General features: G+C 37.6%; 7 protein-coding genes across 13 annotated transcripts; 2 read left to right on the top strand and 5 right to left on the bottom strand.

Annotated features, from left to right (window-relative positions):
* Positions 1–2,823: 2,823 nt before the first annotated feature.
* On the bottom strand, positions 2,824–13,457 carry irf2b (interferon regulatory factor 2b). 2 transcript variants are annotated; one of them, XM_053505673.1, is made up of 9 exons: positions 13,258–13,457; positions 11,067–11,159; positions 10,527–10,626; positions 10,246–10,422; positions 10,086–10,120; positions 9,462–9,573; positions 8,222–8,368; positions 6,970–7,013; positions 2,824–4,985 (listed from the first exon to the last, which is right to left on the bottom strand). In XM_053505673.1, the coding sequence occupies exons 2-9, from the start codon at positions 11,151–11,153 to the stop codon at positions 4,668–4,670; spliced, it is 1,020 nt and encodes a 339-aa protein (XP_053361648.1). In that variant the 5' UTR covers positions 11,154–11,159; positions 13,258–13,457; the 3' UTR covers positions 2,824–4,667. The 2 variants fall into 2 exon arrangements, with proteins under 2 accessions (XP_053361648.1, XP_053361647.1); XM_053505672.1 differs by lacking the exon at positions 13,258–13,457 and adding an exon at positions 12,882–13,212.
* A 1,405-nt stretch (positions 13,458–14,862) lies between these two features.
* Positions 14,863–22,221, bottom strand: casp3b (caspase 3, apoptosis-related cysteine peptidase b). Its single transcript, XM_053505671.1, has 7 exons — positions 22,062–22,221; positions 21,210–21,288; positions 20,553–20,683; positions 20,341–20,469; positions 19,945–20,120; positions 17,693–17,810; positions 14,863–16,115 (listed from the first exon to the last, which is right to left on the bottom strand). The coding sequence occupies exons 2-7, from the start codon at positions 21,281–21,283 to the stop codon at positions 15,886–15,888; spliced, it is 858 nt and encodes a 285-aa protein (XP_053361646.1). The 5' UTR covers positions 21,284–21,288; positions 22,062–22,221; the 3' UTR covers positions 14,863–15,885.
* Positions 22,222–23,677: 1,456 nt separating this feature from the next.
* On the bottom strand, positions 23,678–33,672 carry cenpu (centromere protein U). The gene is made up of 12 exons (XM_053505670.1): positions 33,535–33,672; positions 31,271–31,373; positions 30,910–31,168; positions 30,716–30,776; positions 30,461–30,574; positions 28,417–28,528; positions 25,875–25,977; positions 25,639–25,717; positions 25,453–25,500; positions 25,206–25,267; positions 24,946–25,102; positions 23,678–24,754 (listed from the first exon to the last, which is right to left on the bottom strand). Exons 1-12 carry the CDS (start codon positions 33,580–33,582, stop codon positions 24,617–24,619), a joined length of 1,284 nt encoding a protein of 427 aa, XP_053361645.1. The 5' UTR covers positions 33,583–33,672; the 3' UTR covers positions 23,678–24,616.
* Positions 33,673–34,784: 1,112 nt separating this feature from the next.
* slc25a51b (solute carrier family 25 member 51b) lies at positions 34,785–44,378 on the top strand. Its single transcript, XM_053505167.1, has 2 exons — positions 34,785–35,067; positions 43,011–44,378. Exon 2 carries the CDS (start codon positions 43,079–43,081, stop codon positions 44,021–44,023), a length of 945 nt encoding a protein of 314 aa, XP_053361142.1. The 5' UTR covers positions 34,785–35,067; positions 43,011–43,078; the 3' UTR covers positions 44,024–44,378.
* A 7,262-nt stretch (positions 44,379–51,640) lies between these two features.
* On the bottom strand, positions 51,641–90,602 carry frmpd1b (FERM and PDZ domain containing 1b). Of its 4 annotated transcripts, none has more exons than XM_053506331.1 (17): positions 90,470–90,602; positions 79,329–79,469; positions 70,414–70,525; positions 68,143–68,285; positions 61,791–61,820; positions 60,635–60,680; positions 60,415–60,519; positions 60,192–60,287; positions 59,902–60,027; positions 59,642–59,761; positions 59,379–59,515; positions 58,903–59,029; positions 57,781–57,873; positions 57,397–57,579; positions 57,030–57,174; positions 55,928–56,941; positions 51,641–55,789 (listed from the first exon to the last, which is right to left on the bottom strand). In XM_053506331.1, the coding sequence occupies exons 3-17, from the start codon at positions 70,444–70,446 to the stop codon at positions 53,550–53,552; spliced, it is 4,638 nt and encodes a 1,545-aa protein (XP_053362306.1). In that variant the 5' UTR covers positions 70,447–70,525; positions 79,329–79,469; positions 90,470–90,602; the 3' UTR covers positions 51,641–53,549. The 4 variants fall into 4 exon arrangements, with proteins under 4 accessions (XP_053362306.1, XP_053362304.1, XP_053362305.1 ...); XM_053506329.1 differs by having other exon boundaries at positions 61,718–61,820; XM_053506330.1 differs by having other exon boundaries at positions 68,143–68,306.
* A 513-nt stretch (positions 90,603–91,115) lies between these two features.
* gnpda2 (glucosamine-6-phosphate deaminase 2) lies at positions 91,116–97,808 on the top strand. Its single transcript, XM_053506057.1, has 7 exons — positions 91,116–91,221; positions 92,578–92,707; positions 92,851–92,952; positions 93,895–94,077; positions 94,576–94,760; positions 95,147–95,321; positions 96,447–97,808. The coding sequence occupies exons 2-7, from the start codon at positions 92,584–92,586 to the stop codon at positions 96,509–96,511; spliced, it is 834 nt and encodes a 277-aa protein (XP_053362032.1). The 5' UTR covers positions 91,116–91,221; positions 92,578–92,583; the 3' UTR covers positions 96,512–97,808.
* A 136-nt stretch (positions 97,809–97,944) lies between these two features.
* guf1 (GTP binding elongation factor GUF1) lies at positions 97,945–109,528 on the bottom strand. 3 transcript variants are annotated; one of them, XM_053506060.1, is made up of 17 exons: positions 109,169–109,528; positions 107,223–107,331; positions 106,566–106,714; positions 106,352–106,432; positions 104,140–104,217; positions 103,969–104,052; positions 103,769–103,833; positions 103,199–103,402; positions 102,821–102,960; positions 102,218–102,341; positions 101,960–102,092; positions 100,263–100,406; positions 99,971–100,104; positions 99,755–99,856; positions 99,504–99,623; positions 99,381–99,417; positions 97,945–99,287 (listed from the first exon to the last, which is right to left on the bottom strand). In XM_053506060.1, exons 1-17 carry the CDS (start codon positions 109,343–109,345, stop codon positions 99,159–99,161), a joined length of 2,010 nt encoding a protein of 669 aa, XP_053362035.1. In that variant the 5' UTR covers positions 109,346–109,528; the 3' UTR covers positions 97,945–99,158. The 3 variants fall into 3 exon arrangements, with proteins under 3 accessions (XP_053362035.1, XP_053362034.1, XP_053362033.1); XM_053506059.1 differs by having other exon boundaries at positions 107,223–107,334; XM_053506058.1 differs by lacking the exon at positions 109,169–109,528 and adding an exon at positions 108,309–108,684.
* Between the last annotated feature and the right edge of the window lie 32,375 nt (positions 109,529–141,903).

Here is a 141,903-nt window from a genome sequence, read left to right on the forward strand (position 1 = left end):
ATTAATGAAAAGGTGAGGGCAGAAATTATAATAATAATAATAATAATAATAATAAGCATCAGTTTATAGATTTATCATTCTTAAATGAAAGACAAAAACAAACTAATGAATGTAATACTGACTAACAAAACATAGCCTACAGTACAACAGTAAAAGAAATAAGGGGAAAGAAGAAGAAGACGGGGGAGATGGACTAGACGGTGCAAGTAAACATCATTCATAATTAACTTTGTATTTACTCATTGGTTAAGTAATTAACTGACGCGGTTGGCATGGTGATCTAGGTGTCATTAGGGCAGTGTGCATGGGGCCGAGTTAATGAACTGACATCCCGAAAACAGCAACCGAAACCAAAAGGCGAGGATCAGGCCACTGCTTTTCTTTCTCCCTACACACTAAAATACAGCCCCCCCCCACACCCCACCTCCCTCCACCACCACCAACAGCACACACACCCAGTCAGATCATATTACATTAGTGTCTGTCACTACCTCTAAAATGCAAACACACACAGATCTAGACTGTACAGGAAAATGAACATGCCATTATATATAGAAGCCACTAAGGAATCACAAAGTGAGCGTATGGTAAAAACTGGAATACCTAAAAATACGCACAGCGCATAAATTATGTCTATAAAAATACTTTTTAAAATGTCAAGCCATCAAGATTTCACAGATTTCAGTCACAGCTGCAAAAGCACAAGAGCTGTTAAACAGTTTCTCTTTGACTGAGATGCGAAACTGCACCAGGAAATGAGATGGTGCCTTAAAATGTGTCCCAGTTTCACACAGAACACAGCTATCAAAAGTAACTGCTAACTTCGTCTCTTATCATAACCATAAAATGTTATTGCATTTCACCAAGGTGAGGCTTATGGCAAAGATGTTAATCTTGTTTGTTTTATCATTATATTTATCCATATCCCTGCATAATTTTTTTCTTAAACCCTGTCCCAACATTTAATACATACATACATATATACATACCTGTACATGCATATATACATACATACATACATACTGGTCTTTTGTGTTTTTATGTTTTAACAGCATTTCTTATTTGTGGCATTTAATCGGTTTGAATGCATACCATTTGCATTAAAACCTTAACCATTATTGATGCCTGTTCGATCTCATCAAACATCATATCTGAGAAAGTATTGAAGGATGTGGGATTTATGGTTTAAAGGAAGTCTTTTGGGACTTTTTACATCAAACCACAACATGCCAACTCATAAACAAGTATTGCTAGCAATTCCTACTACCAAGCTATGTCAACTTATAAATACTTAAACTATATGGCCATAAGTTTATGGACACCCGGACATCATACCAACTTGGGTATGTTAAAAAAATCATATTTCGATATAAGTCTTCCTTTGCTGCTGTAATGAGCTCCGCTTTTGACAGAGGCTTCCACAAGAATTTTGATTATAGCTATAAGGATTTGTGCTCATTCAATCACAAGTACATTAGTGAAAGACACTGACATCAGATGAGAAGGCGATGCGCAGGCTGTAATTGAATTCATCCCAAAAGGGATGAGGTCAGGGCGGCTCTGCGCAGGTTATTCAAGGTCTTCCACACCATCATCAGTTAGTTTTGTCATGCTGGAACATTTGGATGTCATGTAGTAAAACAGATACTAAATCACATCTGGGTGTTAGAGGTGTGTGTTCTTAGGCCGTTTAGTGTAACACACTTAATATTATTGAATCCTAAATCACTATTATGACTATCTTTTACTAATTTTGTTTATTTCCAAACAAGGAGATTTTTATTCTCCACTGATGAGACAGCCATCTGTAGTCAGAAGTACTAGGGAGCAAAGTGGAAGTGTTTTCTCAAAAGAGAGATGGCAGACTTGCACTCCTATATCAGTCACACTGACCCTAGAGAATCATGGGCAACTGTTAGCTCATGCAGCTAGAGGGGGGCTAATTTTCCCCCTAAAGAAAATCTGGGAAAAGAAAACAAAAATTGATGTAAATCAGCATTTATATCATGGCATTAGTATACTCCTTATATAAACTTATACCCCAAAATACATAGAAATCCTGTGTCTACAAATTAATTAAGGTGATAATTTATTCGAAAATGTGTGTCCAAGTCTTCTCATATAGCAATGCTGGCAGAAACACCATGCTAACAGATTTAAGAGATGATTCCATTAAAACCACAATGCAGGACCAAACATAAGGAGATACATGAAGTAATACATGGTTCTTCCCCAAACTGTTGCCACAAAGTTGTAATCACACAATTGTGCAGGATGTCCCTGTATACTGTAGCATTCCCTTCATTTTAACTAAGAGGCCCAAACATGTTGATAATTCTCCTGCAAAAAAAGAGGTCCCAAAACAAGACATGATTTTTTTTTGAAAGGTTAAAATAAAAGAACTCGAGTGGCCTGCACAGAGCCCTGACCTCAACACCACAGAACATGTTTGGGATGACTTGAAATGCCGACTGTGCACCAGGACTCCTTACACTGACAACGGTGCCTGACCACACTATTGCTCTTGTGGCTGAAAGAGCAAATCCCCACATCCATGTTGAAAAAAATTTAGTGGAAAGACTTCCCAGAAGAGTGTGTAAATGTGTGTGTGTGTGTGTGTGTGTGTGTGTGTGTGAGAGAGAGGGGGGGGGGGGCAGTTATTACAGCAATTGGACAGTTAACAAAGACATGTACAGTAGGTGTTATAGTAAGATGTCCACATAGTTGTGGCAACATAGTACAGTATATCTAAATCTAACACAAATTACAACTATAATGCATATATTTTTGTTTTTGGAACTAATATCATTCAAATCCAGAAGCTGTTTTTTAAATATTTATTATCAAGAAATTCTTACTTTACATAACATTATTTTATCGTATAATTAGGTATTCAATGATCCACAGGATTGAGAAGCCCATAAATGTGTATAGAGACACATTTGGTTAAATGAACACACTTTTATATACAGTCACAGACAAGGGCAGTATTGTGAAAAAGGTTTTTGCACCCTGTTTAATTTTCTGCATTTTCACAGTGAATCTGGTTTATATTTTATTTTATTTGACACCTTGAAACTTTTCTTTTCGATGTGCTGCATAATTAAATGTTTGGATTGTATGGGAATTATATGAGACTATGAGGCATACAGGATGCTTATGTTTACTTAAAAGTGTAAATAATCAAACAGTGTGGCTCAACTAGCTCTCTCTGTCAGAGACAGTGTGCCGCAAAAACATCCACAAAATTACTTGAACACCTTCAAGTGTTCATATATTGATAATTTATCAAGTGGTCCACAAAAAAATATATATGTTCAGCCCAGACCTAAACCAGTGACTTCTTCTACAGAGGACATTGTATGTTGCAGAGCATTTACATTTGGTATTTCTGGTTGTAGTAGATGAGCCTGTTTTTTGGCACGGGTCTGTATAAGGAAGGGGTTTAAGGAACAATCCAGAAAGGTAATAAAAACACCTGAACCTAGCTTCCTGGTATGCGTGTTTTTTTCAGCATGTGTTACAGCCTGACTGCACCGGTAATGAAACGCACTGTGCAGTGGGTGTGACTTTACATATTCCCTATCCCTGATGTCTCCCAAGAAGTCTTATGAGGTTGCAGAAAGCCAGCTGTGCTGAGCAACTCCATGTGCATCTCCAATGTCTGGAGGTGACATTGAGTACTGATCAGTGCTCAAGAGTATATATATATAGTCCTTAGTAAAATCGGGTTGTGCAAAGATTTTAATAACCAAGGTTGGATTTGTGAAAAGGGATTGCATAAATGCTTGGAGGCTGAGCTGAGGAATTTTTACAGCAATATAAACATTTATCTTCCCGATATTTTTATAATGCTTAATGCTCTATTCCTCATAATTGTTGTATTGGTTAAGAAAATTAATTACCGTAGCCACTAAAGTATGCAACAATGCAGAAAACCACTTCAGGGGCAAATGCTTTACCACAGCACTGCATGTTTTCTATGTACATTTAAGTTCACACATACAGTAGAAAGCAAAAAAAATAATAAATTCCTTTAAAAAACATAAGTGCCATTTTTCTCTATCACAACAACATCCAAGAATCAATTTAACATACTGGGCGAAGAATAAAAATCCTTTTATAAAAATCCCTTAAGACACAACAATATATGGGATTATGTGAGATTTTGAGATACAAAAATGCTGTCTTTAAAAGTGCTTTCTTTGGTGGACATATAACACAAACAAACAAATCCTTTCAGAGATGTGTGTCCACAGTCATGGTGCTATAAAGACAAAAAAAGAAGGCCACAGATAATCTCATTCAGTGCTTTCCTGTAAGGTGCTAAAGCTAATGCCACAGATTAGACATTATGACTCTCCTATATTTACACTTCCATAATGGGCCGGAAGCAATGGCACAATGGCAGTGTTGACGTCTGGCACTGCACTACACTGCTCCCTGAATTTAAGGCCTGGCCCTGCACTGAATCCTGCATTTTATCATGCCTTGTCTCACTCGTGGCAAATAAGAGCTATTTAGCGAGCCAGACACAATTATCGTTATAATCTTCATCAGTTTTGCTAGCTGTGAGATCATTAATAGGAGGCAACAGAATGTTGCTTAGGTTCTTTGCTCCATGTTTAAGTTCTGTACAGCCTTCTGTAAAGAACTAGTGATTTTCCTCAATAACTCTTTACAGATTTTGATACGTCTGAGGTTTTCATGATGACGCTGGCCCGTTTTTCATGGATAGGGGGTGTGCCGGATGCTGCAGGAGGTTGAGATGGAGGGTGAGAAGTGGGCAAAAGGTTCCATGATCTTTCACTGTTAAAGGGACTATTAAAGGGAGGGGACGAAGTGTCCTGGACAGTTGTAATCCTGAAGTTGGGCTTTGACTGAGTGATAAAAGTGGACATACTGGGTAAAGACGTCCGTATTGCAGAGCTGTCCAGAACTGGCTTTGCTTCCACAGGATTAGTGCCCCACAGGTTTCGCATGTGCTGTGGAAAAGAAATTAATGCAAGTTCATAACATGGATCCAAAAAATATTGTTATTTTGACCTTGTTGATCCATGTAGTTTTTGACTCACCATATATTAAAATATATGAATAAGTGAATCGATATAAATTAATAAATCAAATAATATATGAGAAAGACACAGACAATAGCAAAAAGCTGTAATAAAACTTATTGCTGAAATTTATTGCTGTTTCCTCATCTGAGGAGAGCTGTGTTTTTCTGATAAAAGTGACAGCATCAGTACTCAAGAGTCTAGAGCTCTGGAGTCTGGAGATTTGAACCAACAATAAATCACCAAGTCACTTTACAAAACAAAACCATTACACATACAATAGCTAAGGTCCTTTACAGTACTTAAACTCCCGCAACAGTGGACCTTAACCAACTACATTTATGGCAAATTCAGTCATTAATTCTTACACAATTACCAACCACTACAGTTAAGTTAATTACTAACAACTCCCTTTATACTAAAAGCTTGTTGAAGCCTGTACTTGAGATTTCACTACTCTTTTTGCCACGTTGAAGCTCTGCATGATTCATCAGAGCACTGGAATGCAGAGAAACCCCACACTACCGCCTGTCCATCCTTGCACACCCACGCGCATGCACAGAGCACACATGCAGAGATATACAAACATTCATTCACACATAAATACATGCAAACTCTATATTCTACATGTTACTCTATTTTGAGCCCACACGGTTACTCAATGGGACTTTTCAGGGCAGCATATGAAGCAATAAACTTACGTTTAAATTTAGAAATTGAGTAAAAAAATAAACACAAGTCCAAGCGCCATTTAAGTCTTTCAATATTATTTACAGCTTCAATTGTTCTTTGCTGTAATGTCATTGTGGCTATCTCCACCCTGCAGTTAACTGCAAAACTAAACCTGCTTCCTGAATGCTTGTAAATCATCCCTGAAAATGACTATAAGGCCGATAACTCCATTCAGCTTCACTCTACTTCTTATTGAGTGTGTGTACCACAAAAGGGAAATTACACCACTTTCGGCTTTACAGTAAAAGCGATACCTGACACAAAATAACTTGAAACCAAAGGCTATGGTTTGCAAACCTTACATCTGCCAAAAACCCTCCGTTCAATTTAAACACTTACAACCGTACAGGTTTACGTCAGGCAAACCAGTCAATAGTGAGGTTAAAAGTTATGGTTTTGGTGTGTTTTGTCCAAACAATAAAAGTTTTCTTTGTAATTCATAAAGAAATAAACTGTCCTTTAGAACAGGTTACTTTAGAAGTAAAAAAAAAAAAAAAAACATTTTTAGATGTTTCTAAACTTGCTAAGTTGTCATCACACGACGTCCTTTTTTCTTTTTACTTTTCAGCTTTGCATGACAGGAACTGAAAATACAGGTTGAGCCACAGCCTGAACACTCTGCTCTCTGGAGACATTCCAGAAACTCCACTGTGTGGTCTAACTTCCTAAACCCTATAAAGGGAACTGTGTAACTCTACATCCCTCTTAATGAAAATTAACACAGCAGCCAATTTTACATTGCTGCTCAGAATCATCAGAGCTCATTGGAATTACTTGGTACAGTTTTACCATAATAACAAAAGGACCTACAAATCCTGGCAAAAATGAGGACTGAAATATGCTACAATGACTAGTATTCATTTTTGATCATAGGGATCCTGAAAAAGCTCCATGCAGTGCAGTGTCATATCAGTGTTTTTCAGCGTTGGCGCTTAAGACACAAACACGTGCCTGCAAGCATTACAGGAAGCAGACATTAGGGAGGGAGCAGATTCTGGGCAATACTTTGAAGTCATGTTAAAGAGGCAGTGCTATATTTACTTGGTTGCTAAACCATTCCCATCAATCTAGCTTGTTTTTGATTGGATTAATGCCACTATTTTATTCCTGGGACAAAAAAAACAAAAAAACACACATTAGCGATCTGTTTTTCTTTATGATATGCTAGTTTTGCACAAACCTCTTTGGAGTCTTCTTCACTCTGCACACTGTCTGTTTCACTCTCTGTGTAGAAACAGAGAAAAAGAGAGAGAATAGAGACTGATTACCCAAGGTTTTCCCGAAAGACAGGTTGCTGCAGCTAAAGAGGCACAAGTGAACAACTAAAGCACTTCCTTGTTTTCTTACACAGAAAGTGTTAAAAAAGTTACACACCAGGTATGGAGATATGCTTAGTCATGTTCTGATGAAAGTAGGCCAACAACATCTCTCAAGTTTTTGCTCTTATGGCTAAAACAAAGATTAAATTCAAGAAAAAGCTTTTTTTTTTGGGGGGGGGAAACATTAATATCTTTATCACAATTATAGGTACTGTAAAGGAGGTGGTATTGTATATAGGTAACCTATAGCTGGCAGGCAGAAATATGTCAGCGCCATCATTAAATAAAGTAAATATGGAAAGCTTTTTGCATGTTTTGTAATGTCAGTTAAGGTGTGTTTGACACCCAGAACTCGTTTGGGTGTGGCACTAAGCAGATAAAAAACCTGTTTGAAGTAATCATGGACAGTGCAGCCAAAAGTGCAAGTGAATGAGCGACTCAGTGCACAAACCCCACCTTTTAACCTTGTGTTTTTGTTTTTTGTTTGCTTTTTTTTCCAGATCAGATCAGAACTTCATTGGAAACAACACCTGTCTAATTGATATGTTTGTATTGAGTTTACCATAGCCTTATCTCTGCAATAAACATAAACTACAGTACAGCCGAGACAAATGCCAGTAATATTTCTGCTTAGGAATTAATAACTTTACTCATTTGCTGCAGCAATGAGAAAGCAAACAAAATAAGTGTGACATGGTGAGAATGGATTATAAATTAACTCTCTCTGCTCTAGGGTTGGCAGCAATAAACAAATGAGCAGTGACCTTGGTTAGAGTACAGCTGGATAGTTAACTATTACAGGCAGTGAATAAATCTGCATAGCAGGAAGAAATGCAAGGCTCAGTCTACTCAGGCCTCATTTGGCCTTTGTACTGTTCTAACCTTAAATGTGTTATCATAAGTAACAATAGTAGTAATAGAAGTAGTACTGCTACATAATTACTTGATAATGATAATTATTATTATTTTTGTCACTGTACCCATGGAAAAAGCTTAAGAATCATATGAACGAGAGAACACAGTCACGGTAAACTGAGTAATGATTTAAGTGAGCTTTACTCCAGCAGTAGTCTAATCAACACAGAGACACACAAAACAGAGAGTGTGTAAAACCTCCGTATGAGGACATTGGAGAGATCTGGAGCGGATAGGAGTGGCTGGAGCTCACAGCCTGCTCCTCATTCTCTGTAACCACCTCGATGGTCTGACATACTTCCGGGATAATCAGATGGTCTTCTGAGGGGCTGCGGCTCCCGGCTTCTGTGGAAGAGAAACAAGGAAGAGAGAGTAAATATGAAGAACAGGCAAGAAGGAACTGATGATGCATATGTGTGCGTATTTGTATTTTTGTAATTAGGGGAGTGAAAGGACTGTCTTGGAAGTAGTGTGTGGTAGCTGATGCAGACAGCTTCCTCTGGGTTTATAAGAGTTAATGGACGAATGGCTGAATAATTAAATTGGCATTTCCTTGTAAATGGTGTGGTGACGGCAAACAGACACAGATTCTGCTCTAATGATTCTGCTTTCTTTAACTTGGACTCTGACCCTGTAGGCCTATCTGATGGGAAGCTCAGCTGTTCCAATAGCAAAACATTAATAAAAATAGTGGCTAAAAATAAATGAGGGGCAGTATAAAGAACACTGGAACTGAACACATAAAAGTGTTTAGCTAGATTCTTTGATGACCAAAAGCAAAAGATTTGAAGCAGATTTGCAAAGCACGCCCTTTATGCAAATAGCAGACTTATACAGGCTGTGGATAAAAAACGAAGTTTAAAACAAAGTCATGTCACCAGTTTACTTTTGAAAAATATATATATATTCTAAAATATATGTATTAGAATAAAAATAAATTAAAGTATAAATGTGAGAGAATGACAAAGTACAACAGTTACAGAATAGAATGATTTAAAGACACAGTGTGAAAAAAAAACATGAAAAAAGCAAAAAACTTGTTTTTTGTGTTTGGGAATCTGCTGGGAATCTTGAACCAAACGGTGAGTCACGCTACTGAAAACAAGCCTAAAATAACAAACTTAATGGTTTGGAGCAGGAATAAAGTGGTCAGTCATGTTGTTTTTGCTCCTTTTTAACAAAACCACGTCTAACCATGATAAGCTGTGAATGTACCAATAATGTAAAAATACTCATTTAAATATAATATTGCATCTTGAGAGGTAGAAGAGTATATGGACTGGGTGAATAATGCAGAAATCTATTGTATAAAGCAGCATAAAGGACAATAGATATCCAATTAATATAGCAGAAAAATATTAGTTTATACAATGCGTTTGTTTGTGTATGAGTGGGTGTGTGCACATGTGTGCGCATGAGTGTTCAGGGATTTGTTTACCTGTTTCTGTGACAGTGTGATCTGCTTCCTGCTTGACTGCTTGTGCTGCTGCACTTCTTGTGGAGCCATTGGTACTCTCCCAGGCAGAGGACACAAGGCATTGCTGCTCCTCCTGACACACACACGCAGACAAACACACGCGCGCAAACACACACAGAGTTTAGTCAGACACAACAAAATGGATTTTATCCTCTTCATTATTAGTAAAATTACCACCACGTTTTATAGCAATACAACTGGAACATATATGCATGTGACGAATGTGAAATATCTACAGTAATGTATATTATCCCCAAATATTAAAATTTCTGGAAGCAGAACATCATACTCCTTTACATTTTTTGTAGCTTTACAGGTATGAGAGCAAATATGAAATATAGGCAGTGTGACAAGATCTATAATTATCTTGTCATGTCATTAACATTTTTAACAATATAAATCTGTGCTTGAAATGATGAAAATTCCACATATGGATGATTTTTTTCATCTTCACATAACATCTACATGTCTACATGAAAATAATCCATTCTCCACATTATTCAACCAACTGTTTAGGTGACTGTGGATCTGTTTTTAAGGGATAAAATAAATATGGTAAATATATGATAAATGCTAGAAACTCACCTTTAACTTTATGTCTACATCAGGTCTCTTCTTTCCTATTAGGCAAGAAGCATTTCCATAAATTATAGCATATCATTTTAGCTCTTGCTAACAAATTATCTGTTTGCAGTACAGGCTCTATGAGTGTGCACTTGTGTTGGTGGCTGAGACAGATACTAACCTCTCTTTGACTGTCTTTCTGATGCTGACAGCATCTTGTAAACCCTAAAGGCATTTGTTCCTTTTTTGATGCTTTTATCTTTCACCTCCTCAATGTCAGGCAGGGAGTTCATGGCACAGCGGAAGTTTGCCTTCCATGTTTTGGGGTCGGGTTTGTCCACGCCTGGTTGGTATTTGCCTAAATAATAACAATATGCACAGTCAGTCAATCAGTCTAAAATTGTACTTGTGTGAGTGACAGTGTTTTTGGAAACACCTATGTGTGTGTACTTGCACACATACCTGTGTGTATGGCCCAGTTTCTAAACAGAGGTGCATCTTTCTCTACATCCCAGCCATGCCGTGCAGCATGCATCCATGGAATCTGAAAAATCTTCTTTTCCTACAAGTGTGCGCATTCCAAACAAAATTACATCAAACATTATCACATGGTCTGTTCTGTGTGTGTGTTCAGCAAATATCAAATACATTCAAGGTAAACAATCATGTTTGTTGCTACAAATGTTTACATTTTATATTTAAAATATATTCCTCGTCCTTCCCAATAAAATATTTATTTATTTATTTTGTAAATTTTGGACAAACATAATTTTATTAATTAATGTATATTTTCTAATTAAACAAAAGTATAAACAAATTGTATTTATGCTAAGCTAATGCAGTGCTGAAAATTTCTTGACAACTTATACTTAACAATTAATTCTTATTTTTTACAACTATAACTTTTTGACACATTGGCCTTCTGTATTGATCAGCATATTGTTAGTTAACGATGATGAAAAGACATTTTCCTCCATTTTAAACAAAAAACAATAAACCTACCCTATTAACCCATTTAAGTCCTGGTATTTTACACGAGTTTATTTGTTCCTCCAGCCATGGTCTCATACGCATTCTCTCCACGGGCATAGTGGTCTATGGACAGAGAAACAGAGAGCAGTGAGAGAGAGAGAGAGAGAGAGAGAGAGAGAGAGAGAGAGAGAGTGAGAGTAATAGAGTTATCTGGATTGTGTCATCCTTAGATAACTACACTTCTACCACAGGCTTACATTCCTTCATTCATGTACAGGAAACAAAGCCAGGAAAAAGTCAGTAAATAATGAGCCTAATGTATTAAAATGCTGATATATTTTCCAGTTATAAAATGGATTAGTGCCCTTGTCCAAATGGTTTATTGGAAAACAACTGTCCTGAGTCGTCTAAGTTTCCTAACTTGTGCAATGTTCTTATGTATCCTGAAAGCCTGTAACACACCAACACAAATATGTGAAGGAAATACTTCTCTATAGACCACCTCAATATCACAGGATGCCTTAGGCTAGGTTATGTTTTGTTTTCCAAGCTATTTGCTCAGTCTGTGTTTGTGTTTTTTTTTTCTTTTTGTGAAATTGTTCTAAAAAAAAGGGGAAAACAAAAAAAAATAGCAAAACTGCAGTGTTGCATAAAATTTGTCCTTTTTTTTCCATCCTATCGTAAATCTGATATCAAAGAAAGGCTATAGAAATACCTCTTGACTGGGACTATTTTCCTGCTCTGTACTGATTTGAATATTAAGGCTAGCCCTATGGTGTAAAGACTTAAAAGTCAGTGATCTCTTTTCCAGAAGTGCGTCCCATGTCTGCACTACAGGCCAAACTTTTGAAATTAAAACTGTAAAAATAAACAACTTCTTTTTTTTTTTTTAACAAGTAACAGAAAGCAATAGCATTACCAACGATGGTTTTGTGTTGTTGGTTTTTTTTGTGCTTAAATTCTATATTAAGTAAATGTTCCAACAACCCTAGATGTTGCGTTATTTGTTTGCAAATTGGCCAATAGGCCAAAATATGGAAAATCAGAAAAAATCTACAGCTTTCTTTAAAACATACTGCCTGTCATGTAATTCTGCACATCACTAAACATGCACATCTTTAAACCTCATGACTAATCTCGAACTCTCCTCCTTCATCTCAGAGTTAGGAACAAGTACCTTAAGCCACATGGTCAGTATATCACTTTCTACAGTACGTAATAACGTTATGACAATTGTTTTTTTCACTTATGAATATACTGAAAATCATTGATCACACTATTCTGGTTGTGCGCTGAAACTGAAAAAGGCTTTACTACTTTAAAAACATAAATTTTACAACAGGGTATGTATACCTCATGCTTAATAGTTGTTGTTTTTTTAAGTGGTTGATTTGGCATGGCATACGATGAGGGTTTGATCTCTTGCTCCACTGCTCTAACTCTTATGACCAGATCTAACTCTGAATTTAATTCAGAGTCCTACAGTAGGCACAAAGCAAGAGCACTCATACTCAAACAAGTTACTTATTTACAAACTCAAACGCCACTGCAGATTGTAGAGACTTAGAAGCTCTTAAATCAATGTACAGTAGGATATATTTTACTGTACAAATGAATAGACAATAATAATAAATAATAATTAAATGATAATAAGTCAAAAATTTACAAACGCATTCTAACACTCCTGTAGGTAGCCTGTATTACAAAAAAGAGCACCGTCACGTTTCTCTTTAACTCGACAATTTTGTTACCGTGTGTTACTGAAAAGTTAATGATAAACACACGCGCACACATCTCAACGTGTATATATGAAACTTTTCAATACAGTTGAAAATGCTAACTCACAGTGTCCTCGGTTAACAGCATTCTCTTCTCACAGCAATGTCATGTAAATACAGATGGGTTTTTAGCACGGAAAACACACACTCTCTCACTTGCACACGCACACACACACACACACACACTCTCCCGCCTAGACTCGCTCTGACCGTGAACTGTCAAACTGCCCCCCAACTGCAAGTTCACCGTCCACCAATCCCTTTTAGAGCGTCAAGTCATTTCAAAAGTGAAAATAAGCATTCCCAGATCCCGCTGGATGAAAACACTCCAGCACTTTCGATTCTTTCTCTCTCTACAGCGGTGCGCGCGCGGCAAAGCTACATGAAGCTAGCGCTCTTACAATCATCGGCCCCATAAATAAGAAACGCGGAAATGGCTTTACCTGCAATTCGAGATTAATTCCGCACTCGGAACAAGTCCGCAATGTGGCCGCGAATGCACACGGGTGGCTTTAATTCGCGAGTGTCGAGAGCAAAAACGAAAAGTTTAAGCAAATTTCAAGTCCAGAACGAAAGCAAAACAAGTAAAGGAAACAGTGCTTCGTGGAAATCCCCTCCCGAATTGTGTATGTGTGTGTGTGTACGTATGTGTGTGTGTGTGTGTGTGTGTTGTTCTGGTTGCAGCGCGAGAGGGCGCTAAGCTGCGTGTCGGGGCGCGCGCCTCGTTTTCATTTTCACTTCCCCGCTTTTCTGTAGCGTCTTAAAGCGAAGACAGCCGGAATAGAAACTCTACAGAATAGGCAAGAACCTAAGATGATAAGAACTGTGACTAAATGTGTGTGTTGGTAGAACTGGCCTTGCTGTAGTTGTCAGAAATGCCCTTGCTTTTTTGTCTCTAGATTTTGGGACACTTGCTATTGACACTGACTTACAGGGAAGGGTCAATCTAATACCTACTGTAGTAAAGGCAAATTTATTTTTTGGGTGTTTATTTATTCACCGGTCCAGTTTGTTTTCTACAAAGTGGTGCTTTGGTTGGTGCATCCTGTAGTATTATTATTATTATTATTATTATTATTATTAATTCATCTCTTGCCTACAGGGTATATGGGGCCCTGGAGTTTATCCCAGGGGGCTTAGGGCATGACACGGGGAATACCCTGGACAGGGTGCCAATTGATTGCAGGGCACACGCGCACACACACACACACACACACACACACACACACTACGGACAATTTTGAAACGCCAGTTACCCCAATCTGCATGCCTTTGGACTGCGGGAGGAAATCAGAGTCCCCCGGGGGAAACCCACCATACACAGGGAGAACATGCAAACTCCACAGAGAAAATGCAAATTCCATGCACACAGACTCGAGGTGGGAATAGAACCCCAACCCTGGAGGTGCGAGGCCACATTATTAACCACTGCGTGCCGCCATAGTATTATTCTTAATTTATGGTTAATGAGAGGATGGTGAGGTTTGGAGGTTTTATAGGATTTGAAGATGAGTGGTAATGTTTGAAGGATTTCGTAAAAAAAAATACGATTTGTATATGTGTGATGATGTTTGTAAGGGTTTGTAAAGAGTTATTATAATTGTTATTATGATTTTTATTATGAACCATATTAATATTATACACCATAACCAACTTAATCATTTGTAGAGGGTTTTAGTTCTTTGTAAAGTTTATAAAGGTTTATAGAGGCATGGTGAGGTTTGTAAGGAATTAATAGTAAACATAATACTAATAGGCTTATTATTATTATTATTATTCAGGCCCACGATTTGTTAGTAGGCCTTTGCTGTCATGCACTCCCAAACCAATTTAATAACATATGAATCTGACCAAGAAAAGTGTTGACTTGCATTTGCCCAGCAAGCTTCATGAGAAAGCCTCTCTTTCTTTTAATTTAAAATCTACAACATCTACATGCAAAACAATTAAGATAATTAATTAACTATTTTTAAGTATGAAATAAGTTTATGCTTATCTTAGAAGCAAATGTCAAAAATAAGCAGTAACTAATGTCATTATTTTTCACAAAAAATTAATAACAATATATTTTATTAGTATACAATATCATCTTATTTAACTTATTAGTTTTATACTAGGTCGTAAATAGGTCATAACAAAATAAATCTGCTTAAAAATGATTAAATATAAAAACTAAATCTATACATTTGAACAAATAAACTGAAGCATATCAAGATGCAACAATGTATATCGAGAACCAACTTGGGATACAAAGTAACCACAGAAACACTTAAACAGAGTAATAAGCAACTGTGATACATTGTCAGAGTACTATTTAGGCAGTAAAATGAGCACACTGATACTTGTTTAAAGAAATGAAAAAGAATGTAATGTTGAATGTAAAACGAATGTGAATCTTAAGTGTGATGTTGGACCAGTTCTGCTTTCCATTCTGTTTAAAAACAAAAAATATTGTGCTCTTTACCGCAATGAGATTGTGTAAGGGATAGTGAAATCTGATTATGAAAGTATGAATAAAAATATTATGTAATTACTCTATAATACACAGTTGCACATATTTGACTATTGTGCTTCCACCATTTGATTTACCAATTGAAAGAGAACTTGACAATTAGACATTATTATGATGATGGTGATGATTATAAAAAAAATATTATTTAGAAAGAAACAGTAAGGACACATTAAATCATTTGGAAAATAACAGGAAATGTGAGTTGTGGAACACAAGTTCATATAGGGGTTGCCTTGCAAAAAATGCTGTTGGGGGAAATATTAATGTTAGTGCAGTGTATTCACATGAGGGGTTAAACCTATTAAACCAAAGCTATGTTTTACTTCATGTCTTTATTGCCAATGTAAACATCTCTGTTGTTAAATTATAACATGTTACATGGTACAGAACACAGTTTAACAATTTTTATTACACAAAACATACAAAAATGTGCTTGTAAATGGTTATGCTTCTGGAATTACATTTTGTTGCTGCAGATGCTGCATAGTAATTCAACCACATTACTATAACAAAAATATTTCATCAAAAGAGATTTTATTAACTTAATTTGGAAAAAGAATCACTTTGGAAAGTACAGATCTTTGGTCAACATGGACACGATGCATGGTATTTGTTTTTTGTCACTGAATCCAGGAGTGGTGGAGCTAGACTGGAACTCCAGCGCCACCTTGCGGTTTACACGTGTCATGAGCTGCATAATCTCCAGCTCCCTGCCATACTTACTCAGCATTTCACAAAGGCTGGATATAAACCAAGAGCCATTGGCTGTGTTTCTCCAAGCATAATAACCTGTAGGGGGAGTATGACAATTACAACACACACACACACACACACACACACACGGCAAAGGTTTGAATACACAAACCATCAAGGGTATAATCACATCATTAAGTGTACTAAACCATAAAACATATAACGTGAACTAAAACATTACACACTCTTTACATACCTGTTTTTTTTTACAATTTGGCTATGTAGAACTATTTAACAATCTATGGTCAAACATTTAGTAGTAGTAAAAAAAAAAAAACTGGCCTAACAGTGAGGGTCCAACAACTCAATCAAGTATTCAACAGCATATCTCAAATATTTTCAATGGAATGAAGGTCAGGACTCATCAGTGAAGAAAAAAAATCTATTAATGGAATATAACCTGTTCACTCAGTACAGTCGGGCATTCAGGTGACTTAATTTTATTGCCACACAACTTTGCTGAGCCTGACACACCCATCAACTACACCTGACCTCAAAAGCAATACTAGATTATAACAATCACCCTGGCACACCCATTACTCTGGAACAGGGTAAATCTGGACTCATCAGACCACATGCTCGACATTCTCCACTGCTCTATAGTCCAATCTTATATGCTCCATTGCAAATTGAAGCCTATTTCTGATTATTCACACTAACAAGTGGTTTTCTTATAGCCATATAGCTTTTTAGTCTTAATCTTGTGAGTGCACATTATACATGTGGAAAAGCTCTTACTTTTGCTATTAAACAGAGTTGTGATTTCTATTGTGGATTTTTTTTTTAATTAAGTCTTCAACAAGCCTGAAGTGATCTATTACTTTTGCTCATGTTTTTTTCTGACTATTTTCTGATTATTGAAACCACTGTCCATCCACATTTTAAAAAGGCACTGGACAATTCTTGACGCAGTTCTCATAATTTCAGCAATTTCCTTGCAATGACCACAGGATAGGATGTTTAAGAAAATTGAGAAGTTGCTCAGTTAGACATAAAAATTTTCACCAGCTACAGCTAAAAAATCTTTTACATTTTTTAAGGTAAATCTAAATGGGGTTTTATTTGTCCAGGAAGTTTACTGCCAAGGTTTAAAATATATCACTTTACTCTGTTTTAACTCTATTTACTTTGCTCTGTTTTAACTGAGTTTTAACTTTTAATTAGAATGTCTGCCTAAACAAAATAAAGATTTACAAATGTTTGCATTCTATATGTTAAGCTGCTTTCAGATGTACATGTATAGCATTTTATTTCCCGTCAGCACTGACTACAACAAATCACACGGCCATTGCTTTCCATGATTTCTGTAGCTGCTGCTTTGCTCAACTTAGGATTCTTCTCTGGACTTGAGCTTTCATTAATATAAAGTATTTCATTTAATAAAAAGTTTTGCATTTGCATCCTTTTTTCACCACTTCAGTCCAACATCTATGATAATTTTTAAGCAGTACCATTTTTTTAATCATAGTTGTTACTGTATTTAGCTTGATTTAAAAGTAAAAATAAATATGGAAAAGTTTAGATTGTGACAGTGTAGGTTGTAATTCAATGGACTACCATGAAACTGACTATCTGGTACAATACAATAGTACAGTACCACTACCATGCCCTACCTGGAGCAGTAGAGTATGCATACAAGAAGTCTGCTTCAACAGGAATCCTGTGTGTGGACTCTGAATCACTAACACTGTCTGTTTCAATACCAGGATCCAAATCTGTTCCACGACAAGCCTGTACAAAAGAGAGAAATATATTTTAACTCACAGTGACCCATACTGAGAATTATCCTCTTAAGCAGTGAAAAAAAAATCCACTAAATTCCATTTAATCACGTGCAGCATAATTTGGGGCTTTGCATTGATTAATAGAGGCAGAGATTAAGAGGCAACTGGGTAACAAATCATACTGACTGACAAGAACAGATGCAGGTAAATAGCTCACCGTCATTCATTGTTAATTCTTTCATTTAATAATTTTTAGTAAGCTCTTTATTCTGGTTATAGATGCAGAGTCCATATAAGGAACATTAGGCATGAGGCAGAAACCCAGAGGAAACCTTTACATGCACATAAAGAACATGTGATACTCCAAACAAGCACTAACCAAAGCTCAGGATTGTACTGGGGGAACTGAAGCTGTAAGGTAGCAAAATTTCTGATATACGGTACATTGAAGAAAAAAAAAAATAAGGGCGGAGTTTACAATCAATAAAATATATGTTGAAAAAATAATGGTACATAATAGTAAAAACAATGTTGATGATAAACTTATTAAATAGAATTTTGTACATTTACAAACTTAATTTATTTTAGTAAAACAGATCAGCGTTAAATGATGACATTCCTTTGTTCAGCAGACTTTTCCTACTGCTGTGAAGAAATGCATTGTAAATAGCCTAATGGTTCTAGTGTAAATTTGAGAAGATTTTAATGTTGTCAAAAAATATTTAAATCGGCCACAAAGAATGCTGTGATGGAACTTATCATATTAAGACAAAATTGTTCAATGTCCAGCTAAAACATTTTGTTAGCAAACTAAATCTAACTAATCAGACTGATTTTTGGTCATGTGAGTAAAGGAGTGCACGTTTAAAGAGAATGCATTTCTCAGTGTCTGTGTGATTTTCGTCCACCTGCTAAAACACAAGACAGGTGGAGTGGCTACACCAGTGGTTCTCAAAAATTTTCTGTCATTCCCCACTTAAGGGTGTGGGCGAATTTTCAAGCCCCACTTGTCAACAAAATGATAACGAAAACGGCCAAGTGTACTATTTATTAAAATATAAATTTTTAAACCAATAAGATCAAATAACGCCAAGTTCAAAACAGATAAAATACACGTGCAATTGTTATAACAGGCTTACTTCAAGATTTCTTTTAAAGAAGTCGAGTGGCTTATTAACGTGACTGGGGTGTGTTGTCCCTAACTGTCCTACTTTGTTGTGTCTCATGCTGTCTGCTGCCAGCGGTTTAAGACACAAAACACACACGGGACTCTCCTCTGCCCCACCATCCCCACCATGAATCCAAACACAACATATAGGCTTCATCATAGGCTTTTTGGTTGATTAGGCTAATAGTGCTGAATCACCTGCTTTTTTGTGGTCCATGTAACAAATGTATCCGTTGACGTTATTATGCCCACTACATACAACATGGGACATATAACACCTGTTTGTGTCCGCGGTAAAGTTAGTTTTATATTCGCATCTCCGAATTCAATAGCTGCGTAAATAAACCTGCGAATAATATACCCAGATATATTTCCTCTCTACATTGTCTTTCAGCTACATCCGCCTTAAATTATACATGTTTAAAAGCATAAACACCTTTATTCTCTACAGGACAAAGGATGATTTAGATACAGAAACATCAGCATACACATTGGAATAAATGAAATTACATAGATAATACTGAATGTTTCCTTATATATTGTTCCTCTGCAATTAACATGCCAACGTTAAACCGTTATTGTTGCACTATGGTTCCACTTTTTCTCTGATGTTATTTTATTTACTTGTATTAATGATCCATTTCTTTTCATGTGATTGTTTAGTTTCGAGTGTCCGATCTTTATTGTCAATAAAGAAAAGCATGAATTAGAATAGGTACTTTCTTATTATTTTCCACTAATTCCCTCCCGTTCATTGCGCCCCACCTGTCATGTCAGTATTCCCCACTAGTGGGGCGCGCCCCACACTTTGAGAACCACTGGGCTACACTAAATCGCCTGTTAACACAAGTAAGTGTTTTAACATGGTGTTTATTTTGACGGGTGTCCAGTGTTTACAGAATAGGCTTTAGATTTTCAGAGAACATATTAAGCATGCATTTGTGTACTATCGCATAATAATTTAAATTCAGACCTGAATAATGAAAAGTTTAGGTTTGCCAACCAGTGAGTGACACCGATCCCCTCGAAAGAGTCCTGTCAGTTCTGTCAACTGCAGGCTTCCATCAGTGCCGTAGATCACTCCTTCATCCCCATGACTTAGAATCACACACACAAACATGGCTGACATGCTGTGGTCTTCTCTGGATACTTAATGAACAAAAAAAGAACTGTTACAATTCTAGCACACATTTCAACAGTCAAAAATAGGTGAAGAAAGCAAAGTTAACATCCAATGAAAAAAAAATATATATATATAAACTGATAATTAGGCATAAAACAATCAAAACAAAAGAAAGGGGAAAAGAAACTGTTTTTAGTTTTCGATTTTATACTGATTGATATATGTGGAATATCAGTGCATAAAAACCTGATGTTAAAAGCTCTCGCATCTGTGAAACAGTTTGGTCATTGTGGTTCACAGTCTTGAAGCCCAGCTCAGAGAAGACTTTTATTATATTCCCAGCATCAACGTCGGTCCCATTGCGTTCGTTCATGCCTCCAAAAGAAATTGTAAAATATATAAGACATTTATAAAAACGGATCAAATAAAAAACAAATACTGCCTGTTTTAAGTTTCACCTGTATGTTTCGCAAAATTTTTGTTGTTGATGATAACACATTTTCCAAGTTTGGGGAAGTCCATACGGTATGCATCTGAGTCAGATACTGTGTATGCTTTGGCATGAATAGTTTCACTGTGAAAAGTCACCCTAAAGTGAATGTGAAAATTTAAATGTGAAAGAAGACAGTCCACTTTTACAACAGCAAAACACAGATATCACAAATATTTAGTTAGGTTTTTTTTTTTAAACATCCTTAACATATCTAACATCATCATAAAATTAAGGAAATCTTTTAATCCAGTTAATCTAATAAATCTGATTAATCTATTGAATATATTATATACTGTTACCCTAATTAGCAAAAGATTTTTGTTTATGTTTAAAGTTGTTAAAAGTGTTAAAAAATGCTATGCATTAAAAAGCAATGCATAAGACCCTGCTGAAGTACAAACCTTCAGGAAAAAGACTTGAAACATTGACAATTGATCAAAAAACTTGGTAAAGCTGAAAAAAAGTAACTAAAAATAGGACTGGAACGTCCCATCTTTAGAAACTCTTAAAAAAATTTGATCATCGTATTTAGTAATCATATCATGGTTACTAAATCAGATGATCACTAGTATTACTTTATAAGTAGTACATTTTAAAATATAAACAACCATAAGATTTTTACTTTGTGGAGTCGATCTTCTTGGCATCCACTTGGTCTTCTCCACCTGCTCTACCACAATTATTCACACTCGACATGGTCTCTGAAAGAGTAAGGCAGTATTTGTATTCGTTTTTAGAAACTTTTTCCTTGGAAAAGATAAAGGGACATTTGAGCTCAACAGCCTACTATCAGAACCAACATCTGCAGGGATTATTCATTTTAAAATATATACTGATAGTGACTCATGCATGAAAATATCTGAGCTGATTGTCATTATCATCACCCTGTTTATACATGTTCATGCTTTGCTACCTAAAATGCCAAAGTCCCTATCTTTCATTATGCATAATAATATGTATGTACGTAAATCATATTTATTATAATAATTTATTTATTGATATATGTTTGCCATTCAATGGACTAGTAGCTTTCACTTTCTTTTTGGACGATTTTCAATTTTTGTCACTGATATAATGTGCGTGACAGTCAACTGTGGGTTAAAGTTCAAGTTTCTACACCTAATCAAGACGACCAAGTTACTTTAAAAAAATGCAAAGTCATGTTCAAAAATTGTTTTGCTCTTGGCGTGCCTGGTTTCAGAATATAGAAATATGCAAAACATTTAAATACACTCATTATATTACATGTCAGATTAATTTCAGTAAAAGTTTATGTAGTTGTTAAACACGCTAATCTACAGAATTAAACACTTTTTTTTCCACAGACCTAAAACATTTCCTTTTCAGTAAAGATAAATGCCATTCAACTTAGATTAGGACTAGAACAGACTTAAAACTAACACAGTAACCAACACAACAGCGGTTATAGTTTTGTATAAAACAATATAAATGTTTTTTAAAAACAAAAACTTACAAAGTGTTCTTCAAAGTTCAGAAGTGAAGTTGGGAGTGACGGTGTAGTGAACTCGGACCGAAAGCAGTAAACACCTCACCTCTGACCGGAGCCTTCAGTTAAAACGCTTTGACCCGCCCACTCAAACAAAACCAGCCTGAGCCTGAGTGCGTCATCATCATAATGACCGACATGCACTGCGGCTTTCTGACACGCGCACGCACCAAAAACAGTAATTGGGCTGTAATTCTTAGGACGTCCGTCTGCCCTGTACAAACTAACCAGACCAAATCTTTATTATAATACACTCCCACTCACTGTATATGCTGTGAAGAATATCCCAGGAGACTTGGGGCACCAGGCAGGGTACACCCTGGACTGAACTTCCCCTAAAATTCCAATTTGAGTACAGCGAGAGTAAATATTAGGTAAGTGTTTTATTATAATTGTTCGCCCATCACTCTGACTGTCTATACCGCTTTATCCTGTCTTTAGGGTTGCGGGAAGGGAAGCATGCAGAGAAGGATGCAGGAATCGAACCCTGGCGGTGCAAAACATTTACATTTGCATTTACATTTGGCAGACATCCTTATCCAGAGCGACTTACATTTTTTTAAAAATCTCATTACACATCTGAGAAGTTGAGGGTTAAGGGCCTTGCTCCAGGGGCCCAACAGTGGCAACTTGGTGTTTGTGGGGTTTGACCAACCACTAAGCTACCCTTGGCTCAGACGACACCGTGCTACCTCATTATAATACACTGGACTAGGGTTAGAGAACTGATGCCGTCTCACTGTACCACATTTACATGAATTAATGGGAAGTCCAGCTTCCCCTAAAATTCTGTTAGAATAAAAGTAAACATTTTGTAAGTGTCTTATTATTATTGTTTGCCCCTCTTGGGGAAATTCAACATTGTAGAAAATGTTCTTACAGTATGTTATTACTGTTCCTTTAACACCAGAATTGTGTTGTGTGACTCTGGATTTTGGGCTAAGGGATTTTTGCATGGAAAAAAAGAAACATCCCAACGTTTATTGCACAATGCAGTTTTTGCTGGTTCCACACAGATCCCTAGAATCAAGTGTCAAAATTTATTTACACCACAGTCACTACTGTGGAGATGTGAATATGTTGCATCAGTTCCTCTGTAACTGCGGTTTGAGCAAAAATGGATGCCCCACTTTTGGTTTGCACAAAAGAAGCTGAGATTATTATTATTTTTTAGAGGGTGTCTCTAGTGCCCTTATTTATCAAAGACTTTTCGTGCATTATGAAGAAAGTGTTTAGATATCTTCTAAACAAAATTTGGACCTAAGGAAGTTATAATAAGACATGGATTTATCACTACAGGCCTGAGAGTAAACAGCATGTATGAAATGGAAACAACCTCAACCTTTGGGTCCCCTAAAGGGACTCAACCATTACAATTTTAATTTCCCTTTGGAATTAATAAACAATTCTCTCTCTCTCTGTCTACCTACCTGTCTATCTCTTTTTGTATAGCCAATCAACCAAATGGTAATAAACATGACTGAAATTTCAAACTATACCGACGCAAAATAGATTTTGCTTGAAGCTGCAAGAGAGATCAGTACATACAGTAAAACATACAGTAAACACACCTGACAAACAAGTAGGCCAAAGTTTTCTCTTTATGGCATTAACACTATATAGACAATGATAATCTTTATACACGTATTAACCATGAAAAACACAAATTAACAGACAATTACCAGCTTCCTCTTTTTGTACGAGTTTACAGGACAGCTGAACAAATTTAGACAGAAACAAGATAACTCTGTTGTTTTTTTTTTTTTAAAGAACTGAATAAACTGCATTGTAACTTCCACTAGAGGACGTTCCACTGTTTTCAGCATCTGCTATGCAAAACAGTAGGACTAATTCAGTCTGGTGTTTGTTTGACCACTAACCACATTTATTGTGTCAAAGTGTAAGAAGGTTTGGCACTCCAGTAGAAACTGCTATTTTTATTCAAATACTTAAATGTGTCCCTGTAAAAAAAAAAAAAAAAAGAAAATACTTGCCATCCACTTTAATAGGAATACCTGTATATCTTTAATATGTACTTACGAAGAAAAAGAAGAAGAAGAAAAACAGTTTTTAAAATACTCAAATGAGTGCCACCAACAATCATGCAGTAGTTAAATCAAAGTTTAAACTGTTACCCCATTCCAAAGGTTTATGTGAACATTAACTGGAGCTTCTGACCTATATCTATGACATGTAAATGTGTTTCTATAAACCTATGTTCATAGATACATATATACAGTATCTATGATACTGTATATAGATATATACAATATCTATATACATTAGTTATGTATTGGATCACTCCGTACATGACACGGGACACTTAAGTTCCTAAAGCCAGTTCTTATAGGTCCATCAACATTGCTAGCTGAATTCTGTGTGATTGCTGCTGTCGGTAAACTGTTCCGACTGCACAGCTTATAATATTATTACTATTATCATCATGCTCTCTGCTACACGACATTATGAAAATGCTCATTTCCTATTGTTTTTTTTAAATCTGGAATTTACTGCACTATGATTCACTGCATACGAGACTCATTATGAGCATTTTCCTCCAGGATTTGCTGCAGCTCATCATTGATGTTCTTTAACTGGTTTTCTGTCCCAGTGATGCTTCTGGCCTCTATCAGCATAGCTGGCATGCAGGATGGTCCATACTGTTAAAATGAAAAAGGGTCAAAAGCAAAAAGACTCAGTATTTTTTGCTAAAATTCGATTAACAGCTACCCAAGATGAGCAGAAAAATCTTTAAAAAGCCAGTCAAAGACTTTTGATAAAAAGATATTCTTGAACAGTTCTCAATGTATATCTCCACAAAAAAGTTGATAAACTGGTTATAGATTCTCACCGTTTCTGGTTCATCTTCATGTGTACTGCGATGTTGCATGTATCTACTGTTTAGTGCTCTCAGGTTGTTAAGAAAGGCGGTGCCTTCTTTTAAAGCTGTCAGCCTCTGCCCCAGCTCTCTGTGCTCTTTCTCAAGCTTCTTTACTTCAGCTTTACTCCTGACAGAGTCGCAGTGAACAGAAAAACTCAGACTTGGTCAGCCAGGAAACACTGGCATCACTAAAATGCACAAATCTTGTAATTTCAGCATATATTTCTTACTTGATGAGTTCATTCTTGGCCTCCAAAAGCCTAGACCTTTTTTGGTTTAGCGATTTATTAATCTGAGCAAATCAAAAACAAAAACTGATCAATTAATTTTTTTTTCGACAAAGATTGGTCATTGGATCGCAGTTGAAAAGTATTTTTAGAATTAATTGATCAATAATTACAACTATACAATATAAACAACTGTTAAAATCACACAAGACGCAATAAGACATAACCGGACGCTTTGGTGTAAGACTACCTTCAGAGCTTCACGCTTTACATTGTTCAACTCATTTGCTGCAGTGATCTGGAACACAGACAATCGTTAGCATTAGCTGAGAGCTATGAAAGCTCCATTGCTCCAACAGTATGTGCCACCTGTGCATCAAGTGCTATTTCATACAAAATTTTAAGTTTCTGTGGATAAATTCTCAGACAGACTTACCTTCTCAGTGAGCTGCTCCTCAAATGAGAGACAAAGTGCATTTATGGCTTTTTTAACACCCTCAGAGCTCACTGTCTCTCTGCACAAAATCAACATCAACTTCAGATTTCAAAATAATAGTTCATTATAACAACAGGAAAGCCTATATTTAGGAAAGTAACTCCTAAATGATGGTACGGTAAGAATTTGATAGAGGTATTTTTAATGTAGAAAATTAAGGGATGATGACAGCTTACCTGTACTGTGTGACAAATTCCTGAAACGCTTCAAGAACAACATCTAGATCAGTTGGATTTCTCATAACTCCAGGGTTTAGCTTTTTCCTTGGATGACCACGGTCTACAATAAAAAAAAGAAAAAAGGACGTGTCCAACCTAATATCATAGATGTTCAAGCTAAACAAGACATTTTCTCATCTCATGACACTCACCAAATAAATTTTCCATGGGTATGTTTTATATTCATAAACAGATACTTTATATAAAACAACTTAATGTGAAACATTCTGATAATACCAAAACTACTGGAGTTATGTTACATAATGATCAATCATCATAGTTACAGGACATACATACAGTACAGCTATAAGCTGGACAGTGACACACATCAGTCATAGAAAGCAGTTTTGAACACCAGTCTTTCTGTCAGGGTGCTACAACAGAGACAGTTCCCCTTAGAAAACTGTAAGCAAAAAAGTTGATAACTATTCACCCAAATATGTCACACACTCATTCATTAAAAAAGATGAAAGGTTCTCACTGCTGAAAAAGATTTTATGTCAATACCATGATAAATAATATAAAGTAAATCTTTTTATAACAGTTAAAAAAAAGTTAATTTAATGTTTGCTTAGTTGTGAATCTTGTGAGAAAGAAAAATGCAAAATTTTAATATACTGTGTGACATTTTCTCTTTACATTTCCTCAGGCACAGAGCTGCAAAAATCACCTGTGACTTATTTATTCTTTAACATTTCATGCCAACATGGTTGTGTGGCAACAAAGCATCTTGAATCCAAGCTGTAGTATCTTCAAGTAAAAAACCTGAGAAGTCCTTAAAATACAGGAATAAAACCTATGGTATTATTTTCAGACTCACAAAGCTATGAAAAAAAGAAGAAATAAAAACATAATACAATCTTAATATAACAAACTTTGCCTACATAATTATTTTACCCACATTTTTTTTGTTTTTAATAAATCAGAATTTTCTGAATAAATTAACAGAATGCACAACATACCACCTGCAAGAACCAAGACTTTTTCAACTTTTTTAAACTAGAGATATTAATATCTAATCGATAATAGAATCATTGCAGATAAGAATTTAATAAAATAAAAATACATTATCGATCAGTATAGTTTGGCCAGTAGTTGTAACCTTGACAGCCCAGCTATAATTTAATGTTAGCTTGGGTCTCCCGACTATCCTAACAGGCTGCTAATAACATATCTGAAGAGTCAGGTCTCCGCTAGTGCTATTAATATTATAAATAATTCAACATTTGCCTTCATACTTCACTGACATGGTTTGTATTGTAAATATGCTCAGCTATTAAAGGGAATCTTTAATAGTTGAGCATATTGTATTGTAAATATGCTCAACTATTAAAGGTAATCTACCTGAACAAATGTGAGGAAAGTAGTAACAAAATTTGACAAAACCTAAATAACCATCATGGGCAGGATTATGCCAGTTGGATGTTCTCAATGTTGATTAATTTCTCAATAATTGCCTGGCTGTAGTCTCCACGATTCCTTTAGAGAACTGCAGATTGAGTTGGCCAGCTTATAACCCACTTTCTCTTCCGCCATTTTAATGTTCACAGAGAGTTCTGTCACAAAACTGATTGCTGTTGTCCTAAAGCACTTTCTAGGTTTTTGACTACTGGTTAGGTAAAATGTGTAAAAAGAAATTGGCAACCCTAGTTTCAACCTTATTTTTCTTTTTCCACAATAACAAGAAAATAGTCTCACAAGATCAGAATTGGACTCTAATTGCACATATACAGTATATGGCACATATAGACAAGTTTTAAAAAATCTTTTGGTTACATTATCACATAATGGGGAAAAAACAAGTTAATGTAAAATTGGTGTAAAATCTTCATGAGTAAAGTGTCCAAGTGGCAGTGAAATAAAGAGAAGGGTAAGATTATTGGAATGTGCATGAGCTGCCTACAGGATTGTTTAGGAACCGGTAAAACTGTTATGAACGATAATCTCAGGTTCCTGTGCATGGAAAGAGGGGTATGTCCCAAAACAAGTATGAAAATACCGTATACAACAAACTACTTAAGTTGCTGCTAGTCTTACAGAACAATGAGATGGATTTTAGAGGATGTTGAGTTACACCTGTTTTCACTGCTAAGATTTTGAAATCTGCACACAAAGAGAGTTAAAAAACAGTGTGAAGAACCAACTATTTAAAAACACACAAGCCAGTGGTTAAAAAATAAAAATTAATCATTATGAAAATTTTGTATGTACATGCTGGAACAGAATGTGGCACAATAATTGTTTGATCTCGATCTTCTCATTTTCATAATTGTTGGAAGCCAATAATCATAATCTAATATGAATACAAATAGTCAGTATTCACTACTTACTTAGTAACATTATAAATACAGAGTGGTTGCAAGGGAAAAAAAACATGATTAACCACGGCTTTGTAACAACTCTACTACAGAATCTTGTATTTCTTTTTAATGCCTGACCCTGTGACCCTAGTCGAGCCGTAACACTTTTTAAATTTGTGTTTAGGGTTATATAATTTTACCTGAGGATCCAGATGAAGATTTCCTCTTTTGTTTCTGACTTCTTTGCACCTGACTGGACCGTGGCCTCGTAAGGCTCCTTCCAGGCGCCGTATGTCTCTCACTGCTCGGGTGCTGCAATCAAATAGCTAAGTTAAAAACAATGAAGCACACAAGGTGTGCGGTTAACTTCCACAAAAGCATGGATTGTGAGTAAAATCCTCAAAAACAGAAGTTACACATTTGTATTTTATTTAATTTTATTGTCTCTTTAAAACAATACCAATACTTTAAAACTCAACTGCTATGTCAAACATGTATGCTGTGATTGCATTTGTCTTTGTTTGCAAACTAAATTAAACACAAATTCATAAGTAAAATATATTAGCATTTTTATATTTAAGCATATATTAGCATGTATCAACATAAACTTTGCATTTGCCAGCCACTGTAGTGTATATTGCTGTGCACAAAAGATGCAAATGTAAATAGGTATTATGCAAATTGAATTCCCAAATGTGTATTCATAAAGAAAATAAATGCATTCATAAAAATTTTTGCCATTTCTAATTAGCATTAAATTTTGCATAAATAGTGTTTTAACTGAAATAGTACAGGCATGGTGTGCCATGAGAGTACTATTAAAAAAATTAGACTCCTTCTCTCTTAGTGTCTCATCCCTGTTTCACAATTTGATTAGCTTCTGACAGCTCAGACAAGAATAAAAAACAAAACTGGGAAGAGTTTAATTAACTGGGAACTGAACGGATCAGTTTTAACTAGACGATATTGAAATGCAGGATGATGAACATGAGCAGGAAAAACTCTGTTCATTTGATTTCTGATATTGCTAATAGAAACATCCAGGATGTTGATAGCAGCACCCGGAGAATCACAAATCATAAACAATATCCTGGAAATTGATGTTGTTCAAGGAAGTGAGAGAGAGAGAGAGTAAGAGACAGTACATGCACACATACTGATACGTCTTGTGCTAAGTGAACTTATCAATGTTCTGGGTGGGCTAGGCTTTACATTAACCAAACGTTCCATATTGCATGGGAAATAAATACCTAACTATTTTGGCATGTGCGCACAAAGCCTCTAACATCCTCTTGCCACTTGCTTGAAAAATTTTCTAGGGGAAACACTGATAAAGTCAGGAATGTGCTCCTATATCTGTCACATACACAGTACAGCTGTAAATCATATGTAAATGGGCTATTTGATTTTATTACTGTGTATTGATATTTCCTATTGGATAAAATTTTATAGCATTAATGTATATTTTCTATAATTTAAAACACTTACATTATTGACAAACTCTACATAAATTTCTGACTACTTATCTTGCAGCTTTTTCTGATTAAATAACTGTACAGGTCCATATTGTGATTGCAATTTTTACGCAATTAAATGTGCGGCACCAGTTAAAAACTACTAAAAAATAAACTATTTAATAAGCACTGAAAAAGCAGTGTTGATTGTTTGAATGTCATGTCTATATACGTACAGAACGGTATATTTTTTTTCTGCTCAGAAATGAAGAAAACATACTCTTACAAAATAAGAGTATTTGCAGAGGATGGAAGCATTAAACAAGATTTAATGAATTTTGTCGGATCAAATAAATCAATGGGTCAATTTGCGAATCAGATTCAATTAACACTTAAATTAGTTGGGTAAACTTGGAAATGTCTGGCAGAAAGTACAAACCACTTCACTCTGCCACATACAGTATACAACACTTATGTAGTTAGTTTACAGGCAGTTGGTGCAATTTTAGCGCCTACTGGATTGGCGTATGGAGCAGTAGATCGGTGGGAAAAAAGATGATTGCTTTGTGTAAGACACGAAATTTTAAATAATCGAAAACCCACGTTACATTATATTTTAGTGTTTATTAGATACTTTAGATAGTTTTTTTAATACCTTAAAACCTGTAAGAATTTAATTGAACACTGACATGCAAAAATCTAATCGATAGTCTACATATGATTCATATCTCTACTAAGTAGTGTTAATTAAAGAGAAATAATATACAAAAAAGGGTATACAAGAACTTACAAAGCTCTCATCTTCATCAGTTAAATCCTCTGAGGACAAATATGGCCTTCTTTGGTGTAGGGTGTGATGTGTGTCAGGTGGCATATCAGTGGCTGAACCTTCACTACTTGTTTCCTGGTTAGACAAAACAACATTACATATTTTCATGCTGATAGACTAAAAAATGACAACAAAATACAAATAATAGACATATTAATGAAGGGCTAAAGCTGTAAAGTAACATCAGATATACAGTAGAATAACTGTCTTAGAGACCTTAGACTGTGCTCTTTTCTTGCCTTCATTCTTTCTGCTCTCTGAGACGGTTTGCAGACGTCTGAGGATAAACAACCCACATATACAAAATCTAATCAATACATTCATTAAGACTGATCAAGTTATTAGCAGTTAGTAATATAAGCTGAGGACAACTATGATCAAGTATATAAAATAAAATCATTTTTCCATACTTAGATTTTCGTCCATGTACTATTTGCTCTGGTGGCTTTTCCCCTTGAGATTTGGGACTTTTCTTTGTTGCCTGGACATCGCTTTCCTGTTGTGCTTCCAGATTCTTTGCAGCACGAGCAGGTCTCTTTGGAGTCTCTGTTACAACCCGGGCCTCATTCTCTCTTCTTTTGTTTGTCTGTTTTCTTGCTGTGGCTTTGTGTCCATGATTAGATTCAGATCTGCTTTCTTCTTCTAGAGCAGTGCTGTGTAGAGGGTTACCTGAACAAACCAAAAGCAAAAGGAATAATAAATTTGAGATTATTTGACCTGTAAGTTTTAATGATAAAAAGAGGTCGCTCATTGTATGAATGTTGCACATACCATAAGATGAATACTCCTCTCCTTGAAGGAAGCTGGCTTTCTCTATTGAGGACACGTCCAGACATTCTGACGATGCCAAATCATTCTGGTTTTGTTTCCCGCTCTGGAAATGTGAGATATAAGCAGGCTAGGTAAGCCATAAGATAGTACAGTAACTCATATTTTTCATTAACAGCACATCTCAAAATGTTTTATTTTTCTTACACCAAAGTGATTTGCAAATGTGGTATTAATAAACAGGACTACACACTTTTTAACCATCTACAGTTAAAGTATTGGAATGTCCATAGGACAAGTACGCTCCTGTTATCATTTACACCACAGGTTCTGAGCCTTGGTCATGGAGTACCCTGTGTCCTTTTCGTTTTACTTCTAATTAACAGTGTTACAGCAGAAACAAAATACTCAAGGGCAAAGTTACAAACCTGTGACTTATGATTTAGCAGCTGTACACAGTGGCTTCATTACACACTGCTTATGAAGTGAAAAAGACACAAAAAAAATGCACCTTGTTATTGAAAAAACACAAGATGCAAATTTCCTTTGCTGCCATGCCATCTTGCTTGGGGACTTGCCCATACATGTTCATGGGTCATAATTTAACATCTTGTGTGTTCAAGTCATTTTGTTTGTTTCTCCTGTAAACATTGCATTAACTGACAACTACATTTTATTATTGACACCCCCTTAATTCTGAAAGCAAACCTGCCGATTTGAATGATTCTTGAACACAATGTATGATTTTCCATGCTGATTGGATGAATCTAAACTTGATTTTTACGGCTTTAATGGTGTTAAAGTCATGCCAGGACTTTTGATTGTGCATGATAACGAACACAGTTATGACAACTATCTTCACATCATATAATCCCCTGCTACACTTAAGCACTCCCATCAATAGCTCCCAGGTGAGTTCCTGTAATGTGCAAGTGGTGTTGGTGATTGATTGTATGTACAGTTCCCACAGACAGATGCATCTTTTTTGCAGGTTGGTGACAAGTAATTCCTCAATTTTCGAGGATCAGGAATTACACAAATGTTAATGGGAATGACTACAGTGGGCTCCAAGCCACCTTGGCGGGGATTGTTATTCATTTCTATTTTTAAAATGTTTGCACCGTTTAAATGTTGTACTTTGGCTAAGAGAGTTTCAGCACCATACTGTGCTTGAAGTCTCTTGAAAATGTCAATCATCCTTCGTGTTTGTCTTAGACCACAAATACAGATTAAATTAACATGTTATTCCATGTTTTAAGCATTTACAGTAAATAAACAATATTGTGAAATAGTTTCGTCACTTGTTTTAAGTGAAATTAAGGTAAGGGTTGCAGTAAAGTTTATGTTTTCTTAGTTCAGATTATTTATGTTTTTGATAATTAATAATTCATCACTGTAAGTTAATAGTTTTGTTTCAGTGGAATCAATCTTTGTGATAATCTATTGTACAGATGTTTTAGGAGTCAAGAGTTTGCACAGGTAGTTCTGTCACAGGCACTCCTTACTTAATGTAACAGCGTCATCATCAGCTTTTATGTCCTCCCTGAATGATACAGTAGGCAGCGTTTTTAGCACTTTGTCTACAGCGCATACTGTACGAAAGGCAGAAGGGGATAGTAGGAGTGGCAGCAAGGATCTGCAGGTGGGTAAACCTCCAGTTATACATACAACTGGTTGGCTGGTCTGTGGATGTCAGAGCTCATTTGTGTTACAAAGCGCTGACACCTGAGACTCCCTCCATGTTAAGTAATCAAATCCTTACAGAAAGCTTTCCCATATTAACTATTATATACACAAACAACACATTTATTATTGAATTAGCATACAGTATTCGCCTTACTTAAGTTCATGTGAATGCGCTGTTACCATGGAAACATTACTGCTTTCAAAACGAGCACATTAATATAAAGCTGTTGATTTGAATTACAGCCGGTGTTCTGCCAAATTGTGCTGCCTGGTCAAAAAATGCTCCTGCCGCTTGAGTACCCATACGTGCTAAAGCGGTGTAAATACACTATACCCGTAAGTGGGACATGTTTTGATACTTTATTATAAAATATATTTGTTAAAGAATGTGAGGGAAGCATATTCTTTCAGACAAATATCCCTATTAAATAATGCCCCCCTAAATAAATAAATAAATAAATAAATAAACCAGTTCCCAAACATTTGCACGCGCAAAACCGTTAGGTAGCAACAAATAATAGGTAACACGGATTGGCAGAACATGTTACATCAAAGTGAAATAAACAAGATTATATATCAACCTTGTCTTCATTTTGAAGAGCTTTTAACATTCTTGTTACGCGACTCATCTTCACTGTTAAATAAAAGTCAAATCACTTCAAAACATCAAAGAAATGTTAAAATCTCGAACTTCTTCGTCTGTCTTTCCTGACTTCCGCAAATATTTCCCGCGATGTGTTTGGACTGTTTTGGCTAATACTATAATTATGCAGAGGGGGGTGTAACAGAATTATATAGCCATAACATTGTATTTTAAATACGTTTACATTAATATGTATGTAAATGTATTTTAAACACGGGTATTATTTTCAATAGTCAATTGTTGTGAAATTTAAGTCGTTATACGTTAAAAACAAATTAACACTACATGATAAAGACTGTACCACCCTGTTTAAAAATGGTTCACGCCGTGTTTTCGTCTCTCGTTCCTGCGCAAACCTACACACGGCTAACTGTTGCCACCTTCTGCAACAAAAGCAAAGCACACGGATAAATACAGTGGGAAACCATTTTCATAAACAGAAGCCATATTTTGAAAGTGCTGTTGTCCATATTATTATTATTATTATTATTTATTTATTTACATTTTAGAGACCCGGAGAAAGACAGGTGACAAGAAATACATCTGGAAATTCTTCTGGTTAAACAAAAAGGTTTTGTCAGACAAGAGCCTTTTGGATGTATATTCATCTGGATACAGGACGTAGATGTTACCACATAAGGAGGCAGGAAGCTCAGTAAGGCGGCTGTTCTGAGGGCAAAGGAATTTTTGTATTAGATTATAATACCTCACACACCTTCCTCCATGCATTTTAGCCTTTTTATCAATAGTATTTCAGATTTGGAGGGTTTTCTCTGGTACTCCTGGTTCCTTCCATAGTCCAAAGAAATGCAGTGTAGGCTACTTAGCATATGTGTTAAACATTTAGTACTAAACCTTTAGTAGAGACTAAGTGTGAGTATTTATAAATTTAAAATGTAATTTAAATTTTAAATATTTAAATATTAAAGTTATGTTTATAACTATTCTACCTGAGCAACAACAACAAAAATTATTTGCAGTACAAGTTTGTTAATAATGTACAGTGCTTCTACTACTGCCACTACTAATACTCTATGCCGATAGATGTATTGCTTGAGGGCTGGGATCAGGGGTCAGGGCCAGCCATTATACAGGAGCCTGGTGGAGCTGGGGCGTGAACTTACTGTAGAGCTTCAACCTGCTGACCTACAACTACCCACATGAGCATTAGTGAGGCCAGGCACTGATGTTGGGCGAGAAGAATCAATATTATCATCCCAAAAGTCTTCAGGAAATGACGTCATGGAGGTCGCTTGAGGATTCGTCATAGTGAAACATGTTCGAGTCAACAATTCACAACAACAGCGTGTAATTCGTAGCAAAGACCACTAGTGGGCAGTAATTATGGTTTCCGTTTAAAGTTGTCTATATATCTGTATAAAAGAAGAACAAGGCACAGCACGACCTGTCAAGTGATGTTTTTCCCCTCGGTCACTCCCGCCAAGGTGTGTGTGCCATCCTGTCAGTAAAGGTAAAGAAACAGCTCTGTTGTATATCGTATTTATTTGTTGCAGGATCAGATGTAGGATTTTAACCGTGACGTTGGAAAGGACTGAGCCGAGCCCTGACACGTCCCCGGCCTGTACATGCAGCTTAGCGCAGGGTGAACACTGCTAGCTTGTTAGCCGACTAGCATCTCCGTTACCAGGGTGTGTGTGTGTGTGTGTGTGTGTGTGTGTGTGTGTGAGAGTGTGAGAGTGAGAGAGACAGTGCGTGAGTGTGTGTGTGTGTGTGTGTGTGTGTGAGAGAGAGAGAGAGATCTGTGGTAAAGCGCGTCTGTCCGCGTGCTGGATCAGGAACACTGGGGTTTTGACTGTATTTTTCCACTCAGACAGTGGTTTGGTTAGTTTTTGTGTGATCGGAGTCATCTGAGCTGTTGCTCTGATCCGATATCAGGATTAAAGAGTAACAGATGTTTAATGAGGTTGAACGACATGATTATTGATATCTAACCCCATGACAATCTGGCTGTGGGAGCTAATCATTAAATGATCAATGTCATGCAGACTAAGTGTTTGCTCTGAGTAAAGGACACGCCCTGTCTCACCCTGTCTCACCCCAACACCACTCCTGCACTACAAACCCCTGGCACAATCATGGCATCACCATACTGGGAGGATGCAGAATGATCCCAGACCCTTTTCCTTTTCTTTTTTTTTCTTTTCATTTCTCACTGATATTTCTCAATGACATTTTTTGTTTAATACCTGAACACACTGTCTTTTGTTAAACTTTCCCCAAACAAATTATGGCATGTTTTCTTTTCTTCTGTAATGTAGTAGAGGAGAGACATATGCAATCACTCAATGTTAAGGGTAAAAAAAAAAAATCACCTTTAGTCATTTGCATTTTAAAAACGTATAACGGCACAAGTCTAAAAATGCAAAGTAGTCTGCAGGTTAAAGGAAGCGTGTACAGCATGAAACGCACTATTCAGCCTTTTAACAGAGAAGTAAATTTCACCCCAACATAACTGTCAATTAAAATAATAGAAAGGATTTAAAAAAAAAAGCACTATGATTGATTTAGATTGAACACAGTCAGCTGTTATGAGGATATGGAGGTGCTGATTTTTATTAATATTGTGATTCTGTAGGTCTCAGATTTTTTTTTATAAATATCTTGATTTTATATTAAACATTTTTTTTTCAGATTTTGTTAGAATTTTAAGATCTTGGACTTCAAAAAAAATCATACCTTAAAAGTTTTATATCTTAGCTTTATTTAACAGCTTGACCATATAAGTAATTAAATATAGTCTATTCCTTATCACATTCATTTTCTCACTTGAAAACCAAGAGCAGCATTTAAACAATACAAACTTTAAATACAATAGTTTAACATTTATCGTTTACTGAAATTAAACATTTTTGCTGAGCAGCACGTATGTGTCATCCGCCATGATTAATACATTTCATAACAAATAATTCACTCCCACCACACGGGATGTCAATGTGGGGATAATTTAGAGTGTATCACCTGTATGATGATAAAGAAATGGTCACATTTTACTGCTTCAAATGCTCTTTAAAATCTTGAGGAATCTTCTATATTAGACGATTATACTAGTATACTAGAATTTCAAAGGTACAGAGAGTCTCCAGGTTTCACTTCAAAGCGTCACACAGAGGAACTTTTGGAGCTTTGATTTGAATTGAACACTTTAATTTATTCCAATGCAGCATATACTGTACTGTACAGCTGATTGCATTATCTTAGAATCTCCTGTAGATCATAATGAAACTGAGTCCAACCTATAGAATAACCTATGCTCAATTTAAAAAGCAAAAAAGTTTCCATTGCTTAACTATTATCAAGGGGCTCTCACACACGCCAAAATGCTTATCTGAAATGTGACTGCCGTATTGTACTGTACTCACTCGTTATAATGTGCAGTGAGGGCAGGCATTTCTTTATAAATATCAAAATATTGCATTTTTAAGAGATAGTCTGTTATCATCCTGAACGTGTGCAGCCATGCTAAATAGTCTTTCACTGTCACATGCATGGTGCGGTAAGTTAAACCTGGGCTGTCTGATTTGGGAAGTGCTCTTTATTATTATTTTTCTGATAATGTTTTTGGCCTTATTTTTTATTTATTTGTATTTTTTTCTAAAGAGTAAGAGCTTTTGCTATACTTGGTTGAGTGACGGTCGACATACGAGATTTGCAGATATATTTTCATTCCCAAATTATTCACGGTGCTTTGTTGTTAAGTGGCGAATAAGATTTGTTGTGTTAAAGCTTTTGGCAGACGTTTCCTTACATAGTTTTGCTTTAGAGATGTTGGAGATTTGACATCTTTTAAAGAGACTTGGTAATATTCCCAGTCATTCCCAGATGACAATATGTTCCTGTGGCTGTCGACTCGTACATTTTGCATCATCACAGTAGTACCGGTTTATGCGATCAACCAGTTGACAAACAACCGATCAGTTAAAAATAAGTGATCATCGGCCGATATCGATCAGTGGCTGTCCGATCGGAGCACGCTTAGTTACACATTTTCCAGTCAGACCAAAAACAAGTAGGCTAAAAAGCAAAGTGGTTTGGCACGGATAGCAAATGGAACACTATAACCTGTAAATAGTGCAGGTTTAAAAAATATATATATAATAATTCTTCCCCAAGGGATATTTGCGTTCCATTGCTCTGCTCAAGAGACCCGGCCAGACCTTTCAATACAATTTTCAGGTTCAGCGTTTAACAGCACAACGTTCCTGGTGTGGAAGAGGGATCGGGCCGCTTCACTACACTGGTGTGACCCGTGTTAATACAATAAGAATAGTAGGCGTGCCCTGGAAGAGCCCCTACTAATAATAACCCCTACACATCCTGTTGTGTTTAGAGAGCTAGTCAGAGTAAGATTTTTAGGGATGTTGATAAAAAAAATAAAAATATTACACGATTGAGCAGGAGCATGATTATTCAGTTTTGTTTTGTTTTCTGTTAGCAGTTCAGGTAGTGTATGTGCATTGTTGTGTATTATATCTAAAGGTTGGGAAATATAACTGCAAAATTCAGCTTATTAAGGTTAACACTGTGCTGGTTCTTGCATATTGGGTGTGAAATGCATTTTGACACTCAGATCATTTTTGTGCACGATTTGATACAGGTACAGTGTAGTGCACTAGTTGGTCTTGGATGCGTGTGTGCGTGTGTGTAATAATGAATTATTTAGTAGCAAGTTATTAAGCAAGAATGAAGACCGGACAGGGCCGTGGCCTGCAGTGCTCTTTAGCTGCAGCTGTCTCCCTCACATACTGTCCTCTCTATTTTTGACAGACACTGGTGCACGTGCACGGCGTAATAATTTATAGTTTCTAAAAGTTTGCGTGCAGATTTAAAAACTGTGTCTCTGAGGAAGAAACTTTACTGTTGGAACCTACAAAAAATATTTCGGCTTTCCTTTTTTTTAATAACATTTTTTTTTATATATTTATTAATATTTATTGATTCCTTCATTTATTGGTGTGCTGCAGTGGAATTTGGATGTTTCCTGGGATGTTTCCTGGGAACATTAAGCCTACATTCCCCGGATGAGAAACGATCTTTTACAGAATAAAATACACTAACCTATTCGCACACTCGTTTCTACATTGAATACAAAGCTAAACGCAATTTAGTAATAGCCCACCTTCCTGGCAGTTGTTGAGTGATGAGAAGAAACTCTAGATCTCTAAGGCGGCTATGAGGCGCTCTAGGTGTAAATACTTCTAGGATCTCTTTCTATGCAGTAGAATTACTGGCCCCTATCACACAGTCTGTTCAGCACGGGAGGATCGCACTGTTGCTTGCTTCAACCTTGGATCAGAGGTATTGGCGGGACAAGACGAGAACTGCGTGAAAGCGGAGACCCCCAGCATAGAACCTATGATGTGTGCGACACGCCATCAGAAGGTTTAAACAGTTGTCTTGCACTTGATTAGCGCTGATTAGGCATCTGTAATGCATTGAGAATAATGAATTTAAGGACCAGCTGAGATTGAGACTGATTAGCAGAGCCAGGCCTTTATTTTTGGATCACATTAACTACATCCTGCAGAAACGTTCTTAATATTTGGACCAAATACCCGAGCCAAAAAAGTACAAAGCACCACCCCCCCCACCCCCGTCGCCGTCCCCCATAAGCTCCGCCCTCAAACTCAGGGACATACCATGACCAAAGCAAATGAAGTTGTCATTTATTTGCCGTCATGGTGCAATCAGGAGCATCTACTGCGCTTGAGATTCGCACTGGCAGCCTGAATATATATATATTTTATATTGTCATTTATTTATATTTTTTCCTGGTAAAACACGCTGAATCAATGCTGATCACTGGCGCTTTACAGTACTGCAATCAGTTAAATTACAGTTAAAGATTGACACAATTCACAAATGGTTCTCAATATGTATATGACATGTGTAAAAGTGTATGTTAAAATGAAGAGGAAAGAATAGAATAAAGTCACTAAAGCAAATACAATGTGTTGACAGACAAGGCTGATCCTGTGTAGACGCCCATCTTTGGCAGATGCAAACGAATATTAATGAGTATGCAAAATGCAATCGTGACGATGTGAAAACTTGAACAAGTGATGCTTTATCTTCATAGATTCTGTAGGAAGCTTGTGTGTTTATAATTTTCTTAAAAAAATCTCAGGTCATGTGATCTCAGTGCTATGGAAGGGAGGTTGGTCCTAATTAGCATACTAAAAGTACAGGCTGTGCAAAAGAATAAAAAAATATATATTTATAGACAAATGCCTAAGACAATAAGGTGGCACTTATCATTTTTATGAATATTCTTTTTTAATGTATTGTGTACTTAAAAAAAAAAAAAAAAAAAAGTTTCCAAGCTGGCCCGTGATAAAAGCTGCATGTGCATGTCTTATAACTTGCTTGTGCTTGTCACATGAATGACTTCTGACATTTTGCATTTCACAACCACTCTGGTACAAACAAACAAAAAAAAAAAAACAGGACTTTGTCTTAGCAGCAAAGCAATGCTTGATGTAGGCTAATTGAACTCAAATCAGAAATCAGAAACTGCTCATTGCATCAGTTAGGCTTAAAAAGATTGTCATTCCCTAAAACAGTGTCAGACAGTGTCCTTGCTGCAGGTTACAGTACCCGGGTCTGTTTTAAACACACTGCTCCATGGTGGGGTGTACAGGACTCACTAGTCCAGTTAAGGCGGTATGGTCATGACTCTGACCATTAACAAAAACTAAAGAGAATAGCGTCCATGTTCTTTGATCAGAGGAATCGCTTCATAAGGTGTAATTAGGCCTGATGTGTCTGTGTTTGCAAGTGCAACGAATATGTCCTGATTTAAATCTCTGAATATTTAACCAGTGCAGTAACGCTGTCTGTGAGAAATAATGAACAGAATTTTTAATCCCACAACGAACATATGTACAGATTCTGACACGAGTTGAAATTATTACATAGTCCACGAGTGAAGATCTGATTGCTCCTGAGTGCTGTTCTTGACATCCACATATAGCCATTGCTTGTTTTCCCCACTGTAGTTTTTCACTGACTTTGGCACCAGAGGCTGACCCATACAGGTTTTTCTCTGGCTGATAGCCGATCTTTATAAATCAGGACATTTCTCATAACCATTATGGTATGCCCGGCGTTACGTTTCTTTCAAATTATAGCCCTGGAGCAATTTTCTGTGAGCGGCCATATTATGCGACGTAATCAGAAAAGCAGCTGCCACAAGCCCTAAAACTGAAGTTATTGACCTCTCGCACAGCTAGGGCAGGGTATAAAACGATATCTGTTCAGGGATCCTGTTACAAGGAGTGAAAAATGACGCTGCCGAAGCACGGAACAAAAGAATGAAACGAGTGCTGGAGACCAGAAAAGATCTTAACTAAAATATAAAGATCAAAATGTATCTATCAAGTCAACAATGCAGTATTAAAATAAGTTCAGACACGGAAAATACATGGAATTATGATACAACTCTTTATCAGCAAAGGTAATGTCAGCCTGTGTGGTACAGAACGCTGCCAGACCTGGATTTCCCCATTATACGGTACTTAAACAGAAAGTTGCTGAGTCATGGCCTCGTGTTGGTTAAGGGTTATTTGTGTAGTACTTTTCCATAGTGCATTCAACTCGCTGAATTGCAGAGCTCCAGTGTTTCGGTGTGTTTGGACAGGTGCGAAAACCAGTTTGTCATTCAGGGTTTGCATCAAGTGCAACCGTACCGTCCTCGATGGCTATCTACTTCCAGGCTGTCTACTTACAGTTTGGTCTGTCGTACTTTACAGAAGCCACAATACCCCATGGCTTAGTGGTTAGCACTGTGGCCAGGGTTAAGTCAAGGATTTGGTTCCCGCCTTGGGTTTGTATGTTCTCTCTGCGCTAGGTGGGTTTCCTCTGGGTACTCCAGTTTTATTCCACAGTCCGAGACATGCAGATTAGGTTAATTGGTGTTCCCAAATTAAGTGATGTGTGTGTGTGACTTGTGATGGATTGGAATGGAGTACCCTGCCTCATGCGCTAAGTCTCCTGGGATACTGCCATGGAGCACGACCCCTCACGACCTTGTACAGAGTAAATGGTGTGGAAAATGAATGAATGATTTCACCTAACTGTTAACTGGAACACGCAAATTAAAGGAAAAATCCACCCTGGATGACTAGCATCAGTAAAGATTAAATTATTGGTTTTCTACACTACCAACTACCCTGCCTTTCAAACACCCAATGATATTGGCGCGGATAGGAAAGAACCTTTTCTTTGAGCCACCTAAGCCGGTATCACGGATTTACGACAAAAGTATCTCATCACTGTACTGTGCTTATAGTTCTCTGTAACTGTCAGTTGGTTTTTCACCTTTTGTTCATGAGAAATTTCATCACAAGTCCTAGTTTAATTTAAACACTTCTTCGATGTTATCGGGATTATTTAAGCTGAAAATAACGTTGCAAGGGAGCACTTTTTTTTTTTTTTTTTTTTTTTGGCCAGTTTAAAACAACGAATGCTTTTGCCAGATAAAATCTATGATGCATTATGTTGGCATGTTGTTTTATGTGGGCAACGGAAAAAAACAGACTCCACCAGTCTTTTTGGCAGCTTGCAGTCACCATTCCCTTGTATCCACCACCAACCATAACCGTTTTCCCACACAAGTTTTCTATGTCACCTACTGTATGTTTTGAATAAAATTATTTGTGAAATACCAAAATAACCGCATTACGGCACATAAAATATATTGGCCTTAAAAACATTTAAAAGTTTTTGGTTTTGGGGCATACACATATATACTGTGGGCACAGACGAGACGGTCCTCACTGCACGTAACTTTTTTTTCCCCCTTTTTTTTTTTTTCTTCTTGTCTTCTTGGCATCTTATTATTTAAGGTTCATTATTTTTTTATTTTACCATGTATTTTTTGTGTCAGCCAGAGTTTAAACAAGCCAATTAGATTCTTCCCCTATTGTGACCTCATATTTTCCCCCTGTTGTGACCCTCCTCCGTCTTGTTACTTAGCTCTGCTGTTTGTAGGGCCGTGGCTCATTTTACAAAAAGTGAAATTAATGGAGTTTAAGGATTAAAAAATTATTATCTGAGAGGCTTTTAACAGACGCACTCAATCTGTGATTTTAAAGGTAATGATTTGAGTGGATATGTTGTTTATCCTAGGTTTGTTTTACACCATTTTACACACACACACACACACACACACACACACACACACACACACACACACACACACACACACACACACACACACACACACAATAACCCTCTCTATCCAGAGTCCTCGATTTGAATTCTACTTTATTAAAGTGTGAAAATGTATTATTGAACTTGGATGGACTATTTGCTAAGTGTATCTGCGGTTGCAGTGTGTTCATGTAGATATGTTTTTTTTCATTGTAACAATCTGTTTTCTTTTTTCTTTTACAGGGTGCACATCTCTTGTAGTGCGCTGAAATGAATATGGCACTAAACACTAACAAGTAGCTTGATATCCCATGGGGGTGGTTACCACCATGGCCCCAGACTCCTCCCTGCAAACTCAAGCCCTTCCCCCTCCTCCTGGCAAGCCATGTGCTAGTGGCCCAGTTCTTACCCACAGCTTAGAGGTGGGTCTTGAACCTCGAGGGAAGCACTATGTTTGTGGCTCGGTGGCTGCTTTTACCAACATCCTCATCACCTTCCCGATCCAGAAGGTGCTGTTCCGGCAGCAGCTGCATGGCCTGCGAGCCACCGAGGCAGTACGTCAGCTACAGAAAGAAGGTTTACGAACCCTGTACCGTGGTCTGCTGCCCCCGCTGTTGCAGAAAACGGTCACGGTGGCTCTCATGTTTGGCCTGTATGAGGACTTCTCGCGACTGCTTTTGGAACACGGCAGGTCTTACGGCGCTCCCGAAATTCTCACGCGCAGCACGGCGGCGTTTCTGGCCGGTACAGCCGAGGCAGCGCTGACACCGTTCGAGCGTGTGCAGACGCTGCTCCAAGATCACCGGCATGCCGGGCGTTTCCGTAACACGGCGCACGCTTTTGGTTCACTGCTGCGTCAGCATGGAGTGAGTGAGTGCTACCGCGGCCTGATGCCCGTGCTGTTGCGCAACGGCCCAAGCAACATGCTCTTCTTCGGACTTCGTGGGCCTCTACGGCAACTGCTGCCTGAAGCCCACACCCATGCCGGACACATGCTGAACGACTTCGTGTGCGGCGGGCTGCTGGGAGCTGGACTTGGCGTCCTCTTCTACCCATTAAATGTGGCAAAGTCCCGCGCACAGGCACAGGTTGGTGGTGCGTTTGTGCCCTGCACCCAGGTGCTCCTGACGGTGTGGAGGGAGCGGGGCAGGAGTGTCGTGATGCTGTTCCGTGGCGCGACTCTCAACTACCACCGCTCGTTGCTCTCATGGGGCATCATCAATGCAACATACGAACTGCTTCTTAAAGTCATATGAGGAGAGAGCAAGGGATGAGGAAAGAGAGCTGAAAGGAAAGCTAATGATAGCTGACGATATTTGTTCTTTGCCACAGCACAGAGCTTAAGGGCACTGCCATTACCTTTTGTATTCACTTTCAAATTAAACAGATATCTTCATTAAAAGGAAAGATAATTCTGCTATGTTTCCTTAAATGTTCCTTTATATTAATCATAATATACTCTCCTGTCCTTCACTGAGACGCGGCTTAAAAGATGGGCTTTAGAGATGGAAATCAAGATTAAGTGTTATATAACTGAACAGCATTTGCCTATGAAATGTTCGTGATGTTATTTGTAATAATCACAATAAAACACACTGATTGTTACCTGGACCATATCACATGTATTTAATTTCACTTCTTGTCAGCACTGAAGGAAGGCTTTTGGAAGGAAGTTAACTTAACATCCTTCACTATTTAGCACCAATTTAGTCTATCAGCACAGTTTTTGTTTTAAGCCTTTTAACTCCAGTAGAAAAGTCATTTTGCCCATGAGTAAAGGAAGCCACCAGTTTGGTATTGTACAAACCGCATGCCTAAAGAAGATTCTCCTGAAAATATTTATTATGACTCAAAGTTCGGAGACACCAGAACATCCCAATTATACGTTCATTATGAACATGCTGTTCTGTTCTAGATTTAATCTCATGTTGCTATTATAATTGCTGTAAGCTTGATTTTGGAGTGATTGTTGATTTGTGCATTCAACCACGAGAGCATTAGTGAGGTCGGGAACTGATGTGTATGTGTGTGGGGGGGCGGCGGCGGGGTGACGACGGCTCGGGTGCAGTCAACGTCCCAGTTAATCTCAAAGGTGTTGAGGTCAGGGGTCTGTACAGGCCAGTCAAATTTTGTCTTTATGGACTGGGCAGGCACATTTATCCAGCTGGCCCCTTGGTTATAGTAAAGGCAAAATGTAACCTTGCTGCATACAGGATTTAGTTTTAACAGTTTAAGGAGGAACAGCATATGGCTGTGAAGGTCAGGTGTCCATAAACGTTTGGTTAAAGTACATAGCATGTCAGAGGTTTTGAGATTAGATGAATTATTCATGTTTGGACTACTAAGCACTCAGTAGGAGCTGATAGTGACCTGGTAATACAATTAATGTTTGCTTATTAAGTTGTGATTGTGTACCACTTCTGTTTGCCTTCTGGTTACATGGATTATTAAACTGTCATAAAATATAACCTGCAATTTAGATGCTCTGTGAATTATTGTTGTCTTACACAGGGTTCCTACAATGCATTCAATGCATTCAGTTGCAGATACTAAAGTTTAAAGAAGAAAACATATTAACATCATAAGCACTTAATATACAGTTTTTAAAATTCATAGCTTACGCCTCATATGTAATTTGACACAGATTTAAGGACATTTGGGCATGCAGGGTTGCATAATACCTAACTGGTAGGGTGGTATATTAATACATTATTCAGACTAAACAGATAATGTGTTTTAAGCAGACGAGAGTACCGATACGAATTGAAGACCCACTTTTCTTTGTTCATAAAAACAGGAGCATAGTTGAGAATATATGCATTATGATCTAGAAGGAAAAGACAAGTGTCCTGTCTTCCTTTTGCTATGTGATCTATCAATATATCTATAGACACTTATTAGTCTTCCACTTGACCTCCTTCTAAGTGCACCATAAGTGATGTTGCATGTAGTGAGAATCTGCCGTCTTGTTTAAAAAAACTGTATATTTACAGTAATGGGCAAAAATCTTGAGCCCCCTCATTTCTTTATATTTTCTGTCCAAAGAGTCATACGCATACCTCGTTGGAAGTCATGGATTGGCTTCACCAAAACCAGGTTCTTAACATTATTCAGGTATCATACAGAATAAAAGGCAGCCAACATCCAAAGAGCTTTGGGACATCTTTTAAGAAGCCTGGAGAAATATTCCATGAAATTACAAGAAAGCTTGCCTAAGAGAGTGCAGGCTGTGTTAAATAACAGCGAGCATACCAAATATAAAGCTTGTTAGAATTATGCAAAGTCTCTGTGTTATATAATATATATGGTAGCGAAATATATTTGTAGCAAAAAAGCACAAATATTATAGCAAAATGCTGCCAAATGTAAATTTATAAAATAAAGAAATGAGGGGTGTCTCAAAACTTTGCCCAGTACTGTATACTGTGTTAAAGAACTGGGCTTTTTTATTAATTTTTTTTTTTTTTTTTTAGGTCTGATGTGTTGACAATCCGCCACAGAGAATGTATAAATGGCTGACAGTTTTATGTTTTCATGATTTTTTTTTTTTTTTTTTAAGTGTCATAATCCAGTATGAAATTTTCATCTCCATACCCTACAAGAGCCCTCTTTTTATGTGCTACAGACAGCATTATATATGGTTGTATACATTTTGTGTGTGTGTGTGTATGTATGTGTATGTATATATATACTGTATATATATATATATATAGCTTTCAGAAAGTGTCCCACTTTACCACTATTCACCCTATATATATATATATATATATATATATATATATATATATATATATATATGGTGAATAGTGGTAAAGTATGGTTGTTAAATATGATGTGCCACACCCCGGAAGTAATGTCATAGCCACAGGTTTTTAAAAAAAAATTTATCACATACTTGTACTTAGTAATAAAAACATATCCATGCAAAGATATAAATTATTAAGCTTAACTGTCCCACTTTACCCATTGTCCCACTTTACCACTATTCACCCTATATATATATATATATATATATATATATATATATATACACACACGCACACACACACACACACACCAGTCTTCGCTCAGTTGTTAATAAAGATTTTTTGATAAAAGGGCAAAGCCAGAAATTTAATCAGCAATTACGTGTGAATATATATTTCTGTGGCTGAAATGCACGTGGTGTAATTTTGTAGTGATAATGTTAGTTATATGAAAAATTTTACATATTAATTATTATTTTTTTTTTAAACAGCAGGTCAGGGAAAAGTGACATTGTGAGGTTGATACAGAATTGTTGCTTTTGGAAGTGATTTCAAAGTATATGGAGAGGCTAAGTTTTTATATTTTTGTCTTTTGATGGTATAAAGAAGTATAGCTTTATGTGGAAAGGCTGGTTTGATTTAATCTGGTCATTCCTCATTGTGAATTTCAAAGAACATCAAAGATATTTTGCTGATTAATTATATATTTATTCATTTCTTAAACTCCAGGCCGGGTCAGTGTAAGAAGAGTAATTGTAAAACAATTTCTAGAATCACCAAATTTTTTTTTTTTTTTTTTTGTGAAAAAGCTATTTGTGTTTGTTTTTTGTAAATCATTTTGCCAACAACTGTTAACAAGCATTAACATATTTTTTGTTTAAATCCTTTTTTTTTTTCTTTTTCTGACAAGTCCCACCTACTTTATCATAGGTCTAATCTATGATTGGTTTGATCTTCACTGCATGTGAAACACGAGCCAATCAGTGTCTCTTCATGTGGATGAAAGTCAGTAGCAAAGACTGGTGGGAGAGCGCTCTTCTTACAGACTTAACTGATCAAGAATGGAGAGAAAATTTCCCACTCAGTAACTCGTCACCTAACATTACTTGGAAAATGTACAACAAGAGATAAACAATTAGATCAAGTGTTTACATGTATTCACTGAAAACCACTTCTCTCATGCTGATTAAATTTGTTCCAAATCAGATTTATATAAAAAAGTGTGTATGTGTGTTTGTTTATAATTTTCACTATTAAAATTGTTAATTGAAATCTAATTGATCACTAACCATGGTGCACTGTTGGTGTTTGGTGCCAGGTATGCAGTGGTTAAAAAAGTCTACATAGCACTAATAAAATTGCAGGTTGATTAAAAAAAATAATAATAAAATAGAAATATTTAGAGAGGAAGAAAAAAAGGTTGGACTGGCATATATGTTCCTTAACTAATACTTTTATTAAATATTTTTTGCTTGTAACGCAGTCTAATGTAAATCAGTTCCACTATTCCTTGCAAAATAATCAAACTGTGAGGTGCTTCGACTTTATATGTCTGTAATCTTACAAATATAATACCTGGTATATATTTAATACCCATCTTGAAAAAGCCATTTTAAATGCAAGCAGAACTGTGCTGTATGAACAAAAATTATATCACAATGATTTGTCTATATTTATAGATAAGCCAAGTTGTCCAAGGTACTCTTATTTAAAGCATTAAAATGTCATTATACCAAAAAATCTTGATTGAAGATCCCACATGCAGGGTTTTACCCACATTTACTTAAAGCACTGCCTCTTCCTACTGTGCTGCAATATGCTGCAGTGTGTGTGTGTGTGTGTGAGAGAGAGAGGGGGGGGGGTAAGGGGTTCTGTGATTGATTACTTTTAGCTGCAAATTACCCAGAGACTATTTTGAAAGTCAGTCTGAAAAATGTGAATTATTAGTGTGACTGAATGCTTTTTAGAAATTGCCTGTATGTGTACTTTATTGTGAAATTTCAAATGTGCAGTTGTATATGGAAATTCTGCTTGACGACATAGATTGCTTCTTTTTTCAAACTGCAAAATTAGGTTTTTATATATAATTAATATAATTATTATAATATATTATTAATTATTAGTAATACCTCAAAGTTCTAAAGACATATATTTATATATTCTTACTTTATATGTTATTAATATGTTTGTGTATTTGACTCATTTTGTTCATGGGGAAACTTTATGCTTTACTGCCACATGCTGGTGTAGTTCAAACTTTCTTCATTATTTTAGGGTGGCTGTATTTTCAATGACTAATTTGTTGACACTGTGTTTTGAGAAACAGAAAGCAAATTATCCCTGGTCAGCGTGGCCTATTTTTCTCCAAAAGAGACAAAAAAATCAATAATAATAATAATATAAAGAACAGTGCAGTGTTTACTGTATTTCTATCCTGAAATAAATATTACATTAATGTTTATTCCCAGGGTCTGGGTTCGATTCCTGGCCAGACTCGATTTCCTTCTCTGTGTGCATGGAGTTTGCATGTTCTCCCTGTGCTTGGTGGGTTTCCTCTGGGTCTAGTCTAGTCTAGTCCCCCGCAACACTGAATACAGGATAAAGCGGGATAGAAGATGAGTGAGTAAGTGATTAAAGTTTATTCCCCTGGCTGATGAGGGTTTGGCTTTCGCTGTTTGTTGGAATAAGTAAACGCATATGAATACTGAACCTTCCTAGACTTAAGGCCACTCATTGGAGGATACCTTAAAAGAAATATACAATCAAATTTTACATTATAAATGTAGAAAAAATGTACATCTGAACACACATCTATGTTTGTGGTAATGTGGGTTCACCAACACACTCTGGCCCCAAAATCCTGCAGTATTACCGTACAGCAGTGTTCCTTAACCATATTCATTGAGGACCCCTGTCCTGCAAATGTTAGGATTTTCCTTGCTTAATCACATCCACTTCTTTATAGAAAAGGCTGTTAATTATCTGATTAGTTAAATAATATGTGCTGGGAGCTGAGAAAACACTAAAATGTGCAGTGCAAGGATGAGGGTTCAGGACCACTGCTGTACAGCCATGACGAGCTGTAAACAAGTTAGCATGTCAGCTAACCCCAACCCCCAACTTTCCTGGTATACAAATACCCTTCAATGCAGAAATAAAAGCTTTCCCTTAAATGGGAAAATGAAAAACTTTTTACACTAATACCCATCATTATGATGGAAAATTCTTGGTACAAATTAATTTATTTTCCAGCGTTTTCCTTTCATTCATGGTATTTTAAATATGAATCCCTGACACTCTCTCTCTCTCTCTCTCTCTCTCTCTCTCACACACACACAGCTGTAGTGACCCAGTTTTTAAATTCTGTCTGTATAACCTCTGCTGACATAATGGACATAATTTACTATGATAAAGTGTCTCCTGAGGCTGAGGCATCCCTCTGTGGAATCATTTAGTTCTGTGACAGTGCATCTAATCCAGAGAATCCAGTGGGTGTAAGAATTACAGGAAGTAGAAACAGTAGTGGACACTTCATATAAACATCTGCTCAAATAACTATTATTTGGCAATAAACGGATTCATATTTTTTCTCCATTTGTATATATTATATAATAAAACCTTAAGACAATAAAAGTACATTGTTGGAAAAAGGCATTAAATATGCCTTTTATTAGCGAATGAACACGCTATAAATCATATGCTATGGCTTTTACAGTCGTCAGATCTCAACCTGTCCAATGTTGGGTGAGGACTCATGTGACACAGTGACTCTCCCCGTTCATCCTAAATGTGGCCACTCCAGTTCTTCCACTCTATCCTTGGCAAACCATGTCTTCATAAACGTTACCTTGTGCACATGGCATGATCATGCTGGCGCTTTAGTTCTAATAAAGGAACACATTCAAAGACATTCTGAAGAATTGTATAACTCTAGATTTGTGGCAGCAGTTTGGGGAAGAACCACAAAAGAACAGGAAAAAAATGTTTGGAAATGGTTAAAAGGTTAAAGCTAAAAATAAGCTGACAGCTTTAATGTAATCAGTGATATTATTATTTTAGGTTGAGGCACTATACATGTCTGCCTGCTTTCCTGTATGGCAGAACTCACTAACTTATTAGTACAAAGAAATAAAATGTACTTGTTTTAATAATATTTAAATTTAAAGTGCTAGATGCTTTGACATAATCTGGCACATAACTGCTCGTAACTCATAATTCTGCTCATATTTTATTTATGGTGCAGGCTTAACTTCAGGCAAATACCAAAGTACTGCCAAGGTTTCATTAAATTCTGTCCAGCCAGTTTTGCATCATGCTGTCTAGACCAACATACTGTAAATACAGACAAACAATTTTCTGAGACTGATTTCAGGTCCGCCAATATATAATACATAAAGATATCATTAAAAGAGAGAGTTCTGACCAACGTACAGATAAAACCTTTCGTTTATTTGAACGAAAGGTTTTATTAGATGGTCAGAAGTCTTTGGCCAAGGTAGTGTGCATGTGGAACTGATACTCATGTTACTCATGTACACACTTTATGTTGGGTTTTCCTTCATCCATCATTTGGAAGATTAGATTATCATGAATATTGCATACAAACTAAGGTTGTTATGGCCAAAACCATTTCACTGTATATAGGGGATATTAATACAAACATTGAAGATAAATGATATGCTCCAATAAAGTGTATACTAAAAATGTAAATTGGTAACTCATAGATGTCTGAATGTTTAACATTAATCATACCATCTTATGATCTGCAACAAATTTATTATTTGAGTTCTATAATTGATTTTAACACTAGACAATCTATAACTATGCTTATAGAGACCATCATACATTAATAATTTAGTACCTTACATTAAAGATCTTATTAAAACTAAGCTTCATTTGACATTCATGAAGGCAGTATGGACAGACCATGATGCTACTGTATCGGGGAAACACATCCAGCTTCATCTATCAGGTTGGTCTAGATTATTATTTTGATTTTGCACATTTTGCTGTTTAACGTGTGAGTGAATGCACAAAATAAACAAGGAACTAAAAACATGAATCAGCATTAAAGAAAAAAATCAGCAGCACATTCCATTCAATTTCATTCTTTAATTATTGATACAGTAGAAGGAATGCAAAATGACTTCAGGATTGTCCCTTCATTACTCAGACAATTTCTCACTGTTCAGAGCTACGTGGATTCCGAATGCAAGCTGTCCGTGTACAAAGATTAATTTCGTATAGTTTTTTATTTTTATTTGCTACAATTATGACAGAAAAGAAGAGCTACAGGAGCGTTTGAGGTTTTCCTCATTCAGGTAGATTGATATGGCTGATAGACATCTTTGTCAGTGTAACAATTAGTGTCATAACTTGTGCTGGCATATTAACAGATAAGACCACATATGCATTTGTGAGTCAGCATAAGAAAACTCTTTCTGCATTTTTCTATTTATTTATTTTATGCTACTCTTATATGCGTGACCGGTTGCCTCAAACACAACTTTGTAATGTTGAACTTTGTATTATTTTTACAAACAATATCTGGAAGCTCTCCTATAATGTAATGACTTAATTTAAACCATATATTCATAATTGATCAATTAAGTGCAACAAGCTATAAGGACTTGGTTAAATTATCTGTTTATCATCTTCCAGAACTGACAGTTTGCACTGATATAGAACAGGCTCTCTCATGCAGATTCAAACCTCTGATTTTAGTTTTACATAAAAGATGAAATAATGAATGCTACCAGTGACCATGCAGAGCTTTAATTGGCTCTAAAGGTACAATGTTTTATGACACAATGACTTTGAACATACTTAATAAAATGCAGAACACTTACTCAAATTTGGACTGCCTACTGAAGAACTAGTAGTAATACCTTTTTTTACCCCAATCATCAGAAGGCGAATTATGACCCAGGTTGCAATTGCATAAGTATTTAATTTGACCTTGATCTCCATGAAAGTATGTCTAGATCAAGAATAAGGCTTAGGTTCATTTGGGAAGCCCCATTATCAAAACAGTTTTGATCAGATATGAGTGATGTTCGATACAAAAACTTTGTTAACACCTATGAATTAGTGACACTTGCATAGTAATAAAATAAGTTAAAAAAGAGTGAAGTTTGACTAGTGCTAGAAATGAATGGTCACAATGACAAAGCACCTTGTGCTGTATCATCTTTGGATAAAACTGATTGCTACCATTAATAGTAAGCTAACTTGCCAATGGAAAAAAAAAAAAACATAAAAGGTTCATGACGTATTGATAGAAAACACTTTCAAAATTCTCTCAACATCCGTTAATTCCCATCTCCGCCAGCTTTCAATCAAAAAGAAAGAAGACAAACTTTAGAAAGTGAGTTGATAAATTACTGCACACAATTGAAATGTAACTGACTATGTTTTATACATCCTTTCTCTAGCATCTATCCTATGTACACATGGTCAGTTGGGAGAAAACAGGGGGTCGGTGTCTGCCTTGTCCGTCTTATGAAGTACCATGCTTAAATCAGTGAAGAGCAGTACAAAAAAATACAGACACTAGACACCATAACACTGTCTATTTCTTTCAGTTTTCACTAGTTATTAGACCAAGAGGTAGGACTTTACATACAACAAAACAGAAATGTAGGTATAGGTTATAATCCACGGTGCGTACACTTAGTTTGTAAAAATAAATAAGTACTTGAATACATACTTAAAGAAATAAGATATTGTTAGAAAATAGTTCCTGTGTGTATCAATAAAACCATATCCTGTTTAAAGTTCATAAGGAGACTTGGCAAGACCAACAGTTTGAGTGGACAAAGGTTCTACATTTTGGTAGACTTATTTGCCTGTAAATGGGTTTGACTGAGATTTTGTGTTTGTGTGTGTGTGTGGGTGTGTGTGTGTGTGTGTGTTTACACGGCACTTACTTTTGTTTTATGTGTGCCAGCACACATTTAAAGTCTGTAAATCCAAAGAAAAGCATTACTCTTCTCTTTTTAAGTTCTCTGTTTTGATTCACTCTAAAGGTCCAAGTTCAGAAATTTAGTGTTAAATGTCTATTGTCTGTGTCTGGCGTGTGTGTCCTGAAGAGCTGTGTTAGAGAGAAGACTGTAGAAATGAGAACTGTACATTGTTTAGCTAACAACCTGACGCCCTCCCCCTCACGGGCTGTTTCTACAGCTATCACAAACTCTTTGTACAGACACACAATCTCTTGAAGCTTCCGTAGAGCCTCAGTGCCATCAATGTCACCATGGCAACTTCCACAGTCTGAACAGGACATTTGAAGGCAAGCTGCTGCTAGATGTACCAAAGCTCCGAAACTATTGCCCAATGAGAGAAGAGCATCGTCCGGTGCCCAACCGACTCGCGTGGCACGCTGACATCCTGACGCCAGCCTCCGTGCCTCAGCCTGCACTAAACAGCGTTCTGTTTCGGAGAAGGAATTGCCATTTATATTATTAGCCTTTTGACACTGCCCCTTCTGGCCTGGAGGATTTATTGCACTCTCGCCATTCTTAAGCACCAGGAGAAGCTCATCAATATCTTTATGCAGGGACATGTATCCTCCTTTAAGCCCGGTACCCTTTGGGCCTGTTACGTATCGTCTTTCTTGAAGATCCCGTAGTGGATTGTCCAACAGGCTGTAACCCAGCGGTCTAGACCGGGGAGGGGTAAAGAGAGGACTAAGCTCAGAAGAGGTTGAAAGGGGGTAAGGGGAGTCTCTTAACAGAGACAGGATGTTGGAAGAAGGGGCTGAGGAAGGTTCAGTTGAGATCTGGGGTGGTTTGTTGATTCGTTTCTGACGGGAGAACTCGTACACTGTTAGGTCATCATCAAAACCACACAAATCCTCAGAATCCCCACTAAAGCAATTGGCATAAACAGTATGGCACCCACATGCATCACGGTGGGGTGTGCCAGTACTAGATGGAGGAGATGGCCTTTCCAGATTATCCTTTGAACCAGTGAGTTTTTGAGACTTGGGCTGTTCAGACCTGCATGTTCCCAAGTGTGGAAAAAGTTCAGTGGAGCCTTGTAACCCATTCTGCCTCAGGTCTGAATGACCAGACAGTTTCCCATCAGAGGTTTTCCCACCTGTGTCTTTTACATGTGAGGCCACTTCTTGTGGTCCATCTTTGAGCTTCACAACAACCACCTCAGCATCTTTCTCTTTCCAATAATTCAAAGCAGGTACTGAAGTGGATTTTGGAGATTCCTTTTTAGAGTCATTGAACTCAGCTGTATCATTGTTAGTGTCTGCTAATTTATCCCTGCTGAGTGCCACTGTCCCCAAAATTTCCTGGGATCTGGTGAGATACCAGGGCATGTCCTGGATCTTTCCACGTAGTGCTGAAGCAGGCAGGCGCCCAGAAGAACTTCTGTTGCTGAAACTCCTTCCAATCCCAAAATGATCTTTGGGTTCCATGCTTACAGAGGCTCTCATAGCCACAGATGGAGGTGGAGTGGCTGTAAGAGTGAAAGTGTTAGTCACTGTGACTGCGGCATTCTCATTCCTTAGTTGGCATTTAAGATTCTCATGGCTTAGAGAGACACCTTTACTCAGAGGAGGGCCTTGTGTGCCTCCGTTCCGCTGGGACCAGGTACGCAAAGAAATCCCATTTGCTGGTTTCTCATCTTCAGTTTTCAGAGATAGACCAGTTGATGATTCAGAAACTATGGGTTTGTCAGGTTCAGGGGGTTTCATAAAAACAACTTCTTCCTTGGGCTGTAGAGGAGGCTCTGATTGAAGTTCTTCTTTAACTATTTCATCTTTTTTAGATTCTAGCGGTTTTGTGATATTTTGAGTATCATTTGAAAATGTTCCTGGATCCACTGTAGTTAGTACCTCATATTTAGTTTGCCGCACTGCTGTGATTAAGGGGGAAGAACATGGTGGTCCAGCTGTAGTCACGGGTTTAAACTCCATTGTGTCTGGCTCCATCTCCAAAAGCTCAGAAGATATATGAGCATTGCGGCCAGTAATATCTCCGTTACATTGCTGGCCCTTTTTCTCCAAGATGTTATTATTTGAGATTGGTTCGTGCATGGCTGCTTGAGGAACCTGAATCACTGAGGGCTGGTGACCCTCCAGCTCTCTAGTATGAAGAATATTTTTTGCAGGAGTGTTGTTTGTACCCATAGATAAAGAATTGGCGTTGTGTGGCTTGTACAACTGACTCTGCATCTTGGGCGCTGCTGGTTGCTCCACACTGATTTTTGCATCAGTCTGTTTCAGAGCTTGTTCCATACCATTCACATTAATTTTCTTCTCTGGAAGAAACAAGAAAAAGAAACACAGATTATTATTTTTATGAAAAAAAAGGATAGCTAGTGGGAATACACACAATTTAAGACACAAATTATACAGAGGATATACTACCTTTTAGGGAAAAAAAACACCTCACTAACCTGTTGGTTGTTCCATGATTGGTGGAGTAAGACGATCCTGTGCATCATAAAACTCATCGTCTGATTCTGACCCACTGTTTCTGATGTCCTTTGCTATTTCAGAAATTCTAAATACCGTCCTTGATGGTGGAGGTGGAGGTTGAACTTTTGGTCTGGACAAAGGCCCTTTAGATCTGGCTTCTTCTTTCTGCTGGAGGTTAGAATTTCTCAAATCCTTCTTACATGCTGGATGGTTGCGGATTCTTGCTAAAAGTGCTTGCACGTTGAAGCCAGCTACAGAAGATTTTATGCTGTTACTACTACCCAAAGCCAGCACAGCGTCAATGTCTGCGGGTCTATAATTTTTGTTTTCATCCCTATTAATCTCTTCCAAATCACTCAGAGCATCATCACTTGCTTCCGGTGGGCTTGGAAGGGAGTCAGACAATTGAGAGAGGTCACTGTATCGCAGGCCACTGTGCTTATCGTAGAGCAACTTAGAGGGAGGTTTTAATTTCTCTTCCTGGTTTGGGTGTTCGTGGATCTCTAGTAGATAAGGATGGTGGACATCTAGGCTGGAGGCCCCAGTTGCCTGGTCCGATTTGGGCATCTCCTCCTGAAAAGCATCCAAACGAGCAGGCCATATAGAAGATATTTTGCTAATCTCATCAAGAGTGTTAAACGAGTTACTGGACAGACTAGAGAAGCTGCTGTTGACTCTTGGGTCTGTGTACCATCCTGTTTCCAGAAGTGCATCTACTCTTGCTGCATATTCCTCATCCTCGATAGAGCCACTTGTACTTGTTCCTTCTAGAGCACCTTCTGCTACATTCTCCTCTTCTTCTGTCCGAGTGACAATCACTCTTATTGTGTCCGCCTTGGCCTCTTGACTTTCGTCCTCCTTCTCATCTTCCCGGTCATCGTTTGTTTGGGTGGAGACCGTGTCCTCAGAGACTGGTGTGTCCAGCAGGTTGTCCATGGAGTAGTCCTCATCTGAGCTCTCTTCTGAATCACTGCCGCAGCGGAATCCAAAGCCTAAGGAATTATATTACGTGTGTTAACAAACAAATGCTTCAAGCATAAAGAATTGATGTAATTCATGAACTTATTTATTATGTGTTACCTTCTTCTAAGGGTATACGACGTATTTTGGGACGAGAGCCCCAGCGGAACACGTTCATATTGGGATCTACTAATAATTTGCAATAGCCTGCCAGCAGACATGCCAAGTCTTTAGCAGCTACAGAATCCATTAACAAGGCCAAGGGCTGTACACAGTGAGCAAAGGAGAGACAACAACAGACATACTGTAACTGTATGTATGGTTTGCCTACGTGCTCTGAAAAAATAGTCTATTTAAATATGTAAATAAATTTATAAATACCTACTTTTGCAAAATAAAAAGAAAATGGTGTAGAAAATGTAAAGAAATATTTTCTAGTTTATATTTTTTGCATATACTGTACAATATAATCCATTTGTGTACCCACCTGAATATCATGTAGATAGATCTTAAGCATGCTGACCCGGTCAGACTCAGAAAGAACTTCTACGCGGCTGATATAATGGAAGTCTATTATAGTCGAGATCATGTTCAGCTTGTGATTCAGTATCTGACTGACACCGAATCGCGCTCCCACCAACAAACTCACCAACGACTCCCTGTCCTGCAGCTGAGATACACATGCATAAATACACATCTTGCATCATTCTTGCTGACACACCGACTGTCTGCCAAGTAAAACAGGAATATACTACTAAAAAAAACTCAAAAATAAGAATAAGAGACTTGTACCTTATTATTTAATAAATACTAAATAATTAGAATTAAGGTTTATTTATCCTTTCATCAGAAATGAATGTGGTGCTCTTACCAGCATGGTGGCATTGTAGCTTCTCCCACTATATGATATCAGTTCTGCCATCTGAGTTAGATATGCCAACCTGGCCTGAGGCACTGAGATAACCTAAGAGAGAAGAAAAAAGAGACAGCAGAAATAAGTGACTGGTGAAAAAATAGCAGGGGGAGTAAATGCATTATGGTGAGCATGACAAAACACACTCAATTCATTACAATCCAGTATGCTGCATTTACTGAACACTGCACTGTGTTAAACATCTGTATTATATTAAGCCTTTATGATCCGAAGTGCTCTAATCTGAGGTGCTGTAAATTGGTGATTTCTGAGGCTAGTAACGCTAAATGAACATGGGTACTTTAGACAATTTATAACAAAAAAATAAATAAAATTCTGGGTTCTTTAAAAAAATATATATATTATATCATTCCAGATGTGTTCATTTATAATTTTTTTATAATACTTTTTATATACTTTTTTTATAATACTAAGACATATTTTAGTTCGGATGTCTTCAGTATTAATGTAGAATTTTTTTTATATATATAGGGCCAGGGGTAGCTCAGTGGTTAAAGCACTGGACTACGGTTCGGAAGATCCCAGGTTCAAAACCCCACAACCACCAAGTTGCCACTGTTGGGCCCTTGAGCAAGGCCCTTAACCCTCAACTGCTCAGATGTATAATGAGATAAAAATGTACAAGTCGCACTGGATAAGAGCGTCTGCCAAATGCCTAAATGTATATATACACAACAATGAGCGGGCCCAAGCACCCTGCGCCATTGCCACCCTGGTGCGCACAACTGTGTATTTGTGTGTGTGAGAGAGAAAAAGATATGAGTATGTGTGTAATGTATGAGGTTGTTTGTGCTTGTGCTTAATTTAATGCCACACAAAGTTTTGACCCGTTTTGCATCCTCAAAGTCTTTAGATCCCATAGGCCCGGTATGGTGGCGATGATGAAAAAATATATAATTACAGTATCTACATTTTCAAAGAAATGTGTTCTATAAAGTCATTAATATATAGACTACAATATATATTTTTAAAAAGTGTATTGTGACATAATTTATTTAAATTTTGGATCTTAATTATAATGCGTTTAATCCCTATTCCACACAACAACACAAAACATACCTTTTGACGCGGTTCGAGCAGTGACTGGATTTTCTTCATATGACCTGTAAGAGCTTTCCGCAGATCTTTTTCTCTCATGTTCCTCAGTAATGTGGGTGAAATAAAACTCTCCATTCCAAACTCCTTACTGAAAATGACAGAAACACAGACACTTTGCTATTTAACAACCATATTGTCCATTGGGTTGGCAGGCAGATATTCTGTTGGATTACATAACAAGTAGTTGAGTTGTATCAAAGAACGGAAAAAGTAGCTGCCATTAGTTTAGGACTGATTATCAGCTAAGCAGGTTACAAAAATGCTTGCTAGTTATTATTACAAAAATGATTATGTAAATATTATTATGATTATGGAAAGTGTTTTAAACACAATGCCTCCAGATTGGAACATGGCTACAACATAAATGTAGTTCTATGTGCTGTGCATTTCAGTTGCAAGTGTATTAGTATGCATATTTGCCAGTGTAAGAGACTTACATAATATTTTTGATAGATGCTCGGGTAGTTTGTCCACAGCTGGCCAACCTTTCATGCATATGCAGAGCTGCTAGCCTTAAAGCAGTATTACATTTCATCTCTACTGCGAATCGCTCCTGAAGCACATCCCCAACGCTCTACACACACAAACGCTGTGTTCAATTCAACTGTGTTGACAAACAGCTGGAACATTCACACTCTGACTAGCAGTAATCGGATATGGATTTAACAAACTGCCTTTCATTCAATTTGCTTATAGATACCTGATGAAAGAGATACTCAAAGGCGACTGGGTCATCATGCAGCAGGTCCACTGGATCTCGGGGGATAAAACACACTCGGAACAGACATCTGTAATCATGCGAATCCTTCTTCTGGACCACCTGAGAGGTTAAAATGGTTATCAATGATTTTTCCCCCCCATTAGCTACTTTAAACGTTTGAACCTGATTGTTATATCAGAATAAGAAAGCTGTAGAAAGGCTGAATGAGCAGGCAGAAATTTGAGACATATATGAGTTACCTTCTGTATGTGCTCATCTTCATGCAGTAATAGTAGTTTGGTGATGCTGTATTGCTGCTCCAGCACCAGGGAGAAATACTCAATAGATCGAATAGACAGCTTGTCCTTTAATGTCAGCACAATGTCCTAAATACACAACAACAACATACTGGATATCTAGAGAGCTGTGTTGCATGATCAACATATAATTATGACTCTGTGTAATAGAATGGGGTCAATTTCCTTAGTAATAGGAAAATAAATTGAGAAAACGTTTTTTGGAGAACAACGTAGAAATGCTGAGGACAAACCTTGACTGTGGTGGTCTTATCAAATTTAAAGGCTTTGGTTTGCCCATTCTCCAGGTACACCTTAAGCACATTGGGGAGGAAGAGAAGAGAGTTTCCCTGGAAACACACATAGCTGGTTTGAGTTTTAGCTTTTTAAATACAAAAGTAAAAAAAAAAAAAAGAAGACATTTGTAAATAAAATAACGTTAAAGACTGTGTGTATGTGTGCATGTGGTGCCTGAACCTGAGTGTGTCCGTTGACTAATACTTCCTCAGCGAAGCGCACTTTAACCGGATTTCTTTTCAGACGAGCTCTCTTTTCAGCCGACAAAAACGAGGACTTGGGGTTCTGTAAGGGGAGAAGGGGATTTTGTGGGGTAGGGACATCCACACAACCTTGTAAGCAAAATTCAGAAGCCTCTACAATGTCATATTCCATGTAAACACAGCTGCCATGGACTCACCAACATGTTTCTGAGGACGGTCACGGTTACAGAATCCTGGCACTGCCTAGGAGAAGAGCATATGAGATTGTAATTCAATTGCATCAGTGCTCTAGTAGTGCTTTATTAAATCAAATGCTATAAGAGTATAAGTTACTGTAAGCCTAAAGTAGTCTCATCGTTGACATTAGTCAGTGTTCGTAAGACAGACACGCATGTGTTGCATGTTACATTAAAGTCCTTTTCAGACAGATTTAGATTTTTTCACAATTCTACTCTCTGTCATATGCTAAAAATTATACATCCAGTTATACAAAATTATTAATCTAGTTTGAACAAGAACTTTACCTCATATGGAGAACATTAGCCTGTTATAATCTTTAGCGCAATCCATAGCCCAGTGTATATAGCTACACTGGCTGATTAAATGAAGAATTAAGAAAAAAGAAGTTGCTCTCTACCAATGATGTTAAAATCTAACTAGCCATAACATTCAAAATGCTAAACATTTTGCCCAGTATTGTGTAGATTCCCCTTGTGGTGCCAGGGAACCCATCTCCACAAGAACTCTTGGGGTGTCCTGTGGTGTCTGGCAAAGGGACATTGGAAGAGGATCCTTTGACTGGTGTGGCTTGTACGGTGGGGCCTTTGTGGATCAGACTTGTTTGTCTGGCACATTTCAGGGATGCTTGGTCAGATGTAGGAAATTTGGAGACTGCATCAACAACCTTGAACTGTTTGCCTGATATGCTCCGGCATTATGCGGCAGGCTGTGATGCACTGGGTGTTCTGGTGCCTTTTTTTTAAGCAATTTGTGCTGCACTGGTTTTTCTGTGGGATCAGTCCAGACAGACTAGCCTTTGGTCTCCACAAGCATTGACAAGTCTTGGGTGGTCTGGCTAAGTCAGTATAACTGTCTGTACAATTTGCACAGATACATTTAAAAATAATGAGAACAAAAAATGGCAAGCTGTCCAGAAGTGAGGAAAGGAGCGATATTATTTACCTAATGCCATAAGTGACTGCACTTTTGTTGCATGTTGCAAATTGTAAGTGGAAAAAATGTTGGTTTGCAGGGCGAAATGCAGAAGAATACATTTTTACCTAATCATGTTGTCAATATGTTCAGGAGACAAGTCGTCAATGGCTTTGTTATTAACTTTCAGTACTTGATCACCTGGTAAGAGGCGTCCATCTGCTGGTCCTCCTAAAAATAAATGATCACACAGGAAAAGCTAAGTGTATACAGTATAATGTGTGACAGATTATGTTTTATACCCAAAAGCACAGAAAGACTAAGAAAAAAATGCATATATTTGATACTCATCACTCAATGACAGTGTAAGAAGCTTATCAAAGACACTAATAATTCTTGTGAAATCGCATCAACATTAACTGAGATGGGTAGTAATGGGCTACATGAGTTAATGTGTTGGTCAACCTTCCACTCTGAATAAATCACAAATGGCATTATAATGTTTAGATAGTGCATATGTCTATTTTAATATGTTATATTCCTTAGTAGATTAAACAGGAAGAAAAAACTGAAGGATTAAGTAAGTTGTATGATGCAATTACATTACTACCCCATCATGGACCAGATCGCAGCTCAACTCTCAACTGTCTGTTTTGTTTTGAGGACATTATACTGTAACATAATATCAACACCGGCTCTAAAGCATGCCGGACATGATTGTTTACATTCTCATATTCTGCCTTTTTTTTTTTTTTTTTGCTTTTATGAAATACTGATTTATTTACTTGTTCTGGGTGGAAACTGGTCAACCATATTTATACATAAAGCTTTAATTAAATCCGACTTTATTTCAATTAGAATTATGAGTTCTAAACTAACTAAACTAAAAATAATAATAAATTCACCTATCTGTATGAAGCTATCTACCTGATTATGACCGCAAACATGAATAAAACTAACCTTACTGTAACTAAAATTTATTTTCCTGCTTTGCCTTTTACTTCCTTAAACCTTGATCATATATACACTGCCTGTATAAAAAGGCAAAAGTTTTTATTTATTAACCATAAGCTTTGATTAGGGCACATAATGTAGTGGCCAGTTTATGTCATGTGTGAAATGATTCCTCATGCTCCCAGAACCACTCTTACACAACCTAAGTGTTCCGCGAATATACTTGTGCTATCCGGAAAGAAAAAAACTTTTTCACAAAAACAATTGATGTGATAATCTGCTCAATACATTTAGGTCATCACTTTATTTTAATGCCACAAAACAGCCCCCAAATCGTAACACTCCCACTTGTACAGTAAGCATACATGATGGGTGCATCACCTCATGCACTTCCCTTCTTACCCTGAAGCACCCATCACTCTTGGATCAAACTTGGGCCAATCTAAACTAATCAGACCACATGACCTTTTTCATTGCTCCAAAGTCCAATCTTTATCCCTAACAAATTAAAGTCTTTTTCCGGATTAGACTCACTAACAAGTGGTTTTCCTATGGCCACACAGATGTTTAGTCCCAGTGCTGTAAGTTCTCATCACATTGTGTATATATATATATATATATATATATATATATATATATATAGTGATTTTACCACATTTTTATCTTCTTACACTTCTTACACATCCTTTACTCTGGAATAGTGTCAGTCTGGACACTTCACACCACATGACCTTTCTCAATTGCTCCAAAATGCAGCCTTTTATCATTGTTTTATCATTTATCACTAACGAGGGTTTCTTATAGCCACACAGCTGTTTAGTTAGAAATCCTGTCAAGTCTTATCGATTTGTGTATGTGGAAAAGCTCTTAATTTCACTATTTAACACAGCTTTGATTTCTACTGCTGATTTTAATGGATGCAATTTGACCAATTTCAGCATGATCCTTCCAGGTTTTAATGATGTCATAATATAGTCATTTTAAATCTCCTTAGTTGTTTTCTTTCCTTGATACATGGCGATAATTTCACCCATCTGAAATGTCATGAGTTTTTAAATACAAACAGTGTATTTTAATTGTGTCAAATTAAGTGACTGAGGAGTGTTCACTCTTCCCCAGAAAGGGCCTGTGTGGATGCAGGCTTTCGATTTAACCAAGCAAAAGCCAATGGACTATCATCAGATGAGGCTTCTAAAAACCTGCACCAAAACTTTAGCTACTTTAGTTACTGTATGTAAAATAGTGACTTTTTTCCATTTTTAAGCAGAGAAAGTGACCTGTACGCTGAATGATGCTCCATAATCCGATGAGACGTTTTGAGAGATTTGTCTTTAGGTCAGAACAAGGCCACACATTTAACCATGCTTATAAGCTCACACACTGTAAAAACACTCCCATCGTCCGTGATGTCTCTTGGCCCCCTTTGCCAGACCGCACATTGCTCAGCCATTGTATCTATCCCTCTCTCTTTCTTTCTCACCTTGGTTTTGGGCCAAAATGTACCTTGGCAACAAGCACACCCATACACACACACACACACACACACACACACAAAATCCTTCTCATGTCTCCCTCCCTATTCCCCCTCCTTTTTCTCCTCTCTTCTCTAGAATGTAATTATCAGGCTGGAGGGCAGCAAGTTTCTCCCACTGGGCTCAGATCAGCTGTTTCTGCTGCAGAAACCGAGGTGTCAGCATGCTGCTTCTCTGGCACTATGGAAGTATGTGTGCATCTATGTGGGTGTGTGCAAAAAAAGTGAGCTGTTTAGCTGAGAGGACACAGCTTAAAGACTGCCTTAAAAAAATATAGAGCCAAGTTATTTAAGTGTCAGACTGTGTGTGTGTGTGTGTACGTACATATGTATAGGCACATCCTCTTTGAGTGCACCTGCATTTTAAAGAATGAAATAAATGGAAGAGAAACAGCTGGCTCTCACTGCTTTTCAAACTTGACAGGCATATAATGCAATCACACATCCCAAACAGACACACGGAAAGGAGATGATTGCATGACCAATTTAGAAGTTTCTGTCTTTTAAATATCTGCATGCACACGCAAAAGTGATTGAGAGTGTTTTTACTGTAACCTCGGTAATGATGATTAAGAAAAAACAAAAAAAAGAAGTTGAATTTGATTTGAAGTGGAGCACAGCTGGATGCCTCACATAGACAGGGGTAGAAGTATTCATGACAGCCCCACACACACGCACACACACACACGCAAACACACACAGCAACGGATAAGACAGGCTGAGTAAATGTCAGACTGTCTGTAGATGAGAAGCAGGAAGATTGCTTCGCCCTACCAAGGCCATTGTTTTTTGATGAAAAGAGCAGCTAATTAAATTCAACTCCGACCCTGTTTGCCCCTGACCTTTTATAGTGCAACCAATAAAATTCTGTTTGTCGTGACAAATTCACAAAAAAAAAAAAACATTGTTACCTACAGTCATGTGTTAAAGTTAGTATCTCTTATTTTTCTATGTGTTTTTGTGTAAAAACACAATAATCATCTGATCAAAGCCGGTCTTAGTATTAAAGCAACTACAATCTCAGGCAAACAACATCATGGACCATTTTTTATTTTACAAAAATGAAGCCAAAAAGTTAATTTTGTATATGACGATCAGTCTCTCACATCGTCAAGGAATTTTGGCCCATCCTTCTTTATAAAATTGCTTTAGTTCATTGTGGTTTTTGGAAATTCACTTATTCACAGCTCTCGTTAATTCCCACCGCAGCATTTCAATGGGATTGAGGTCTGGACTTTGACTAGCCCATTCCAAAACTTTGCTTCTTTTATTTTTCAGCCATTCTGATACAGATTCCCTCGTGTACTTCAGAACATCGTCCTGTTGCATGACCTAATTCCGACCAAGCTTTAGCTGTCAGACAGATGTCCTCACATATCCAGAATGCTCTGACTCAATAAATGCAAGGCACTCTGGTCCTGTGGCTGCAAAAATAAGCCCTAATTAACACCCCTGCATCACCGTGCTTGACATTGTTTTAGCTACTACACTGTGTTTGGGTTCCCCAAACATGACACTGGGCATTCAGTTCAAACTCATCTTTGATCTCATCCGTCTATTGGACATTACGCCAAAAGTCTTGTGTTTGTGTTCAGATGCAGATTTATGAATCTCAGCTCTTTTTAGACAGAAGATTCTTTCTCCTGACAACCCTTCCAAATGTGTTCATTCAGTCTTCTTCTAATTGTGCTGTCATGGACTTTAACATTTAACATGCTCGGTGAGGACTGTAGGGTGTGAGATTTTTTTTTGTCCTGAGCATTGCGCTGTTTAACCTTGGGGTGAATGTGCTGGGACGTCCACTCCTGGGAAGATTGGCAACTGTCTTGAATGTTTCCACTTGTAAATAATCTTTTTGCACTGCACAATGTTGAACTCCAAATACTTTGGAAACGGTTTTATAACCCTTTTCAGATTCATGTGCAGCAAGAATCGGTTCTCCAAGACCATTGCTTGTCTCTCCCTCTTAGCATTGTGTTTACAGACACCTAAATGCACTAATGCACCTAAAGACACCTGCAAACTTCAGTTTTATAGACTGAATGACTGCAAGGCACACCTGCTAATGATCAAATTATCATTATGCTGATTATTGCTGATTATTAGCAGTACCTGGCTACAACTTACCCTCTTAAATCCTGTGGAAGCATTAAGGTTGCACGCATATCTGTTTGTGGATTCATTTTTGTTAAATAAATAATTGCACTAAGAAAAAAAGTTACAGGTTGTTTGTCTGGAGGTTGTTTTTGCCTAATACTAAGAACCACTACAATTAGATAAATTTAATTATGTTTTTACACCAAAAACCCCTCAAAATTAAAAAAGGGGGCACTAAATATTACAGTACATGATTGTATCTGCCAAATCCAAAGTTACTCAATATATATATTTTCTTTATTTAATATAAAATGAGCATCAGGTTAAATAATAATATACTATATAATATATAATAAATGTTACACTGAGACGTGTTATCAGTGAGGCAGTGATGCCATGTTTGCCTCTAGACAGCAATGGTACACTGAAGAACATGGTGAGAGATATCTCAAACAGATGGATTAAGGTCGTGCTTGTCCAGGACCCTGCCTTTTGGAGAGGCCCCCGCGCCAATCATAGCATGAGAATCTAAAATGGATGTTGAGATTTCTGAGTGAGTCAGTCAAACTGCAAAACACAACTCTCATCAAGTGTTCCTAATGCAGGTTATTTTTAGCTATTGTGGATAAGAGTTATAACTTGTATTATATATAGACTTCCTGAGATGGTAAATACAACAACATGTAGTATGCTTCCTTCACCACAACAGGCAAGATGCTATGACGAGTGGCCTAAAAGGAGTTTATACAATATATTAAACAAAGCTTTAAAGAAAAAAACATGGACTTCCCAGGATGGTTGAAAAGAACTATTGAGCTATTATTCACAGAGAAAGCATGTCCATCAAGCTCATGTAAATATCTACTCACATTTAGGCTTTTTCCTAGCATATTTCTGAGTGACACATTTTTGCGTTATCCTGTGAGTATTTTTAATTTGCCATGAGCCCATCATTTAAGCTGCTTTCACAGCTAAATCCGAGCTTAAGATGTGTCGCAGCATCTGGCTAAACGGTGTGCCGACTCCATCTATTTGGCACAGCACAGGCATACACCAGCAAAGAAACTGAGCACAACTTAAATCTAGCTGGTAAATCTGCATGGTAGAGAAACAATCTCTTGTAACAATCTACAGTACCACAATTCAGGTCCATAGGTATTTAAGAAATGCTTTAATGGAGTTCCTATAGCTGTCCAGGCAACTCATCCCACTCTAGATTGCAGTTTAATTCTTTCTGGTCATTAATTCAGACTTCTAGTGGCAAGATCTAATAAATAGAAAAAACTCTTTCACACCGAGACAGGCTGTGAAATTTGCTTTAATTTCCGACTGAAATGTGTAATAAATCATACCTCCAGGAAGAATAAGGACACTCAATTAAAGAGATCTGTATCTCATCATATCAGGGTTATAATGTACTGTAGTGGTGTTACAGAAATTGTGGACAGCGGGACAACACTTTCCAAATTGCACACACACAGTGCAGCAGCACCACCACCACACACCCAGCCTTAGCTCTAATACAACAACTTAATTTCAAATGAGTGCTTGGCCATTAGCCTTGTAGTGACATACAGATGAAGTCGTTAACAACCATCTACACAGCCAGTGTTATTGGCCATGCTCTGCTCTGCATACATACAGTACTGTATATCCACAAGTCAGTTATTTCATAACAATTAAAAACTAATTCTTTCAGATTAGTCTATGATGGTAATCGTTCCTTAAACAAAACAAGTTATTCAGTTAATCAGTAATTGAATTAATTACTGCAAGGCATTAAATCATGAAACTGAATCTTGGCTGGATCAATAAATTTACGGACCATCTATTAATTCATTTTTAAAAGCATTACGTGCATTGAGTGTGACACCAAGCTTAAGTTCCTCTGTCATTGATACTGACATTGATAATGTGCAGACATTAGACTACTAGAGTAAATGCTGTTTATAGTTATCGTATGTTGTGTACCTGGAATAACATCCCTGACCAGCAGGGGGAGCTGTGTGGAGAGTGTGAAGCCATGAGAGTCGAGCACAGCGTCTCTGATCACCTCCACTGTCTCCTTCACTGGGAAATGCTGTTGACTGCCATCGTCTGAACGTCCCGATTTCCTGTCCCCCAGAATACGCTCCCTTTAACAAACAGCACAGTGACACACGTATACACTCATGGCTTTATCGCATTTCTAGGTATATAGACAGGTGCCTATTCCCTGATTGTTCTTTGGCAAAAAAATGGTGGCATTAGAGGAATGTAATGTAGACGATAATATCAAATTCAAATTTTATTTGTCACATACACTGTACGATATGCAGTGAAATGCTTAAACAAAATAAGAAATAAATTATAGAAAATAGCTTTAGCGAAGGAAAAAAAAAACATATCTATTAGGGATGCACCGAAATGAAATGCTTGGCCGAAGGCCGAATACCGAACGCGGTGTTTCGCATTTTTTCCCATTTATTTTGCCAATTTATATTAATTATTTATTAAATAGTAAAAATTTGCTTTTTACTATTTTGTGTTGCTTTTCAGAAAAATAAATCAAATAACAAAAATACAATTTCAAAATATTTATTTAACACTGAACATTTTTTTTAACATTCCAGCAGATATTATACAAACAAAGCACAATATAACTTAAAATAAATAAATTAGTAAAATAAAAAAATATTTTTATTTGGCCATCTTTGGAGCCCCCCTTCTTGAATAGCCTATGTTAGGCCTATAACTTACTGCTGATAGAATGTAACTCTGTATGTCTACAACAACAAATGTGCATTAAATAGTGCAAAAAATGTGGATTCGCTGCTGCTGTAGCCGCCGCCGTGTCTTTCTCGTACTCTGCATGATGTTCGGGGTGTCTTGATTTTAAGTGATAAATTAAACTTAAAGTGCTGTACGTTTTTGCAGATGCACCCCCTCTGGACAATTCAGCAGAACAGTGTCTGCAAACGGCCGTTTTTGCCTCGTCCTCTGACACTTTAAAGTGCTTCCACACTGCTGACATGTTTGCTGCATAAAGCGCGCGCCTCTCACTCTACGCGGGTTACTATTTGATTGCGTCATTAAAAACGTCATTGTTCGGCAAAATTTATTCGGCCTTTTTACTTATTCGGCCGAACACCGAAAGTGCTTTTTTGCCTATTTTCGGCCGAATAATTTCGGTTGCCGAACATTCGGTGCATCCCTAATTATCTATAGAAGATAAGAATATATAAAAAATATAAGAGAACCTACATTAGCTACATATAAAAATGTATATAAAGAAAAACCCAGCTATACAAATTTGGAAAAGGAAATGATTTTCTGTACAAATATGAATAAATATGGAAACTTTAGTGTGGAGATGGAATTTTAAATAAAAATGTCCAGGGGTGTGTGCATATATGCATGAAAGTGACTTATGTGCATGAATGTCCAGGATAAGTGCAAAGATCAAAATGTCTTTTTGCACTCATTTTATTTGCACAGTTATTTTATTAATTTCTTTGCTAATTTTAGTAAACTGAATATGCTAGCCGCATGTCCACAATAATAGGTAAACAATATCTATTATATCACGTGGATCTGAACTACGTTGGAAGTTGGATGGTAAAAAAATTCTGTTAGTCGATCTTATAAAATCCACCATTATAAGTATTTCTATGCTGATCATTAAGAAACACCCACATGTAATGGTTCAGCCATTAAACACTGTTGACTGTATACGATCCTATTTAAAACACTTCACATAAGCATTGGGACTGTGCACCACATAGTGACCAGTAAACTAGAATGCGCTTTCTCCTTAAGGTGTGATAAATGAATTTAAGTCATGTGTGCACATTTTGCAAAAACTGCAGTGTCAACAACTAAACACCATCCACTGGAACACACTAATCTTAACGCATGGTAATCAGCAAGTCGGCTAAGAGTGAAAGATGAATACAACCGACCTGTAAGCACAATGCGCTAAACAAACACAACACGTAACGCCGTGGTCCCGTTTGACAAACGATTAGCACATTGTACCGTGAGACAGCAAACAGGCAACAAACGCAAATACAGGAGAAATCTATGACTGTGTTTGCACAGTAGGGTGTTCGAGTCAGAGTTAGATTTCTGCTTTGTGTATTTACACTTATGGTGAAAAGCACTTGGGTGACTATTTAAGATGCTTTATTTTTCCTATATTACAGTAAGTGCTATACTCATTACATGTGAGAGAGTGTGAATGTGTGTGTGTGTGAAATCTACCTGCTGAGGGAGTCTCTTGACCGGCGCAGCCATCTCCCTACAACCTGTTCTACGCGACGTACCCTACGTGGGGAGCGGCTCCTACTTCTCTCCCTTTCCTCCATCTAAATGACTGGGAATGAGAAAGAACATGTTACAGAGATATAGAGAGTGTTGGGAAGACATGACAACAATCTTTGATTACATAGTCTAAAATAATAGACTTTAAATCACAGTAATAGACTCCATTAAAATCCTTACAGTGGACACACCAGTGAGTATCAGGAATGAGACATTGTATTTCAAAGACAGTTCACACAAGACAAAGAGGCTCCCACAAAACCTCGGAAGCATTTGCACGAACGCGTTCGTTCTGGAGGTGATGCATACAAATGAACTGTCACGATTTCAGACACACCCTTTTATATTTTTTCGTCCCTCTATATATACTGTGTCTCAGCCATAGGAATAAAGACACACACACGTTGCTATAATATAATATAATATGATATTCCCATCAGTGAGTAGAGATACACAGGGGCTGTAAAAGCTTCAGTCATTGATATATAGTTCACTCTTCACTCCGCAAAACCACAGCCTCACTATCAGTGCGTGTGTCTTAACTGTGCTTAAATATGATGAATTGATGTGCTGATGAAACTAAGTAATCAATGAGCCTTTACTCCAGCTTATGAACCGCATTCAATCATTGCACAGACTGTATAGTGGGATACAGTTGGGTCCATAAGTATTTGGAAAAGGACTCAATTTAAGTATTTTTTTATATTTTTCGGGTTAAAGAAGAGTGAGAGAGAGGGCAGACGAACAGATTTGGAGAAAGTGACAGGAAAAGAGAGGGGGGGGGGGGGAGAGGGAGAGCAAGCTGTCCAAGACTTCTAAAACAAAGAGAGAGACATAAAGACAGGGGGCAGAAAGAAAGAGTCCATTCATGGCTTTAACAAGGAAAAATGGAACAGCCTCCTCCCATTCACATTTGCTTGGTGTCATGGCGGCTGCCCTCGGCATCACTCCTGGCATCAGTAATTTCTGTTCTGCTGTGGGAAAAAGAAAAGTCAACTTTGTAACTGTCCTGGTAAACCTCTACAGAGATTACATCCCAAACCCGTCTAGCTTTTAACATGAACTAAATCTGTAATCAGATCACGTAACCCTTAACTGCAGCAGCCAAGCTTAGTCAAGCCTTGCTTTAATACAGCCACCGCTGACAAGTTTACATACAAGCCAGTTAGCGTGTGTGCGCGCGTGTGCTTAGTCTTAAAGGCTTAAACTGCATTTCCTGCATGATTTGACAGCATCACATCTTCCTTCGAGCTGATCCGCATCGAACACGGTCAGAGTTGATCTGACATGTGCAGTTGCTGTCCATCACTCACTTCCTAATTACTATTCCACTGTGGAATGAAGGAATCTCCAGTGTGTCCATGTGCCAGATAAGGTGGCATTTTAAATGTACAGATCCTAACTTTTTTTTTATCCAATTAAGGGAAAGTGTTTCATGTAAAGCAGTTATCGCCTGTGCATGAAGAGTACAGTCAATAATGTGTCCAATGAAGGAAGACAAGAGAAACATGTGAAACTCACATCTAAAAGTTTAAAGGACATTGTTGTCACAGTAAATAAATGATATTATATGCCTCCTATATTTTTGGAGAAAGTTATGAATTATACAATGAAATACACTTAGATGGTATAATAGATAGAGGGTGGGACAGATAGATAGATGGATGGATGGATGGATAGTTTATTAATCCTGAAGGATTTTCCAGTCCTCATTACATCATGCGCAGTATGTTCCTGAACAGGAAAAAATTTTATCTCAGTGACTTAACTGTGTTTAAGTACTTTACAAACCGCCAACCTAGGATTTCTACTCACAAGGAACTATGGAGTTTACATAGAATAGTGAAAATAAATCCAGTAAACAGAAGTTGTGTGGGTAAAAATGGCTTGTTTATTAGGGAGGTCAGGGGAGAATGCTAAAGTAACTAAAAAGGCTAATATTTTTTACAACTGTGCTGAGTAAAGAACTATCTCAGAACACACAACAATGAATCTTGAATCTTTAGGTGGATCACACTACGTTTCACTCCCATCATCCAAATCTGAAATCTGAGATTATAGTGAGCAAAAAAACAAACAAACAAAAAAAAAACCCACAGGAGATTTACTGTGTACATTTTGCAAATTAAGTCATAAATCTGTATTTGTGCTTTCTGAGGTGAAACTGCGTTTTTGGCTAGAAGAAATAGTTTGTGTGTGTTAACTTGAAAAAATGTTAACTGACTAAAGAAAAGCTTTGGTAGGGTTTTTTCTTTCATATCTGTCTCATTGTTAAACTTTACTGTTATAGTTTAAACGTATCTTTCAGATGAAGTAATCAAAGCTCCGAATTATTAATTCACAGAATTCAACAACATTTATTAGACTTAAAATCCAGTCAACTTTAATTATTTCAAAATCAAATTCCAATTTTATTTGTCGCATACGCAACCAAACACAGTATGACTTGGAGTGAAATACTTTTATTCTGTAAAGCTGCTTTGCGACAATGACCATTATTAACAAATAAAACTGAATTGGATCAATTATACAATTACCAAAGCACAGGAACGAATCCACACTAAAATACGACTACATTACATTACACAAGGATTTAAAAATATTCAGATCTATACACAAAAGATAAAAAGAAAATGTAAATTGTAAGTTTGATAATAATAAAATAAGAATAAATGTACAGAAAAAAAGAATAAAACGTGCAAAAACAAAAATAAGCACAAAGTATATATAAAGACAAATATACACACAAGGGAAACAAGAAATATATAGAGATGTGTCATTTCTAATTTCTTGTGTTTTCCAGTGTTAAGGTAAACCATCACATGCAAATTAAGTAAATTTAAGTGCTTTTTTTTCCGCAGTGTGTGCATGTGTGTTGGTGTAAGGGAGAAACAGACAGAGAGAGAGAGAGAGAGAGAGAGAGAGAGAGGGGGCATTTTAGAGAAGTTCAGGCTACATACTGTATATCATTCATGGTTCATTTACAACACAAGAATAAGTTACAAAGTTCACTACCCTGAGAAGAATCGAAAGAGAAAGGAACCAAGAGGGAGCTAATCATTTTTTTGACTATCAATCTTGATTAAAAGGAATGCACTGTGTGTTAGCATACTGATATCTACAGTTTTGTTTAGATGCTTGGAACTAAACAAGAGATTTAAACACAGAATCCACTAGTGAAAAAGTACAAAGGTACATGGATTTCCGCCGTACGTTTGTTCAGCTCTGAACTCTATCAATATGTTTGTATGTGTGTGTGCGTGCGCATCTTTGCTGCTAATTCAGCTAAGACCCTAAAGCTTTTGCTGACTCCTTAAGTTGTCCAAGTTGACGTGTCAAAATTATGAGTCTAAATGTTTCATCCATTAATGCATGAGTTCTCGTAGCTCCGTGGCTAAAACCAATTCAACCACCCTGTTCTCATGACTCACAGATACCACACGTAAATATCTTATTCCAATATCAGGAGTCCGTCAGACACAGCCACAAACTGCAATGTGAACTGGGATTCTATTCGCACATTAACAACAAATTAATATAGTAGTGTTCCATGCAGTCAGCAGTCACTACTGTATATCTCTAAATTATCCCAGCAAAAAAAAAAAAAATTGGGTGGATAAGTGAATGGGCGTGTTTGCTGGCCAATCAAGCACAGGGATATCATGGTCCTTAAACCAGGTATTAGTACTTTTGGAAGTGTGGGCAGGTGCAACGTCCTGCTAGAAAAAAAAAAATCCCCATCTTCCTAATGCTGGTCAGCAGAGGAAAGCATGAAGCGCTCTAAAACATCCTGGTAGATGGCTGCGCTGACCTAATAAAACACATTGGACCAAACCACCACTGACTGTGCAAACTTTACAGGGTACCTCTGTGCCTCTCCTGTCTTCCTCCAGACTCTGGGACCTTCATTTCAAAATTAAATGCAAAATTTAATTTTGTCGCACTGAGCAACAGTCCAGTCCTTTTTGTCATTAGCCCAAGTAAGACGCCTTTGATCCAAGAGTCTCTGGTTCAAGAGTGGCTTGACATAAGAAATGTGACAATTGGAGCCTGGATACATCGGTGCGTGGTGCCTCTTAAAGCACTGACTCCAACACAGTCCACTCATTCTGAACCAGATTTTCCAATCACATGTTTCCTTCCATTCAAGTTTCCATAAATGTACTTGGTTACAGCACTTTGTGAACTGCCAGCTTCTTAAGCAATGACCTTTTGTGTCTTAACCTCCATGTGCAGCGTGCCAATTGTTGTCTTCTGGAAAACTGTCCAGTTGCCAAAATGAATAAGTCACCAGTCTTCCCCATGATTGTGTAGCCTACTGAACCAGACTGAGAGACAGTTTAAAGGCTCAGGAAACCTTTGCAGGTGTTTTGAGTTAATTAGCTGATTAGAGTGTGACACCATTATGGTCTCTACTATTGAACTTTTTTCATAATATTCAAATTTTCTGAGATACTGAATTTTGGGTTTTCATTAGCTGTAAGCCATAATCATTAAAATGAAAAATGGTTTGTGTGTAATGAGTCAATATACAAGTTTAAATTTTTTAATTGAATAAATTAAATTAACTTTTCATTGATTGATTCTAATTTATAGTATTATGTGTGTGTATTGAGGCTCTGAGTTACTTAGCGGAAGGTTGGCGGTTCAAGCGCCAGCTCCGCCAATTTCACTGGGAAGTATTGTACAGCGGAACCTTGGATTGCGAGTAACTTGGTCTGTGAGCATTTTGCAAGATGAGCAAAAGTCGAGTGAGGGCTTGATATACGAGCAGTACACATGCGCTTTGTCTGCCAAGTGTCACATGATCACCACTGAGTCAATGGTTCTTCTCTTGCACGTGCTGCGGAATTATGGGTAATCGTTCCTAAAAGGTCCATGAATGGTTTAGGAAGAGCTGCGGATTAAATAAAAATGTGGTGATGGCGTAGGTGCCGCCAACTCAATACGACGGAGAGTGATCCTTATGCGTCGCCTATGCTTTACACGTAGGTGACTAAAATACTCTCGTTGCAACTCTTGAGCAGCCATCTTCAGCTGTTTTCAGCTTGTGACAGATTTCGATAAGAAAAGTTACCTTTACATGAAAACCTGACATTATACTTAATTTCATCAGTTAAAAGCATGGTGTCTGTCTGTCAGTACACGGCTATTGCTTTGTGCAGGAGCACATTTCTGCACATTAGTCTGTTCTTAAATCGTAAATCTCTCAACGTAATTCTTTGATATCACTTTCCACACCTTACTGCAAGCTGCAGAAACTCTACACCTGCTTAGCTTCACTGCATCACTCTGCCCCCTGAGAATACAACAATGCTTCTACCTAAGCACGGATAACAGATCTTCATAGAGTCTTTCTTAATCTGATAAATACTATTTTTGACATTAGCTTTGCATTTGCCAGTAGCTTAATAACATCATTGGAATACTGCAGGGAATGATTTTTTTCAATGCATCAAATACTGCTGACTGCTTTCTATACACAGGTTTGCTTCAGATCTCTACGGCATAAAGCCAGCTAAAGCAAACCCAAATCACACAGACATACATCACTGTTGGACACAATGCCTGAATGTCAAATCCCAACCTTCCTCACTGTTAACCAGAGCAGAACACAAGTTTTGAAATCTGTAAACTGAGAAAGGTGGTCTCAGTGGTCTCTGCGGGTGTGACTCTGCAGAGCTGCACAGATCTCTCCACTGATAATGCAGCATTTGCCGAAAAAAAGAGGCACTTTGTAATGCAACTCCATTCGATCAGTGTGTGCAATGCAATTATTTACTTAGTTTTAAAGTATTAATTGCTCTGGATTTAATCATGCAATATAAATAAAACTATAACACATATAAGAAAGCTAATTCGGTTATGCATCATCCAGTTAGCTTAATCTTCCATGACCACTCGAGATGACTGAAGTTAGACAGTGTGTGGTTATGGAAACCTCTATTCACACCACAGACATTTAATAGGGTTTTACTCAGGGGTTAGTACTGATTCAAATTTCAGCAACCACTTACGTTAAACCTGTTTTAAATCATTATCATCCATCTTCTGCCAAAAGGGCACTTTGACAGGTTTTTGGCAGAGATAGCTTTAGCATAGTGCTTTGAATGAATCAGGATGCTACTCATCTTTACAAGGGTGTCGGTTTAAAGGCAGTGTTCAAATATATTTGGATAACGATACCATATGGGTTTGTATTTAATGGAAAGATAAAATGTCCATACTTAAGCAAACATCACGATGTACTAAGGCAAAGGCAATGTAATCCTCAACTTTACTTTTTGGATTCACTGTTATTTATTTATCCACTGTAAAGTATGTCAGTTACTGTATAGTATATCTCTACACAGATTTATACATGCTGACTAAGGTATAACATACTTTAATGTTTTCATAATGAACACAGGTCACTACATATTTGAATGCTATTTTAGAATCTCAGATTCAAAACTGCCAGTCTTTACATATTTATGACAAGAATTTTGATAGTTAAAACTCATACCTGAAAAATTATTTATTCCCACAGCCATAATAAAAATACATCCAAGCTCATTTTTTTTTATGATAAAGAAAACATGTGTTTTCAAGGGCAGCCTGTACTTATGCTGGGAACGAAAATCTTAATGTGAAATTACAAATTGAGCAGAATTAGGATGCATGAAGAATTGTTTTCTAATTACATTTTGGCACCCTGCATTTAAAATCAAATTAAGATCTGAGTGGAGATTTCACCCGTAATACTAATGGATGACCAAATAATTATAATTTTAGTCAATTAATTTTTTTTATGTACTGTAAAAAAGGAGGCCAGTAATGTACACATGACATACAGTACTGTATGAACATCTTAAGCCAGCCCTCATTTCTTTATATTAAAATAAATTAAATGTGACCAATTATACCAAGTCATGTATTAAATCACACAGGTTAGTTTTGTGCTCTGGCCAGTACTAAAAGTACTTTTGCTTTAATAGTGCAAAAGTTGAAATATATAAAATCTTCAATTTTGGCTAAAAATCTGTTCATAGGTACATTATCTTCCTAATTCTTTTACACAATTAAGAAATTATTTAACACTTTTAATCTAAACATTGTTTTAAAGCACCATCCAAGCTGGTTACTCCATTTGTGATAAAAACACATGCATTTTTTTTTTGTTGCTATAAACAGATGCTGCTGGCAAAGTTTTTTTTAGGGGTAGCAGAGAAATCCGGGTGTCAAAATGAAGTAAGGTATTTTTTTACTAGATCAAGGAATTCTCATTTAAATATTAATATCAATATAAATAAAAGAAATATAATGTCTGTACATTAGTCAGAACTCGCTCTTTTAATGATATATTTATGTTTCATACATTGGACATAGTCAAAGGCCATATGAGATAAAACACGGGTCATTAAAGCAAACATATTCGCAGCAGTCCGAGGTGAGGACATGTAAAAAATGTTGAGTAAAAGTGATGTCATGAAAATGTGCCGGACGTAATAATCTACTTTAAACAGGGTGAGTATTAGGCTGACGACGAACGAAGTACAACTTAGCATTAACAAAGTGTAAGATACTCATTCTTACAAAATTTTTATTCTTTGTATTAATAAGTTAGGGATTGAGTTCTGCCATACAGAAAAACAGGCAGACATCTACAGTACGTCAGCTTCAACCTGAAATAATCACTGATTACATTAAAGCTGATTATCTTATTTTTAGCTTTAACATTTACATTTGGGCATTTGGCAGACGCTCTTATCCAGAGCGACTTACATTTTTATCTCATTACACATCTGAGCAGTTGAGGGTTAGGGGCCTTGCTCAAGGGCCCAACAGTGGCAACTTGGTGGTTGTGAGGTTTGAACCTCGGATCTTCCGAACCGTAGGCCAATGCCTTAACCACTGAGCTAGCCCTGAACTTTTAACTATTTCTGAAATAATTACTAACTAGTACTAACGCTAATATTTTATTTATAAACGATCAATATAAAGTAATAGACTTGGGCATAAATTGAGCAAGGAATCTGAAAATCTGCACAACTCAAATCAGCCAATATGTAACTTAATATCTAATCTTAATATGACAGGTCACAAATTATGTAGATCAAAAAAAAAATAATAATAATGGGAACAAATGTTTTTTTCTGTGAAAGTGCCTAAGGATACAATTTAAAAATTGGTTGTTTGGGCAACAACCATACAATACAATATTAATACCTAAAACCACAACTTTCAAAATACAAAAACCCAGTATTCCCCTAATACATATCTGGAATCCTCTGATCATCTGAATATTTACTACATGATTGCTGCAATATTAACTGATAAGGAAGTGTCAGTATAACATGATAAGTATACTGCAATAAGGAAATCGGTCATATTTGCATTAATGGCCATAATGGTTGATTTCCGCTCTCACGTAGCCTCCGGTTATCAAATTGAATTTAGCACTGTCTCGATAATTTAGTGGTAGAATATAGTACTCTACTATGTGGGAAAAAAGTCAAGACCTAATCAGTTGTGATAATCAGATCTCTACTGACCTCAGAGCAGCTTAAGGTGACAATTTAGGTCTGCCTGTGACATGGTACAAATGTAAGTGCTTATCAGGTCAGGTGATGGTTTATAAAAATGGATAAAACTCATATATATATATATAAACCATGGTGTATTACCTATGGTCGATTTCTGCAACGAGGATCTCACCATGTTATAATCAATGAAGATAGTCATGGTAGACAAATATCAGAAAAAATATTACTGTATTGTTCTAATAAAATAACAAAGAAAAAAGGTAATAGTTTATCAAACTAAATAAAATACACAATACTTTATAATAAAAAAAAACACATTGGTGCACTTACTTGTAAGTGGTTTGTGTCTTACAGGTTTCCAAATGCTGAAATTCCTTAATTTTGTAGAATATCACATCTTTCTTCTCTGGATACACTGTGCGGTGGTGGAGGTGCGTTTTTATAACCATCAGGACCAATCAGAATGCAGACCTACATGACAGAGTAGGAAAAATCCTAAATAAGCATGGTACTTTTTACAAAATTCATTATCCCTACATCTTCCATTAGCACAATATAATTCAAACAAGAGATAAAGCAAGAGATTCAAAGCACCAGGTCTATTAATTACTGCACTTATAAAAAATTAAAAGTACAGTTCCAAAAGCCAGAGTGTTCTTCACATGGCCACATAATGCACTTTTATCATCGTGCACATCAATAATAATGTTTATACTCCGTGTCCTAGATATGCAGCTCCATCTTATAATCCTTTTTCCTGTGATCCTCTGCCTGGAGCTCCTTCTAAAGTCTTTATTCCTGATCCAAAAATGCACAGTACGGTGATAAGTCGCTTAACCACAATAAAACAATTCTATAGTGTAAAGTTTTTTTTTTAAGCTGTATGTCCATGAACGAAGATCCGAGCTAAGGTGGCTCCAGGTCCACTGTAGTCGGTCCTGTGAACATTCAGCGAGTGAAAGCCTGATCATTGAACTTTTCTGACCTGTCGGAATTGTATGCACTGTACAGTGATTCACGAACACCACTTGCATGTTATGGAAACTCGGCAGGGAATTTTTGCGACACCCTGTACAGTCCTACCAAGCCATTTTCACACGTTTGAGCCATTAAAGGAGTTCCTGGGAGGCCAACGTTACTGCAAGATACTAAGAAAAACTTACTTATACCTATACCAACTATACCTTGATGGTTTCCAAGCACGAGTGAAACACTGGGATAAGTGCATTAGTGTAGCTGGGGATTATATATAGAAATAAAGGGAGTTTTTACTCTATTTGTTCTGTTATATTGCACATAAGTTCTGGTTTGACTGGAATACCTAAACTTTACTGTGTTACTATGTTCTATGGGGCATTTTTATTTTATTTGATTTATTCCATATATTCATCGTCTATACCGCTTTATCCTGTGTTCAGGGTCACGGGAGGCCTAGAGCCTATCTCAGGAGACTAAGGGCAAGAGGCGGGTACACCATGGACAGGGTGCCAATCCAACGCAGGACACACACACACGTACACTCACTCACACACACACTATGGGCAATTTGGGAATGCCAATTAGCCTAATCTGCATGTCTTTGGACTGTGAAAGGAAACCAACCAAGCACGAGGAAAACATTCAAACTCCACGCACACTGAGACGGGAATCGAGCCTGGCCTGGAATCGAACCCGGACCCGGGAGGTGCAAGGCGACAGTGCTAACCACTACACCACTGTACCGTACTTGTATTATTTATGTAAAATTGACAAATTAAAAATAATTCCATGCCTCCCTCCCCCCCAAGTTTTCCCTCTTTTAAGGATAACAAGAAAATGAATAATGAATAATGTTTACTTTTTCACAACAACCAAAAATCTACATCTACACCAGTTATTTAAAGCTGTTGAATTTAAATAACAGGTGCAATAAATATGAAGAAAGTGGACATAATTTAAAAAAAAAATAAGTTTTCACTTGCCTTAAAAGGGAATACTTAAAATGTGAATATGCTAAGCATACACTTTCCAAATAGAACTACAAACTACACAAACATAAGATTTGTGCGGTTCAAAAGAACAACCATAATTACCTTTATGTCCAGCTTTTTTGTTGCAGTAGATCTGGCTGCTATTCCGAATAGAAATTTCACGATTATGAGTTTGAAGCACATGACTTAAAAACAATTTGAATGCATGAATGAAAACCAGATGGACAATCCGAATCAGGGCTTTGATTTGAACAAAAACAAGATTTTGTAATTCAGGGTACTATGGAACGGAGTAAAATTTTTTTAATAATGTCCTTTACATATTATAACCTACTCTGCTGATACAGCCTTTGTTATAAATAAATCAAAACACTGCTTTTAATTAAAAAATGTGAATCTATTAACAACGTTTTCAGATCCACCACTTTGCAGTGTGATTGCTGAATAAAGAATTGTACACATAATGCTTTCATCATAGATTTTGCTGCCTCATCATTGAAAGCCTGGTTACTTCAGTTAATTCAATTCATATTCCTGCAGTCTGGTGTGCTGGTGTGCTTTTTTAAGATCACATGCGAACAAAAAAAAAAAAAGAAGAAAGCTGATATGCGTTAAGCTTTTTTTAAATATAATTTTCGCTCTGGAATAATTTAGCAATTTTGTTCGCGGTTACATTTACTTTTTACGCGAAAAGTTTCGTTTCTTCTAGGGTTAATTCAGGTTTATTCAGGTTATAGGTCTAAACCCAGCTATAACATTAATAAATTAATGTGCGCGTGTAATAGTTTTACTGTGGTTTTACAATGCCAGACTACAACTACACATGGGAATATGTATAACACAACATGCATAGTCAAAAACCATGATGTTTTCTAATCTCTTTTTTTAATCATGCATACAACATACCAGCATACACAATTCTCTGGTCTCTTATCATTTACTTAATAAAATCCATGGGGGTAAATATAGTCACCAAATTATCATTATTTACCTTGGTGATAAACGTGTGACAGATAAAACTGGCAGACAAAATGGTGAATATTTTGATTATGGATCACATGACTGCAAGAGCTTTATAAGGCTGAAGATTCAGAGTCACTGACAGTGTTGGGTATAACGCGTTAGAGTACTTGGATTACTTTTTTGATGTAACGAGTAATCTAACGCGTTACGTCGGCCATTTAAGTACTCAGTTATTTAGTTACTTTTTCTAAAATGTAATCAGTTATTTAGACAATTTATGTAATCCGTGAGCCAGACAGCAGTCATTTCCAATCCGTTAGTGTGTGTGTGTGTGTGTGTGTGTGTGTGTGAAAGTCGTCCTACAAGCCCCGCCCCCGATACCCCCCTGTTATTCCTGCTGTTATACCCCTATCTCACCTATGCGGTTTGACTATGCGAGGACCGACGCATGGAAAGATGGAAACCTAATCACAGCACCAAAACTCGCAGTGAATCATGATGAAGCGTACTGACGGCCACGGCGCGAAACCGCATATGTGAGATAGGGGTATTAATAGTTAACTGATTGCGGGCCAAACACACAGCAGCTGAGTGATGATGATAGAATAATTATAAAGGTCTTGACTAAAACAACATGCATGAGGAATCACAAAGGAGTTTTTATTTTCTGCAATGGAAAAGTACTCGAACTAGTTACTTTTATCAGAAAGTAACGCTGTAATGTAACTGATTACTTTTTAATGACAGTAATTTTGTAATATAATTAGTTACTTTTTTAGTTACTAAAACTTTAAAATACATTCTATATTAAATTCATCTGCGTCTCCTCCTTTAGTAGAAGGGATCAGACATGAGTAATTTTAACCTTGGACCATATCACTCACAATTTGCATAGGAATAGAAATAATGCAGAATCATGTTCTTATATCTTAAAGAACATTCCATTTATTTTCTGTTTTCTAAAAAAAAGAACAAAGAGTTGGTGTGGTCGCAGACCTTTGAACCCCACTGTACATCAACAATCAACAAAACAGCAACCAAAACTCCAAAACTAAAGTATTAAAAATAATTAAATGTATTAAATACAGGATTAACAAGCATTGATGTCTACGTATGGCAATTCAACAGCTCTCTCTTTCTTACTCTCTCGCTCATTCTTTATACCGCTTATTGTGGTGCAGCCTATCCCAGGGGATTGGAGCACGAGGCAGTTTACAGTTTGGACAGGTTGCCAGTCCATTGCAGGATAAACATGTCTTTGGACTGTGAAAGGAAACCAGAGTACCCAGTGGGAACCCTACTTGCAAGAAGAGAACATCTTCAAGAGCAATCTTTATCGACCCAGACGCAGGGCATCAAACCCTCGACCATGCACAGTGCCGCCCAGTAAACAGCAATGAGTTAAATTTATACACACCAGTTGTACACTGGATTCACTGTGCAAAATGTTATTTGGATTTATAGTAATAATGTCAATTTTAAATGCAGACCAGTTTATTTATTGTGCATAATGTGATTTGTTCACTAAAAATAAGACAACATCCTAAAATTGCTACACCTTAATAGTGTAAATGAATCTTGTTAAAAATGAACAAATTCCGACACAAAAATACAGAAATTATAGATTAAATAATAGTTTTACACTCACTCATAAGGTAGACCTTAATAGTACTGGGTTGGATACTTCCTAAATTCTTAATGGTACTGATTCAACAAGGTGCCCACATTGACATAATAGCATCAGGCAGTTACTCTAGATTTGTCGGCTGCACATGCATCCTTCCATGAATCTCCCTTTCCACCACATCCCAAACATGCTCTATTGGATTGGGATCTGGTGACTGTGTCGGAGATGATTTTAGCTTTGTGACACGATGCGTTATCCTGTGACCATAAAGGGGCGGACATGGTCAGCTACAATACCCAGGTTGGCTGTTGCATTTAAACAATGATCAGTTGGTACTAAGGGGGCTATAGCGAACCAAGAAAATGTTCACTTACACCATTACACCACCGCTGCCAGCTTGAACTGTTAATACAAGCCAATATGGATCCATGCTTTCGTGTTGTTTATGTCAAATTCTGACCCTAACATCTGATTGTCTAAGGTGAAATCATTTCCCTGTCCTTAGCTGACAGGAGGGCTGCCATAGCGCATCTACTTTAGGTTCGACATGTTGTGCATCCAGAGATGCTCTTTTGCATAGCTTAGTTGTAATGAGAAGCTACTGTAACAGAGATTTTGCCTGTCTATCAGCTTCTCCTCTGACCACTGGCATCAACATGGCATTGTCGCTCAGAGACCTCGCTCACTGGATATTTGCTCAAATCAGACCATTCTCTGTAAACCCAAGAGAAGGTTTTGCCTAAAAATCACAGTAGATCAGCAGTTTTTTCAGGAAAATACTTGGACACACCCGTCTGGCACCAACAACCATGCCAGTTAAATCACCTCTCTTCCCCATTTTGATGCTCGGTTTGAAGTTCAGCAAATCATCCTGGCCATGTCTACATGCATGATTTGCAGATTAGCTATTTGCGTTGTCAAGCAGTTTAACAGGTTATAAATGAAGTTTCTGCGAAAAGTCACAGGTTTCTGAAACGATTTCCTCCATGTTTATCTCTGCTCTGCACAGGGCCGTTTCAGGGCCTCTAGACTCGTTCTCATCTTGTTCCCTGCATGCAGAAATCTAGGCTACCCATAACTGGTGTATAAATAATACATCTAGTTATTTCAGCAAAATGAATTTCTCATCATGTCATCACAGCCTCCATTTTGAAAAAGAGAACCAAAGTGACAAAAGAGAAAGAAGTAAAGAAAAGGTGAACAAAGGTAAATGGATTAAATAAGGGAAAATAACGATAAATGATATTGCGAAAAGAGCAAAAAGCAGTTTGGAAGCTTTTTAGAAGCTGGAAGAACAAGAACAACATCCAAAATCGAACCTCTTTTTTGTGAAAAAATTGTGAAAGCAGAATGACTGCAGAGAGAGATGTTTCAGGCTGGAAAGGTGTCGGAGAAGGGCAGGATGGGTGGGGAAGGTGTGAAAAACAGGGAGAAGAGGAAGGAAGGAGTGTGAGAAAGCGCTGAGTGATGCTGAATACAGTAGCATATATCTGCAATACACAAAAAGCTCTGCAGACAGCACATTTATCATTTATGTAGTCAATGCAAATAAATACATTCGAACTGAACCCCCGCCCCCCAAACAAATACAAATTCTGTACCTCCTGGATCTCCATGCTGCTGAATTCAGGCTCGAGTTTCTTTTAACAGCTGTGCTTACTAAAAATACTGTTCAGGCTGCATGACAGTGTTTTTTTTTTTTTTTTTTATCTTGTGGCTATGAATAACACGCACAACAATTACTGTGTCAACAAGCCTCAGTATACCACCTATGATTCAAGACTAGCAAGCAAGTGAATTTTCCTATGGGTGCCTTAGCCAGTGTGTGACCAGCGTATTCTGGCTAACGTTGTTTTTTTGACCATCACGTAACCGCAAAGATGCAATGGCTATCATCATGAACGGTTCAGCTTCAAACATGACTTTGATGATAATCAATAACAATCTGCATCTGTAACAGGGATGAGTCATGCTGTCTTTAAGCTGACACAAAGAGGAATCAATGCCTGGCTGTCTGTGTTGGCCCTAATGCAGACTGACACCAAAGGTTATGAAAACGCTATAAATTTCAAACACGCACTAAGCTCACGCTTACTGCAGCGAAGCAGCCTGACATACAGACTTCTCCAAGCACATTAGTATTTATACATGTGGCAACACCCATGCTTAAATACAAAAAAAGGATTGCTGGAAAAAAATAAACAGACATGCAGAAAAAAAACTGACTAAATACAGACAAAACACTTAAACATTAACCACAAAAAACCAATCAAATACTAACAAAACACTGTAGAGAAAACACAAAACAATAGTTACCAATCATGGCAAATAAAACACCCAGACAAAATAATACATGCAAATAAAATCCTCAGACAAAATAACACTCAAACCACTGCTCACAGACAAAATAATACACGAACAACACACTCACTTTATATAATACACAAAAAATAAGCCAATACATAGCCAACATCCTATAGTAGAATTTGGTCTTAAATGTCCTCTTTTTACATCACAATTCTAAAACTTAACAAAACAATTAATCAAGTTTTATTATTTTACTGGCTAAGGCTTTAGGTTGTTGATTTGAGGATCTGAGGCTCGGGTTTGAGCCCCGCCATCGGTGGGTAGCCGTCCCATACTACTCAGCCACTGTACGCAGTTCTGATCCCAAGCCTGGTTAGAAAAATGCAAAGGTTTTGTCACAAAAGGGCATCCAATGTTGGAAAAAAAAAATACAGCTATAGGAAAAAAATACTATAGTCTACTATAGTAATTACTATTGTATAGAGTGATAAACTGTAGCATTTACTAGGGATGGGAATCATTAGGGACCACCTAATATGATATCACGATACCTAGTTGTCGATTTGATTTTGCACTGCAATTTTCTAAAAACATGATTTTATAAAGATGCAGATGTTTTTTTTTCCATCTAGGTCTAAAATTTGCAAATATTGCTCATACCACACAGGGTGCATTGCTTCCAACCAATGTGTGACTAGTTCAGAGTGCACCTATCGCTAGGATTATAGAGGAAAAGCAACATTTTACAATTTTATGTCAAATTACACACTGTAAAAGCCCGGGTTCGATTCCCAGCCAATGCCCAAATCCCAGCCACTAGATCCAGTACCGGCCCCAAGCCAGATAAAATGGGAGAGTTGCGTCGGTAAGGGCATCCGGCGTAAAACCTGTGCGAAGCTTGTATGTGTGGACTTGATGGTCCGCTGTGGCAACCCCTTGCCGGGAGCAGCCGAAAGAACAACAACAACAACATATAAATTAAACGCTGTAGTAAACTGTAGTACATTATAATATTTTTACGTTTTTTTTATTTCTGTGCAATTCTGTGTTTTTTTTATATATATATATATATATATATATATTACTCCACTGACCAAATAAATACCTTCATGTCCCATGTTGAATTGCTCATGCAAGTAGCAAGATATAAATCTGGACTCACACACACTCATTCATTCCCTTTTCCACTGTCACACAGCTGCTGCAGTTCCTCACTCCTCCCCCTATTGCCCTCGTTTGTTTCTCTGTGTATCCCTCCATAACCCTCTGTGTCTCTTTCTTGCTTGTAAAGCGCTAAAGGAGAGGTCTGTATGCTCTGGCATTGGTTCAATGTTCTGGGAGTTTCAATCCAATTCAAATTGCTGTATATAAATGCAGGCAGGGAGATATCTAGCCAAGCTGGACCAGACGATACTGCGGTTAATAGAACAGAAACAAGAAGTAAAAGAAACATTAGTAAACCTGAACCAGGCTTGAGAAAGAAAAGGGCCTGATGTCACACAGGAGAGGTAGAACAAATAAGGACACTGTGCTGATATTAAATTCAAATAGATGAATACAGGGATGTAATTGAAATTACAACTTAATGTATGAAGTATGGGGCACTTCCTTTTTCCATTTATTTCCTTATTTTCAGTAATTGCTTGGTCACAGTTGATTGACATGTAATATTTTACCACTATGAGAGGCGCTGTAGTGAAAAATAAATTTGTGCCACCTGACCATACAAAGAAACTTATAATTGTCAAATCACATGTACTGATTTTGCCTGACAGACAATGTACATGAACAAATGACACTCTTTATTCACTACACCTATAATTAGGTCATCCTTGTTAAAACAGCCAATAAAACAAAAAAAATTAAGCTTTTCTCTTTCTTTGTTTCTGCTATGTAGCATTTTCTGCTAGGACAGTGGCTCATGATTCTGCCTTTTCACTGTTGCAATAATTAAATCCATCCTCTCTCACACATCCAGTCTGTCAGAGCAATCCATTAGCATAATAAACTGAACCTTATCTGAGCTTTTCAATTCAGTTCCATCCAGAATGACTTCTGGTGACTTTTAATCTCGCCACCATTTGGAGATTAGTAGTCCACATGTCCAGCATACCTATTTTATTCATTTATTTTCTACCCTTTTTTTTACCTCATCGTTGCATCGTTGCTTTTGTTCTTGACAAGTGGTTAGAGGGAAGGCTATAAATACTCACTCATGGTGAAGAAAAGCAGCGAGACAAAAGTGTATGACAGAAAAACATGTTTTGACTGACATTTTCATTTGGCCCACTTAGACATCTCAGTACAGCAACAGTACATCTCTCTTTAGTGGTTTACCTAAGGAGTATAATGGGTATTAGGGTATATTAAGTGAATGATTAGATGATTTATTAAAAAACGGCATATTCGGACAGTGTAGATTTCCATAGCCTTGTTTCGAATGTAGTAATGTACAGTATGTTGAGAAGAAAGACTTGCTGTGCATGAGAAAGCAGCTGTGTTTGGACTTTAAGTATGCAAGGAGAGAGCGAGAGATGGCCAATCAATTCTCCACAGAGTCTCATATGTCTAGTCGCATATGTCTGCACATATGTGTGTTTGAGAGAGAAAGAGAGAGAGAGAGAGAATGAATCATAGCTTCAGTACGACAATTAAAAAAATACATACATACACACATATATTACACACATACATATATACATACATACACATATACACACAAACTGGAGAGAGAGAGAGAGAGAGAGAGAGAGAGAGAATAAATCATAGCTTCAGTATGGCAATTTTTAAAAAATACATACATACATACATACATACATACATACATACATACATGCATATATAAACACACAAACATACATATATACATACATATATACATACAAACAAACATACACACATACAAACATACATACACACACATATAGACACAAACTGTATAGAGAGCTAGAGAGAACACTGTCACCTTGCACCTCTAGGGTAAGGGTTCGATTACCACCTCAGGTTTGTGTTTTCCCCAGTAATGGGTTTCCACTTAGTTCTTCAGTTTCCTCCCACTATCCAAAGACATGCAGGTTAGGGTAATTAGTGTTCCCAAATTGCCTGTAATGTGTGTGAATGAAAACTGGGCATCGAGCTGGCAACCCTTAAGTAACTGCAATACAAATGACTGCTATATGTCCAAAGTGGGGGGTAAAATTGTTTTATTCTGTATTTTATTTTAAGCAGTATCAGGAGACTTTTTTTTTTTACTTTCTCATGTGCCAGGTACACGTGCTTTTACTTTGAACTGCTAGTGGATGACTACTGCAACTTGAGCCATTGTCTATAGATCATATTTAATAGTTATTCGGTTTAATTACATGCTAGATCTTAAAACAAGCTTGACCACAATATGGTTTTGGAACTGATTCAGATTATGTTTGAATTGTAATGTTGTAAAACATCCAGAGAGAGAGAGAGAGAGGTTAATGCAGTGGTACAGGGGAAGGAGCTGCTAGTATTGTCTGGATATCCCCCTATATCCCTCTACCTCAACCTACATCACATGTTTTCCCTTCTTCACTGACTCATGACAAACCCTGGAGCAACACACACACACACACACCCCACACTCAGAATTACGCAGCACATGCACGCGGCACCAGCAGAGCCTGCACACACACACACACACACACACACGGCATGCGTGTTCAAGCGTCGACTCACTGACAGCTCGTGTGAGCATCAGTAATGGCAAAAATGCAGCTCAGCTGATCATGTACACACACACATAAGAGATCAACGTGTCCACTGCGGTGCGTCAGGAACGTCCAAACCAAGGGCGCACAGGCGGCGAGCGCAGGAACACACACACACACACTCTCACACACACACACGCCCGCGCGCGCACACGTACAAGTGAGGCAGCAGGCACCGAGCCACACCTCACCTACTGATAGAAGAGAAGCTTTGAAGGCTTGTCCTCGTTTCTCCAACTTGCCACAGCACTGCTCAGCCAAGGATCCACAGCTCTATCTACATCTCTGTGCATTACACAATGAAGCGGTCCCATTCAGCCCTCATCCCCTCCTTCACACAAAAAGCTTCAGGCAAACAATGAGCCACACATCTCACAATCTGGCTGAGGATTTTCTCTGAATATTTCAGTGATTAAAAATTGATCGGGTAATTAACCCATTAGGGCATAGCATGAAACTTTTCTACATTCGTGTTATTTTATATGTCATGCCTACAATATGACCTCATTTCTTTCCAGCATAACAAAATAACAATCTCAGCTATAGTGATTCCTCGTAAATGCATGATTTTTTTTTCCCCGAGACAAATCGTATAAATATGCAGTAAACAAAGAAACGCATGGCCCTTTTTTGTCCTGTAATCCGATTTGCATGTGTCTCAGGATCCCATTGTAAGAGAATCCACGTACATGCATGTACTGTACTGGAGCTTACATCAGACACAAAAAAGTACAGCCAAAACAAAGCGGATAGTTTGATGACAGCATTAATAAGAGAGGCGTCGGATTATTCGGCAATTAGAACAAAGCATTAATGATTAAAGATCCCGCCGTAATTAAGATAATAAAGCGTTACAGCGCTCACCTCGTGCTTGTCAATGGAGCGAGGGCGAGGCGCGCGCGCGCGCGCAGGTGGACGCGTCCCCAAATTCTGGGTTGAATCCAAGAGTGGAAGAGACGGGATGCTAGAGTGTGTGTGCGTGGAAATGTGGATGCTGTCAGCGAGGAGCTCCGCTCACGGGCGTTTAATCCTGGGAGAGGAAGCTCAGCCGCCCCACCCCCTCCTCCCCCCTCTTCATCCCTCCCTCCTTCTCCTCCCTGGCTCCTTTTGCTTTACCCTGTCTACCACTCATCATTGTTCTCTCTCTCTCTGCGCGGCTGCTCCCAGGCTCCGCTTGGCAAGGTCAGCCACAAACACAGCGTGTGTGTGTGTGTGTGAGAGAGAGAGAAAGGCAGCATATATAAACACATATTTTCTCTTAAAACAGACAAAATGCGTGGGAAGAGTAGATTTGAATTTTTTTTTTTATAAATACAACGTATTTAATAAATTATTAGTATTGTTTTGTTTAATATAATCCTTCAATTAAAATTTTAATAATTAGGCGTGTCTGCATAGTTCACCGCATAAAATTAATGCGAACTGGTGATGTGTATATCGGAGATTTGAACCTTTTCGGCCACCATACCAAGACAAAATTTGGCTTCTTCCGGTTGGGTGACGTCAGAACATATGACCGGAAAACAATCATATGATCAATGTTTACAAAAAAGAAAAAAGTCCATCCATTCACACAGACGGTGCTTGATATAGAAAGAATACTGTAGGTGTTTACGGTAAGAACTTTATTCTTTACTTTTACAATTTGTATTTTATTTTCATTGGAATTTGTTGTGTGCAGAATTACGCCGACAATAGATAGACTAGAAACAAACAAACAAAAAAAAAAAGAAAAACTTTAGCCAGAATAATCTGCACACAGTGGAACAATTGCTCATAGATTACAGCAGAGCACTTTGTATGCGAGTCTGGGAAACATTTAGGTTGTGTAGATCTTTTTCTTATAATTGCTCTATCCTGTGTTCCTTTAATAGATTGCAACATGGAGCTTTAGCTCGAGGGAAAGTGTTTTTTTTTTTTTAATAATACAAGAAAGAAAAAAATGTAACGTCATCTGATGTTTTTGTTTCAGGCAAGTTGGAAATATTCCAATGTTAAATCATTATGCTTGTTGTAAACAGGTTTTTAATTGTTTAAAGATAGGCGTTGTAGGTGTTCTCACAGAGAAAGGCAAGACATTTTGGATAATTCTAAACATGCATTAGGTCTACTCCCTTATCTTCTATACCGCTTTATCCTGTTACAGGGTTGCACGGGGCCTGGAGCCTATCCAAGGAGACTTGGGGCACGAGGTACCCCCTGGGTCCATCGCAAGGCACGCACACACACATATATTACGGGCAATTTGAAATTATCAATTAGCCTGTTTTTGGATTGTGGGAAGAAAACCGAAGTACCCAGAGGAATTCCACCAAGCACAGGCAAAACATGTAGAGTCCATGCTAACCATTAAGCATTATCTTTTTTTGCCACCTGTTATCAAAATGTTCAGCAGTGTTTAGTGCTGACTGCATGATGGCTTAGTGGTTAGCACTGTCGTCTTGCACCTTGGGTCTGTTTGGTCTGGGTACTCTGGTTTCCTCCTACAGTCCAAAGACATGCAGATTAGGCTACTGGTGTTCCTAAAATGCCTGTGGTGTGTGCGTGTGTATATGAGTGCCCTGCAATCCAGGATGTACCCTACCTCGTGCCCTAGGTCTCCTGGGATAAGCAGGTCCCCGAGACCCTGTCCATAGGATAAAGCGGTATGGACGATAAATACGTATTTTATGCTGATCTCAAACGTTTTTTTTTTTTTTTTTACTGCACAGCTTGTATTAGCTTGCTAAATGCTTGCTTAGATCCTAAATGTTCATAGCAAAACACTAGATTCAACTAAATTCTTTCATAGCTTTCACAATCACAAAGATTTTTTGTTAATGAATAAGAAATATTTGTTCTATGTTACATGCACAATATGTATGCCGATTACATATATTGAATGTCACCTAGATAAAATAATCTATGATTTAATCACTTTGAATGCTGAACAGGCATTGATTGATTATTTCTTATCTGAACTCCTTTTGAAGGTCATCATGAGGCTTGTGATCCTTGACGACTATGACCTGGCCAGCGAGTGGGCTGCCAAATACATCCGCAACCGTATTATCCAGTTCAAGCCCGGCGAAGAGAGATACTTTACTCTGGGTTTGCCCACAGGTACTGTACATGAGTGCAAAATGAAGGAATGCTTTATCATTAGTTTTTATGTAACTGAACTGAAAAAGTTCACATACAGCTGGTGATATATATATAACATGTACTGTATACAGCACGATTAATTAGAATTGTATGTTTTCCAGGAAGCACACCACTTGGGTTTTACAAGAAACTGATTGAATATTACAAGAGTGGAGACATATCCTTTAAATATGTGAAGACTTTCAATATGGATGAGTATGTTGGTGAGTCACTGAGTTCACAAGTATTATGAAGCACATTGTTAATGCCAAGCACATATCATTTTAAAATAGAAATGACATCTTTGGATTAACAGCATTTGTAAGTACTGTAAATTACAGTTTTAGTAGAACCCCTAACATAAAAGCTCACTCATCATCTACACTGCTTTATCCTGATGACATAAATAATCCTAATTTCTGATAATCCTCAACAAAACAGAGTTCACAGTGTAATACTGTGGAAAACAGCTCTGAGACAAAATGCTGTCCATTCAAGTGCAGTAAACATTGTGTGTGTTGTCCCTCCCTCCCGGGTTGAAACGTAGTCAGGTGACTCGTTAAGCATGTTTAAAAAGGCTTACATGCGGTTTCGGTTTTTGGCCATATATGCACCGCTCAGATTTAGCCAGGTGGATTGGTATGCGTTACATTTTATATTTGTGTCTAAGGACTAACTTTGTTGGACTTAAGAACAAATATGACTTATGAGCATGGTCCCAGAACAGAACTCGTTTGTAAGTTGGGGAAATACTATACTGATGACAGCAGAGTCAAACCAAGTCTCCTCCAACACAACCCAGAGACTTTTAATAGGGTTATTATAGGCCTTTATATATATTTTTTCACATAGCTGTTTATTCTCAGTTTACTGAATTCTCCTACATTATATTTGATGTTATGTTTGAACTAGGAAGATTGGAAAGGAAATGAGGAAACACATTTTAGACAGTGAGAAAAGTAAATCCATCAAACCCTGTCATCTGTCTTTGGTTACACAACAATGGCTTATATATTAGAATGGAAGAAAGCATACAGTAACACCTGAATGATTGAAGCATAACATTAAAATAATAATAATAATATATATATATATAGCCTGGGAGCAATTTGAAATTAAGAGAACTGTCTCTAAAGCATTTTTTGTATAATATTCATGTTTTCTAGGCCTGCCTAGGGACCATCCAGAGAGTTACCATTCCTACATGTGGAACAACTTCTTCAAACATATAGACATCGAACCCCAGAATACCCACATTTTGGATGGCAATGCGACTGACCTTAAGGCTGAGTGTGACTTCTTCGAAACGAAGATAACAGCTGCTGGAGGCATCGAGTTATTTGTTGGAGGTGTGACAATGGATAATGCTTATGAATAAGGTTTTAAAGTAAAATGTCACATGTGTGTCTCAAATAGCAGATTTTCACCCTTACTATGTACTTTTCCTTTTAGCTAAGCTAAAAGTCTATAATTGCCCAGGTGGCCTGTCCATTCCAAACACAACATTTTGGTTAGATTTAGGTTAAATCTTTTAAAATAGTTTCAAGTCAGTGATTAGTATACTTGTGATGCAGAGTGGTTGGAACAGACTGAAGAGTACATAAAGTTGCTGCTGTGGCTGTTACATAAACAGCTAATTTTTAAATAGCAGTTTTTGTCACTTTGCAGCCTCTTGTAGTGAAACACTTGTTCCTATTTCTTTAAACTATATAGTTTAATTTTATTAACTAATATAAAGAAATAAGGGGCGGCTCAAAACTTTTGCACAGTACTATACTTAAAATAGTTAATTTTTATAAAAATGCTATTTTCATCCCTTAAGTTCTGTTTTTTCTTTTTCATGATAGGAATTGGACCAGATGGCCACATTGCCTTTAATGAGCCCGGTTCTAGTCTTGTGTCGAGGACACGAGTGAAAACCCTGGCAAAGGACACTATAGTGGCCAATGCTCGCTTCTTTGGAAATGACTTGTCTAAAGTCCCTACTATGACTCTTACTGTTGGTGTGGGCACAGTTATGGATGCTAGGGAGGTAAAAGGCACCTAAATTAAGCTTCCACAAGAACCAATATGCTTCTGATGTTCACGCTAGAGTTGATTTTATCATTAAAAAATTATTTACATAACCTAAATGCTACAAAATTAGTCTTTATTCTGCTATACAAGAATTAGGATTATATTATGTATGATGGTGTATCCTGCAAACAAGCACTGATGTGGTCACATATGCAGGAGTTTGCCATAGATACACTGCATGCTTTAGAAATGTTGTAGATGAAATGGTTCATGCATATATGTTGATTCTGTATCTGACATCTCCTAGTCATCACAGTAACCATTGATTATACACCTTATTACTTCATTTGTTTGTAAAAAGCTCCAATGCTGGATAATTAAGTGATTATATTGTATTTCTAGGTTATGATACTCATCACTGGAGCACACAAAGCCTTTGCCTTATATAAGGCTATAGAAGAAGGTGTGAACCACATGTGGACCGTATCTGCCTTTCAGCAGCACCCTCGTACCATCTTCGTGTGCGATGAAGACGCTACGCTCGAACTCAGGGTCAAGACTGTAAAGTACTTTAAAGGTCTGTGAGCATTTTACTCCTATTCCATCATCATCATTTACTCCTATTCCATCCTACTGAAAATGTAGACATCATTAGAGCAGGGTCAGGTTTGCATAGTTCTTTTTGAGGTGATATACAGCAAAAGTAAATGGAATTATTTTCCTATTCGTTAAAATGAGTACAGATGATTTGAATCAGAAAACAATTTGAACATCATAAAATAACACACTAAACTACCTTACTTTTTTCGTTAAAATAATTAAGAAAATTATTGGCATCTCTAAAGAAAGGGTAACATTAAATATTATAAACATTGTAAGTTTTTATCTGAGCCTTACATACATCATAAGTAAATAAAATGTGTACAAATCTGATGTAAATCAAATTGATTTAAATTTACATTTTTTTTCATTTGTAATGCTAGTTGCTGTTATGGAAGCAGTGAAGTGAGGAGAAACATGGAGATTCTTTGCTGTTTGTGACTTTCTAGGAGATGTTCTTTTGTAAATGAAGCTAGAAATAACAGAATGATTAGAATCAGTAAGTCAATGCAGACATTTAGCTCACACAAGTTTTATTTAGAACCATGGATACTGGTTTCCTCTCGGAGAGTCTTCAGATTTAAGGGGAATAAAGTACTGTTATATTAATGTCCAATGTATGAAAGGTATACATTTACATTAATAGCAGTTAGTCAGAGAAACCTGCGTAATTTATATTCTACACGTTTTTATCTGTAAATACAAATAAGTCTGTGTCTGAATACTATTAAGCTTAAACCAAGAAAAAAACAAATTGTTACTTTACAAACAAAATAATGCTGAATTCTTGATGATTGTATATCTTTGATGATCTTAACGTCCATTTTATTAGTTATTTGAAGTGTAGTTTAGATGTTGGGTCAGTGTAGATCAGCATGCAACTTGTTTTGTTCCTTCAGAACTTTGTGCAGCAAATCATTTTACATTCCATAGCTTTTTGTAATTCCGTAATTCCTCACAGTTACCAGAAATTCCCAACCTTTTTTGTTCCTTCAAAACTTCTTGAGGCAGATTATTTCACAATTCCATGGCTTTTTGTAATTCTGTAGTTTCACACCATTACCAGAAATTTTCTGCTCATCTCTGAATCCTTTTCTTACAGGGCTGATGCATGTTCACAATCAGCTGGTTGAGCCGACACACAGCATGAAAGACTATAAAGATTAAGACTAAAGAGGATGATGCATCGGTATGTAGTAGTGTAATGTGCTTTCGGAAAACATACAAGTCACACAAAGGCTCACAAAGGTGCCTGAAATACCAGTGATGTTGCAGGGTTGCATCACATTAATGTTTACTTGCACAAGGCCAGGAATGTATTTAAAGGCAAGTTTTATTAACCAGTCATTTCTAGCCTTGTAATGTTACTGAAGAAACACCTCAAGTGTAAAACCTCATTTTAATTCACCCTTGTGTTAAAAAAAACTTAACTCTTTTCCATTGTGTATTTAATGTACCTTCAAGTGCCACTGTTGTATTGAAATAATAAGGTCAACATGTGTCTTATATCCATAGCATATATTTCAAAATATGGTTCAGAGGTAAAGGAAATTTTGTTTATATGACATTTGGGATAAGTTAATTAAAATATCTGACATATCTTTGATATCTTTTCAAATAGAAAACCCTGACTCGCATACATATTCTTGCATAAACATACATCAAACTTCATTTGAAAGCATAACCTACAGAGTATCTGATGCCCATATTTATTTTAGTCTGATTTATCTTGAGTTTTGACATAATGCCTATTACAATATATTTTCCATAGGGAAGTAGGAAAATTTTAGATTAACTGGAATTTAACTGGATTTGTTTTAGGCATGCCAAAGACCAATCCATCTCAGAAAATGTAAGTGATTGGCAAGTTTATTTGGGACCAGCATTATTGGTGTTTTTTTTCTTTTCTTTTTCTCCCCCCCAAAAAATAATTTCCCAGTAATTTCCATTGAGTGTAATACAATCTGACCTTTGGAGCTATGGGCCACTACCTTTGACATATCTGTGGCGCTGTGTGACCAAAAGGAGCTCATAAATCCTGATTCAGAAAATGTAATGCATCACAAATCAAACTGAGTGAATGGATACATTCACTCATACATTAGCACTCCACACTCCTTATTATTACTGTGTTGGTTGCTGTTTTTATTGTTACAGCAAACCCATTATTCTTACTTTATTCCTAGCGTTTAGACATGTTACTGCATGGAAGGTTACTGTATCAGCACTTTGTGTACGACTGAATTTATTTGGAAGATTTTTGAACCTCAGTATATAGACTTGATTAAACTGTACCATACATGTGTCTCACATGTGAAAGCTGATAACAGCAATAAGTGTTTGTGTTGTATTTTCACTTGATTAGTGCAACTGCTGTTACCAGTCTTTTATCTTTCATTTCAACACCAAATCTCCTACACACTCCATGGTGTAAGACTAAAATAAAATGTGGTTGGTTTAAATATGTCTGTGAGTTCAATGAATTATTTGGTAATCCAGGGTTTCAGTTGTTTTTTTCTAATTCATTGGTATCAGGCTTATAAAATTAGTTTTCTATAACTTCTTATTCTTTCAAAAAAAAAAAAAACCCGAGTAGATGGACAGCCTATGCGAAATCACCCACAGCTGTGAATGACTGTGTACATGTGTGTGTTGCAATGACCCCTGTCCCATCCAGTGTGTCATACTCAGTGTTCCTAGGACTGGCTCCAGATCCAGAGTAACCCTGACCAGGTTGTTTTCCATAATCCATTATGGAGTTGCTTGCAAGTTTCCAAGCAAGAACATGGGGTTTAAATAAAAACATAAATTTTCTTTCCCTTCCTCACTCCAGGCCTATAAATCATAGACGAAAACCTTGTGTGTTTCACTTCAGTTTAAAAATTCATTATTTCCTTTTTAATGTCTTGAAGTGCTCTACATAATTAAACACAAATTTGAATCTTCAGTGTTTCATTGCTCCCAAAAGCTAAAAATATGTGTTCTGTATATATTATTTAGATCTACAGTATATTTACATTTTAAATAAGTATGGAGTACTACATATTTTGGCTTCAGTCCATAAGTCAGAAATAAATACACTATTGTTCTCCATCAGAGTCCGTGAAGGTGTCTGAAACAGTAGGCAGTTGCCTTAATCTCTATACTGTCTCTTCAGTGCCCTAAAAGGCAGTGCTTTCACAGCTGTAAAAGGTACAGGGCAAAAAGAAAATGCTTAACATTAAAATATTACCATTTGCTAATGGTAACCTAAACTTACTGAAGTATTATTGAAGAAAAACAAAACACACATATACAGGCACTTCCGTTAGAAATAAAATCTTGAGTGAAAATTACAGTTGACCTTTATAGTAATAGCTTTACTATCTTTACACTATGGGCCCATGAGCCACCAGTTAATCTGTACAAAGTTTTTATTTTATTTATTTTTTTTTTATAAAAATTTATTTATTGCACAGCTAATGAAGTACCTTTTGTCTGAAACCCACTGTGTTTAACCTTTTTAGTACACTCACTAAATATATCTCGTCCAATAATGGAGGATGAATCCACAATTGCTAACATGACTTTTCACAGGAAGCCCTTGTGGTTGGCAAAATGATTGGTATTCCTGGGGAAGCCAAGCCAGGATGGGTTTTTCCCCCTGCCCGCTATTGCCAAACTGGATTATGGGATATTTAGGACTGCATAAAATGCTGCTTTGAATAACCAGCCATATGCAGCCACCACAGATTTGATTTTGATGTTCTGATTCCTTTGAATACAGCTTTAGTACACAGCATTTTTTCGACATGTTTATGTTGTACAGTAGCTTTTACTTCCTTTTTAGTACATTAATGAAGGCCTCTTTTGGGACCTCAATATTTCCGATGCGCCTCATTTTCTTCTTGCCTTCCGCTTGTTTTTTTAACAGCTTCATTTTTCGTGTGATATCGCCACCATACTGGTAAAAACAGTAAGATTTAAATTAGTGTCAGGGCCAAATGAGTATACCAATAAATAGATACATTAGGATAAAAAGATAAAAATCACTTACACATTTTGCTAAGACGTTCTTTCTGTATGCTTTAATTCTGTAAGAATAAACATGAATTGCATTGTTACAAACACTTTAACTACTTTATACATTATGTTGCTCAAAATAAGCACTGTCACTCACGTTTCTCGGGCAATGACTTTGCTTCCGATGGCTGCTTGGATGGCGATCTCAAACATCTGCCTGGGGATGGATTCCTGTAGCCTCACGCACATGGCTTTCCCTGTGTTGTAGGCCCGGTCTCTAAAAACAGCACCACAGACAAAGGCTAAAACACACCTCAATCATAAAAAAGGTACTTAGTCAGCACAGCTCTGTAGTGTTCAAAAGCATCTGGTAGCCATTCAGATGCACCGTGTGAAACTGCAGCTTACTTGTGAACGATAGTGGTGAGCTCTTCCACTGGCTTCCCATTGAGCAGGAAATCAATCTTAATCAGTTCAGCCGGTTCATAGCCAGCTTCCTCGTAGTCGAAGCTGGGGAGGAGAAATTGCATTGTGTTTCAAAAACGCTGAATCAGATTCAAATGTCAGTAAAGTTCTTAACTCAACTGGATTACAAAGGAAACTTTGTAACATAAGTAACATTACCTAGCATATCCTGATGACATGGATTTAAGGTCATCATAAAAATCCACAACGATTTCATTTAAAGGGAACAGGTACTGCATCATCACACGGTGGTCATCGATGTAAACCATGTTCTTCTGAATAGCTCTGCGGCTCTGGAAATAAACAGTAATGCGTACATTCCATGAATGTTCAATGAGGGTTGAACATATAGTACATGACCTATAGTGTTGTCATCAACAAAGAGATTTACAACAATAATTAAGTAAAAGCCATGCAATCATAATAAACTTACATTATTTGCCAATCATACCTGACACAGGCTCATGATCTTCCCAGTAAAGTCATCAGGGCTGATAATAGTTCCCATTACCATTGGCTCCTGATATTCCACCACACAAGACCTCTCTGGGAATTGGGTTGGGTTTACAATGGTCACCACTTCTTGACCATACTCCTACACAACACCATAAGACAGTCCATTTATATATGATTATATTATACAGAATCAGCCAAAAATATTTACACACACTTCAGGAAAGGAAAAACTTTGATATTGCTATACATTATATATTGATATATAGGATAATATTGAAATATCATTATTATAATATCATTAATATTAAATTAATATAATATACATCATACTATTTTTCTTTTTATGTAGTGTGTATAATTCTTTGGGTAAATGTGTAATATACGGTACGTATACCAATTTAAAGTTTGGATGTATTTTCTATATTCCAGAACAATACTGGATTTTCCCCCTTAAATTATGAAATAATACACATAGCATTAGGTAATTAAGTAACAAAAACAACAACAACCACCAGTTGTTATTGTAAGTCAGCTGTTCTGAACAGTTCTTGCAAGAACAGTATTGTCAAGTGCATTTGTAAAGCCCATCAAGCACCATGATGAAACTGGCTCTTATGAAGACCATTCCAGGAAAGCAAGACCAAAACCTTCCTCTGCTGCAGAGGAGGAGATCATTTAGAGTTAACAAGCCTAAAAAAATCACTAATTAACAACACCTCAGATTAGAGCCTTTATGAAGGCTTTATAGAGCATACGTAGCAGATATATCTCAATGTTAACTGTTTAAAAGAGATTATATACACACCAACATGCACACACACATTATATGGCCAGACGTATTTATACATCTGATATGTGCTTGTTGAATATCCCATTGCGAAGACATTCTAAACAATTCAATGCTTATGACAACAGTTTGATGTAGGCAGACAGATGGCTGTGATAGTCAGGTGTCCACATACATCTGACCATATACTGTACGTGATATACACAGCCTGGCCCCAAAAAAGTCGCTATTTTAACCGAAACCTGAAAGGATAATGCTGAACCATCAACTTTTGTGAAAGACATGTGGTTGGAAAAAAAAAATCATGAATGGAGATCACTTAAACAAGTGGTAAAGTTGCATGATAAAATCAACAACAAAAAACATAGCTATGTTTAATAGTAAAATACGACGACTAAACAGCTGTGTCATCATAAGAAAATCCTCTTATTAGTGAGGCTAATCAGAAAAAAAAGCTTCAATTTCCTAGGGAGCATAAAGATTGGACTTTAGAGCAATGGAAAAAACCTAGTTCAGAGTGATGGGCGTGTCAGGGTAATAAGAGAAGCATATGAGGCGATGCACCCATCATGCATTGTGGCAACTGTACAAGCCTCTGGAGGAAGTATTACGATCTTGGGTTGTTTCAGTTGGTCAGGTCTAGGTTCAGCAACATTATGTGACAAGAAAACAACGTCGGCTGAGAAACTGAATGTACTGCATGAGCAGCTTATCACATCAGTGGAGTTTTTTCTCCCTGATGGCACAGGACTCAAATTGTGAAAGAGTTGTTCTGAGAAATTTCACACATGAACTGGCCAACACATAGTGTTCTGTAATCAACGATAAATGTGACTGGAGATCTTAGAGTGTATAAATACAAACTAAACAATGATTGTAACACATAATCAAGTATAATATTATACCTTTATGAGTTTGGGTGAAGCCAGGACAGCTTTGTATGGCACTGTTGGAGCTGTAACTATAACAGAGGCATTATACTCTTGCTCCAAACGCTGGTTAAACACCTCCATGTGCAACAGACCCAGAAATCCCAGCCTAAGACGAGAACAGCAACAAAAATCATCATACATATAATTACTGCATCTCTGCCAAAATAGTTCTGCTATAACAGTAATCACAACATGGAAGGTAGGTAAATGTAAAACGTATGAAATCCAGACCTCCAGCCAGCTCCCAAAGCCAGACTGCTGTCTTTCTGCACCGTCACACTGGAGTCATTCAGAGTGAGCTTCTCCACCGCGCTGCGTAGAGAAGGATACTCCGACTGATCTGTAGGGTATATACCTACCACAGATATATACACACATTTAATTAAATTAAAATAAAATAGCTTGAAGCAACAGATAGACACTATTACTTAAAATGGATTTTGGATGGCTCTGATTCAGTAACAGTTATTCACTGCCATTAATTTCCTTATTGCCTGTTTGCTGAAAAAGGTTTAGATGCAATGTACTCTGGGTGTGGTGCACACACAAATTTACTATATTTAATTAAATAAAGAGGTTTTATATCTGTCTAGTCACTAAAGTCTTCTACATGGGTTATAAAGTAAAGGTAAAAAAAAAAAAAGAAAAAGAAAAAAACGTTTTCTAAACAGATTCATGTAGACAGCAGCAACAAGAGGAAAATCTCTGTTAGTGAAGATTTGACAATATTGCTTTAAGCAATAATCAAAGAAATGCAATCACAAAAATGCTTCAGAAAAAGACAAATTTATAATTTTAGAAAGCTATTGCATCAAGTTAGTGTAAACGCTATACCTGCAAAGACCATGGACTTAGCAGGTTTAAAGCCAGGCAGTGCCTCTACTGGTTGTTTTTGGAGGTAGAATGTGTCTCCAATCTGAGCGTCTTTCACTTCCTTCATACCAGCTATCACATATCCCACTTGTCCTGCATAGCTGAGACCAAAAGTGAGAGATAAGGCACAAAATAAACATACTGTAACTATGTGGGCAAATATTACACATAAACTGCAAAACAGTGAATCTGTGAATCAGAAGAAAATTTGGGTAATGAGAACTTTTCTTACAGTTAAAACAATGGCTGATTCAGTGACGCAATAGAACATATGGATTATCGTAGTATCCAGTATCAGTGTTTATATACATATACAGTATATCCCTAAAAGTTTCTTACAGTCTCGCTGTGGGTTGTTCATCTGGCCTTAGAATCCCCAGTTCATTAACTTCATAGGTTTTTCTCAGGTGGGCTGAGACAATTTTGTCCCCTTTACAGACCTGTCCACTAAACAAGGCAATGTTGGCTACTACTCCTCTGTAGTGATCAAAATTCGAGTCAAAGACCAGGGCTTTAAATGGTTCCTCTAGTTTAGCTGTGGGTCTGGAAAAGAGGCAAGAAAAACGTTCAAGATTAAGAAAATTTATATACTTCCATATATGCACATATGAAGAGCTTTTAGCAAAAATCTTACATGTGGCTTCAAATAAAAATTGCCTTTCGAAAAAAAAATAAAGAAAAAAGGGGAGAGGGTGTTAAAGAAAAAAAAAAAAAAAGAAGAAGTGTCTTTTAAACAAAATCAAGAAATTTTAAGTATGACCACTACTTAACATAAATTTTAGATAGGACCACTACTTAACACACTACTTAACATTAACAGGTGGAAATGTAGGTTGAATTTAAAAAAAGGGAAAAAAAAAAAAAAAAAGGGAAAAAAGACAGATTCAGAAGAATTTGATGAAGACTCACGGGGGTATTCTCTTTACTACCTCTTGAAGAACTCGCTCCACGTTTGTGCCTAATTTAGCAGAAATCTGAAGACGAAGGATTTCAAAAAACACTATACATTGTGGTGAGCATGTACACACACACACACATACACACACACACACACACACACACACTAATGTAGCACATTATATCTTTACTTTAAAAAAACTCCTGCTTACCCTGATACAGTCCTCACTTGGAATGTCGAACATCTTTTCAATTTGCTTTTCCACTCTCTCAGGATTTGCATTTTTCAAATCAATCTGATTACCAAAGAAATAATTTGATCAAACAGACTTTAATTTACATAATTTAACAGGCAAAATAATTTGGTAAAGATATGCACTTACTTTATTTATAACTGGTATGATGGTTAACTGAGCTTCAAACGCCAAGTAGAAGTTTGCTACAGTTTGTGCCTGAATTCCCTTTAACATGAACAAACAGAAATAAACATAATGATGTGAAGTGCATGTTAAACAGCTTCAGCTATTACATATGACTGTCACATATATCGAAATTCAACACCTAACTAAAGATTACTGAACAAAATACATGTTTGTTTACTGCTTGTGCTTTATGCCATCATTGTACTAATTATGTAAAAAAAAATATATTAGAGCACTGATTGGATTGAGTTCCTCATGGCATAGAGCAGATATACAGTGGGGCAAAAAAGTATTTAGTCAGCCACCAATTGTGCAAGTCCTCCCACTTAGGAAGATCAGAGAGGCCTGTAATTTACATAATAGGTATACCTCAACTATGAGAGACAAAACAAGAAATGAAAATCCAGAAAATCACATTGTAGGATTTTTTAAGAATTTATTTGCAAATTATGGTGGAAAATAAGTATTTGGTCAATAACAAACTTTCATCTCAATACTTTGTTATATACCCTTTGTTGGCAATGAGAGAGTTTTGTGTAAGTGTTCACAAGGTTTTCACACACTGTTGCAGGTATTTTGGCCCATTCCTCTATGCAGATCTCCTCTAGAGCAGTGATGTTTTGGGGCTGTCACTGAGCAACATGGACTTTTAATTCCAAAGATTTTCTATGGGGTTGAGATCTGGAGACTCGGCCACTCCAGGACCTTGAAATGCTTCTTACTAAGCCACTCCTTCGTTGCCTGGATGGTGTGTTTGGGATCATTGTCATGCTGAAAGACACAGCCACGTTTCATGTTCAATACACTTGTTGAAGGAAGGAGGTTTTCACTCATAATCTCACGATACATGGCCCTATTCATTCATTCCTTTACACGGATCAGTCGTCCTGTCCCTTTGCAAAAAAAACAGGCCAAAGCATGACGTTTCCACCCTCATGCTTCACATTAGGTATGGTGTTCTTTAAATGCAATCAGCATCTTTCTCCTCCAAACATGAAGTTCTATTTTGGTTTTATCTGATCATATGACATTCTCCCAATCCTCTTCTGGATCATCCAAATGCTCTCTTGCAAACATGTACTGGCTTAAGAAGGTGGACACATCTGGCACTGCAGGATTTGAGTCCCTGGCGGCGCAGTGCGTTACTGATAGTAGCCTTTGTTACTTTGGTCCCAGCTCTCTGCAGGTCATTCACTAGGTCCCCTCGTGTGGTTCTGGGATTTTTGCTTACAGTTCTTATGATCATTTTGACCCCACAGTGTGAGATCTTGCATGGAGCCCCAGATAGAGGGAGATTATCAGTGGTATTGTATGTCTTTCACTTTCTAATAATTGCTCCCACAGTTGATTTCTTCACACCAAGCTGCTTACATATTGCAGATTCAGTTTTTACAGCCTGGTGCAGGTCTACAATTTTGTTTCTGGTGTCCTTTGACAGCTCTTTGGTCTTGGCCACAGTGGTGTTTGGAGTGTGACTATTTGAGGTTGTGGACAGGTGTCTTTTATACTGATAACGAGTTCAAACAGATGCCATTAATACAGGTAACGAGTGGAGGACAGAGGAGCCTCTTAAAGAAGTTGTTACAGGTCTGTGAGGGCCAGAAATCTTGCTTATTTGTAGGTGACCAAATACTTATTCTACAGAGTAATTTACCAACAAATTCATTAAAAAGCCTACATTGTGGATTTTTTTTCTCCAGTTGAGGTATACCTATGATGAAAATTACAGGCCTCTCTCATCTTTTTAAGTGGGAGAACTTGCACAATTGGTGGCTGACTAAATACTTTTTTGCCCCATTGTATGTATGTATATATATAACTAGAAAAAATTAAGGTTTGGAAGACAACACAGATATTGCAGAGGCAATATGGAAGCAGTTAGATATGAGACAATGTTATCAGATGTGTTTTCTTGCTAAAAGTGCTACCATGACTGGTTTTAAATGCAGCTTTTTTTTTTTTTTGAATGCTGGACCATACTGGCTTATTTTCACCCATGGCTACAGTCCTTTGGCTTTGCTACAAAACTTTTTTCCTCTGCATCATCACTGCAGTCTGCCAGCTGATGGCGGAAGTACAGATTTGTCAGAAGTGCATACATTTTGTTCTCTAGAAGTAGTCTAGCTAAAATGACAAAGGGATTTGTGCAGTTAGAATAAATGGTCCACGATACCTCATTCGCATCTACTATAAGCAGAACTCCTTGGCAGGCTGATATTGAGCGGGAAACCTCATAGCTGAAGTCAACATGACCCTGAGTGAAGATGGGAAAGAAAAAAAGAATAATTTCATTCATGAAGTATGGAATTGTTTAAAACATTTAAGCGATTTATATTTATGTATGTGTATGATGCCATTTTTAGTTGTTGTCGTTTTTATATGCTGACCGGTGTGTCAATCAGATTGAGTAGATAAGTCTGTCCCTCGTGCTTGTAGAATAGAGAGGCAGTCTGAGCCTTTACTGTGATCCCTCTCTCTCTTTCCACCTGCAGCTTGTCCAGCACCTGCTTATTCCTTTCCGTCTTTGCAATGGCACCTGAACAAAATATGAAGGGCTTTAGTATGTCCACTTAGCAGCGAGTACACAGGTCATTCCCATATATTACACAGAGTCATTTAGGTGACATGTTGCTTATTAAATATGGTGTGGAAATAGTTTTTTATCCTGAAGCAACAAACTGTTTTTCAGGATTTATGCTGTGGACATACCATGCTTACTAAATGCCAACCATTGTATAATAAAAAAACAAAAACGAAACAAATAATTAAATTAAATTAAATTGGAAGAACAAGAATCACATTTGAATCTTGAAATGATGCATAACTTCATACTGGGGTTGCAGGCATTGCCATACGGACACATCATTAGTCTGCTTCATGGTCCTGAAACTTTCGGGGCTTTATATATTAACATGTGACCTCAATATATCAGTTTATGACTATGTTTTATTAGAAAACTGAATAAACCCCTGTGGAGAAAAACATGTTTAGTCTTTAAGTTTGGTGTTTGTAAGGTGACTACAGCTAAGAACGACACAATCCACCTGTCATCTCCAACAGTCTGTCAGCAAGGGTGCTTTTCCCATGGTCAATATGAGCAATGATGCTGAAGTTCCTTATCTTGTCCACAGGGAACTCAGCCATATCGATATTCTGCTGTGAGGGAAGGAAAAAAAAGTGCATGATGATCCAGATCATCAGTGAGTCTAACATTATCCACACACTGGCTGTAGAATTTATATCAATAAACTTTAAGAAAAGACAACTACAATGCTCTTATATAGCAGTGCTTTGCTTTAAATTCAAAGTTTAGGGTTCAGCTCACTGTAATGAGAACTGTTGGTTGTTGAACCTTTTTTGCTGATAATGTTCCAATACTGGAACTTGCGAATCCAACAAAACTGTAAGCTTAAATTTTTCAGCTGATGGTTGACACTTTAACTCTTTCTTCGGCGACTGAAGATACTCAGCGTTCTATACTCTGCCGTTAACTTTCGGCCTTGTAGTGATGAATCTATGTCTGGTCACCAGTACTGATTCTCTTTAAGACAATTGCACCTTCTTTAGAGTTTCTGTCCAAATTTTATTTTTTCTGTTTATGCTCTTACGCGAGTCGTTTCGGCTCTATCACTGCACGTTGTTTCATGCAAATTACAATTGGAGCATCAATTTTTGGTCATACAGCCGTTACAAAGGAACTAATGTAACGCATTCACACCTGACTGGGGAGACAGCAGCCCTGAATGGAGAGCGTTTATTAGATAACTGGAGTGCAGATCATATTTGACTTAACTCGAAAAATTAAAATATTGTGCAAAAGTTCATTTATTTCAATAATGGTTAAAGGTTAAACTAATATATAAGATAGACTCATTACATGCAAAGCAAGATAGTTCAAGCCGTAATTTGTCATAATTGAGATGATTATGGCTTACAGCTCATAAAAACCCTAAATCCACGATATAAAAAAATTTGAACATGGTGAAAAGATTCAATATTCTAGGCTCAAAGTGTCCCGCTCTAATCAGCTAATTAAGCCATACTGTAACACCTGCAAAGGGTTCCTGAGCCTTTGAATAGTCTCCTAGTCTGGTTCAGTAGGAAGCACAATCATGGAAAAGACTGCTGACCTGACAGTTGTGCAGAAAACCATAATTGATATCCTCCATAAGTTGGAAAAGCCTCAAAAGGTAATTGCAAAAAAAAGTTGGACTTTCCCAAAGTGCTGTATCAAAGCACATTAATAGAAAGTTATGTGGAAGGTAAAAGTGTGGATGAAAAAGGTGCACAAGCAGCAGGGATGACCACAGCCTGGGGAGGATTGAATAGAGAGGCACACACTGCAAAATGCTTAAAGTCCAGTGTGAAGTTTCCACATTCTGTGTTGGTTTGGGAAGCCAAGTCATCTTGCTGGTGTTGGTCCACTGTGCTTAATTAAGTCCAGGGTTAACGCAGCAGTCTACCAGGAGATTTCGGAACACTTCATGCTTCCTTAAACAGACAAGCTTTATGGGTATGCTGACTTTATTTTCCAGCAGGACTTGGACAATGAATGGTTTAATGACAGAGGGATTACTGTGCTTGATTGGCCAGAAAACTCGGGGCATTGCCAAGAGAAAGACGAGAGACATGAGATTGAACAATGCAGAAGAGCTGAAGGCCACGATTGAAGCATCCTGGTCTTCCATCACATCTCAGCAGTGCCACAGGCTGATAACTTCCATGCCACGCCGCATTAAGGGGGTATGCGTTGATTCAGTATTATCTCATATTTTACTTTCACCTTTTAAGTTGCACTACTTTTGCATGATATTCAACATTTTCAAGTTGTTGCTTTTCACTGTTCTTGCAGGAACTATTCCAGGAAGGCTGACCTTCGTGTCTTAAATTAACAACTGACTATTGTTGTTTTGTTACATCATTACCTAATTATATATACAGTATATATTCAGTGATATTATCTGAAAATGCAGTTGAAGTCTGTGTTTACCTTCCGAGCTGAGGAGCTGAACTCCCTCATGCAGCCCTTCTTTATCCATCTGTGTCTGATCAAAGTGCACGCCTCCGTGTATCCCTGAGTTCTTCTCCTTATTCTGCATATCTTAACATTACGAAATACTCCAGCAAACAATAAAACGTTATTAAGGGTTCTCAGTAGAACGTGCATAATAGCCAACGGCTTGGATTAGTAAAAGAACATTTAATAATGTATAGTTGTGTTTTAAGGTATTTCTTTATTTTTTCCCTAGCTCTCGAAAAAAAAATATGTTCATAAATGTTTCCGGTATAAACATTTACGCATTGATAAGAGCTTCACATTCATGTGTACAGGACGCCGCCATATTAAGGTTAGAGGTTACGTGAGCTTCTTCTTCGGAATATGTAAAGAGCCGTTAACTAAACCGTTAGCGCTATCTGCTGGACGGTGTGGGTAATGAACACAATCGTGATGAATCGTTCACAAGGGAATCGGCTCGTTTTCAGATCGACGTTTGGAGCCGACTCGCATGTTCACTTTAACTCAATCCAAATGAACTGTACTGTACTACTGAAATGTAATGTCCTAACAAACAATAGCATATATGTATCGTAAAATTACCAAAAAAAACTTAAATATTAATAAAAAGATTTTGTTATTTTCCAAAATACATGACTTCATGCTCTAGAAATGAGAAATTTGCAAACAAAATTGTAAGTAAAAAAGAGAAAACATGTATTTAAAAAAATTTAGTTCAACAGAAAAACCAGGATGGCATAAATAAACATGATGTTCAAACTCAGCTTGACCCAGAGAATCAGAGGAAGTGTAAATGTGTTTCTACATAGGTCCATTGTGGTTATTATTGTAAATGTATGTCCACACTTGCCCTGTTGGTGGAGCTAGTGGGCTTTTGTGGTCGATACCAGTATGGCTGTGAATGCAACTGATTAATAATAATAATAATAATAATATACAGTACCAGTAAAAAGTTTTTTCTACATTTTAAAACAACACTTAAAACAACACACAATGAAGCAATTAAAAAAGTAATATATAAGACATCAATAATTCTTGCAAAAACAGCATTATAAATTGCATATTGCAAAACCCATCAAGCACCATGATGAAACACGAAAACCCTCCCAGAAAAGCAAGACCAAAACTTATCTCTGCTGCTAAGGAGAAGTTCATTAGAGTCACTAGCCTTAAAAATCACCAATAAACAGCAAACAACAGTATATTATGTAATTTACAAATTTACGAGTCTGTGTGCTTGCATATACACCATATACAGTCATAACATTAACACTAAGTTTCCCTTGTGCCTCATGGCATGGCTGCACAGGACCTTCAGGAGGACCCTGGTGTATTGTCTGGCACTGGGGAGATTGCTGCATATCCATTGGGTGGTGTGGGATGCACGATGGGGCCCTGTGGATCAGGCTTGCTTGTCTGGTGCAACCTATGGGTGTTTGATCGGATTGGGATTTGAGGATTTTGGCGGCTGGGTCTTTCTATTATAGCCAGCATTTTTGTGGTGATTTGTGCTGCACTGGCTTTTCTGTGGGACTCTACGTGCTGGCCTTTGGTCCCCGAAGACATGGGTGAGCGTTGGGTAGTTATAAACCTGTCACCAGTTTGCAGGTGTATATTTGGTGATCAGTGTTGTTCAGTTCAAGTCGGTGTTCAGCTGTTGATGTTATAGCTGATCAGGGTAAATCTCAAACAATTAAATTATTTATTTATTTTTTTTTAAGTATAAGCAAGTTGTGAAATGGGGAATCAGTTATCCAGGATAATGTAAGTTTTTTTTTTTTTTTTTTCAGAAAATTCATTTGAGACATCCTGCCATTTTTGTTTCTCTTCTTTCATACAACAGCATGAGTGTTAAAAAATGTTTGTTTCTCTGTTGCTGATTCTCTCACACCAGATGTTCGTTCCAGTTACATAAATGATTGGACACAAGCACCTGTTCACAATTATCCCATTTTTTCACCACTTTAAACATGTATTTAATTATCAGTACTTTTAGTACTGATAGACAATTATATCTATCAGTATACTTTTACAATACACACACATACACATGCACACACAAACATATCATGAATAATCTGTGGCATTTATGAGAAACGCAGCCACACATTGCCAACTAAAACAGCTGGTATATCAGCTTTCATTTAACACTGATGTTTTAACACATACTTTAAGGCTAATTTTGGTAATTCTAAGTCTAACAAACTCTGGAATGCTCTGGAAATTCCACTTAGTTAAAGATTTATTTGTGGTTTTAAACATTTATTGTCATTCCTCTTCCACAGGGTGTCACCATTGACAAAGATGATGCAGCAGGGGAAAAGAGGAGAGAACATCATTACCATGGCAACATGGCAACCCACTCATAGGCCTACTAAGTAGGTCCCTGTGAAAACGGCCTAGATCAGAAATCAAATAAAATGTATCTCCCTTAGCTTTTATGCTCATATGCTGGATGACAGTTGTCAGATACTGTACTGTACGTATTGTACTATGTGTGAAACCAACGTGTGTGCTTTTGTTTATCTTCTATGTATATTGTGGGTGGGCTTCAACCACATGTAGCATGCATTAAGGGTTTTTAGAGGATATATTTAGTATGGAATGAGACAGTATGTGTGTGTGTTGGAGGGTGGTGGGGTTATAATCCACCAGATAACATAATTATTGGTAAATAGATAATATGAAACAGCTTCCAGTATATTCCAATTATAAAGATTTCAAACGGTGGAAATAAAATGGAGCAGCATTGCTAGGTAACTAACTTCATAAACCTGGATATTTTATGCTCAGAAAATTATAAACGCATTACATAACACATGTAATAAATACAGTACAGTCCTTCTGTAATTCAGCCACCTCCTTGTTTACATGTCAGACTACATATAGTCCATATGGAGCTGTCTGCTTACAGTACATCACTATTTTTCTTTTTTTTATCCATATCTATTTGTATATGTTGTGCTATATGAACATACATCTAAGCACATAAAATTATCCTCTGTTCTATTTTTAACACATCTTCACCACTGCACATTGTTTGTACATTATACAGTACTGTGCAAAAGTCTTAAACCACCCCTCGATTCTTTATATCTTTCTTCCAAAAGGAAAGACTTTCATGTATTTTTTTAATGTAGTTTTGATGAATATAGTAGTTCTCATTTTTGGCAAGTGTTCGGCTCTCATTTTAAGTCCTGTAAACCAGACCCCGAACCTGACCAATAAAGCCAAGTGGTTGGAACAGAGAAGAGGGGAAATGAGATTGCTGCTGATATTGCTACTGTACATAAACAACTATTTAAAAAAAAATGACACTTAGACACTTTGCAGCCTGTTACAGTAAAACATTTGTTCCCAAATTGAATTTAATATAAATTTTTTTTAGTCTTTTGCACAGTATTGTATATTTCCCACAAATATCACATTTCGAATACCTACTGCACTTCCTGTACATATGACGCCCATAACCTCATATATGCATTCATTATCTATTGTAAATAGGCCACTTATGCACTTATGGTTAGAAACTAACTCAATTTCATTGGCTTTCTGCATGTACCTTGCACAATTACAATAAAGTTGTATTCATGTAATCTAATCTAATTTTAACAGCTTCCGACTACAGTTGGAGTTACAGGCAATCTGTACCCTAAAGCTGATAGGAGATGCTTATCTCCTCTTCTGTTTGGGTGAGTGGATTTTTTTTAAACATTTCTAGTACATTTGTGGAGATTACAAAAGAACTCAATTCAGCCTGTTAGCTTTGAGCTCTGGGAGGTTTTTCCAAGTCTCATAATGACACTGCAGTTGAACTCTCTCCTCACTGTCTGAAAACAGCATCACTGATCACGTGCACCACTGACACACTCTAAACTAACTGCTGTAGCCAAATGGCATTGGCCTGAGTGGAACTAGATAGTAATATGCAACCTATGGCAGTGGATGTTGTTTTCCTGCACTACAAAATAAACAGGATTTTAGGGAGAGCTATAAAGTAGAGATGAGACTGAAATTAGACACAGATGAAGTTCTAATGTGAAATTATCAATAAATTACAGACGAAATTATGTCGGTATAAAGGGCATAGTGGTTAGCACTGTGGCCTTTCAACTCTAGGGTTGTTCTTATCTAATTAAAGTGTTTAATTAGATTTGGAGTTTTATCATCTAATACTATTCCTAGGCAGGCAGAGTCGCCTTCGCAATCTTGTAGCAGGTGCATGAGCACCCTCACCACCAATATGACATCCCACAGAGCATGCACAGAGCTGCGGTGATGTTGGATGTTCGTAAAAAACATTGGGAGGTGGGTAGAGCAAATTGTATGTCAGTAGTGAATGGCAACTTTGTGTAGTAGCCATTGCAATGTGTCACGGCACTGTGGATGGCTTTTTTTACAAACTTAATATGGTCTGTCTGCACATTCCATCCATCATCCAACCCATCGCTGGATTTTAGTTATGTATGTACAAAAAAGTGTTTATTCCCCTTATCCACGTTCACAGACGCTCTCCATCCAATCTGACTGAGCTTGAGCCATTATACATATACAGCCATTATACCTTTCTAGAGGTACAAACCTGGTAAGGACTTGACAAAATGTGGAAAAGTTCAAGGCGTATAAATACTTTTGCAAGGCACTGTAACTGATTCAATAAGTCCTGAATAACCAGCAGGGGATCTAGTCATTTAGAATCAGTGCTGATCAGGCAAGATCTTCTTAAGTAGGTTCGGGAAAGTGGCTGTGTGACAGTTTAACTTGATGATGGAGCAATTAGCTTTGTCAAATCTCTATACTGTATGTGCGCCCCATGTCGACCTGAGTTTCCTCTGGGTTCTACAATTTCATAGATTAGTTACATTAAATTCAATGTGTGCATAAATGCTTGCATTCAACACATGGCGTGTATTGATGATCTGGAATCTCTTTCAGAATATGTCTGAATATATCAGTTTCTGCAACTGTCTTTGGATCCAACGCAACCCTGATCATTATTGACAAAGCAGTACTAGGGATAAATAAAAGACATATATATCATATGTTACTGTGTGACACGTGTTTTACATACTTATAAGAAGATTTCCAGCTTATTTCTATTGCTCTAGTACTGTATTTACTCACGGTTCACTTAACCACTGTTACATAGGCATTCAGTGTTATTTACCGCTGGGATCAACTGAGGCAGCAAGCTACAATAACCTGAAGTGTGTATTGTATAGAAATGACTTCAAAGCTATTTTTGTACATATATCAGTACAAGTAGGAATTCAAAAGTATTTCAGTGTAGTTGTTATAGTCATAAATTTTATCTTATTACCATAAGTACTTTGAAAAAAATAATGAGGCTTTTTTTTGTGGAGTATTACTCATTAAAACCATGTTCCTCAGCTGTACATATCAGACGGTGCCATGCGTCGGGGCCCACGCACGTTCTTTAGAGTGATGAAACCACTTGCATTCAGCCCCTTGTCATCGTTAATTTCCCAGAGAGATCAGAAAGTCTTATGGCGGCACATTTGCAAAGCCGAAATACAGAATCGAATGCATTCATCCAGCTTCAACTGACAGCTCTGATTCAGTGCTCAAATTAATCACCACTGACTAAACACTTAGATGTCACTGGAATTGGATAATTTAAATAAAAGCATTTTTTTTAAAGAATGGAAGCTGGATTGGCAGAAAGAGGAACGAGTAATTCCATAGTCTTTAGATGGCTGTTTCAGAACAATACTTAAGTTTACAATAAACATGATTCTGGCCCAGACTTGGTAACAGCTGGCAGACACAGGAGTACAGTAAGTCATAAACTAGGCATAAAAGACCATTGTGGTGCTTTAGCTGCTAGTGATGAAAAAGATGATTCATGCCAAGCACATCAGCAGAGATGATTGGAGCTTAGGGAATGAATCTGAAGTGGTGTAATAATCAGTGTGCCATTCAGGACTTCTTGTGGTGGAGCAGAAAATCCATCTTTGAGATCCTCGGCTGTGTGAAGTCAGAAAGGGGGACATTTTCTCCCCCACTGCTACGGCTATTTTATTTATGAGGGTTATTTGCGCTAAAGCCACTATGCTGCTCAGTAAATTGAGGATATTTTTGTAGCCTCCTGGAATTGGAACTGCTGGCAAATACCTGCTGTAAAACATGTCCGGTTAGATAGGAACCCTACGCAGAAAAAAACGGCTCGAAGCAAAACTCTTCTTTAATTTGTCTTAGTGTTGAGTTAAAACATTCCTGAAATACACCCTCTGTGAAATACCTGTTTGAACAGCTTACTGATTTTTTTATTTATTTTATTTTATTTTTTTTATTTGGGAAGTATAATCCTTTTTAGATTTTGGCTTTCCTTTCAATTTAACCCGGGAACCTGTTCCGCAGAAAGATCTAGTTGTCAGATTGCACCGATTGCTCATTTACCATAGTCAGGAAGAAAAGTGGGGTCTTAACTTCAGATAATAAATGTGAAGACATATCAGGTACCATCAGATTGCTGGTCTCTCTAGTGAACCTGGGAATGATTGAAAACCTTTGGTGGGTGGAAGTAAAATGCGTGAAGTATAGAGCTATGACAAAGATTCTTTTCGAGTTTTATGTCAAACTCAAAGGGCATCCTGAGTAATGTACTCCACTGTAATTCCTGCTGAGGTTATTTATTGATGTCACTGCAAAATGTGAGTTCCTCTAGTGCCACTATCAACTAAAATATGCATGAATATTGCCTAATTAATCATGAACTAAGCTACGCTTGGCGATGTTACTAAATCGAACAAGGTGTCTTGTTAGTCAACAACTGCTGTGAACTGGTTTTAAAAATAATATAATAGTAAAATAATTCACGGATATGGTGTATAGACAAGGTTTAGTTTTTTTCCTCTCTTTTCGAAGTGGACAGGTTGGGGTTGGTTTGTGTCTACATTTTCTCCTTACTAATTTAAAAAGTAAGGAAATTATGGTTGTTTTGATGTCTTTACACCCTGTTTTTGCCCTAGTCGGATGTTTGGCTTTCTGGGATTTCTAATTACTAAAGAACACTTTTATAATGTCTAAAACGTTTCATGTTAAATGAGGCACTTTTTGAGGGAGAAAAAAGCTTTCCAGTCACCTACCTGTGTATTAACTAGTTTGCTTGATAACATGAATAAGGTTTTAGAAAGTACAGATTGTTAAAGTGATATATAAGGAACGTTTAAGTCAAACTGGGACTTGTCATCCCATGAGTAGAAGTAGAACTTGTCTTATTTATCCTGCAGGCACTTTAAAAGAATACAGTATTCACATTTGCCCTCTTATTTTTGGCAATCTGTCATAAATTATTTGAATTAACAATATGTATCTGTTACCTACAGTGAAATACAATATAGTTACATAGTAGAAATACGCAACGTCAGTAACGTTCAGCAAAAAACTCTAGATTTTTGTAGCAATTTAAACTCTATATATAACAGTGCTGGGAATTGTGCTGAGTTGCGAAATGGGGCCAACAGTTTATATTTATGCATCTCTGCATTTGTATGAAGTTGAAGATGTAGAATTGATTTAGCCGATATTTTTAAAATCAGATAGAAACACAAAAAAGACAACAAATATATTTTTATTATAATTCTTCTTTTTTGAAGTAGTAGTTGAAGTTACACACAAGCACGCAAGCGCGCGCACGCACACACACACACACACACACACACATTTAGGCATTTGGCAGATGCTCTTATCCAGAGCAACTTACATTTTTATTACACATCTGAGCAGTTGAGGGTTAAGGGCCTTGTTCAAGGGCCCAACAGTGGCAACTTGGTGGTTGTGGGGTTTGAACCTGGGATCTTCCGAACCGTAGTCCAATGCCTTAACCACTGAGCTACGACTGGCCCTTTTCAGAGACACACTGTACATACACAGAGACAGACATAAACAAAAGTGCATGCATAAGTAGAAGCATCACTTTTTCTCTAAATGGTTTGCCAGTGGTGTTCCATTATAATTCAATCAAATACTGGTGAATGTTGCCAATGTTCTCTGATTACTTCTGAGCCTTTTCCATTTTCTCACTGATTACCATCTTGGCATTCATACTCGAATGAAGACGATTCAGAAAGTTTTCCTTTTGGCCTATTGCTCATATGCAAATATGTTTTTGTATTAACTACAGTTTCAAATTAGGACTTTAGTCCTGAGCTTAGACTTGAATACAGAATAGAGGATAAATGTGAAATCTTACTAACAACCACAACGGTTAACTAAACTGCAGTAATACAAGAATAAACCAGGACTGTACATTGTAGAGAGATGATTTCTAATTAGAAAAGTTTTACCTTTTTATGGAAAGTTGTATATGTATATAAATAAATAACTTAAATGAGCAAAGGAATTTCCTTGTAGACGAGTACATTATTAAAAAGATTTGAAGACAAATGCTGCCAGACACAGGAGCAGTTTCTTACCTCACACAGTCACTCTTATAAGTAGCTGATGAATATTGTATCATCTGCTGTAGAAATATCCACATGTTCCTCAAATAGCTGTCACGCCTTGCTTTACATCTGTAAACACTGTATTGTACAAACAAACTATGGCCATGTACAATATATTGTTGATCTGTATACACATTTTGTACATTGTTGTCTATATTTAATCTGTATAGCACTCATACAGTATGCTGTGCATTGTGTGCTGTCTGTAAATAGTATATGCATTGCCTGTATGGTGCTTGTGTGTTATAAGATGCTTGGCCAATAATGCGGATTCTGATTCTGACAATCGGACCATAAAAAATTGCTGAGCTAATTTCAAAGCTTTGACATCCCGCTGCACTGAGAAGGACACACAGTATACTACCTTTATTTTTTGGAGTATGGAATGTCATTTCTTTTCTACCTCAGCACAATGGGGTATCAAGAATATCCTATACACCGGGGAATACACAACCATAACTAAGTAAATAAATTGTGTTCTGCTATTGCCTTGCTATAGCCTAGCCCGGGACACTGTGTAATTGTTGCTGTCTGCTGGGTAGGTCAAGTGGACATAGCTCTTGGTTATTAGTGACAGGCTCAAGTCTGAAAGGCTACAGGAAGCTTAAATGTGCCTCTGCCATTCTTTTCTGTTCCTGTAAAAGAAACTCTCTGGCTCTATTTGAGTCCTGCCAAGCAGGCCATAAACTAATCTAACCAATTCTAGACACCACTGACAGGTGAGGTAAGGCCAGTACCAATCTTCTGCTCTACTTAATAGACTGTGTGTGTGTGTGTGTGTGTGTGTGTGTGTGTGTGTTTTGGACATTTGCTGTGGGAGTTGCGCCACACAATAATTCCATAGCCTTCTCCGTCTGACAGGAAAACAATAATGTCAAGGTTATTCTTGACTTCCACGTTGTTAAACCTGTGTTATCAAATTCTTATAAGCTGTAAACAATCCTCCTTTGGGGGACCCCAGAAAGTATGTACATCTGCTATATCTGTGTGTCAGTGGGGTTGGTGGGGGTGTGTGTGTGGGTCTCTTGTTTTCCCCTTTTCGATTGTTGCTCAAGGGAATCCTGCTGCTACAATCTCTGTGTGCGAGTGACAGCTCTAAAGCAGGAGAGACAGGACTCCCTCAACCATGCCGCAACCAGCTGCTCTCCACTGCTCTGCAGGTTTAGCTCAAAGCTGTTCAGCTGGCTGGTCAGACTCGCGCATTGCTCACAGTTCACCTGTCACTCTCAGGCAAGTGAGAGACTCAGGGAGAACTTTTAGCCCCGACTGCATTTTCACTCTTTACTCAGGGGAGGACAAATATATTGCCTCGTAAACTGGAACAGCTGAATCAGACTGCTTTGTAAAAGGTACTAGAATGCTGTAAGAAGGATATTGACTGTATAAAGATAGACTGTATGCAATACCAGTGATTCACTTACCTGGAAGCAATTTCTAAAAATTATTATAAATATAGTATGAACAATAGAACAGATAGCACAGAATATTGTTATGATTATGATTATCATTATTATTATTATTATTATTATTATTATTATTGTTATTATTATAGTACTTTGTAATTCTTTGTATGAAACAAAAGTTTTATCTCTAAAAATATGATGCATGTAATAATTGTGTTTCTTAGTGTGTATTCTATGTTGTTTTGTCTTTTGCAAAGAAGACTAAAGTGGCTTGATGGTTAGCAAGAGTGTCTCACATCACCAGGGTTATGGTTCGGATCTCACCTCAGGAGCATGTATGTTCTGCCCATGCTTGCTGGGTTTTCTCCAGGTACTCAAATTTTTCCCACAGTCCAAACACATCCTCTGTAGGCCAAGTACCATTTCCAAATTGCCTGTAGTGTATGATAACTGTGTTGATGTGCTTGTGCTCATATTGTAGCCTGCTTTGAGCCCTGAGTTCCCTGTGATAAGTTTCAGCACCCACCACAACATTATACAAGAAACAAAGTAAAGAAATGGACAAAGGAAATAATGATAACAATAGAAAAATAATAACAAGGAAAAATAATGATACCAATATGAAGTATGATTGGCAAGAAGAAAAAAAAATACTGACTTTTAGACTAAAATAAGAGAAATATATTTATGATTGATTTCTAAATCAGGGGGATGTTGCCAAAATGCACTTTAATGGAAGATAATTAGTAAAGATTAAACAGAATGTTGATCACTGACAATTTAACATTTAATTAAAAAAATAAGAATTTGAAGATTTGAAATTATTCTAAATAAATTGCATCATAGCTTGATAATAAATAATATAATGCAATCATTTATGTAATTTATTCAGAATAATTTCAAACCTCATAATTTCTTTTAAATCTTATGCCTAACATAATACAGTATCTGAACTATGATTTCTGGGACAACAACCACCAGGCTCAATTTTTACCAACTAGTTTATATGTACAGAAAAGAAGGAGGTAATAATTGACACATTGTTGTAGGAAAAATATTGAAGATCATTACGTGGTAGGGTAAGGCACCTATGGTCGCGTGCCAATCCATCGCAGGACACACACACATACTCATTTACACATTACTGGCAACTGGGAAGGCCAATTAGCCTCATCTGTCGGTTTTTGCACCGTGGGAGGAAACCGGAGTACCTGGAACAAACCCACCAAGCACAGGGAAACCATGCAAACTCCATGCACACAGAGATGAGAATCGATCCTGACTGGGAATCAAACCCCGACCCTGCAAGTGCAAAGGGACAGTGCTAACCACTATACCACAAGTAGTAATAGTAGGTTATTATCTGGTGAACAGTTAAAATAAGAAAAAATGCCCATCTGTCTGATTGATATCTATAATCACTCAAAGATTAAAGATTCATTTGCTTGCCTGTCTTTTATCCCAAGGTTCTGCACCTACTGTTTATTTATTGAATACCTTTCACTGGCAGCGAATCCTGTTCCTTTAGACATAGAGAATTGAGCCAAAGCCATCTGGGCTGGCAGGCCTCTCTAATACGGTTCCATGCAGTTCCACATGCCATAGCACGGCACGTTCTTAAATCAATACCATGTACTGGTCTCTTTCAATGCACTTGGCTAAGACAGTCTGATGAAGATGACCGGAAGAGTGCACACATGAATTTGATGATAAGGATAATGACTAAGGAGGGATAGAGTGTACATTCTGAATGCTTAAAAGAAATGTTTTTATAAGGTAAATCAATTTAAAAATAAATAAGAGAAAAAGGCGCTGGAATAAATGTTATTACAAGCATTGAAATGATCATCATCATCATCATCTTCTTCTTTCCTACTGATAATCATTATTGCTAATGGTGCAGTGTGGATTTTTTTAAATTTTTTATTCATGGCTAAAATTCACTTTAAACAAAGAAACAATGTAATTTAATACAGGGTTTGGTGTATGTCTGAAAGATTAATTTGAGTTCCCACCCACTTGAAAAGATCTTTAATAAGCTTCTGTCTCAGAGTCTCCTGCACCCACACATGTATTACCATCCACTGCTATTTCTCCTAAGAACAACGCTGTTGTGTTCCAAAAATATGCCGAGGTTGTACTGTTTGAAAGCTACTTTGCTGCCATGTTTCCTAGCAACTGCATTGAAGTAGGTTTTTTTTTTCCGTTTTGTTGATGTCTCATTTACTTTCACAGCACTCGTATTTTAACACGTCAGGCCGGCTGGCTCTAATGGAAGTGGGAACACATGTCCTACCTCTTGCCTGGATTGCGGTTATTCAAGCTTCTGTTAAGATGAGGAAAAAATGTTTTTTTTTTTAAAAACAGTGCCCTCCTTTTTCTTGTTCTGTTTCTTATTAACTCTGCTACGGTCATGTGAAGCTTAGCTCCTCAAACAAGAAAATCCCCTCTTTTTACTGTTACCAAGGAAACTATGTACAGCCTGTTTTTGGCACTCAGAAAATTTGACTGAAATGCGAAACTTTAGACCAACGCATCCCTGCCCACATACACTCACAGAAACTGAACCAAGCATTTCTTTTTTTTTTTAAAAAATCTCCATCTGTTTATGATAGCCTTAGATTCATGTTTATTATGTGATCTTCTTCTGCTGTTGTAGCACATCCACCTCAAGATTCAATGTTTTGTATATGATGGATGCTCATCACAGATGTACAGAATGATTATATGATTTATAATATCCTTCCTGGCGGCTTAAAGCAGTCTGGCCATTTAACCATGACCTTTTCTTAACAACAAGATATTTCCTTCCAAAATCAGTTTCAGCATCCAGCAGTTTCTAAAACACTCAAACTTACCCTTTTGGTGGCATCACCAACTATGTCATGGTTAAAGTCACAGAAGTCGAAGTCAAAGCTTTTGACCTGTATCTACAATTTGCACTTGGGTTTTCTGATATGTCAGGTAGAACAAAAGTTATACTTTTTTATAACATGTAAATTTGATCACTACTGGAATATGGGAATGACATTGCAAATATGTAGAACCTTTAAAAATGAGCATATTATTATTATTTGTTTGTTCACCAAAAAAAACCCATAAAATCATAAAATCATGCATAACTGTGCTATTTCTTTGCTTATGTGATCAATTTTTTAAAATTATTTTGTAAAAAAAAAAAATTTAGTTGTAAAGTTGTATATTTGGTAAAAATTAACCAAAATCCAGTTAATCATATTGCCTATTTTGTGCTCTGAGTATTAAGGGCTACTTGGATGTCATGAGTCAATGTAAAAACCAGTGCCTGTGTTTTTAGTTCATGAAAGTACTTAACTCAGACTCTGTTTAAAGACAAACAAAGTCACAGCATCATTATGTTTTAATAAATGGTTGTACATAGGGCCATCATTGCCTTATTCATCATTGACAAATAACCTAGTTGCATAATGAAATAATTAAAAATGTCATTAATGAGCATGCACAATTTATGGGCTTATGTAGGTCATTATTCAAGTGTAGGAAAATGGGTCAGCATGAATGGGAAACGAAAAAACATGATAGAACACAAATAGGGGTTCAATATCTACAAGGACACACCTATGATTTTACACGATTTATTTATAACTAGTATAATACAGCCTACATGCATTTACTGTATAAATAAAGTTACTCAGTTGAAAAAAAAGCATTTACTGTACAGTATATAGTAATTAAACGTTGATACGTAGTTCTGTAGACATAAAATCAACTCAGTGGATGAACAACTTTAATTTAGGGCTGTTGGTGTCTTGAAAGTGGTTAAATGGATTTTGCTAATTTGATAAGTTTTCATCAAGCTAGAAATAATTCACAATGCACCCAGCTTGAAATAAGAGGTTATTACAAATTGTTTAGTTAATGACGCTTTTCTCAAATTTATTCCATTGATGAGATAAAGTGGAGTTACACTGCTACTCACTTTAATTTCATGTCTAATGTAAGTGTAAGTAAAATTGAACCAATGTCTGCGTATCTGGCTCAGTGTGCCGTGTGCTTTGGTGGGGTTTTTTTATCTAGGGGATTTTGTGTGTGTGTGTGTGTGTGTGTGTGTGTGTGTGTGTGTGTGTGTGTGTCTTAGACACTCTCTGTTAGGAGTAGACATGCTCAGCGATGTGGACTGGGAAGTGAAAAAGGGCACAAGAATGCCACAATCCCCCACTGTTTTATCCTGCCCCTCTTGACATGCCTAACATCTGCTCCTTTACACCACATGTCCAAATGGCCTCTCAACCCATCAGCTATTGCAGGACTGTGAACAACCTTTACTGGCTCCTCATGTTACTTGGAACGAGCATTCAGTTAGCAAGTATATATCTGTAAAGTTATTTAGATTTAGAGGTAATGACTGAAGTCGACTGAAATATAATCTTGACACAATTTAATTGGTTTTACTCTGATCTCAAAACCTATCTCAGACATAACTGTTAGCCCTAGACAATTTATGCAGGCTTAATAAAACCAGTCTGGCTTGTGTAGTTAAAAATCAACCCTTGAGTGTTAGAAAGTATTGTACGAAAGCAAAAGTAAAAGCAAAATCAAAGCTTTATCTGATAATGATACAGTACTTGAGCACATTAAGGTACGTAGGTACAGTAGGTACAACTTTAATGTCATTACATAGTACAGGTACTCAGCAACAAAATGCAGTTTAGCATGTTAGTGCATATACAGAACTCTACTTATTTAACCCGCACTTTATAATTTGCATGAAAAGTATAACCTGGAATACACTCGAGCTCACACTCATACCATCAGTCCATATGAGGCGCCATATATGCAGGAAATGCAACATGACTATGCAGTAGATACTGTATATGCAGTAACTCTAGAGTAGGTACTGCTATGATGTTCAAAAAGTGGATATAAACAAAAATATAGCATGTAATGTTTATAACAGTTGGCAGCATACACATGTGTATATATATATATATATATATATATATATATATATATATATATATATATATATTTATATACAGTATATATACATTGAATACACAAAAACACAAGATTATACAAAAAAAGGAACAGCGCTGTATTTTTGTGCAATGTATATGGAGATGAATTGTGTATATGTTAAAAGCATTAGGGATATACTGTAGGCCTATACAAATTTACGATTCAATATATGTGAATAATAGGAAAAGAGTAAGGCAATGAGATGCATTCTTTTACAGGTAAAAGATATAAGTGGTCTAAGTAGTTTAACAGTGTAGTGTAGAGTTTATCAGTGTGATGGTTGTGGAAAAGATGCTGGACCTGAACGTGCTGGTTTTGGATTTTCAATAATAATAATAATAATAATAATAATATTAATTCATTTCAATTGGCTGTGTTAGTTTTACCAACAAAGACGATAACACACTTTACGGTGGCTGGACACGGTAAGGGGTTATGGAGAGCCAGGGCTTGCAGTCACGCAGTAAAAGCAGAGATCATTAAGTTTGCCTCAAGAAGATGATAGGAGGCAGAGCTGAAGCAGGTAAGCTGGAAAGACTTTGTGCTTGCTCTCTGCTGCTTTTGTGATGCAGAACTGTGAGAGCTTGAGGAAAAGCGCACAGGCAGATGGAGGGGGCGGATCTGAATGATGGCATGAATATGAAAGCAGTTCTGAACACTTCGGGGCATTGAGCTGGAATACACTCGAGCTCGCACTCATACTGTTGGTCCATATGAGGCCGCCACACACACCTGGCTATCATGCAGAGACAGGCAAAATGCTTTGCCATTTTTAATACATAACACCAATTTTGGCAGAATGTGAATGCCTCAAAACACATGATAATACACAGTAACTGAAATATAATATAAAGAAAAATAAAATACAGCATTTTCATGTTTGTATATTTTGATAAATGCTAACATGCTGATGAAGATCAGGGTTCCACTATATCCCAACGTTATGCACCACTGGTTACACATTTACAAATACACAGATGAATCATTCTATACATGGGTAAAGTGTCCTTCACAATAATCCACAATGGCTTTTCAAGTCAAACTGGAAAAAAATGAAAATTACAAAAAGAATTACAATTTCAGCTGTGGTGGCGCAGAGCAAACTACAGTCATTCCCATGAATCACTGCACATTACAGGAACTTGGCTGGGAGTTATTGTCACATCCTCCGTACAGTCCTGACCTCTCTCCATGATTTCCATCTTTTTGGGCCATTAAATGGGTTCTTGGGAGGCTGGTATTTCAGCAGTGACAGTGATGTGAGGCAGGCAGTCTGATCATGGCTCCAGCGTACTGAGAAATGTTTCTACCGTAATAATTTTCAAGCACTAGTAAAATGCTGGGATAAGTGCGTTACTGAAGCAGGGGACTATATAAAGAAAAAAATTGTAGTTTTCACTTTTATAACTGTGTTCTGCACAATTAAAATAACTGGTTTGACTTGGATGCTTAAGATTTTTCTTTTTTGAATTGAGATACAATCATTACAATGTTCAGCCGACACTTGCAAAACTGGAATTCTTATATTATTGCCTTTTGACGAAAAATGTTAGCAGATACATAAGCATATATTAACTGATAACAGTTAATAAACAGACTACATATGTAAATGCATAAAAAATGCAACAAAAAAAAAGATGCCAAAAAATAACACATAAATAGATATGAAGTAAATAAAATATACATAACTGTGGGTGAGTAGTATGCATACTAAAAGTGCAGAAAGTAGTATGCAAAAAGGATGCAGGTGCATCCAATATCAGTTTGAATCTGCCTCTGAAATTATATATTTTTGGTTTTGAATGTGTGGCTTAATTTACGCTGTAAGTATACACAAATTATACAAGATACACATTTACGTGTGTTCCACATCATTTCCACAAGACAATAGTTGCGCAATAGTCATCTGACAGTAAGTACTTTCACTCTTGACTGACATGAATCTTGAGCCACCCCTAATTTCTTCATATTTTGAGAAACAGATTTTCTTATGTAGTCTTTGGGCTACAGGTTTCTTAAATTACTCAAATTTTCAGTCCAGTCCCTGTTTTTGGCCAAATTTTTGCCAAATGGTTATTTATTAAGCCATACAGTGACCTATAAATCATTCAAGCATAAAAAGATGAACCAGTGAGAAACAGATACAGACGATGACAGATGATCAGGCTGGTGATTAGTATACTGGTGATGCTGAATGCTGAGTAGTAGTTGTAACAGACAAGAGGGGAAATTAGGTTGCTGCTGAGGTGGTTAAAAGGTACAAACAACCAATTTTTAAATTGTACCTTTAGGTACACTGCAGCCTGTCACAGTGAAAAATGTATCAAATGATTGATTAAAAAAATATTATTTAGGTACCTGATTTTGTGATTTATATGAAGCTATTTTTTACATTGCTCTGAGAAATGAAGATGGTTTCATGCATTTTGTTAGATTAGTTTTTTTGAAAAATGATTTCATTTGTATATTTCAAAAACAACCCTGCACTTTTTGACAGGCTAACTAATTACCCCTTTAGTTTATAAAATATTACTCTGTCACGAATGTATATCAAGCTCTAGTGCATAATAAATGAATAAAATAATGTAATATATTTTACACACACACACACACACACACACACATATGTACAAAAAAAAAAAAAAACTGTAACAGCTGTCATGGACTTGGATAAAAACGAGCCAGTCGACATGCTGCAACCTTTTCATTTTCTTCCTGATGAGTGAAGGCCGGTCATAACCTGTTCTCTGATATTCTAATATTCTTCCTGTCATATGTCTTTAGTGCTGTTGAGAATTTATTGGTGCAGAGCAGCCACTGATGCAGAGATCATACACATATAATTTTATATCCTACTGTACATATACAGTACTGTATAATACTCCATATTACAGTATATTCTGTACCAATTTTGTTATTTATGTTTATCATGTCTGCATAATTATGTAAAAAATTATTCAGTATTTCCATATATAACTTAAAAATTAATAAATAAACAACATTACAGGAGAATATATGCATGGCTGTAAAAAAAATAGGAAAAAAAAAGTACAAGACTAACAAGACTAATGTACGCTCCTGGGATTTTCAAAAAAAATAGAAAGAAGCGAGTGTGACAAAGTTACCAGAAGAACTTATATTCTCCAGCATGCTCAGTTAAACCTAACAGCTAATATTGTGCTGTTCTCACCCACAGTTATGTATATTTAAAGTTCTGTAAGTTGAAAGGTGGGACCTCCATGGATCAGACGTGTTTGTCCAGCACATGCCTTGTGTGCTCGGTCAGATTGAGATCTGAGGAAATTGTATTGCTGAATTAGCAACCTGAAACTACTCGTCTGATAATTTAACTCTACATTCAACAAGCTGTGATGCACTGAGTCTTCTTATACCTTTCTATCATAGCCACTATCAACTTTTTTCATCAATTTGAACTTCGTTGCTTTTTCTGTATGATCGAATCAGACGCATTGGGCACCCCTATCCTGTCACCAGTTTACTGGTATATCTTTTCTTATTAATATTATTTAAATCACCTGGCGGTAGTGTTAATATTGTGGCTGATTAGGGGAATGAATGGGAATGAATACAGCAAACATGGTCTCTCTCACACACACACACACACACACACACACTGCAAGCAGACTAGAGCTCTATCAATTATATGAAAGCTTCAGTGTGTAGCACTTGATAAATCTGATAAGATGTGTAGCAGATTTTTAAAAGATTTTGTGAAGCTTTTCTCAAATACATCCTCAGCTCAGGGCCAGAACTCTTTCCAATCAATATTTTTTAAATTCTTCCTTTTGAAATGAACGATTTTGAAAGGCAGGAAAACACAGTGCAAAAATACCAAGTTAGCACTTTTGTGTGTCTTTTGAGAAGACTAAATTGTCCCTTGACTATTAGAATTTCACACTGATACTGAAACATGTTTCTCACTCAGTAATTTCTTCTGAAATGCACATTAGAAGACTTTACTAGAACATGAAAACACTCTCAGAAATACGATGCATGACAAATAAGACAAGTGTTCAAATAAATCAAGTCAGTACCTTAAGAGCACTCTGGCCTCAAGAATGCATCAGGGGGTGTGTGACTAAAAAAGAATGTAATGGCAAACACTAATAGCTCGACATACAACATTAACCTTCTCACTACACATAGATCCTGCAAGAACTCTCTTTATCATTCCAGACTAATGGGCTCACATTTGCACTCTGGGAACCTAAATTGTGCGCTTAGCTGTGCACGGGAGCTACACCTGAGATGCTCACGAAAGCCCGACAGCACAGCAGACAGCATATACAAGATGAATTACTGTCAAGCAGATGTGCCCCGAATTAGCAGTGTTAAGGATGCAGGCGATTTTATTTCTGGTTAGGTGGGTATATTCAAGGAATAGTACTGGGGAGACAATTCCAGGTGCTTTTAGGATACACCACAAAATCAAAGAGCACTTGGATCTGTTTGCTTGCAACTTACACTCAGGCACCATAAAAAATATGACATGAAGCATTATCAGAGCATTATCATATTAATAATGAAAGAGAAAGAGAGAGAGAGAGAGAGAGAGAGCTATGGAATTGAACGAGATAAAGTAACAATGAGGAGACAGGCTCTGGCTGTAAAGAAAAAGTCAATTTCCTGTCAGAGCTAAGCTTGGAGAAGGATCTCGTCAGAGCAAAAGCTGATGTCACATTTGTGGATTACATGCCTAATAGCCTGTCAGTTTTAGAACCTGACACTTTCTCGTCTGCAATATACCACCGCAGAAGATATTAGGGAGAATGGGACAACTTACCATGCCACCAGTCAGGCTAAAATTACAGGGCTCAGATGGATCGGCATTTCTCATCAGGACCCAGTGCGATTGTTTCCACTGAAAACAAATCTCAATTCTCTCCGAGCCAAATAATATACATCAACTCTTTATACTCATGGATCAAAGTGACAGAACAGCTTTCCCTTCAATGGTATGACTCATTTTAAAAATGAAAGGAGTTTTTGATAAAATTCCAGTACGCTAACAGAATTGCTATAACATGTGGCAAACCCAACACTATTATGAAATGCTCTTAGGATGATAGTTTGATGTGAAGCGAAGCAAGCCTTGTTTACTTTCATTTTGCCATCCAAGAGCCTTTAAGATGGTTGTGTCTCTTTGGAATGATCATTATGTGGAAATAAGATGGCTAGCAAACAAATATATTTAGTATCATTTACCTCTCACCTGTTTTTTTTTTAATTATATTTATATCTTAATCTCCTGATATGGACTGCCAAATGAGAGTGAATGCTACCCATCATGTGGGAATTGTCCCAGCGGATGATGGCTGTGTGCACAGATATGGTCTGAACGATGCTGAATTAAAATCGCAGTGTCTGATGATTTTAGGCCAATTTTTCGACCTCCCTTTCCCCGTCACTATCACTTTCCATTACGCCAACTGAGTAAACAAGCCAACCAAATGTCAGTCTCTGTAGGAGAGACCCTGTAACTTCGCAGCACCTGCCATGCCTCTAAATTCATGCGCGGTTTATTAGATTTCCATCGCTCCCTTCCAGAAGGACACAGTGGACATTTAGCCTCTTATATGGTGTGAGATCTGGTCTCCTGTTAACTAAAATGGATCTAGGAGAAACCAAATGTTTGTTTTAATGCCATCTATAAATGTTACATTGGATTTATTGATTTAAAATGACCATAAAAAAAACTGATTATGTGCAAAATTTGGGAAATTTCAACATGACAGCAAATTCATAAGTGTAGCTGACATTAAAGGGTGCTTTCACACCAATGATGAGGACACAGATCCTCGGACACCTGGCCGCAAATTCTTTGCTTTTGCTTATTTACTTAGCGTGACCTCTCCATATTGTGCCAGGCATGGATCAGTGTCCCCCCTAAATGGGTGGTCTCGAGCACAGTGCCTCATACTTGGCCCCGAATCAAATTTGAAAGCCAACTGTACCTGAACATGGAAGTAGACCAATGTTTAGAATTTGACATCCTCAACACTGTCACCTCTAATATCTCTTTGAGCGCACAAAACATGCTTTACCTGTAAAAGGATCAGTCTTGACCTTTTTTCCAAAATAAAAAAAAAAATCTCTCTGTGTTTATTGCTGCCTCACTAACCAACTAAGTGCATACTGCCACCTGCTGTACACCTGCTGCACCAATCAGAGAGTGTAAATACTCAAGTGTACTTGGGTACAGAAGATTATTACTAATGTGAAAGCTGGCCACGGGGAAAAGGCAAGGAAGGAACAATTGTACACAGGCATGGTAAAAAAATATATTGTGTCTAGTAAAAAAGCAGCCTTAAATACCCCTCAAATAAAAATATTCTGCTGTCTTACGTACCAGATTTTGACTTTACTGGTGTATTTTTATGTTCCCCATGTGCCTGTCCTACCCAGATACTTTTATTAACCAATCACTTGGGCAATGCCACTGATTCTCACTGTTTCTTACCAGTAAGATTACATTTTGCTACTGTTTTTCTCTCTCTCTGAATCATGACCCAGATTTAATATGACTCATATGGATGATTTGCATGGAAATGATCTGTCATTTTGAATATTTAATTTCTTGCCTGTGAAATGGCAAGTCTTTGTTAAAATCTCAATGCTGTGAAAATAATTTGGAGAGATGAAACAAGAATAACGATTCTGCCAGAGCAAGAACTCTATCTCATACATAAAACTGTGTGTGTAAGTGTGTGTGGAGGAGGGCGTGGGTGAAGGCAAAAAGATTAATGTCTTCAAGTTCATGTGCAGGAATTCTAATAATCTCATCAAGATGAAACATCAAAATTGTTATAGACTAAAATAACAAACTTATATTGTTTTATTTTAAGAAATTTGACTGTTGTGGATTTTGGACTGTTTATGTATTAACTGTGATGCATTATATAAGTGTATGAGTTTATAGATCAGAATTTCAAATATCAAAATGTGTGTGCAGTTCTAAGAAATGCTCTTGATACACCTACATATTGTTTTAATTAATGAGTGCCATCTGTAATTCTGTTAATTGAAATAATAAACCTTATTTATAATATATTTTTTTAATTTACAGGTCAGGAAATTTGCATCTTGTGGCAAGAGTCAAATTTAGCCTCTTTGATCTTTTTTTTTCTCATTCACCAGCTACTGTAGATTAAAAAAATAAAAAATACAACATGTCTCCATACAGTAAACCCTAATAAGAGTGATAAAGAGTTTGACATTCTAACAGTAAATTAGATTTAAACTAAATACAATACATTTATTAATAAAATAATAGTAGTAATAAACATTTCAGGATTACTTATAGCTATCCCTCAATTATGTGTATTAGTCTTTTAGCTGCTCCCACTAAGCGGTTGCCATAGCAGACCAACTGTTCCACGCAACATCAGATGCCTGATGCAACCCTCCAATTTTATCTGGGCAGTTTGGACATTGACTGGGATCTGAACCCAGGCCTTCTGCATGTTAGACTAGAAACCTGCAACTAAGCCACCAATATTTTAGCTATCCCATGGTCCCAAGGGGCAGTGGGAGACAAGGGGTGGGGGCTACTTTTTAGTCCCCAAGAAAGACAGGAGTGGTTTCCTGCCCAAGTGACCACTGTCCTGGGCATGAAGATAGCCACTGCCTACACACTGACCACAGACCTGGGATCAGACCTTTTTTAACTACTGCCTCTCTGACTTTATCTCCAAAACATATAACATGGGTTGTCCCTCTGATGAACTCATTCTTGATCCTATCCATCCTTGTCACTCCCAAGGAGAACCTCAACATCTTCAGCTCTGCTACCTCCAACTCTGCCTCCTGTCTTTTCTTTAGTGCCACTGTCTCTAAGCCGTAGAGCATCGTTGGTCTTACCTCTGTCCTGTACACCTTTCCTTTTATTCTCGCTGATACTCTTTTATCGCACAACACACCTAAAACTTTTCTCCACCTATTCCAACCTGCCTGAACCCAGCCACTTTCCATGGTAGCATTATAGCTCTCCCATAAATGTGCTAGAACCGAAAGCCATACAACTTGGTCACCTGCCTCTAGGTTTACCAGTACAGATTGTAGTTACCCTGCCTGCAACAATGCACCATACACCAGGACATCTTACCAGGCAGCATGGTGTGGATCCCCCAACCTAGATTTCAATATGGCCACCATCCTCGAAATCTTGTCATGTCTACTGAGGAGGTCTTATTTGGAGGTGGACAAGGTTGCATTCACCCTACAGTGTCTTGTGGCAGCTATCAAGGCACTCTGCATAGTCAAAGCTTTATTCAGGGAAGGCCACTTTACTTTAATACCCCACTTTCAAGAGGGCTCAACGGCACACTGCTCACAGGCAGAGACCGTCAGGTCTAACACTGAGACAAGGGATCACTTACAGCAAACTTTTCCTCTAAACAGCCTATCTGCAGACTGTTTCTTCTGCAAAGAGAATAGGTGAGTTGCGTGCCCTATTATGTTCTTGCTGGGTGATTCCAGTGTGGTCCTCCACCCAAATCTTGCCAATCCTGCTCTATGCTCCCTTCTTAAGGACGAACACAGCCACAGTTTGTATTATGCCGTGTCTGGGCCTTGGTTAAATATATGCTGCACACTCGGGGGTTTAGACAATTAGCTCTTTGTGTGCTTTGAACTCGGGCAAAAGGACCAGTGCCTGTCTAAATCTGGTCTGTCCCAGGTGGTCTTGAACATCATTTGGCACTGTTTCATGAAGCCTTTCTTGTTAGCATACACAATGCTGCAACATGACTATCCCAGTCCATGTTTATAAGGTTCTATCTCCTCTATGTAGTGCAGACTCCATGTTTAGCTCCCCATTTCAATTAGCTATCCATTAAATCAACAAATTCATGCAGGATTTTAGCAAACTTTGTATCTAGCAAAGATTCTTTTCCACCTCATACCACCTGCCTTATGTGAAAAGGTAATTGCTCCCCATAACCCCTTGTTAAATCATTATTAAACACAAAAGCTCAGTTAAATTTTACTTGCCACACGCATACCTGATTACTGCCAGACCTGTTGAATCAAGAAATCAAGAAAAGTGAAGCATGCTAAAGGAAACAGCAGATCATACCGCATTCTAAAGAAATTTAAGAACAGGTCATAAATAAATAAATTAACATGGATTATTCTGGGAAGCGTTATAAAGCCATTTCTATGGCTTTGAGACTCCAGCGACCCATGGTGAGAGCCATAATTTAAAACAGCAAAAACCTGGAACAGTGTTGAACCTTCCCAGAAGTGGCCGACCTATCGAAATTACTCCAAGAACACAATGACAAAAAAAATTTGACAAGATTTTAGGCAAATATTCTGTGGACTGATCATACATAAACATAGCATGGTGTATTTATTATATCAGCGGGTGGGTGTTGGGAGTAATAACATTTGACCATCACCAGGTAGTAGGGTCCTGCATTATGTAGACCAGTCACCTTGGCAGCATAATTTCATGGTTGGCACTTACTGTATATCTTGCTTTTCCCCATACACTCCTAGGGCCTAATCTTATTTGTTCGAGTTCCTTTGTGACTGTTTGCTTGACTTGGTCACTGTCTCCTGATTGGGAGTCTTAAAGAGTACCCCATAGGTACTGTATGAAATATGTAATGGAGTGAAGAGATTCTTGAGCGATAGAGAACTCCAAGGTTATGTTGTTACCCTGGCCTCTGAATGAAGAGACTATCTCTCCACTTCCACACTGCTGCAGTCTGCAGTTGCAAAAATACACTCCAATGTTCAGCTGAGCTGAATTGTTGATTTGGTGTCACGTGGTATAGGTTGGTACTTTTCAAAGTTACTTTGTAGTAGTACAAATTAAACAAAACAAGGGTTGCAGAATGGAGCCCTGATAACATAAATTATACTCGAGTTACAGGTGAGACACTTTATGGTTCGTGTAAAGAGCAGGAAAATGTATAACAACCAACTTTGTATGTACATGTATGTAATATACATACTGTACATGCACCTCAGTTTTAAACTCTTATTTACTCACAGAAACAGTTGTTTAAACTCACTCTTATGTGCTTGCCATGTTGTATATTAAATAAAAAGCATAATTATGTTCATCTCCCTTTACTGCTGATCTGAAAAATTATTATATTTGTGATTCAAAAACCATGGATTTAAATTGTGAAATCTGTGATCCATTGATGCCTTGCTATAAGATGTTTTGTTATTAGCACCTTCTGAGATATGATAAGATACTGTCCCCTCTGATTTTAGTGGAATGCCAGGGTTAATTCTGTTGTTCTCGCTATATACAGTATTGAAGGTCAAAAGATGAATAGCAGATTAAAGATCATAATTTCAGCTTTTTACCCCTGATATCTAGATGTGAATGCAGTACAGGCAAACAGCCTTGTTCTTGTCATTGCTACTTTTTGTGAATATCAAAGTGAGCTATTTCATACTCTGCTGGACCTGCGTCTAAGTATAATGACAAATGCAATGAATAAAACTACGGTGAATTAAACTGAATGCACTGAAGTGATGATTCGAATACAGAGAACAGCGTTTCAGTAAGAATGAAACTGGATCCAATTTGTTCATTTGAATTGGTAATTACATTTGAATGTTTATTCTATTTAATTTGTTTGAAATTGCCTAGCCCAAGTCAGTCAAAATGTGTTAACAAAGATTAGCATGGATGCCTACAAGTTTTTATTTCTGTTTCAATTAGCATAATTTGGAATTGATGAATACTCATTTAATTTTAGATGACATCATCATTTATTAGGCAAATGCTCAGAGTAAATATGGTAGCATACAGATTGTCCTTTGGATCTTTTTGACAGAATATACAACATAAAAAAAATCTATAAATAAATAACTTACTTAAGAAGTTATCATCGACTGGTCAAGCCTATCAATAAACTGTGACACATTAATCTGGCAACTTTTTGTTAATCATAGAGCAACAGCCAATAACTGCACTCTCTATTTTAATTAGCTATCCAATAAATTAACAAATTCATGCAGGATTTTAGCAAACTTTGTATCTAGCAAAAAAAAAAAAAAATTTATAGTGGTCATTTGAATCAGTTTTCCACCTCATACCACCGGCCCTATGTAAAAAGGTAATTGTCCCCCATAACCCTTTGTTAAATCATTATTAACCACAAAGGCTCAGTTAAGTTTCACTTGCCACACGCATACCTGATTACTGCCAGACCTGTTGAATCAAAAAATCACTTAAATAGAACCTGTTTAGAAAAGTAAAGTATGCTAGGAAAGGAAACAGCATATCATACCGCATTCGAAAGAAATTCAAGAACAGGTCAGAAATAAATTAATTAACATGGATTATTCTGGAAAGCATTATAAAGCCATTTCTGCGGCTTTGGGACTCCAGCGACCCATGGTGAGAGCCATAATCCAAAATAGCAAAAACCTGGAACAGTGATGAACCTTCCCAGAAGTGGCCGACCTTTCAAAATTACTCTAAGAACACAATGACAAAAAAAATTTGACAAGATTTTTGGGCAAATATTCTGTGAACTGATAATACATAAACATAGCATCTTATTAAATAAGTGCACTTGAGCTTGATTTGAAACACATACAGTAGGTCTACCTCTGAATGGAAAAAAAACAAAAAAAAAACAAAGCAAAACAAAAAAGGTTTTGGAGTGGCCTAGTCAAAGTATAGACTTAGTCCGATTGACTGATAACTTTAAACTGGTTAAACCCTCCAATGTTGTTAAATTAAAACAGTTCTTCAAAGAAGACTGGGCAAAAAAAATCCTTCACAGCAATGCCAAGGGCAGCACTTACTAGGGTAGCAATTAGGGGGCTTTAGGGGGCTTTATTTTTTATATAGGGCCTTGCAGGTTTTGACAGCTTTTTTCCATAATGAATAAAATCATCATTTAAAAACTGCATTTTGTATTTACTCTGGATACTTTTGTGTAATATTAAAATTAGTTTGACAATCTAAATCAATGAAAAAAAAAAAACCAGGAAGGTGGCAATCACTGTACCACATACCAGAGGGATATAAATGATATGGATAAACTCACCTTCATCCTCAGATAAAGACAACTCCCTGATGGGAAAGTTTGAGTTGCTTTTTAAGCCAGACAGTCTTTTATACTGGTGTCATTTTAGGCACTTAGCATCTTGGCATTCATCAAACACATGGAAATAAATTCCCTAATTTTCTGGCACCAGCTACTGCTCTGTTTATTGGTGGCCCACTGTGGGCTAATGCTCATCCCACGCTCAGCCTCCACTGTGCTTACTCACTGCCATAATAAGGCAGAATTTGTAGTAAATTGGGAACACACTATGTACTTTGTCAAACCTCAGGTAAATTGTTGTAAAAAATAGTGCACTTGAGGTGTCCATCTATGTCTGCTGACATTTGTGCAGGGAAAGCATGCAAATGGACCTAGTCAAATGGAGGACTTTCTGATATATATTATTGTATGCTGGTAATTGGTAGCCTTTTTAAAAATTGATCTGTGGTGTTTGCAGAATTAATACCTGCAAGTCAAATGTTGTAGTGTAATGCTAAGGTTAAAGCAAGATCATTTGTGATTTCTTGAGAGCATAAACATGATTTGGAGATACATGTGGGTAAAAGCACAATAAATACTCAGGGGACAAATTTAAAGACAAATGTTAATGTCAGGTTGTCTTGTTATTCAATTAATCCTGTAATTAAGAAAAAAAAAAAAAAGCAGTAATTTTGTGTGGTGTTCTCCTCACGCAGTGGTTAGTACCTACCAAATTGGTCCAAGGAACGACACCTGACGTATGAGAGAAAGGGTCATACTGTAAGTACCTATGGGTTTCCCAGATCTCAATCTGACCAAGGATCTGTGGGATGTCCTGGAGAAATCCATGGAGCACCCATGGATTGAAATAATGTGCTTACCGTCTTGGCAAGACTACCAACATGCTATCTGGTTTTGTTTTAGTGTGCCTATTGAATCACTTTTCCCTGTGACTTCGTGGTGATTTTACATTGACGGGAAATATTGAAAAATCTGAAATTCATTTCTTGGTTTAAAAAAAGAAGAGTCCATAGCTAGAGGTGCATATCTTTTCTCCTAAAAATCAAACCCACACAAGCACATTATGCCTTAAGAAAAATGACAAATATGAAATATGAGCGACAGTTCAATAAATTTAGGAAAGTCACAACTTTTCTAAAGTCAATGCATTTTGTTTACAAGCCAATAATTAAAACAAGTGCATGTTTGAGTGCAACCATGAATTACTTGATATGCCTGTCCTTGTGTAAACACTAATCTCTAGTCTCCAGTGTTTTTTTGAGATGGTGTATGGTGTAAAATATTCAGATACGTGTTCTGTCACCTGCTTCTGTCTCTGAATGATAAAGATGTCCTTCTGCACATAAAGACCCATCCAACCCCTGCCATTTTTAGAGCTCCATTTTTGGGATTCCACTTTAATCAGAGAGCTCTATCACAGATATGTCAGTGTCAGAGTGGCCTGACAAACTAGCAGCTCATCAGAACGAGAAGGTTTTTTCCACACTTCTGTCACCAGGATTTACAGGCTACTGCAAGATGGGCATAAAAAAAACAGGCTGTTGTATTTTGCCAGTAAAAAACATATGAGTCAGTTATGTGATTATTATGGTGGCGTGGGCGGGGTTTTGATTGGTAACCACCATGCTTTGCGAGAGGGATTGATAGATGTTCACCCTGTTGGGGAAAGGTTTTTGGGTTAGTGGCTTCGCTGGAGGGCGACGCGCTCCGCGCATTGGAAGACCTCCGGGCTGATGAGCGGAAGGACTGGGCGAAGTTGCAGGAGTTGCTCCACTTCGCGGGTAACCGTGAGGAGGCTGCGTACGAAGAGCTCTGCGTGCGAAGAGCTAGCGACCCGCGAGCGGAGCGCCTCCGAGCCACTGGGGGGTTTGCCATGGACCTGAGATCTCTTGCGCGCCTGGGCTACCCGGAATTCGGGCCCGTCCAGCAGGAAGAGCTAGCTCGCTGTGCGTTCCTGCGGGGAATCTGGCTATCGCGGCTTCGTGAGCACATCCAGTTAGCGGCACCAGCTTCCCTGTCTGAGGCGCTGCGCGAGGCCGAGCGCACCAAGCTCGTCATGGCAGAACACCACGGCGAAAGAGCCGAGCGATCTTCCGTGGCTCGGGGCCGCTCGGTAGGTGAACCTAGCCGAGGACAGGGCTACCCATCGCGGCTAGGCCTCGACCCAGCGTGGTAACTTTGGGTTAGCCAGGTTGCTAGTTCCCAAAGCGCAGCCTGATGTGTTAGATGGCCGATTTGGGCGTCATAGAGCCAGTGTCCGGACCGTGGTCTTCACCGGTTGTGCTGGTGCGTAAAAAGGACGAATCGTGGCGGTTTTGTGTTGATTACCGGCGGTTAAATGAGATGACGCACAAAGATTCTTATCCGTTGCCGCTGGAACACGTTGCGGGCTCGGCGTGGTTTAGCTCGTTAGATCTGCGTAGCGGGTACTGGCAAGTAGAGCTCGCCCCGGAAGCATGACCTAAAACCGCGTTCTCAATCGGGCAAGGGCTATGGCAATTCCGGCGCATGCCGTTCGGCCTATGTAACGCTCCAACTACGTTTGAATGATTGATGGAGAAAGGGTTGGCCAATATTCCTTACCTGGACGGTATGTCGTCTACCTGGACGATTTACTGGTGCACGGCAAGGAGTTTGAGGTCGCGCTAGCTAACGTACGGGAGGTATTTTTGGCTATTTGGCATGCGAATTTGCGGCCTCCTTGTCGAGCAGGAGAAGGATCCGCCGCTGCAGCGGGTACTAGGTTGGGTTAAGGCGGGCCAGAGACCGGATTATGCCATGGTTGCTCACCTGGGACCAGAGGAAAAAGCTCTCCACTTGCAGTTTAACTGACTAGCGTTGCCGGGGGGTTTACTCTACCGCCACTGGGAACGGTGGTGCGGCGCTGGCGAATCTTTTCAGCTGCTGGTGCCACAAACTCTGCTGGCACGTGTGTTAGGAATGGTTCACGGGCATGCGGCTGTGGGACACTTCAGATTAACTAAAACGCTGCGGCGGTTGCACGCTCGGTTCTACTGGCCGGGCTGTCACTCTTTGTTCACAGTCTGCACGGTAAAGAAGGGCCCTACCCAGCGCTCGCGAGCACCCTTGCAAGACTTTTGGATGGGGGCACCTATGGAGCGGATGGGCTTGGACATTCTCGGGCCGTTTTCCATTTCCGATCGTGGGAACCAGTATGTGCTGGTGGCCATGGACTATTTCATCAAGTGGCCAGAGGCTTTTGCTGTTCCTGACCAGAGCGCTTCCACCATGGCTCAAGTGCTGGTGGATGAGGTGTTCAGCCAATTCGGCGCCCCGGAACAGTTACACAGCGATCAGGGGCATAACTTTGAGGCAGAGGTGTTTCCCTTGTGTTTCGGACCACCTCCACAATCTGATTTACCCACGAAGCCTGGGTTGGATTATTTTTGTTACCTAAAAGACAAACTGCTCTGTGTCCACGAGTTGGCGCGTAGACACTTGGCAGACGTTCTCACCTAAGCTTATGTCTCACTGGGTGGGCCCCTGTACGGTAATTGCCCAGCTCTCCGATGTAGTCTACTGGGTGAGGTTGACGGGGCGATCGCGAGTGGTCGTGCTCCACTGGGACCGTCTCGCGCCCTACCAGCCCAACGTCAAAGAGACCTCGAACTCTGTGAAAGCCGGTCCGCCTCAGGGAAAGGGGTTGCGGCCCTCCTCCCCCTGCAAAAAGACTCCGGAGTTCACAACGCCAGCGCAATTTTATAATTTTAAACTTTGTTTTGTATCAGCATTGGTGCAGTGGTTATTGATGCCTCACACCTTCAGAGTGTTAAGTTTACTCCTAACCTAGGATTTTGTCTGTGTGTAGATACCCAAGTTCTCAAGATTTCTTCTGTTTTCCTCTTAACAGTGGCAGAGCAAGTATGTAGAGCACCTGGTTGAACTGTTCTTCTTCAAAATAATTCCTCTTGAAAATAACAGCAGCCATTCTTGATCAGTTGACATGCTGTGCATGGAGGAGGCAGCAAGACTGAGACACAGTCACCTTTGCACCAGATCGAAAGCTTCCTTGGTTTTGCGAAGAAAAAAGAACCATGAGTCTTGCATTCAGTATATTCTGCTCACACACCTGGGGTTGGTTTGTCCCTTTTTTGGGCGCTGTTATCATCAGGATGGTAGGTGCTGTTCTGCTTTTGCTTCTGAGTTGAGGCACCCAACCACTTCTGTGCGTGAGGTGGAGCTGACCATGGTACTGAATACACGCTAGATTTTCCTCTGCTGGTTTGAGTATGAGGGTGGCAGATAGTGAGTGGCGATGTCTTTAGGCCCCCCGTTAAACTTTACAGTACATTATGGTACTCACAGTATTCACATGTATGGTATTTACAGTGTTATGAACTGTAGTTTATTCGGTATAATATCACTGCGCAAAACTGCATAGGTGATATAGGGGTATAACACCGCATTTCACAGCGAGTCAAACCGCATAGGTGAGATATTACACATTACAATCACTAAAAAAAATGAATGGATTAGTTTGAAACTCCTGGACATCGGGACGTAGAGCGTAAGTATAAAGCGTTGGCCTGGCAAGTGCAGGTCTGAGCAGGTCAAGAAGCTCCATAATCTGTTGCCTTGGAAGGCGAAACCCTTTTTTTTAAATAGCGACTGTAATTTTATTTCTGACATTACAGTCATGAAAGGAAGTAATTGCATATGCAAAGCATGCTGCAGTATTTGTCTTGGCTGTAAGACCAAATGGCTGAAATGGTACATCTAAAATTTTCCGTCCTTGTTCCCCCAACTAGTGGAGTTAACTTCCGGTCGGGACGTTTGGAAAGCCGCGCTGGGATTTATGTCAACTGTGTGCTGGACGGCGTTTGCTGCGGGCGCTCGTGGACTCCGGCTCCACTGTTTCGCTGCTGCGCTCTGAAATAATTGGACAAAGCGAGCGCGTTTGCAGACTGCCTGATCCCGCCTTCAAAATTCGCACCGTTACAGGGGGCTACGTGAAGGTACGGGCATGTCGCACAGTGCGAGTCCAAATAGGTGAGCGAACTCATTCACACGAGTTCTTTGTGGGGAATATTGAGGAGTACTGCATTTTGGGGTTGGACATTTTGGAGAGATGGGATGCAGTGCTGAATTTGGCTAACGAAACTCTGCGTGGTAACTTCGGGGTAGCCAGGTTGCACATGTCCACAGCTGGACATGTTAGTAGCACACACCCGGGGGGGCGGAACTTCCGGTAGCAGACCGAGCGGGAAACCTACACGCTAATGGCGGCGCTTTATCCCGACGGCCGGGCAGCAAAGCGCGTGGTCGGTACTGCAAGCGAGTGGAGCGCCATGGCGACGTAGAACCCTCGACTCCGAACATTCTCCCCGTACAGTCCTCCAGGCACTCCGGCGGTGATCAGCCGTCTGAGCCGGTGTGCAGCCGAGTTACTGCATCACCCAGAGCGTCCCCGTAGTCGCTTTGCCAGTGTCACAGCTGAGCGTATGGGCGTGGACACTCACAGCTGGGGTCGAGATTTTGCTACTGGAGAGCAAAGGACTCCGGCGTTCCCAACGCCAGCGCCGACCGCCTTTACGCCTCCGAGATGGAGTTTGTCATGGTGAACGGGGACGGTCACAGCTCGGGTGGGGGCAGTGTGGCGTGGGTGGGACGGCGGCTAAAGACCAGCATGCCTTGCGGGGGTTTCTATGTGTTCACCCTGTTGGGAAGGATGTTTGGGGTAGTGGCTTTGGCCTTGTTTGTGTGTGGAGGTGTGTGTGTGACCTGTGAATGTGCTCCGGTTTATGCTAAGGCTGAATTGGTTGTTGGTTCTC

Source organism: Clarias gariepinus, chromosome 10 (assembly GCF_024256425.1).
Source record: "Clarias gariepinus isolate MV-2021 ecotype Netherlands chromosome 10, CGAR_prim_01v2, whole genome shotgun sequence".
Lineage (NCBI taxonomy): Eukaryota > Metazoa > Chordata > Actinopteri > Siluriformes > Clariidae > Clarias > Clarias gariepinus.

What these genes read in the sequence shown, in the direction of transcription:
- frmpd1b (XM_053506328.1), bottom strand. Translation starts at nt 70,517, where the DNA reads ATGGAGGAAAGGGAGAGAAGTAGGAGCCGCTCCCCACGTAGGGTACGT. An exon ending in TTGAGTATCTCTTTCATCAG is followed by an intron (nt 59,516 to 59,641) that starts GTATCTATAAGC and finishes TTGTGTGTGTAG; the next exon opens with AGCGTTGGGGATGTGCTTCA. An exon ending in TCGTATACCCTTAGAAGAAG is followed by an intron (nt 56,942 to 57,029) that starts GTAACACATAAT and finishes ATAATTCCTTAG; the next exon opens with GCTTTGGATTCCGCTGCGGC.
- irf2b (XM_053505672.1), bottom strand. Translation starts at nt 12,902, where the DNA reads ATGCTGTTAACCGAGGACACT. An exon ending in AGAAAGACAGTCAAAGAGAG is followed by an intron (nt 10,121 to 10,245) that starts GTTAGTATCTGT and finishes CTTGCCTAATAG; the next exon opens with GAAAGAAGAGACCTGATGTA. An exon ending in GTGAAGAAGACTCCAAAGAG is followed by an intron (nt 4,986 to 6,969) that starts GTTTGTGCAAAA and finishes TCTTTTCCACAG; the next exon opens with CACATGCGAAACCTGTGGGG.
- casp3b (XM_053505671.1), bottom strand. Translation starts at nt 21,283, where the DNA reads ATGTCGAGTGTGAATAATTGTGGTAGAGCAGGTGGAGAAGACCAAGTG. An exon ending in AAGAAGATCGACTCCACAAA is followed by an intron (nt 20,684 to 21,209) that starts GTAAAAATCTTA and finishes CATTCACTTTAG; the next exon opens with GGTGACTTTTCACAGTGAAA. An exon ending in CTAAACTTTTCATTATTCAG is followed by an intron (nt 17,811 to 19,944) that starts GTCTGAATTTAA and finishes TCTTTTGTACAG; the next exon opens with GCTTGTCGTGGAACAGATTT.
- guf1 (XM_053506058.1), bottom strand. Translation starts at nt 108,584, where the DNA reads ATGACTTGGCTTCCCAAACCAACACAGAATGTGGAAACTTCACACTGG. An exon ending in GTAGTAAAGAGAATACCCCC is followed by an intron (nt 103,403 to 103,768) that starts GTGAGTCTTCAT and finishes CCTCTTTTCCAG; the next exon opens with ACCCACAGCTAAACTAGAGG. An exon ending in AGATCATGAGCCTGTGTCAG is followed by an intron (nt 100,105 to 100,262) that starts GTATGATTGGCA and finishes GTTTATTTCCAG; the next exon opens with AGCCGCAGAGCTATTCAGAA.
- gnpda2 (XM_053506057.1), top strand. Translation starts at nt 92,584, where the DNA reads ATGAGGCTTGTGATCCTTGACGACTATGACCTGGCCAGCGAGTGGGCT. An exon ending in CATCGAGTTATTTGTTGGAG is followed by an intron (nt 94,078 to 94,575) that starts GTGTGACAATGG and finishes TTTTCATGATAG; the next exon opens with GAATTGGACCAGATGGCCAC. An exon ending in CAGTTATGGATGCTAGGGAG is followed by an intron (nt 94,761 to 95,146) that starts GTAAAAGGCACC and finishes TTGTATTTCTAG; the next exon opens with GTTATGATACTCATCACTGG.
- slc25a51b (XM_053505167.1), top strand. Translation starts at nt 43,079, where the DNA reads ATGGGGGTGGTTACCACCATGGCCCCAGACTCCTCCCTGCAAACTCAA.
- cenpu (XM_053505670.1), bottom strand. Translation starts at nt 33,582, where the DNA reads ATGAGTCGCGTAACAAGAATGTTAAAAGCTCTTCAAAATGAAGACAAG. An exon ending in AGGAGCAGCTCACTGAGAAG is followed by an intron (nt 25,501 to 25,638) that starts GTAAGTCTGTCT and finishes TCTGTGTTCCAG; the next exon opens with ATCACTGCAGCAAATGAGTT. An exon ending in TAAAGCGTGAAGCTCTGAAG is followed by an intron (nt 25,268 to 25,452) that starts GTAGTCTTACAC and finishes TGATTTGCTCAG; the next exon opens with ATTAATAAATCGCTAAACCA.